The 144,179-nt window shown below is 36.1% G+C and overlaps 5 protein-coding genes across 11 annotated transcripts in view; 4 read left to right on the plus strand and 1 right to left on the minus strand.

Moving 5' to 3' along the window:
• The first annotated feature begins 17,562 nt into the window (after nt 1-17,562).
• On the plus strand, nt 17,563-46,287 carry LOC137388881 (paired box protein Pax-5-like). Of its 5 annotated transcripts, XM_068075362.1 has the most exons (11): nt 17,563-18,527; nt 27,411-27,597; nt 28,027-28,269; nt 33,388-33,553; nt 37,779-37,976; nt 38,925-39,211; nt 39,577-39,614; nt 40,840-41,053; nt 43,210-43,377; nt 43,936-44,082; nt 45,706-46,287. In XM_068075362.1, exons 3-11 carry the CDS (start codon nt 28,038-28,040, stop codon nt 45,771-45,773), a joined length of 1,518 nt encoding a protein of 505 aa, XP_067931463.1. In that variant the 5' UTR covers nt 17,563-18,527; nt 27,411-27,597; nt 28,027-28,037; the 3' UTR covers nt 45,774-46,287. The 5 variants fall into 5 exon arrangements, with proteins under 5 accessions (XP_067931463.1, XP_067931464.1, XP_067931461.1 ...); XM_068075363.1 differs by lacking the exons at nt 17,563-18,527; nt 27,411-27,597 and adding an exon at nt 27,722-27,872; XM_068075360.1 differs by lacking the exons at nt 17,563-18,527; nt 27,411-27,597; nt 37,779-37,976 and adding an exon at nt 37,536-37,733 and having other exon boundaries at nt 27,883-28,269.
• A 285-nt stretch (nt 46,288-46,572) lies between these two features.
• On the minus strand, nt 46,573-61,862 carry LOC137388883 (pyrimidodiazepine synthase-like). The gene is made up of 7 exons (XM_068075364.1): nt 61,845-61,862; nt 54,721-54,846; nt 53,733-53,838; nt 52,341-52,457; nt 48,596-48,701; nt 48,334-48,442; nt 46,573-47,453 (listed from the first exon to the last, which is right to left on the minus strand). Exons 2-7 carry the CDS (start codon nt 54,833-54,835, stop codon nt 47,236-47,238), a joined length of 771 nt encoding a protein of 256 aa, XP_067931465.1. The 5' UTR covers nt 54,836-54,846; nt 61,845-61,862; the 3' UTR covers nt 46,573-47,235.
• A 329-nt stretch (nt 61,863-62,191) lies between these two features.
• LOC137387748 (glutamine--fructose-6-phosphate aminotransferase [isomerizing] 2-like) lies at nt 62,192-92,280 on the plus strand. Of its 3 annotated transcripts, none has more exons than XM_068074250.1 (19): nt 62,192-62,272; nt 62,801-62,831; nt 62,978-63,085; nt 63,172-63,267; nt 65,553-65,678; nt 67,018-67,076; nt 68,150-68,284; nt 70,803-70,864; nt 72,513-72,592; nt 75,872-75,928; nt 78,709-78,817; nt 79,629-79,786; nt 81,615-81,730; nt 83,891-84,089; nt 84,170-84,327; nt 84,863-85,105; nt 87,093-87,260; nt 89,854-90,015; nt 91,750-92,280. In XM_068074250.1, the coding sequence occupies exons 2-19, from the start codon at nt 62,825-62,827 to the stop codon at nt 91,792-91,794; spliced, it is 2,088 nt and encodes a 695-aa protein (XP_067930351.1). In that variant the 5' UTR covers nt 62,192-62,272; nt 62,801-62,824; the 3' UTR covers nt 91,795-92,280. The 3 variants fall into 3 exon arrangements, with proteins under 3 accessions (XP_067930351.1, XP_067930352.1, XP_067930353.1); XM_068074251.1 differs by lacking the exon at nt 75,872-75,928 and adding an exon at nt 78,150-78,161; XM_068074252.1 differs by lacking the exon at nt 75,872-75,928.
• A 1,282-nt stretch (nt 92,281-93,562) lies between these two features.
• Nucleotides 93,563-121,212, plus strand: LOC137387420 (G1/S-specific cyclin-E-like). The gene is made up of 12 exons (XM_068073843.1): nt 93,563-93,634; nt 101,048-101,101; nt 101,829-101,952; nt 102,221-102,274; nt 102,357-102,551; nt 107,752-107,871; nt 109,382-109,528; nt 113,486-113,581; nt 114,707-114,844; nt 117,369-117,480; nt 117,663-117,823; nt 120,070-121,212. Exons 2-12 carry the CDS (start codon nt 101,085-101,087, stop codon nt 120,379-120,381), a joined length of 1,476 nt encoding a protein of 491 aa, XP_067929944.1. The 5' UTR covers nt 93,563-93,634; nt 101,048-101,084; the 3' UTR covers nt 120,382-121,212.
• Nucleotides 121,213-125,102: 3,890 nt separating this feature from the next.
• Nucleotides 125,103-144,179, plus strand: part of LOC137388956 (proteasome adapter and scaffold protein ECM29-like) — a 63,348-nt gene continuing 44,271 nt past the window's right edge. Inside the window, exons 1-15 of the mRNA XM_068075467.1 lie at nt 125,103-125,124; nt 126,032-126,398; nt 126,701-126,850; nt 127,343-127,437; nt 128,786-128,972; nt 129,921-130,011; nt 130,341-130,457; nt 130,672-130,757; nt 132,255-132,444; nt 133,281-133,409; nt 133,976-134,079; nt 135,777-135,993; nt 140,596-140,836; nt 141,868-141,956; nt 142,340-142,468. Coding sequence (XP_067931568.1) covers nt 125,103-125,124; nt 126,032-126,398; nt 126,701-126,850; nt 127,343-127,437; nt 128,786-128,972; nt 129,921-130,011; nt 130,341-130,457; nt 130,672-130,757; nt 132,255-132,444; nt 133,281-133,409; nt 133,976-134,079; nt 135,777-135,993; nt 140,596-140,836; nt 141,868-141,956; nt 142,340-142,468 — 2,214 coding nt within the window. The remainder of the gene's footprint in view (nt 125,125-126,031; nt 126,399-126,700; nt 126,851-127,342; nt 127,438-128,785; nt 128,973-129,920; nt 130,012-130,340; nt 130,458-130,671; nt 130,758-132,254; nt 132,445-133,280; nt 133,410-133,975; nt 134,080-135,776; nt 135,994-140,595; nt 140,837-141,867; nt 141,957-142,339; nt 142,469-144,179) is intronic.

Here is a 144,179-nt window from a genome sequence, read left to right on the forward strand (position 1 = left end):
ATTGTGTAATATACTTGGCTTCTACTATCACAATGTCGTAGCGTCTGTATGTCTGTTAAGTTCATAAACTACTCTGAGGGTTCTAAAGATAATCCCTTTACCCTTATTTATTTGGAAGCTACATGACATAATGAGCCCAAATGAAGGTATTTCAATAAATATTTGTTATCTTTGAACTCAAGAGAGATAAACCCTAATGGGTGAGGATATTGTTTTATGCCATAATAGGTCTTCCAGCTCTTTCCTCGTCTATGCATATCCACAAATTCAAGCATAGTCTAATTCTAATACTGAAAGTTATGCAGAAATAAAATAATTGGATTCCCAAACGTTTATTATTTTAAAAAATAACTAACAGATTTTTAAGCTTAAACCACAAGTTTAAACCACAAATAAATGAACAAGGCTAAATTTTGTTTTTATCGTACCTTTTTATTATTTCTTTCTGATAAAAAAGGCCATGTCATTGAATTGGAGTACCGGGTGTTCATATATCTTTATCATTGCAATTCTTTGTCGCATTAGAATAGATTTTTCTGGCAGAAAAGTCAAATAAAACAAACCAAATAGAAAGACATGAACCACAAAGCCTCTCAGGTACTTCAGATAGCATAAAACAGTGATACTGTTTAAACATTTTTATTTTCATAAAGTCATTTTTATCAGCTCTATGGATTTCAACATGTATACTATCAGCTATATTCATAAATCATTTCAGAGTACAGTGGGACCACGGGTCATTGTAACCCAAGGGTCCACTTTATTTCTGTGTGAGGAAAAAATACTGAGAACAGCTTTTTCTTGTTAAATCTTCGAAAGTTGGCATGCAACTTCCTGTTCGCAGAGGCATTTGCTAATATATTGCAAATGAGGAAAAATATTCTTATGTAACAATTATCACAGAGTATTACAAATAATTAAAAACCGTACAAAAAATGAGAGAGTAATTTGAACTACAGTATAAGATCTTATCGGGGCCGGTTTTGGAGTGCAAAATCACCTAGCGTAAAACTTCCTGTATATTTAGTATGCGCTTACTGCAGTAACTGAGGTCAGGCCAAGAGTGTTAAACGACTAATGCTCACAACTCCAGACTCCGATGAATTCTACAAAATAACAAAGGTCAATAATTTCAAACGACAGCAAGTAGCCCAATCTGTGAAAGATTTTATTTTTCCTCGCTGGAGATGTTTCAAATTTTCACTTCTCACCAGTAAACAGTAATTAAGCGAACTTTTTCAACTTATAAACTTGTTAAGAGTTTTTATGGATTTTATGTCTTTTCAGTCGCAGTGAATAGTTATTTCTATGTACAATCAATCTTATTGACATGCCAAAAGTTGAATACAAGTATGATATCAGTGCGCCAAGTTTGGGTTTCATAAAAGTTCGTTAAACAAATGCCAAGGTGTGCATACTGCCGCTCTTGCTCGCAAATGTTCTTAGTTTTTTGGGTTGTTTTTTAGCCATGTTTAAGCGTTGACCTTGCAACGACTCACGCTTAGCTATTTACCTTCATGACTCACTTTCTACCGCTCATCTGCGAGGCTCAGATAAGTTATTTCAATATGTGAGCTTATCTGGCACCTATAAAAGACTGGCTTTCCAGAGAAAATAACACGGTGAACTCCCTCAATAGATGTCAGTAATTAGCAGAAGTTTCTAGAGCTAATAGCTAAAGGCGTACATTCATTCACAGTTGTCGATGAATCTACCCAAAGGCTATGATTATTATTGGTGATAATTATGTCATCGGTTTGCAGTCTGTTTCCTCAATCCTACCGGATCTGGTCAATTTGTAGTCGAATAGGTCATTTTAGTTACTTTTTTAATATTTCAATAATTAATACAAATATTCTTATTAGAATGAACATGTTTTTCTCATATAATTGATTGAGAGACGGACAGGAAACACTGTCAGCTTCTCACGTTGATTGAAAAGAACACTGACAGAAAGCAGTACAATCACCCATAATTGTGGGCCTACTCTCTATGTACTTGGTGGGTAACTGTACAATATTGATCTTTAAAAGGAATGGCATCATGTCTTGTAGAAATAGCACGACTCAAGTCTAGCTATAATTAAAAAGTCACCCGTTCCATACCCAGCAGAAAACTCTACTGGACTACAAATGCTTTGAGACAGATCTATTTTAGGTAGGTCAATACTTTGAATGGCTTTTGATAGCCTTTGGCTACTAAGTACTGCAGATTAGTGTACGCTTGTATTATAATTACAGAGATTAAAGTATCTTTGTGACACATTCTACACAAATTTCAACAATAACAAAGTAATTACTAGTGAGGGTGATTAACGGTGAAGCTCGATGATTGTATGAGGTGAGTTAGGTTAAACTGACAGGAAGTGGGAAGTTTTCTCATTCGTCATCATAACAGCATAATCATCGAATAATTTAATATGAAGTGGTGGAAGCTCATTCATGTTTTTCTAAGTCATTTGTACAAATCTTCATTGTAAAAATTTTGTCATTGTGTGTATAACAATAACAATGTATAATATAATACTGTATAACACTAGATGGCAATACTCTTCTTTTTATTTATTCATTTTTGTGACACCATACGTAAAAAATGTGTTCTATAAAAAAGGATTATGGATTCATTAATCCATTCATTAATCTATTTCTTTTATGGATTAAAGGAATGGATTATGGATTATAAATTAGGATTAGGGCCTACTGCCTTATGAAAGTATATATACAAGTAAGTTTTTGTCAATTGAGCTACACACTAAAGCTTGCCAGTATCCGTTAGTATATAAAGATTGTCTGCAAAGAAACAAGTGTTTGAAGACTTGTAGTCGCACTACATTTCTCAAATTCAAATTCTCAAATTCTCAAACTCAAATTCAAATTTTTCGTTGTAATAGTTTTACAAGCTACTAATTTAATAAATACAATTTTTGTCGCGACCTTTTAAAGACCTTTTAAGCACTCGAATATAGCTCATTAGTTATTTATTTTAGAAATAAATAGATAAAATAAATCTATTACAAAAATAAATAGATATATAGATAGACCGATAGATAGATGGATGGATAGATAGATATATAGATAGATCGATGGATAGATAGATACGTAGATAGATAGATCGATAGACAAATTGATAGATAGATGGATAGACGTATGTATAGATGGATAGATAGATCGATAGATAGATCGATAGATAGATCGATAGACAGGTTGATAGATAGATGGATAGACGAAAAGATGGATATACGAATAGATGGGTAGACGGATTGATAGATTGATAGATAGGTAGATAAATATGAACTTTAGTATCTCTGGTCAACGCCATTCAAAGTAATTTAGACCATCAGACAAAAAATATAGAATAGTAAAGTAAATACTTATTAGTATTGGAAGAAAAAGCTTGTTTTGCGTAAAAATGTTCTATAATAAGGTTTGGCAACGTTTTCGTGTCCATATAAGTGTGGCTAATTTTCTGAGGACGTAGGAATGTAATGGATAGTCAGGCGGTTAGAGATGCCCGAATATAACAGAAATAGCAAAAATAGACAGCAAGTATTTAATAACACAGTTACTTTATCGTATTAAGGGCATTTAGGCGCAGGTTTTGTAGTCATACTTCATCAAGTCACTATGGGAATGTGCAACAATATCAACAAAGGCAGCTCAACCAAATCCTATTTGTAAGAAATTATAACTAAAAATGTTTCTAACATTACTATAGGAGAAAAAAACATTACAATTGGTTTGTCATGTTTGTTTTGTTCAGCATTGTATCAGGTCTTGTAGATTATGACTACCACCAGCTCTTATAAATGAAATTCGGAGATGATGCTTTTGCGGTCAAGTTTTATGTAAAAATTGGCGACTTGCCAATTTATACCAGTCATTCCTAAAGAATGAACTGATATATCAATGACTATATGTCTTTGCATTATCTAGTTGCTTTTTGTAGAACTTTCGATGACAATATCTATGTAATGGTTAGTATATGCTGTTCTTTTTTAACTTTTGCATTAACTGAGCAAAGACAAGCAAACACATATAGGCCTAGTTGTACAATAAAATTAATAAATGACAATAGCATTGTAATCATAATATTGACTATAGACATGCATATTCATTATACCATCAATATAGTCAATTTATAGTCAATATATAGTCAATATATTCAACACATACTCAATACATAGTCAATATATTATCAATATATTGTCAATATAATCAATATATAGTCAATACATATTATATTGTCAGCATATAGTCAATATAGCTAATATATAGTCAATACAGCCAATATGTAATCACTACAGTAAATCTGTAATCAATATAGCCAATATATAGTCAATACAATCAATATACAGTCAATATATAGCCAATCAGTCAATATTTAGTCAATACAGTCTAAATCAAGGCCGGCTACTTCAACTTAGCAAGGATCAAAGGTCAAGTATCTTAAATACAGTCACTGCAAGCTCTGATTTAATGTTTCCTCATGGTTTCTCGTTCATATTCAGCTTTGAGCACCGCTGACAGAGCAGTCTTTTTATTTCTCATCTGTCAAGTAGACTTAAAAAGTTAGGGTTGCTCAAGACAAGCTTCAGGTTGTACCAACTAGTAGAGCCTTGACTATACTAGTAATTTGAGCAGTCTTACAAGAAGCACAAACAAATTGTAAACGAGCCGTGTGAACAACTAGGCATTCAAGGGGCATTTTGTCTTGACTGTTTTCTATCATAATAAGTGTTACTAATTCTACCATTTATTTTATCTGTTTTTAATTGTGATTACATAACCAAAGTGGTACTATGTTGTTTACACAAAGTGAACGAATATCGATGTGTTTGATGAGGTAAAAAGTCAAATGGACGATGTAGTCAAAGAGAGTTCCAGAAAATCTCTTTGTCATAGGACGTGTTCAGTCTATCTGACTCACCTGGAGAGGACCATGTAACAACAGGAAGGGTTAAACGTGTAAACAAACAACTTTCTTAGCCTGTTTACTTAGCACTTCCGATAAAAACTACCGATAATAACCAATATACATTCCAATCAACCGGCAGGAAAGTTTATCGTTGATCTCCTATATTTTCACCAAGTTCACTAAAGCAAAAAAGTGCTAGATTTCATAAGCATAGCGGATTTGGCTTCAACTCTATAAGTTACTCTCGATGAATTTGCATGTTTGCTGGCAGTCCAAGCGCTTGTCTCGACATTTTCAACTTGAAAGAGAAAGAGTTACATTTCTAGAGATATCTTGCATAAATAGGCACATTTCACAATTATCTTCATCAGTTTTATCAATATTCAATTACGCATTTTAATGGTATCCATATTAAATGTCCATCATTAATCTTGTCAAGTTGTAATATAGTTTTAATATTTCTGGCAGACGATATTGGCCTTAACCCAGCATTGATCAAATGAGAACGGCGATCTATCAAATGACGCAAAATGACTAACATATTGATACTACCAGTTTAATTCTTTCAACAACATATTTCATATGTCAACATAGAATGGCTCCTCGCTGTTGCAAATTATTTCACTGCCAGTTCTGAATCATGTGTACATTTGACACCGCATCCGACTGCGCTACAAAATTCCTTTACAACTATGACAGGTTGAAAAACTTAAGGCGTCATTCTGTTTATTAATTGTGTATGTGAAATTCAGTTTATCACTTAGAATTATTTTTTAGGATTGACCTGTGATGCGTGTCGCGGGCCATCAAGTGCACAATTATTGCGTCGTACATGAGTACCGGATGGGTGATTTTGGTTTATCAGATCTAAAATGACTTGTCCACGAATGAGCAAGAGCGACAAAAAGCAAGCGCAGGCACGACAACTTCACCTCTTCATTCATTCATAGCAAGCAGAAAATCAGGTCTATGACGTTGAAACATGAATGAATAACAAGTTAAACTCCATACAGGCTGATACTTTGCGCTGATAAAGATACTATTGTGTTTGGTATAAGCTTTTTATTAACTCTGTGTAGATCTATGTTGCTGCTTACTTGGAGCTCATATGGCTTGGCGGAAACTTCCAAAACATTAAATTCTCTGTTATGATATTTTAATTATCACTGAAAGACTTGAGATAAAATTATTTGTAAAATTACTTAGTTGATTTGCTGCCCTCATGAAGTATTGGAAAATAACTATTTCACAGACACTGCTCAGCCTGAGCATTCACCTCATCCTATAAATATTAATTATATTCTTTAAATGTTAACTGTATCCTATAAATGTTAACTGTATCTTAGAAATGTTAACTGTATCCTATAAATGTTAACTCTATCTTATAAATGTTAACTATATCCAATAAATGTTAACTGTATCCTATAAATGTTAACTCTATCCTATAAATGCTAACTGTATCCTATAAATGTTAACTGCATCTTAGAAATGTTAACTCTATCTTATAAATATTAAACGCATTTTAAAATTGCTAACTGTATCCTATAAATGTTAACTGTATCCAATAAATGTTAACTGTATCTTAGAAATGCTAACTGTATCCTATAAATGTTAACTCTATCCTATAAATATTAAACGCATCTTGAAATTGTTAACTGTATCCAATAAATATTAAATGTATCCTATAAAAGTTAATTGTATCCTATAAATGTTAACTGTATCCTATAAATATTAACTGTATTATATAAATATTAACTGTATCATATAAATGTTAACTGTATCTTAGAAATGCTAACTGTATCCTAAAAATGTTAACTGTAATTTAGAAATGTTAACTGTATACTATAGATGTTAACTGCATCCTAAAAATGTTAACTGTGTCCTATAAATGTTAACTGTATCTTATAAATGTTAACTGCATCCTATAAATTTTAACTGTATTTTATAAGCACTCTTACTTTAAGTAAAAAGTGTTATTCATAGCTTATAGCTGGTAACTCTATTGCCTGACTGATAGAACTCTGTGAATATTAACATAATAGATAGCTTACTTACACGTACATACACTTACGTACACTAAGTACTCCAAGCTTTTAACGCCAAAATTAAAAGTGCTGTAGACAACTGTATTATTAAAAAGATGATCTCTGCTCCTGTGTGCTGTGACAAAATATATTATGGTACAACACTTAAACTATTTATATTGTGATTGTAACGTACATTCTCTATAGATAAATATTCTGGAAAAATTGCTATGCAAATTGGCATGTGGTTTACTTCTACTCCAGAGATTCGTTTACCTGAAGAGAATAGCACTGCAACTACAGAACTGCAAATGGTATTGGCAAATTTCTTATTTTCCAACATCTACTTTTTATCAAACAAACAAGTAGTGAATAAAATAGCCATTAGGTAATAGAAGCAAATGAAAAATGGAAAATCAGCTGTTGATCAATGAAATCATATCATTGCTTCTATTGAACACAGTGTAATTGCAGGTAGAATGCATGCAATAAGTGGCCCACTGTTTATATATACTCCTTCTGCATGTGTATAGCTGTAAAACCCTCACAAAATCATTTGGGGCAAATATGTCTTTATTGCAAATTAGTTTTCAAGTTAAACTGAAATTCTCTGTTCAGCATGGCTAAGCAGTCAGCCTAGCTCGAGTCTCTAGTTTTGATATTTCACTTGATTTAGAAAACAGTATTCAGAGGAAACTCATAAAGCCTCTAAAATAGAGGTCAATAGTCTCTATCGATGATGGTATTGATGATGATAGTGATAAGACTAATGATTCTGGTTATATAACAAAAAAATAATGGCATGCTTCTGCCATGTGGTGACAATGCTTGGTAGTGTTCTCTAGTAGAGAAACACGCCGCCAGGACTAGTTTTTTGTAAGCTACCTTGGGTGGTCCTAACACTTATCAAGGGCTTCTTCTGCAACTGTCAGATTAACCTGAAGGGATACATTTTTGCAACACGTCCAGTCCAGGTTATATAACAGCAATGCTAGCAATAATAGTAATAATAACAACAATAATACATTGTGTTGGGACTTTCAATCCTGGATGACAAAGGACGCAACTGCCCATCAACCAGACATGACAATCAAGTAGAAGAACGGGAAGCTGATCCAGAAAGTAGACACGACTTGCCCTAATGACGAAATCATAGATGAGAAGATTAAGGAAACACAGCGGAAATCCCTGCAACTAGCTAACGAAATATGTGAGCGAAGGCCAGGCTTCATGGTTAAAATAATTCTAGTGGTCGTATGATGCATGGGTAGAGGAGCATACAAGCTGAAGGAACAGATAAAAAGAATGGTAAGTGCTGATGGAAAACTAATATATATGACATGGAGAGAAATACTGAAAATAATATTAGCAGAGCTAGAGTATATTGAGGAAGGTGCAGTCAAACATCACAACGCGCTGATTGAGTATGAAAATGCCAGCAACTTCTGGTGGCACACTAAGAACAACCCCCTAATCAGTCTACTATGGTTATCACACGATAACATAGTAGACCAAGGATAACAATAATGCCATCTAAACTGTGCCTAACACATTTCTGCTGTAATGTAAACAGATTAGTGGGACTCATGATAGGTTGATTTGTCACGGCAAAAAATTTGCTGTACAGAAGAGGCTCATCAGGATGTCAAATTATTCCTAAAGACATGCAAATACCAGACCTCAAGACTTAAAAATCTCATTTCATTTTTATTATTATGTTACAGCCATTTAAACTAACCTTGGCCCATGAATAAATTTCAAAACTCAACTCAATTGCTGCGATTATATAACTGTGCTGTGTCTAACAGACGCTGCTTAAAAAGAAGACAAAATTCTATTTCTTTGGTTCGCTCTTAGAATGGGTCATAAAAATACTGACAACGATTCTCACGAAAGGAAGCCTGTTGACATATGCAGGCTCCGTATCTCCGCAGGGTTTCATGCTTAGTGGGCAGTGCTCAAGTGTCTAGTTGCAAGGTCGCCTCACAAACAACGCTGACACCGCAAGACTCCCGACAAAGCTTTGAACTCGGTTTTACCATCGTCAAAGTTCCGACAGCTGCGCGTCTTCTCAAGCATACATGTCAACAAATGGATGCCAGTAATACAGCCGAATTTTGAGATTAAAACAAAAGAACTTGGAATTTAACCGGTACAACTCCTGCGACATAAAATTGAATTTCACTAATAAATAATTCCATGTTATAAGGACGAGAACTCAGGTGGTCTCATGATCAGATGATCAGATGATCAAGTGGGCCAATAGATCATGGAGCATGACTACATGCACAACTATTCTAAACAAATTTAATGTGAATTATTAGTGCAGTTGGTAGAGCGCCTCGCTGCAACACGCAAGGTTTTTGGTTCAAATCCTATAAGATACAGAAATCTTTTTTCACCATTAAACGTGGCTTTAAACAGATGGATAGTCACAGATCTTATTATAGTAAAGATTCTCGGTTTACTATAAACTGGTCATTGTTAATTCTACCGTCTCATACAGCTACTCCAAATGAATTATGGCTAAATTCTATTTCTATAGTATTAACAAGTTTTATAAATTATTCTGATATCAAAGGAGAAGGCATTTGATTGCCAATAAATATAGTATAGGCCAGCTCAGCCACCAAGCTGGAGTTGTTTTTCCAGTAACAGCATTTTCCTCTCTACCGAGTAGAGCTGTAATACAGCTCTGATATGTTCTTGAATTGCTCTGCTGGGCCACGGTAATACAGTGGGGATCTGTTTACACTAAAGATGGGGCTTCCTTAGCAAATTGAGATGCTATTAAAGTCAGCAGTTTTAGTCTGTCATATCTATCAGTTTTCTTGAAGAAATAAAATTATCGAAAGGGATCATATTCTGTTTTAAAATAATGTCGATATAAACAACCTCAATGTAGTAATAATGGTTCACAGTTCTTTAATCACAGATGATATAAATGCAACTCAGTTCTCTGCGGTTAGAAATATTCTATTTTCTGTGTGTAACTAAAGTTTCTATCCACAATGAAGGACATGTTTTTTTATTGTCATATCTATGTCGGATTAGTGAGCTTTGATAAATTCCTCAGCACTTTTACCATTTTTATTTTATGCAGTTAGCTTCTCCTTTTTATTCAACAATTCTATCAAACTACCCTATAACATCATGTGATTTTTACACAACTTCCTCTGTACTGGAGCAAGCACCCAATGGTGTCAGCCCTCCTGTACACTGAAATGAGTACACTATGGTGTCAGCCCTTCTGTACACTGGAGTGGGTACCCTATGGTGTCAGCCCTTCTGTACACTGGAGTGGGTACCCTATGGTGTCAGCCCTTCTGTACACTGAAGGGGGTACCCTATGATGTCAGCCCTTCTGTACGCTATAGTAGGTACCCCATGGTGTCAGCACTTCTATATACTGAAGGGGCTACCCTTTGGTGTCAACACTTCTGTACACTGGATTAGGTACCCTATGTTGTCAACCCTTCTGTACGCTGGAGTGGGCACACTATGGTGTCAGCCCTTTTGTACATTGGAGTAAGCACACTATGGTGTCAGGCCTTCCGTACACTGAAGTGGGCACGCTATAGTGTCAGCCCTTCTGTACACTGGAGTGGGCACACTATGGTGTCAGCCCCTCTGTACACTGAAGTGGGCACAATATGGTGTCAGCTTTTCTGTACACTGGAGTAAGCACCCAATAATGTCAGCCCTTTTGTACACTGGAGTAAGCACACTATGGTATCAGGCCTTCCGTACACTGAAGTGGGCACACTATAGTGTCAGCCCTTCTGTACACTGGAGTAAGCACCCTATGATGTCAGCCCTTTTGTACGCTGGAGTAAGCACCCTATAGTGTCAGCCCTTCTGTACACTAAAAGGGGGTACCCTATGGTGTCAGCCCTTCTGTACAACTTATACAATCTTTTGTCCACACAGATGATTGTGAAGCTACAATGTCATGGAAAGTTTAGACACGAGGAAGTAGTGCTGCTTCAAGTTTTATAGTTTTAATCTTCTGTGAGCTAGTATCCAGGACTTGAGTCAGGGCTGATACTGCCAGTGCGTTCCTTTCTCCATTCATAGGAGTATTTCTATAAACCTTTTAGTTTGCCTTAAATGCTGGTGGTCATATGCTGGTGGTCATATGCTGGTGGTCATATGCTGGAGGTCATATGCTGGTGGTCATATGCTGGTGGTCATATACTGGTGGTCATATGCTGGTGGTCATATGCTGGTGGTCATATGCTGGTGGTCATATGCTGGTGGTCATATGCTGGCTTTTTGTCTAATCAGTTTCTTTGTTTCTGATTTATTATTGAATTCACCATCCCCCTTCCTAACCTTTTCTATGGCACAATTTTATAACTATGCTAAAACTCTCTACCTACATCCCTGATGTGTCAGAAAAATTCTCCTCGTTTTGTTTCCTTTCAACCTACCATGTAGACTCTACTTACCCCGGGTCAGTGGGCAAAACTTACTACGCAACGTCAGCAGTTATATAAACAGATATTTGGTCAGATTGTTGCGTTACACAACTCCAGAAAGAAGACCATCTGAAGAGATTATAAGCTTACTTGAGGCCTTCACATTTCCTGCAGCCATCTTTGATCAAAGCATTTCCTCATTGCACCAAGCTGCTGTTTACCACATGGTCATCAACAAAGATTGAAGTAGTTTTACTAGGTCAAGGACTTTTATCACTTGCCCACTCCCCTGCGACTCAGCATTATATTTTGTTTATCACACCGTGCCATTCCTCTATACACACGGTATCACAATCTTGACTCTCTCTTTTAGTGCTTTTACCATGACCTAGTTAGTGTGTGATAAAAGGTCTTATTGACTTCTAGTCCTTGCATTTCATTACTGACACCTTTGTTGCTGATGTTCTATTTTACAAGTTTTTATTGCTTTCACTTTCAGTATTGGTACCGTACCTCTATGTTGTATGCTTCTATGGATTATAGTTTTAGTGTTGATACTTCTATGTTGCATGCTTCTGTTGCTCATAGTTCTAATGTTGTTACCTCTATGTTGCATGCCTCTATTGCTTATAGTTTTAATGTTGGTACCTCTATTCTACATGCTTCTATTGCTTATATTTTCAGTGTTGATACCTCTATGCTGCACGCTTCTATTGCTTATATTTTTAGTGCTGGTATCTTTATGCTGCATGCTTCTATTGCTTATAGCTTTAGCGTTGATACCTCTATGCTGCATGCTTCTATTGCTTATAGTTTTAGCGTTGATACCTCTATGCTGCATGCTTCTATTGCTTCTATTTTTAATGTTGGTACCTCTATGTTACACGATTTCGTTGCTTATATTTTAGTGTCCGTATCTCTATGTTATGCCACTCTATATTTCAAGTCTTGCTACCTATCTAGTAGTATGTCGTTAAGAGTAGTTGCATTGTTAGTATACCATTTTTGTTGCTGTTTTCTGGCTGCTTGAAATAGCCTGCTTATAAACACAATTTGCGTTATACACCTGCCACAAAGTCGTTTAACAGTTCAGTAATTCTATAAATAGAAACTGTAACCAAAAAGGTAATAGCTACTTAGATCTATGCAATGATAGTGCGTTATGGCTGGATGCATCATTAATTGTCAGCCAAAAATGCATCAAGAAGCATAGCTTTGTCAACCATGTTTAAAACCGATTTTTTTTAGAAAATGAGGAGAAAGTTTGCAGAGAGAAGACTCTTTAAATACAAACATTAATTTACTGTTGCTATTGTTGTTGTTATGTGTGCAACAGGATGTAGAGTTCTCTATGTATCCTGTTCAGATGGTACAACAGCTCACTGTGCGATGACAACAATCTTGAGTCTTAGAGTCACTCTTTTGTCATATAACAATGTCTTCAATATCTTCACTTCTCCAGACACATACCAAAATGGAGATCTTGGAGAAAATGTTTTACGATATCATATGCTGTTTGTCTTTGCTCTGCTGGAAGCATAAAAGTGAAATTGCTATGTAGAATGGCTGAGTATAATGTGTACCGGTATTTAAGAGACCGCATCATGCCGCTACCTTAAGCCTGATTCCCATATACGTCACCAAGCACTGGCTATTAGCGGCGAAATGGGAACCTATGCGCCGGGTACCACCGAGAAATGCCGGAAGTTGCCGGCGGCAGCGCAAGAGTTTAGCGCTGTCTAAACTTCGCGAAGAACCGCAGGCAAAACCTTCCCGAAATACACTGTACAAGTGAAGGTCAGCATTATCGAAACGGTATGGCAAGCTAACATTTTTATGCCGTTATTAGCGTCGCAAGTATTTTGCTGCGCATATTAGCATATTACCGCCGGAGTCTTGCAATCAGTATGGGAACCAGGCTTTAGCCTCTAATATCACAGTTGAATAACTCAGAGAGCTTTTAACGACTTACTGATTGATGATTGAATCTGCAAAGTTATACAAATCTTTTGAAGGCTGTACATACCATACCTGGTTGCTTTAAATACCAGTACCTGATTGCCTTATACAGTACCTGGTTACCGTGTGTACCAGTACCTGGTTACCTTATGTACCAGTACCTGGTCACTTTAAATACCAGTACCTGGTTACCTATAGTACCAGTACCTGGTTGCCTTGTATACCAGTACCTGATTACCTTATGTATCAGTACCTGGTCACCTTAAATAGCAGTATCTGGTTGCCTTAAACCATAACTGCTACGTACAACAATCGTTTTTCCTAGGTAAACCAGACATGCTGAATCCAATTTTGTACACAAAATAAAGATTGGTTTACTAACTTTCAAAGCCATGAAGACTTTTTTAAGGCGTTGCAATATCTGTCTCAAAAACAACACAATCGGCAGATCAAACTCCGCCCATAAATATGTGACGTAGCCTAGCTTTTTAGGAACGGATGTTGGTGATGTTTAGTCTGATTTAGAAAGATAAAGATGGGTGTCTTAAAACCCATTATTATCTAGATTCAGCCTGTAAAATAATCTGTCTTTTATGAAAAGTAAATAAACTATTTAAAATTGCTTGTAGCTTGTTACAGGATATTTAATAGGCTGAATGCCGAAAAAATTGAGTTCAAAAAAGTGCGATTTTATCACAAGCTAGTGTTGTTATTGCGCTTTTTTGAGCTTATTTTTAAATATCCAATGTTAAATAGCTTATCTACCTTTCAGAAAAAAAAACAGGTTATTTTGAAGGCTGAATTTAGATAATAATGGGTTTTAAGACACCCATCTCTATCATTCTAAATTGGAATAGACATTCCCAATTTCCGTTAGTGAAAAACTAGCGTACGTCACATATTTATGGGTGGAGTTTGTTGTGCCGATCGTGTTGTTTTTGAGACAGATATTAAAACGGTGTAAAAAAGCCTTCATAACTCTGAAAGTTAGTGGACCAATCTTTATTTTGAGTACAAAATCGGAATCAGCGTGTCTGATTTACCTAAAAAATCTGATGAAAGTTGTACGTGACAGTTATGGTTTAAATACCAGTACCTGGTTACCTTATATACCAGAACCTGGTTGCCTTGTATGTCCGTATTTAGTCATCTTATATACCAGTACCTGGTTACCTTATATACCAGTACATGGTCACCTTATATACCAGTACCTGGTTACCTTATATACCAGTACCTTGTTACCTATAGTACCAGTACCTGGTTACCTTATATACCAGTACCTGGTTACCTTATATACCAGTAACTGGTTACCTTATATACCAGTACATGGTCCCCTTATATACCAGTACCTGGTTACCTTATATACCAGTACATGGTCACCTTACATAGCAGTACCTGGTAACCTTACATAGCAGTATCTGGTTTTACTGCATACCAGCTAGTAGCCATTTGTTTGCCATTGTTCATGTTTTGTTTTTATCAGCTAACTGTGGAGGTACTTTGTTATGATTGGTTACCTATTAATATTGCTATATCATGATTGGTTAGATACTGACAAGGCTCTATTGTGAACGGTCAATAAAGAGTTATTACTTCATTGTGATTGGCTAACCAATGATGAGCTTCACAGCGATTGGTTATAAACAGGTTAGGAGACCTTTGTGATTGCAGTTTCATTTTTGTAATTATTTAATAATTAGATTGTATGAATAAAATAATTATTTTAATGTTACCATATAAGCCTAAGCCAGCGTTATTGAACTAAAGTAATAAAATTATGTTATTTAGCCGTGAGACAACAAATGGACATGTCTAAATGTTGGAGATGCTTTATTGTCTCCTTTTGATTGATGTTTTCTATCAAGCTCTACTTAAATGTTACGACACTGTATTTTTCAACCCTTCCCCTATTGTGGCATTTTATTAAATGTGACGTTCAAATAGAGGTAGTGTACCAATGGAGGTTTTACGGTATCTTTCGGATGTATATTAAAGCCCGGAAGAATTCTAATGAGAAACCTGACTAGCAGGACTTTGCGGGGTGGTAGAGTTGCCCACCAACCAAGTTGACAACATGAAAAGTGTATCTTGGGTTACAGGAGTAATTAAGACCAGATTAGAGCGTAACTCACATAAAGTGGCAGTAATATATAGTCAACTTTATATTTATATTAGTATTGTCTACATACCTGTAACATGCGATCAATTTTAATATAATAAGAGCCATATCTGTCTGCCTGTCCGGAGCCAGACTAAGAGCGCTAGGAAAAAAGTGCATCTCACAGGAATCGAACATGGACCTTCTGATTTTCATCCTAGAAAACTACCATCTGCACCACTCAACCACTTTTCCACATCTAAGAATTATTATGCGCGTAGTTATTACACACGATGATCTCTTTTGGCACATGAGACTGCCAGTGTGTTAGTTTCACTATAATAAAAGTTGTGTTCATCCGAAACCAAGGTGTAGGTTGGGAAAAAGAACGCATTGTACAGGATTCGACCCACTGGCAATGGGCTCTACCAACACCTCCATCAATCATTCACTGCCGATGTTCTAGAATTATTGTGCATATACATATTTTCTGTGCTTCATTGGCATATCTGACTATCTCTTGCAGCACATTGGACTGTCTGGGCAATAGTTTACTTATAAATGATTTATTTTAAGCAATAAGCATCTGACAACAGTATAATGCTCAAGATAAGCAATAAGCATTTGACAACAGTATAATGCTCAACATAAGCAATAAGCATTTGACAACATTATAATGCTCAAGATAAGCAATAAGCATTTGACAACAGTATAATGCTCAACATAAGCAATAAGCATTTGACAACATTATAATGCTCAAGATAAGCAATAAGCATTTGACAACAGTATAATGCTCAAGATAAGCAATAAGCATTTGACAACAGTATAATGCTCAAGATAAGCAATAAGCATTTGACAACAGTATAATGCTCAAGATAAGCAATAAGCGTTTGACAACAGTATAATGCTTAAGATAAGCAATACGCATTTGACAACAGTATAATGCTTAAGATGAGCAATAAGCATTTGACAACAGTATAATGCTTAAGATAAGCAATAAGCATTTGACAACAGTATAATGCTCAAGATAAGCAATAAGCATTTGACAACAGCATAATGCTTAAGATAAGCAATAAGCATTTGACAACAGTATAATGCTCAAGATAAGCAATAAGCATTTGACAACAGTATAATGCTTAAGATAAGCAATAAGCATTTGACAACAGTATAATGCTTAAGATAAGCAATAAGCATTTGACAACAGTGTAATGCTCAAGATAAGCAATAAGCATTTGACAACAGTATAATGCTCCCGATAAGGATAAATTCTCCAACCATCTCTTCTTCGGGTTGAACCACTGACCTGCTGCTTGTCAGTCCAGCTTGTTGACCACTATTATACCACCGATTGGTTAATCGTTAGCTAGGAATTTTTTGGTGGGCTATCGTTGGCTAACCTATTAGAATAAGCTGACAAAAACTCTGCCAAACTCGCCACTTTGGCTAAAAGATTTTTTTTCTAATAAGTGTTATAACACTATATTTAAATCTTCTACAAGTGATTTTAAAAATATTTTGAATCCTATCATTTCTTGAGGGAGCTTAAATGCGCTATATTTTGGCGAGAAGAAAACTTCAACATGAACACTTCCTGACTGGCGAAAAGCTGTGTCGTTGGGGTTTAGAACTCCTGACCTCTGCCCTGACATTTGACCTGACCTCTGCTGCAAATTAAGGATCAATATCCAAAACAATCCTGCTCTATACAAGTGGGCATGTCTGCAATCATTGAGGCTCCCTCGAAACAGGACTGGAATATGTCTAGTGACAATCACCGATACACTGTTTGGGCAACATTGGCCTTAAAACACTCATAGCCTCTGCTTTCCGTAAACAACGCAGACATCATAGTAAATCTTTACGAATTGTATACACATCTTTATGAGCTTTTTGGTCATCTTTTGAATTAACAGTAGCTGCCAGTATTTGTATTTAATTTTGAAAGCAAAAACCAAAATAACTTTGTTTACTTTTTGTTGTCTTGGTATGTAAAAATATAAGCTGAAAGCCTAATATCAAGTTACGAGCTTTAGCCAATCAAGTTTCTTAGCTTCACAAAATATTAACTATATAATTCAAGCTAAAAGCTTTCATTGCATACAACTCCCAATTAAATGATTTCATATTGTAGGCTCACCATGTTTTATTGTAGCAAATATTTCTTCTGCTATATTTTATTATGCCATAATTGTGAGCAAGCTGTTAGTAAAAAGTTGTTACGCAGCATCAAGCTGCAACAATGGCACACCAACCTCTCCTTGGTGCCACCAGCCTTCTCCACCACGATGTTGCGCACCCGTAGCACAATAGCTACATCCAACCTCGCGGCAGCACCTACCTACGGCACCTGCTCGCAAGCCAATAACTGCATCAACAGCTTCTGCTGTTACACGATGGCCTCTGTCTGTCTAAACCACCACAAGCTGAGGGTTTTTTGTCAACACAAGAGAGAGGCATGGCAGCTCAGTTTTCTTTTTTGATGTTTCTACTCAAAAACTGATTCACTGTCCTGTGTATAGCAAGTCCTGTGAACTGTCTCCTGGCTTTCTGTGATGACCCAGCTTTTCTAGTACTGCCTAATCACTAAAAAGCCTCAGATATACACATAATATCCCACAATGATTAAATGTACTAGCATATAGAGTGAAGGCTACATTGCATTGTGATTTAGTAACCAAAATGTCTTAGCTTATCGTGTCTGTAGCGAACTGTAAAAACAACATAGCGTATACAGTACGACACTTACCAATGTGAAGAACACTGGGTAAGCAAATTAATGCAGATTTGATAAGTGGAGGCATGTATTTACAATGTATCGAAGACAAGCAATGTTATTGGCGTCTTTCAACACTATGAATAGACAGGCTTCAGGGGGTAAACAGATGCAGCACAGCCTATTGTAGCGAGTGTAAAAGCCCTCCTATTCCTGTCATAAGCTTTAGTAATTGACGGGCGAGTTACACTGGCTGATAACGAGCAGTTGCAGCTTGTTGTCGTAAAGGCTTACACTGGTTGCGCTAGTAGCTAGTCAGAGATACTAGGACTGGCTGGTGAGTGGATAGCAGCACTTTATTCTGAAAGCTTTGCTGGTAGTCGGCAGCCTAATATCAGGTGAGTTGAAGTTGTTTCCAACGGTCTTTTCTATCCGCTGTCTTCGGTGTTGGTCGGACTCACATGGAGTGGTCACCAGGCATCTCTGCACGCATGAGTACTTCTGTACACAAACACTGCAGCTATTTTGGGTTCCGCAGGAGTGATTTTGCAGTGATTTCCGCAGGAGGGGAATTTTGTGATAGCTTCTTTGAGTTTTTGTCGGTTAGGGGATCATGTGGGAGATCGATTGTCATCAAGTCAACGAACGCATGGCTAGGCATTAATTTTAGCTTGCTCTAGACTTCAAACAGCCCAGCAACAGGAAGGCTATGAAACTGTTGTCCCCCTGTTAAACACTTCAATTTTTATTATTGTTCGAAGACCATCTAGTTCTTCTTCCTCAGTTGATTCATGTCTGTACCAACATATAGATGGTGAACAGCATCATTTCAACTGAAACAGAGCTGTGCTATGCGGTAGTACTCCATATTGTCTTCTGAAACTTGCTTGCTTTTACATTTGGAATGTTTTAAAGTTAAAAACAAAACCGTAAAAGCTACAAAAAACTTTAAAATTCTTGCAGAAATATTTATGACGCAAACCGAAATGAATAAATGGATTACGTAATGGTTGCACTAAAAAGTGAATTGCGATAAGATCAGGCCATGTTTAATATCACACACCTCCTCAGCTGTGCTATTGGCTGCCATCTAGTAGTTATGTAACATGTTTTGCTGCGCAGTCTTCTCTATGTGCTAAACTACAGGGTAGCATACATCCATTAAAAACAAGTTCAAAGAAAACTGAGAATTTGTACATAAGCCCCGTATTCTCTTGCTACTGTGTTTTGAACCATCATGCCAACTTTTAACTAACGCTGCCAGTAAACCTGGTGTGGTCCAGGATTTTTCATTTTTAATCAATCAGCTTGCAGATGGGTGTTTAAGAATCTGGTTCTCAAGAACCAGATAAAGTTTTGCAGCCAAATTCTTAGGGGATATAGTAGAAGTAACGGAGCACACGCATGCAAAGTTTGCATGAAATCAGCCAGAAGATGTGCAAATGCTTAGCGTTTACGCGCTCGCGCACAATGACGGAATGAGCTTCATTCATATGGGTGTCATTGTCTCCTTTATACAGACCAAGTTAGGTACTGAATTGACAATGTCCTTAGCAAGTTCCATAGGAACTCGCCCTCATATTATGCTATATTTATTAACCATAAAGGGGAAGCTGGTCGCATTTTGTCTAAAGAGACAGACATGCATCTAATGCTGGTACTGGATGTCTTTACTGACTGATACACTTGCTGCACTCTAGTTCTACCATTCCTTGTCTTCTTGACAACATGGTAAATAATGGTTGTATCATCTGCAGCGCTTTAAGACAGCCATAATCAACCATTCTGTGGCAGTCCGTAGGACACAATATGTAATTGTACATAGACTCTGTACTGTATTGTTTGACTTGTGCTTTGTATCACATAACTGCAGTAGCTTCTGATATCCGTTGACATCTGCTCTTTATTTCGGTGGACCGACTTCTGTGTAGGTGACTCTAGGTATTATAGATATCTAGTAGTCTTTTTCTTGTTTTCATGATTTTTTGGTCAAAATCTGACCATCCATGACTTCTTTGGAGAAGAGAAGCCATGACCAGCTCACTAGTAGATGTGTATTTATCTAGTCTATACATTTGTGGTTGTGCTGTGGTTGTGGTTAATTTGTTTACAACTCAAAGTCAGTTTATGCAATTATCTGAGTTAGTACAGTTGCATTAGATACATGGAGTTGAAAAGTAACTTACACAAATCTGTAAGGGATTTTAGCAGAAAGTGTTGGTATTTTTTTATCATTTGTAATTGCTTTTAATGTTTGAGGTGATCTGACGCTTGGGTGTTTCAAGATTAAAATCTTGACAAAATTTGACCGTGGTTAAAATGGTCAGATTTAAATGAAACTGCGATCATTACGCCTATAGCTGCAAAGAGTGACAGAATAGAGACTTATAACGCTGCAACTTGGACGTAATAGCCGATATTAATAATGAGAGAGACAGGCTTGCTAGTGACATGATTTTGGCAGGTATTTTCCTTCTGAACATTTCCCGGCTTTTCCCCCTGATCAAGTTTTTTCAATTTTAGTCTAGAGACATCCTGACAATCAAATCGCCTCAGACCTAAAACAATCGCAAATGATAGAAAAATACTTTCTGGTAAAATCTATTAAAATTCTATGCAAGTAGTCTTCAAAGCATGAAGGTATAAGGAAGACGCCATTCAAAGACAAAGACGCCTTTCTTTAGCAAAGCTTCTATTCCTAGCCTCTCTAGTTTATACTTCAGTTAGACCTCGTTTTACGACAACTCGGAGCAATGATGGCAATGAAGAACTTCAAAACTGCTCCAATATTCGTTAAACTCAAATCTCTAGTAATTACGACGGTACCGTGGCAACGCGGGGTACCGTGGCAACGCTGTTGCGAGTGTAACAACATGCCATGAAATACATACGATAAGGTGGCTGAAACAACACGCCTCTTCCTGTCACTCACTCAGTATCTTTCTGCATCATTCGTATGTCTCCTTGGATTGTATCTGTACAGTTTATTGTTCATTTTCAAGTTGGATACTCTAAAAATATTGTCAAGAATAATCCGTAATCTATCCTTCCAGTAAGTACTCTGTACTAAATGCGGGTATTAGGGTGTGCGGTAGGTATGTACGGTAGTGCAATACTGTAGGTATGTACAGTGGTGTACTACTGTAGGTATGTACAGTGGTGCATCAGTATACTTACCTACAGCAGTGCACCACTGTACATACCTACAGCAGTGCACCACTGTACATACCTACTGTAACAGTAGTGCACCACTGTATATACCTACAGTAGTGCACTACTGTACATACCTACAGTAGTGTAATACTGTAGGTATGTACAGTAGTGCACCACTGTAGGTATGTACAGTAGTGCACCACTGTACATGGGCTATTCCATAATTACTGACGGGACATTTGCAAGATGTTTTGTACTATAGATGTAACCTAAGCTGCACTAGTTTTAATGTTGAAGCATGATTCTGTAGAGCTTTTACTCCTCTTCAAAATACTGTATAGTTTTCAAACATAGCTCAAATAGTTTTTGAGTGGGGTGAAAGATGTAACTGACGGGACAATAGAGGATTGGTGAATTGGTAAGTGCATCATAACAACTGTAAAACGTTATCAATTATTTCAGTCGAGAAAAAGTATACAAAAGGGTGACAATGTAAATTGAGTTGTTTATTGACAGGATACACAGAAATTGAAATAATTCCAATAGAAAAAATTATTAGTAATGTGAATACAATGAAGCGATGACAAATAGTATGTAATTATATTGCAAAATGAATGAAACACTGAGAATAGGCCTATTCGTATGTGGATTGACTTGGCACAAATTAGACTTATGAGCAGTTGGGAAAAAACATCTACTCAAGAAAATCGAGTTTTCCAGTAAAGCAGTATTGGCCTCTGGCGTTAATAATCGGGCATTCAAGGACTTGGGTGATCGCATCTTTGTCGATCCAGCTAACATCACTGTCCTTCACAGCAAAAACCCCAGTAGTAGATTTAAGCCGTCGGAGAAACTGGTATTCGTATTCTGTATCATCTACACTGTTTACGAGCAGCAGCGCTTTGCAAGATATTCTGTACATTTGTCCAGATCCTCCTTGAGTCGAGCTCGATAGCTTGCTACTCTACATGCACCTTTGCTCATGTTGACTCACTGACTAGCTAGTCTACACTGATTACTCATTACTGCAGCCTGTGAATATATCTACCCAATGACTATCACGCAGGAATCCTTGGCTCCGTCAGGATGAGATTAAAACTTTAGCTGGAGACTGTCTGTTTCTTAAATTTCATCACAAATTGGATAAAATGAGTGTAAAGTTATTCTATTATAAGAGTAATGTGATTACTATTCTGTTTTATCAATAACTACTACTCTGTGATTTAGTGTACGGATATTTTGTTCCTAGGGGTGTCCCCATCAGTAACATGTCTCATCAGTAACTCAGTTACACAAAGACTGATAAGGGTACCACCTCAATTTTTTCTGTATTTGTAGCCCTATGCAAGCCCACAAAGGATCTGAAACAAAATTTTAATTGAGATAATATGTTTTTCATAAATCAACTAAAACCTTCATTTTGATTACTGATGGGACATTCCGGGTAGCCACCATTGGATGGCTATAATAGACATTCCTTTTCAATCCATCCTGCTGTGTTTACTATCAAGTGAACTACTAGTCATAAACAACATGTTATAATATTTTTAGATCACTGGCATAAACTGGCTAGTTCTACTGTTGCTTTTCCCTAACAGCATTTTTTTACTAACATTCAAATACAAAAGTAGGCCCACTTTGCAACTGGTGTATGTCCTTAACCGATGACTTTATCGAAAAACAGTTTTTTGCACACTATGCGGACACATGTTTAGTATCTGTATTTCATATAGATAGCAATGTAATACGAAATTGAAATTTTCACCCAAAATCACTTTATTTATGGAATTGCCCACATACCTACAGTAGTGTACCACTGTACATACCTACAGTATTACACTACTGTACATACCTACAGTAGTGCACCACTGTACATACCTACAGTAGTGCACCACTGTACATACCTACAGTATTACACTACTGTACATACCTACAGTAGTGCACCACTATACATACCTACAGTAGTGCACTACTGTAGGTATGTAAAGTGGTACACTACATACCTACAGTGATGAAATGGCTACAGTCATACACTTCCAACATTCTAGTTTAGGTTTATTAAATCTTGAGATTTGTGACTACAATATTAAATAAGAGTTTAATATACCACCCAAGCAGTAAATAAGACCTTATTAATTAGGAGAGGAAATTGCAAAAAGATACCATACTGCCAAACGATGACAAAATGGCTTTAAATATTTAACGGCAGATTTGTATATCGACTGGTCTCTGTAACGATCTACCGTCGTTGAGCGAGGGCTGCCTGTAATGGCACTCTTTTAATGATTTATTAATAAACATATTTTACGATGGACTGTGTTTTGTCAATAGGCTGTTTTTAATACTCCTGGAATCGCGAGTCCATTTAAAAAGCTGCTGTTTATGTCTTTGCCATCACAGTTTGTATAAAAATATTTGCTTTTATGTCCGCCCCCTAGTGACTTCACTGAACTCTGACAAAAGTTTTTAATTTGTAGACTGGCTAAAAAATATTCAACAGCCATTGAATAAGTGGCCTTCTAACCTCTAGCCAATCTCATTTAAGGACCTAGGTCTATGTCACACCTTTTGACTTAACATGTCATAAGTGGAAATAAGAACCTGAGAAGCATTGCCATCACATGTTCTAAATCGAGCAGTGATGTCATTTTGAACAATGCATGAAATAGTTTGCACTCAAATAAGTAAATTGGGAGGTTTGCATCAACTAGCCCCATGACAAGAAAAGAATCAAAGGCTAATAGGTGTTTTTTTAAGACTTTTACTCAAAGCAATTGCTTCAAGTAGAGCAGCATGTAGTGGTCAACATCTAAGAATTGATTATCACAAATGGTGACATTTGGTTGACCTTCGATAAAATTGTGAAAGAGAATAAAAGGTATTTTTGTATTTACTTTATGATAGAATTATTATAGAATTACCAAAGCTGTTTGCTATCCGAAATATGAACAGAAAACATACAGATTTTGTACTGAATGGATGCTGTGTTTTAGTGTGATTGTAGGATTTCAATAATGCAACCGTAAAAGCAAAGAAAGGCACTATTAAACGTACAGCTCATTTCTGATATAATGGATTGTCTACCCTATTGCAGTGTCTGACATTCTTTTTCGTTACTTTCATATCGGACACTGATGTGAAAACGTCTAGCTACACGTATTGACTAAATGTATCGCCCACATTCCAGCCTAGATATTAGCGGTGGCTACACACATCGACGTTACGGCATGTCGGCTTTATAAACACATTGGTCAATGAAAATTAGCCTCAGTCGGATGAAGGCCATAATGGCCTTGTCGAGTTTTTCAATGCCCTTATTGAAGTATCACCAGAACATTTGTATCGTAACATGGATCATCAACATATTTTGACATTAATTGGTTTTACTGAGCTATTTGTATTGCTGTAATTTGTTCAAAGAAGAAATGCTACAAATTAATGATGAAATCAGCCATGTACATGATACTTGAAGTTCATGATATAAATTAAACTATAAAAAGAAAGTTTTAACATATTTAATTAGCAAAAAAATTGTCTGGAATCTTTCATAAACAGTTCCAAATTATGCTAGTGGCTTCCATATAATTCTCAAAAGGGAGAATATTTTATCCACGGATATTTATAGCTGTTTGTGTGAAGTTTTGCTGTCTTCATCCTTTAAAAACCATTTTTGTAGAGAACTAACTTGCGCCGAACATAAACAAATTTAATCAAGATGGTTGTGAGTCCCTATTTAAACCAATCACAACTATGCCAGTTTTATCCCCATCAACATAGGCCGACATGTTAGTTTTAAAACGACAACTCGACGGCGTGTTGACACAAAAGATGCAATTCATTGGTGTGATGCCAGGGCATCACACCAATGAAATCAAAGACTTGCATCCAATGACATTGCTTTTAGCTTCAGCAGTAGTTTGTTTGTAATGCTTTTGTGTTGTCTAAAATATATCTCCTAATACTGTGGGCAATTTAATCACGCTTATTTTTCACTTTGTAATTTTACTAAAAGTGATAAGTCTGAAATTGCTATAAGTCTTTTTATAACAAATAAAAATATAAAGGGTTTGTTGAAAATAGCCTTGAACAACTCGGTTCATAAGCCAAAAAAGCCCTGTTATAATAGAACTAGCGGGTGAAGACTATTGAAATATATAGTTCTTCCTAATTAATCATTGTAAAAAAGCACTGGCTAACATGCTCAAACTGTGCTGCTACCACAGAGGTGGTTAGAGAGGCATTTAATTAATGCTGGGGAAGTAGCATATCTCACCAATGTTTGGTAAGTGTAGCCACGGGTTTCTATAAATCAATGACCATTTTATTTGCTGTATTCTGAATAAGAACAAATTTACCATTTCTCAAAAAAAGTAAATGTTGCACTCGCTATGCTATTAATAAGTTGTCCAATCAAAAACGAGCTTTACTTGAAGCTGAGCCAAATTGAACATGACCGAAACAGTTCAGTTGCATGTTTTTGGGCCTCTGTTACTTTGGCGACTTCTCATAAGTAAATCCGTCGACGTCAGACTTGCTTCAGTCACCCTTTGGTTACCCTTAGATTTATACCCTTAGTTTTTAGTATATCAGCATGGGTAATAACTTCGTCATGGCTTTATCACATCATTATAAGCACTGAAAGAGTCATTTAGAGCAAATATTCTCTTGTTTATTTCCCTGCTTTTTTAGCCATTTTATAGCTCAGCTTATAATTTCACTATCTGCTCAACACCAGGAAAAAGGAAACGACAGAAGGAATATGACGATAAAATAAAGTCGCAAAAGATAATCTGTTTTGTTGAACTTTTCTATCTGTGAACCATGACCAAAGTGGCGGGTCAAGTTAATTAATGAGAGATATTACTCGTGCCGTTGTTATGTGGCCTGCTCGGGATGAGCTAAAGTCGGTGTACATCACCGAGTATACCATGTCGGAAGAATGATTTTTGGGTTTTTGGATGATATAACGCCCTTAATGAGTTGCTGCCTGTTAACAAACAAGTCAATGTAAGTCACCACCTTTTAGTTTATGAAGGCAGTTTTTTCAGTGACCACAGGCTAGATTTAATTCCCAATCATGATCAAAAGACAACAAAAGCCTTTTTAATTTTTGAAGTAGCAAAATATCTGCCTGTTGGAGCTCCAACTTTCCTTGCAAAATGGTAGTTTGGTTTCTCCTTTCATAATGGCATAGCACAGTAAATTTAGCTATTTTGGCTTATGAATATTTTAAAGAAAGCATAAAATTCTACAAGTGACGTAAGTCTTCGTCCTCACAGCTTGTGGGGCTTGCGATTATTTGAGTTTGAGAACTGCTCGATTATTGTGAACATTTTCACAATGTTTTCAGTTTACGTGTTCGCGTGTTAACAAGCAAAATACATGTGCCAGCTATTTGCATTTCTAAAGGTGTTAGGTATGACCAGCCTGTTCTGGCGGCAGATCCTAGCTGAATTTTTGTTAGCTTGGTGTTTTCTCATTTTTTATACCCAAGTAGTCTAAGATGTTGGAAGTTTATACGCCAGACCAGAACGATCTGATCTTCAAAAGATCAGAACTTTCAAGAAATATGGTCATTAGGCAGTCTTATTTTTGCAATCAGTAGGAGTTAATTGTGATAAACCAATTGCTGACTTTGTGATGAAGTTGACAAAAAGATAACATCGTGAGGCATTGTTTACTTTTACAATGCACTGGTTACTAAGTCTCGCTTGACCCACTGCTGTCAGGCTTTGTAAGGAGGGCGTTGACTTTTTTTTATAATACGCATATAAAAAGATAAAAATAGCTCATCATGGAATGACATAGTTAAGTGCAGTCTCCCAGTAATTTCTTCACATAGTTTTATTCTACAAGTTCACAAGTTTATCGTTTTACAGATTTTATCCTTGCGTAGCTCTTTACGCTAATCAGATATGTTTTGCTCTGAACGCGTAGCTCTACTTTAAGCGAGTTATGAAATGAGCCATTGCGGCGCAACGTTTGACAAGAATGATGAATGATGATAGCCATAAATTAACATATAACTAGGGAACATTGGTAGGGTAACGCTAGCCTCTTTATCCATACACCAATCTCTCTTCTTCTCTACTCGCGCACTACTCTTTCCTCATCCCTTGTCATTTCAGAGAGTGTTGTTGGGAGGCAGGTATTAGAAGACTGACCAATCAACAAGCGGTATCAGATTCGCGAGGACTGCTCCTAATAATTCTGCTACTAGTGCATCTACATTTAATGTGTGATCATCCTATAGTGAAGCGAGAGCACTGCATGCCAACAGTTGTCACTAGTAGTTACTGCGACTGAAAACAGCGGGTAAGTACTTCGCATCTTATCGCTAGTAAGGACTAGGCGAACATGTCGGATGCAATTTGTTTGCTTTTCGCTTTTGTTTTGCTTGATTAGTTTTCGATAGAGGGCTGTCCCCTGTGAAGGGGTATTTCCTAGGTTTTACATGCTTGAATGAAGAGAGCCACTGGGTTGTGACTAATTAAGCCAATGTGTAGTGATGAGGAGAATTTGTGGAGGGCAGGGATACGTGACGAGTTTACTTCACTATAACTGACAATCGTTTAACTAAGTTCGATGTGGTGAGGAGAGTTTACCAGCACCACTTTTCTTACGTCACATTGCTGTCAGACAGATCTATTAGTTTGTATCTACTAGGTTATAGGTTACACTTTCTCTATAGCTGGTAACATAATGAAAACTCACTTGGACCATCTATCATGATTGTCTACACAGGTCAACCGACCATGGTGGAAGAAGAGCCACAGCCCGTAGTCGAACCAGAACATCAACAGGAACAAGGACAGCAGCAATTGGTCACTGACTCTCCTAATGTCATACACTATGTGAATGCCGGAACACTAGAGATTACGACCATCCCTAAACAAGAAAAGTTAGAGCCGATCTGTACAGATCCACTCGCGGCCGCCACAGCTCTCATCAATAACACAGACCACTCCGACACCAACGACAAGTCTGGTAAGTTTTTCAGTCCTTGTCTTATCAGCTAACAACTTAACCAACCAATTATACCATCATTACATTATCATTGTAACACATCTATCTCATGTTTTCGCTATAAAACATCGCCTAGCGTTATTGCTGGAAGACTGCTGGTACCAGCCCGTTCTGAGAAGTACTAGCTGAACAAGCCGTTTGCCAACTTAATTCATTGTCTATTCATGGTGACAGGGCCTGATCATTATTATGGACCAATTCTTTCCACTCTACCTTACGTAACAATGACACGTATGAGCTTCTCTTTGATTTATGTCTCCATATGGCTCAGACTGTATGGTCTCCTCATGGCAATAACAGCACCAAACTTCTTCAACACCAAGTTGCTCTCACTACCAATACAAAAGCCTGTTCATATTACTAACCATCCACGGTAAACCAGAGGGTGTACGAGGATCATACGTATGTTAGTCAAGGAGTGAGTCAAGCCACTGGTGACAGGCCAGTACCATCAAACACCGCCTAAATAGTCATATAGTCTAGTAGTCGAGAAGCAGGTGGCATACAGATAAATAATCTAAATACCAAACGACTAAGTGAGCCAATGATTCCTGCTTCAAATGATAGCAGAAGTTGGCAAGCAGTGATTTCATCCTAAAGCTGTGCAAAAGGTTTCACATCCAATCTACTTTCTACGTCACGACTTTAAAACTGAGTAATGCGCAGAGCTTTCTAGATTTTCCATGAGCAGAAGAAAGTGGAACGATTGCGCAGACGTAAACAAGCTTTACTGGAGAGTGACAAACGCAAAGAAAAAGCCATCAACTCCCGCAAGAGCTCGTGCATCCCCTGATACGCATATCAAAGGCAAGGTTGTGATTTGCATTGCAAAAATGGCAGTGCAGAAGCATTGTTATTGGTTGTATTACAATGCGACTGCTTATGTTAGTTGCTGACTGGAATGTCGTCAGGTTAGTGTCAACAGCTATGGCTTGTCAGCATGCACCTAGGTAGTCTTAAACCCCTAGTAGAATTAGCTAGACGCAGCAGTCACTGAGCTGAGTTGGCTGACTGACCCATATCGCGATAGGGCCTGGCTCGGATATCAAGTTGAAATATTTAAGTGAATGCGAGACTGTAATTGTGCAAAGAGGTAACAAAGGGACTATCTATCCACATCTAAACACGAGAGAACTTGTTTATTTATAAGACACTATTTACAGGAGCTGCTATGAGCTCACGTTTGGACTGAAAACTAGAAACAAGTTGCATGCAAGGTCAGAGAGTGAGATGGTGATTAATTACATGGTGAATATTCTGGCTTGGTATAATCCTTGAAAGACACCTGCTCTGTGGTTTTTCCTGTCCTCTACGCTCTGAGAACCTCTGGATAACTATCCAACCAATGCATTTTATGGTAGAATTATGTTTCTGCTATCTTGTTTATTACATAGAAACTATATGTATTAGGATTGAAAGTCTGCGAGAGGACAAGCAGCTTTGAAACAGTTACTCATTGGCTGAAACTAAAAAGAAAAGTTAGTCAGTGCAAATATTCCATAGAGTTAGGCAAGTTGGGGCGGTGCCGCGGAAAGATCGGATAGCCTTCAGCAGCCAATGGCGGCTGATGGTGTCTTCTAAAACCATATTTCTATGGAGAATTGGAATGACATTTAGAAATATGAGAAGATAAGATCTAGTGTCTCCCCTACAGTATCGCTTGCCTAATGGCCTGTGAAGCGAGTATCCAAAAAATGGCATTCTACTATCAACCTATCTTAGTCACTGCGTCAGATATAACCAGCCCTCTTCAACTCAGCTTTGTCATTCTCTATCACGACAGTCACCCGACTCAACCTGTCATTTTGCTCTCATCCAGCGAGCATCTAGCAAGCGCCTGACACTATATGACAATATGATGGATATACATACATACACCGGTGCTCAGCATCTTTCGATACCTCATCACAGCTTTCAGCAATCACCGCAACAGCAGATCAATCACTACCACAATCACCCCGTCTCTCAAGTGTCACAATCGAACATGCACCATCAGCACCACGGAGTTATGTCCCCGGTTTCGCATCACCATCACATGTCGCATGTTGACGCGGGGCAGCTGCAACGAGCTAATTCTTTACATCATATGTCGCGAGCTGGATCTTGTAAGTCGTTTGAATGCTTTAGTTTATTTCTAGCTTATTTCTTTTTACCCTCGATGTGTAGCGTTATTAAACATAGGTAGTATCACAAATTATTGCGGTGGATATATCGGCGTTTACAGTAAAACAACAAGTTTAAGTCTGCATAGGCAGTTAGGTTGCCAGTAATTAAACTAGGAGTTAGTCAAGGTTTAATCCACAGCGATATGTTAAGTAACAGAGAAAACAACTTTGACAGATATGGCTCGCGAAGCAATTGCTGGCTTATTCACAATATAAGCGCAGTCATTACTCAAGCCAATATGATAAATTGGTGGTGGCAGAATGTTTGTTATGATAGCAAGAAATAATACTGGGTAAAACTTAAAATGTTCAAAGTTACAAATAGGCTAGAATCTCAGAAATACTTTAAACCGTGAGAGCATCGTCTTTCTCGCTGCATCTGGGAATTATGGGCTTATAGCAGCTGTCTTTAATGGTTCAGTCAGCTTGAATTGCATCAGCGTTTGTGTCAGCATATTGTAATAACATCAACCAACCAACCAGCTAATTTGCAATGTTTGCAAGGGTTGTCTTTGTTATTATCTTGAATTTTTTATATAGATAACTTATTCTTACATTGTTTGTTTAGCACTGAAACTGTTGAAATTTATGATATGTATATCATAGTTATATATATAGCCTACGCTATATTACTAATAGCTGAAAGCTTTGCTGTTATTGTGTGGCAGCACTCTGTAAGTGTATTTACTTCAAGGTAAGCTAACTTCTTTACCTGAAAACAAATATTGTGATGATCTGGCTTGAAACTGCTCTGACAGCAAAACAAGATATATTTATAAATTACTATGGCACTAAGTATTTTAAATCATTTTAAAATGTATCATAAATTAATTAGATGTGGTTTACCAAAATGCATTGTTGGTTTTTGGTGTTTTGATAGCACAGCTAGTCAAAAAGAAGTGAAGCTAACAAAATTATGCGCGTTCACGCCAGAAGTAAAGCTAATGAAACCAGTGAATATACGAGTCAAATTCCTTGATATGTACTTTGTGCACAAATATTCCATTTTAGCAATTTTCATACCCTTGAAATCAAATGATGTGTAAATCACCCAAAATTTTGGCAAAATTTTTAATATTTCAAGTGTAAAAAAGCTATTGTTCTAAACTACTATGCTCGCATTTTTGGCTGCTTCGTAGCGCAAACCAACTCTATATATCATGACGATATATGATAATATACTTAAGTAAATACATAAATGATATGATATTATATGTTATGATATATGATATATTATTGATATTATATAATATGATGATTTCAGGTATTGAAATCATTATGAAAACTTGTCATCTTATTTTCTTTGCCTACAAACAATAATAATAATGATAAGGTGGAATAAATGATTTTTATTGCAGTAATTTTTACTAGTTGGAAAAACCCTAGTTGTGTGCAGTGCTTAATTTTAAAATACAACAGAAAATCAAAAAGTTATTTAATTTGTTATAAGCGAGAGATTTTTGCATCCATTCTAAAATGTAGTTAAGATACTAGAATTTGTTTTTGACTAAAGGTTACAATAATAGCGGGGCTCAATTTTAACAGCCGGATGAGCGGGTCAGCCTAAAGAGTCACTTCGTAGTCATGGTGTTAATGAGGAAAGGAAATACAGAGACACCTGTGCATGCAAAACAATGCAATCACTTGTGGTAAAAAGTTTTAATCCGAAAAATCATTTACCAGATGTTGATTCATATAAATAATTTTGAATATTTGATAATTCAAATTTTATTTTTGAAGTATTTGAAGATATTTATGAAGAAAATTAGTAATAATTGTTTAATTTTTTGCTAATGACCAAAAAAGATTGTAGGTGATTAATGTTGGTACAATTTAATAAAAATGCAAAAAATTATGCTTAGCAATTAGTGAACAAATATGCTTAAAAGCAAAAATTAATAAGACCAATGAGAAATATCTGACGGCTAAAAACCAATATGATTTGCTACTGGTCAACAACTGTCTTAGAAGTAACATCGCTAAGAAATTTGCCCAACTGAATCCAATATTCAACGCCCATTTCCTATGCTAACATATAAAGGGTGATAGCGCATAGAGACTTAGTAAAACGACAAACAGACTACTCGTAGAACATAACTTTACGCTTGTCTTGATTAATCTAGCTGTCAGCCTGCCTTATATGGCAGCAAACTGTCAGCATTTACTTTTTTTTTAAATCTTATCCAATGAGCAGCATAGTACAAATTATTGCTTGCACCATACTTACGAACAAATTATTCTGTGATATTAAATATTCATGGAGACCATAAGAAAAATGGTATTGGCTGCTAGCAAACGCTGTTGATAGCAGTTATGTAAAAACATGGAAGGCTTCACAGTTGTAACATATTTTTTAGTCCGAGTAGTTATATTTTCATGGTTGGCCCATAATATCACCATTGATCTTAAATGGCATCATTACATTCTAGAATAGATACTATTTAAATATTTCTAGATTGTTAGTCATGCGTGTCATGGTCAAGGGAATAATAAAACAGCTGGTTTGGTTCAAGGTCAATAAATCTAGCCGCAATAATTGGAATTGTTGTGGTCAAATTAGCTTGGTTTTAAACTAATGTTTAACACTTATGCAACAAAATAAAGAGAATTCGGGAATTACGAAACTTCATAAGGCTTTTATTTTATTATTATTTTTGTTATGCCCTGCTTCATTCATAACTTTTTGCTTCTCAACATATTCCTATAACCACCTCTCACTTCTTATTGCCATTTTTCCGACTTCAAAAATATCTGTAACTTCTGTAACAACCGTAATACGCTTGTATTATTTTGGTGATATAAACAAATTTTTGTGTGCTTAAAACAACTAGTTTTCTATTATTTATTTCATAAAATATTTTTCAATTTACTTGCGCGGTATGTGTAACTCATAAACATTTCACTTTTGATGTAGGTCATGGAGGCGTGAACCAACTGGGCGGTATGTTTGTTAATGGTCGGCCTCTTCCAGACTCCGTTAGACAGCGAATCGTTGAGCTGGCTCACCAGGGAGTGCGTCCGTGTGATATCAGTCGCCAGCTCCGTGTATCTCATGGGTGTGTCAGCAAAATTCTAGGAAGGTAAGATTTGAAATCCTCAATTTAATGTCTTTTGGTTCAAGCAAAATTTTAAAATATCGAAAATTTCCATTTCAATTGCTTTAAAATTTACTTTAAGAAGACTCGCAAATTTAAATTGATTTTGTTGTCTTTACTGAAGTTTGAGCAACAAATATTTTGTTCTGGTTTTTAAATTTAAATTTTAAATTCAATTTAAAAAATTCAATTTTAAACCACACGCGTAACTCAGTGTGGTTGAGGTGCTGTAACGGAGAGAGAATGGTTATCAACAGGCTTATTCAAATTAGTGATCAAGGGAATCAGCAGAAACCAGCTCTGCATCTAGACAACGAATGTATTTGCTAATCCAAGCAACTTTTTTCCACTGTCAACTAATCACTTAGAACTATATGCCTGCGGATTGACTAGATAAATTTGATTCTGAGATCTTCTGCACCTTTGTAGTTAGAGTTCCTGTCCAAATTTTGCTGTTACAGTATTCTTCGGATCAGCAGCATATATTGAAGAATAGTTGAGCAGTTTTCAGCGTATCTCGATACAATTAATAAAACGATAACATGATTTAACGCTACCGGAAGCCCGCATTAATAATAGTCATAATTTGCGGCGCGTTGTGTCAAACTCCAGTTTACAAAGTTTATCCAGAGTAAAATTGTTTTTGTGTATTGAAGCATTGTATGCTAGAAAAATTAGTTTTATACAAATACACTGTGTTGTATGTAACTTTGCATCTCAAAATCTTGATGGTTTATGCTGCCAATAATATACAAGCAGTAGAAAAATGCGCTATATAAAACTAAATAAAACTTGAATGTGAAAGATTAAATTATATATAGAAAAACACCAAGTTAATAAGAATAATTGATAAAAAAGTTTTCTGTTACGTTACCATGGAGACATGCGCATGCGCAAAGATAAATTAGGCAATGGAGATATTGTTTACTTTAGGGAAAATCTGAACTCCGCGATGTCTTATATTTTGTACTTTTTTATTTTCGCTTTTTTAAATTTTACCAGGTTCTTCATTTTCACATCTTGCAGCGATTGTAAATTGAGGTTCAACTGTAAATCAAGGTTTGATTGTATACTTTATTGAAGACATTAAATGAAGTCTTGGCTATAACTGGCCATTGTGAAGAAGTCAAATGTAAAATTCCTAATAGCACTTAATCTGTTGGCACTAGATTTATTGCTCTTGTAATTTAAAATCATGAGCATCAGCTCTTTCAATTGCCTTTCTGCATCAAATAGTCAGAGGACACCATTGAGACTGCTGTCCTCCTTATTGACTTTTGTGTTATTTACAATAACTTTACTTGTCTTAGAACCAATGGTCATTACAACATCTTTGAAAATTATGGTTTTGGTCTCTGTGAGTGTTGTGAAGATATCGTCAGATGCATTGTATATTAAAAATGAAAAACTGACCAAAAGGTTGTGTAAATAAAAAAAAATATATATGTACCGTATTTTTTGGACTATTAGCCGCTAGTTTTTTCAGACGTTTTGAGCCATGCGGCATATTTAGAGGCTGCAGCTATTCTGTGGTTTTTTTTCACTGTTAGAGGCGCACTAACCGGAATTTCTAATTAGCGCGCCTCTGGCGGTGAAAGAAAAACGAAACAATGCCTAACGGTACTGCTCCGCTAAGCACTTGATTAAAAAGCGGCGGTTAATACGGAACAGTGCCTAACGGGACTGTTCTGTTTTACCCAGCAATGTTGCTGCCGTGCTAAAAAGCACTGTTATTAGTTCTGCGGCCTATACAAAAGATGTAATGTTTTATTATCGAATTTTTTAAAAATAGAGCAGATTCGGCTTATATAGGGGTGCGGTTAATAGTCCGGAAAATACGGTATGAATAAATTATAACGTTTTCATTATAAATAATATATATAAATTATATATACAGTATATATGTATATATATGTATGTATATATGTATGTATATATATATTATTATATGTATATATGCATTTACAGTCAAACATGGATAACTCGTCCACGGATAGCTCGAACACATGGTTAATTCGAACATTTTCTTTGGTCCGTTCCCACGTAATGATAAATTGCTATAGATAACTCGAACTCAACGCTGTTAATTCGAACTGTTTTTTTGCCCAACGGCTACCTAAACGGTTGTTATCGCTTTAGAAAATCACTTTATTCAAAGCCATAGAGGTAAACTTCATCTTTTCGTAATTCATAAGCGTCGTTATTACCACCATCGGCAAAATATTTTTGTCAACGACTTTTCTAAAGGTTTGGTGAAATTTGATTTATACTGCTATACAAAGAGTAGCACGGGCTAGCTGGGTCACGCGCGCAAGGATTTTCGCCACGCACATACAAAACAAAAATCGCATGTTGTTTTTGTTTTGTATGTGCGTGGCGAAAATCCTTGAGTGTGTGACCCGGCTAGCCCGTGATGAATAGTTTTCCGACGTTGATTCCGTGTTGAATCAACGTCGGAATGTTGAATGTTTAAAACGTCTTAAAAATTGTTGTAATTAAACGTATACGTTGTCTGAGCTACAAAAAACTATTCATCGTTTGACCTAAACACAGAATACGTGTGTACATTCAATAAGTATCTATTAAAAAAACGTGAGTGATATAGAATGTACGTAAAACCTCGTAAAACTTCTAATTGAACTGCCTCGGAGTGTTGCTCTTAACGAATCCCAGGTAAAGTAAGATAATCTTTGCATAAACTTCAAGAAAAAACGGCAAAACTGATCGTGGGTAAAACCCCAAAAGAAAAAAATGTCTTTTCTTTTGAGCATTTCGACAACGATCAAGTTTTGCCAATGTCAATCTGAAAAACGTCCTGGCAATAACATAACCTCAAACAACAAACCAATCTCAAGTGATAGAAAAATCTCTATACTTTTTCATAAAAACGTTTTAAACTTTACATTAGAAGCATTTAATTTGAAACAAGCCATTTGTGCTTTTGATTTATATTATAGTTTGTATATGTACATGTATCTACTAATAAATAAGTAAATATATGGACTTGTGACAGTGCTCTGATAACTTGAACGCTCTGATAATTCGAACATTTTTGCTCGGTCCCTTGAAGTTCGAGTTAGCCATGTTTGACTGTATTTAGATATAGAAATATAGATGTATATATATAAATACATTTATTCTTCATATACTATGCATCTGACAACGCCTTCAAAACAGTCCCAAATCTAAAACGTGTATATATGTATAGGTGTGTATATATATGTTTGTGTATATATGTGTTTGTATATGTAAATGTACATATAAGCATATGTGTACGTATATCCAATAAGTAAAGCACAGATTTTTCTAAACTTGTTTCACTCTAGTAACAGTGTGGTCTGATGTAATTGTCAGGCACTACAAGAGAAAATATTTATTTAAATAAAACAGCCTCTTTTCGGCACCTAACTTGCTTATTTTAAGGCCTGATGTAGCTTTTGTCATTGTTCAATTTTCATCGTGGTGTTGGTTTTCTGTTCCTCTGTTGATTCCTCAACTAACCAGTCATAACATACCTTTATGGTAGCATCTTCAGTCGCTTTCAGCATCTATGTAACAATGTTCACTAACTAGGCATGTAATAAATCTACTAACTAGAATTCCTTTTTGAGCAATTTCATTGGGAGAATTGTTACGCAGAAGAAACTAGCTTGAATTAAGCTAGGCTTTAACGCATTGAATTAAAAGAAATTGCCACAATGTTGCTACCTATGTTTGTTGAATGTCTCACAATGCTATGTCTATGTGTTCCCTTTCCCATTGTATGACCCTCATGAAAGGTAGAGACGCTCTTCATCTCAGGTTCCCAATGTACAAATGCTTTCGGTACCCAGCTCATGGTACAGGTGGTAATAACGTTGCGTCATAACCAACGTCTGCACACTCGGTGGAAGCTCCCCCTGGTGTTGGAGGAACTAACAGTTGGAGAAGAGGCTTGAACGGAAGACATTTTCTCATCTGGTTGCAGATATTTTGAGACTGGTTCGACTAAACCTGGGGTGATCGGTGGTTCCAAGCCGAAAGTGGCAACACCACTTGTAGTTGATTCAATCATTAAATATAAACAAGAGAACCCAACTATGTTCGCTTGGGAAATCCGTGATCGACTACTAGCCGAAAGCATTTGTACAACAGAGAACATTCCGAGTGTGAGCTCTATCAACAGGTGAGAACAGATTTCCTTAGCAACACTCTATACTATCATTTTTAGATTTCATGAAACTGGGTCAATACGACCTAAAATAATAGGAGGCTCCAAGCCAAAGGTCGCAACCCCTAAGGTTGTCAATGCCATATGCGAATATAAGAAGGAAAACATGACATTGTTTGCATGGGAGATTCGGGACAAGCTCCTCTCTGATGGGGTGTGTGATCAAGAGAACGTACCAAGTGTGTCTTCAATTAACAGGTAACGAAATTAACTTGAGACAGCCTGAGGTGTTGCCTGCTGCAAATTGTCATAGAAATACTCCACTAAACCACATAAAAGTGCCACTGTGTGTGATAGCCTAGTCGAGTTTATTGAGTCATTCATTTAGAAAGATGTTTCTTTCTTATCGAGATGGACTAGTTGGAATGAGTTTTACACAAATGTGTACCGCGTTTTTACAACTGGTTCACTTTCTATTTTTAAAAATTGAGCTGAATTTATACGTTGTTATTTGGTAATAAACTATCGCTCTAGTCGTATTTATAGCTATCCAGTGGTTTATCAGAGCTGGTTTGACAAAAATTTGTTTTTGGAAGCATGTTTCCTGTTTGTAATTTTAATAGAATGCGATACACGCCAGTGTTTGCTTGGACTTTGCCTCTTGTGTATTGAAATACTGGCTCCACTTAGAGCCCAACCGGTGCGTGTAATATGTTGCCGCTACTGGAACAGCAGACGATTGGAGCATTGACAAACTAAACGACGCCAGGCATCTCTTAAGGAAGCCTCCAGTTGATAGCAAAACTCCATATTTACCAACGATCACACATGCAACTTCATCATAGACCTTCCTTTGATCTCTAATTAATGGTGTCAGTTTCCAAAGACGGGCCTCATTGAAATTCAAATGTTGGTCATTAAAACAATCACCTACCAATATCTAGCTAGCTGTTCATTTAAGTCAATGCTAGGCCATTATCAGGCGGTAGACAGTTGGACGACTATCGGCCGGCATGTGATGCCAAACATTAAAGACTTCTACATCCTTCTCAGCTATCAAAGACCAAACAGAGCGTCTCACAGGCTTATGAAAAAGTAGCAAATCTGTTTGAAATGGAAATACGTGAAGTCATTCAAACACCTTTTTGTGGTTCACCCTAGTTGTTAGACCAACAGCAGCAGTTTGACTGACTCTTCCTTTTGTAGAATTGTGAGAAACAAGGCAGCGGATAGAATGAGCAGATCTCCTCCTTTAGTCGAAGACAGGGGCACACCTCAGCCTCAACACCTTGTCAGTTCTGAAAACCAGATGCAAAGTCAAACGTTGGTTTCAGTAAACGCTAGTCAGTATCCCATGGGCACCATCATTAGCATTCCGGGAGCTCCAGCCCAGAATGACCCAATAAATGCCAGCACTCACATAGACATCAGTAATTCTGCCCAGATTGTGGCCGAGGTGGCAGATCTCAGTATGGGACGTAAGCGGGAGTCCTGTAAGTAATCTATTCAGCTTGAGATCTTTATTTTCAAACAATTTCAGCCTGAATTGCTGTTTTCACATCTCATCAGTTTTTTTAAGAGCTGCTTGCTCTCAGTGAGAACTACATAAAGAATATGAAGTCCGACCCTCGCCGATGGACAAGCACTTGAGATGCCTGGACGAATTTTGGCATAATTCTCTTTCAATTTTCCTCCCTTCCAACTCATCATCAAACTGTCCCTTTTGCATTTCTAACCTCTCAATATTGTGATTTATTTTGCTTTCAAGATAATTCTGGGATCAAACGACATTAATAGCTTAGGCTCTCTCAAACTGACCTAAATTACAGAAGCTGACCTAGTTATTTTTATATTTCAGATGAGAGCAGTCGTGATGATAAGACGGAAGACATCATGGTAAGCCATATTTGATTTATGAAATGTTTTTAACGGTTTAAAAATAGTCGAGTTGCTTCTCTCGCAATAGATTTATGTACGTCGAAACTTGCCACTTTTATTTCTAAACTTTTTTAGTCAGAATTCTATTTCCGGTTTGCTTCCAGCTGTGTTAGGTATATGCATCTATATATAATTCTTCATTGGCATTGGTTATCATCAACAAAATGATGTTTTTCATTACATGCCAAAAGAGAAAAAGAAAAAAAATTAAAAGACATAAATCAGGCATTATTGAACAGGTGTGTTTTAATATTGGTAATCTAATTTAGGTGAGCATAGATTGCCAGATGATGGTAGTTCCCCCATAAATATGACCTTTAGGTTCACTCTATTCAAAACAAGCTCAGTGACTTTCTGTTTAAAACAAAGTCCTAAAACTGCAATTGAAATGCATCGCTCCTGTCCTTCTTACCTCACCATAATCATGAATAATTTGTTTACTATTTGAGGCAATAATGTTATATTTTTTGTCATTCGCTAGCGTTGTATGAGTAAATATATATTAATAGCTGCAATAATATAATGGTCTATTACCTTTAAGCAAGTGACTACACAAAGGTTGAACCTTTGGTCTTCAACGTCTCTGATGTGACACTCTCACTTAATGATTGGTGAAATCATTCTGTGAAAAGTTGATATTCTTCATAACACGCTTCATTAAAGCTTTGGTAAATAAAACATGGCAAAAGGTAAAAAGCAAAAACCTCGAAGTTCCAGTAATCCTCAACAACAACCAGTCTTACGTGATTACTCGTTGCTTGTTGAAAGCTCGACGGTTGTTTAGTGAAGTCATTGGTTTCTTCATTTCCTGTCGCCAGTAATCCTGCTAACTCACAATGAATCATTCTGGTCATTTTGCCAAGCGTCCCACTATAATGCCATTAATAAATATGACATTGGATGCTATAATAAGCTTATTTTTGCCATGTAAATGGAAACTTATATTTGTGTATTATTCTTCTGAGAGGGAAGCTACAACTAAAATGGCACCTTCGTGATACCTAGAGGGTTTGCGACAGAAGTGACTAAGACACCATAGATGTGAATAAACACTGATGCCAAGCATTGTCATTTGTGACAGAGGCTTGCGCTGACAAGATAGGGTCTTTCAACTCCTTTTTAAACAGTAGCTTGAGAACTTACCAAAAAACAATCAAATTTGATTTAAAAAAATTTTTTATAGAATCCATGGCCACCAGCTAAGAAAAAAGCAATAGAGATGACCGACGGAATGATCGTTACACAGACGGACTACGTTACATCCTATTACTCCCCCAGTCAGCAACAACAAGTAGATAGAAAGACTCCCCTTCCAAGTGTGCAAGACTTGAGCAAGTCCGTAAGCCGCACGGAGGCATCTCCACAGCATTCCATTCACAGTGGCTATAGTCCTGTAGGTGAGTAGTCATGTCATTCCTCTAATACACTGTTTCCATTCTGCGCATGGTGCGGACTTGGAGTTGTGTACACGTTGAGTTACCGATAGGTAACTCAACGTGTACACAACTCCAAATGATCTCACTTACCTCCGAGTTACCGATAGGTAAGTGCGTTAATGGACATTCGTATGTTGCGGATTGGCGAGGGCACACTTCTGCCTTGATTAGCCTTCAAAATGGGATTAACTGAAGTGTGGAAAATGTGTAAAATGGAATAATGGAAAGTGGAAATGTAACGAGCGAAATGACGAATAAAACTCGCTTGACTTGCGTGAGTATACTTCTATGAATACTTCTTTGAACCATCTTTAAAGACTACCATTTGGCTTACATATAAGTGAGAAGTAGCGATTACCAAAAATAACGAAACGGAATGCGCAAACAAACATTTGTTCCTTCATCAAAAAAGTTCATCGTGATCTACCTACAGTTTCAACTATAGTAGTTTAAAAACCCTGTATGTGATGCCATTATCACGTTTTACAACTACCAAGCTTATTAGCGACCGCGCGGTGGCTGAATCAGTTTTTGAAAATGTATTTCATCTGTGCCAACCAAAGATTGTGATTAGTTGGCAAACAAATTTGGACCATCTTGAGTGAACATGCAGCGACTATGAAATGAAAGTTAAAGTTGTTTTTGTTGACAATGATTCATCCACACAAGGCCAATGTTCAACATTATTGAAACGCATAATACTAATACTAATACTAATACTAAACACCAATATAAAGAGCTGGCATTAGAGATCAGCCAAAAGGAGTACCTATAATAGTGATTGGTGACTTGGGACAATATCCAGCCAGCTTCTTTCATATCTCACTGATGTTGGCCTGGGCTCACTCACTACCAACCACTTGGTTGTGAAGACAGTTTTTATAATAATACTAGTAATAATAACAAATATTGGTAACACACTAAAATATCACATACAGTGGAACCTCGGTTCTCGAATGCTTCGCTTCTCGACCAACTCGGTTTTCGACCAAAAAATTTGAGATTTGTTCGTCTCAGATTTCGACCATAAATTCGGTTCTCGACCGAACCGGACCATGCGCATTTGAATTAAACATTCGGAACAGTTCCAAAAACAGCATGTTTATACGTTTAACGACGTTGTTATGAGCCACTTTCGGAAGGTTCTAAAAAATGGAGAGGTTTCACGTCATTAATTCTTTACAAAAAGGAGCCATCTGGTAGGACGGCGCCTCTACCTAAGAGATTTTCTAGAGACACAACTCCTCCAGTCGAGTTACCCTAAATTTTTTGAAGGAGGATTCTTCTTCAAAGATGTGAAGTAAACGTGCCATTGCTGTTTCTATTTTTTTCACATGATTTTTGACGTAACTGATCTGTTGCATTTTTTTGCTGTTTAATTATCAATTTCTGCAATTTTTTGTATTGTATCGTAACCTTTAATGTTTTTGATGTTTTAAGAGCAAAGCATATGAAGTGTTTACTTTTTGTTTTCTTTTTTCATCCTCATAGATAAAAAATCTTTTATTAAAGTTAAACGCGATCTATATTTACCCGTTTTTATTTATAGTATGCGGTCTACAGTACAGTTTATGGTGTAAAATGTTAAAAAATAATTAACCGAGGTTGTTAAATCGACTTGGAACGGATTAAAACTTAAATATATTAATTCTAATAGGAAAACCTGTTTCGGATCTCAAACAACTCGGTTTTCGACCAATCTTCTGGAACGGATTGTGTTCGAGAACCGAGGTTCCACTGTATTAGTAATCGTAATAATACACATATATCATGCAAAAAAACTTTAACAACCCTGTGACTGACCATGTTTCCATCGTGACTGGCCATCCTCTCGCCGTGACCGAACTCTCTCTTTCACTGTGACTGAACTCTCTCTCTCTCACCGTGACTGAACTCTCTCTCTCTCTCGCTCATGGTGACTAAACCCTCTCTCATCGTGACTAAACTCTCTCTCTCTCATCGTGACTGAGCTTTCTCTCATCATGACTAAACTCTCTCTCTCTCATTGTGCCTGAACTCCCTCCTACTGTGACTTACTTGTACATTTTCTTATAAGAGCCATTTCAAATGATCCAACTGTTGAATTGTGTTGTTACATTATACATTTGTTTCTATAGCAGCTTCAGAGCTTTCACCGATGAATGATAACAATAATCATGAAGACAGGACAGCGACTCCTGTTGATGCCCGTCAGAGCCCCAGCAACCCAGACAATGAGCTCACAGAGCTCAAGCCTGTTATAAATAACCTTCCACCCTATTCTCAGGGCTATGCCCCAGTCACAGGTAACCAGCATGCACTTGTAAATTCCAAAACTACTCATAACTTGCGCCCATATTCTCAAAACTGTGTCTCAGTCACATATAACCCGCATACACTTGATAATTCTTAACTCACCCACAACCTACGAACCCCATTATCAGTGCTAAGTCTCAGTGTCAGGTAACCTACATGCACTTGTCAACTCCCACTTAATTCATAACCTGTCACCCTATTATCAGAGCTGAGCTCCATGTTTAACCTGCATGCACTTGTCATTGCCCAATTTTCTTAGTATTTTCACGCTGACTGTATTGTTATGGTTTTGAGTTGAGAATTAAAAACATTGAAACCACATAATTTAAGCTTATACAACATTTTATCTCAAGTTGTTAGCTGCCAATATGACACTTCGACTTGATGAAAACTAATTTGAATAACCTTTTGTGAGTGTCTTTGTAAATGCCATCATTAGAGCCTGTTTTCTTGAGAAATACAAGCCATCTTCCAGTGTAATACAACTAGTCACATCATTTCGAAATACGTCGAGTTCAATCCAAGAAACGTGGGTGTAATGTTTACAGGTAGTGGAGAATACACAACAGGAGGGCCGTCACTAGCTACTATGGTCGCTCCTCTGATCACACCCCTCACTAGCCAACAACAGGCGACGTATTCCGACCCTGTCGAATTCTATCCAGCCAATTACCAGTATCAATACTACAGCAACGGTAAGTGCGTGTTGTCAAATGCACCCAGTCACTTTGAGCACTTGCAATCATTTCAAGACCTGTTATTATGAAGGCAGTGATAAGTGGAAGTACCCGCAGGTTTATCAATAAAAAGAATAAAATGTAGTCTTGTTGTTGGCTTCCAAAGGACATTCTCAGTGAAAATTATAACATGTCTGTGTTATGACGATAACTTCAATAGATTCATAAATTACATTGAATTCAATTAAGATAAATTGGTTTAGATCAGTAGTTTCTAACCTTGTTGGTTGTATGTGAGTCCAACCAGTTCCGTAAGCACTTTTACCAAATCCTTTTTTATTAAATAAAATAGGGTTTTTAATATTTGAGACAGGTGAGACTGGTGCATTAAATGAACAGTGAATTAACATTACTGTGTTCAAAGAATACAAACAAAACAATGCGTGAGCCCAAAAGAAATTACCATAAGTTGTTAATGACTTCAGACTGGCATTTCTAACCTGAATCGTTATTTCGGAAAAGTTTCCGCTTGATGGTAACAATTTAATTTGTGGCAATACAATGTTACTTTTAACTGTGTCTGCATAAAAAATGTGAGGATGTTTCCAACAAACTTTAAGCTATGCATAAAAATGTGTGAAAGGTTGACACAAAAACTATTGTAATACTTTTGGTTTGTTACTTGGGAGTGCAGACACGAAAAACCAAAAGCATACAGTCAATTGTTTTATTGAGCTCAAGACATACTGAAAACAATCTGCCTATATAGTGGCTGTTGATCACACTATACTATAATAATACATAAAAACTATACTATAATAAATTAATAATACATATAAACTATACTATAATAATACATATAAACTATACTATAATAATACATATAAACTATACTATAATAATACATATAAACTATACTATAACAATATATATAAACTATACTATAGTAATACATATAAACTATAATATAATAATACATTAAAACTATAATAATATTATAGTTTATATGTTTTATTATATTATAATAAAACATAAACTTTACTATAATAATAATAATTATTATAATAATACATATAATCTATACTATAATAATAATACAAATAAACCATACTATAATAATACATATAAACTATACTATAATAATGCATATAAACTATAATAATACATATAAACTACAATAATACATATAATAACCTTGTTCATGCGTTTGTTCGAAGCCATACTAAGAGCTTTAGAAAAAAACTTTCACCTCATGTAGTCGAATGAATACATATATATTCAGATTCCCAGGCAAGTGCGCTACCATCTGCGCCCTTCGATCACCTTTCCATATTAAAGAATAATTATGCACATAGTTATTACATATGGCGTGTTCTTGCGGAGTGCAGGACTACCAGAGTACTAGTAGTAATAACTGACCAGTACAGTTGTGTTTTGTACAGCCCTGTATATGCTGCTGCTAGAATCTGAATATAAATAGGAATGAATATAACGCTGTTTTGTTTTTGGTTATGGCTTTTTGTGACATCTTAGCTATTCAAACACTGCGAGTCAGCCAACCCCATCTAGAAATTTGCTGTCTGTCATAACAGGAAACTTTAGAAATGCAAACAGCTTATGAACTCGGTTCATTACTTTCAGGGTACTATTATCAGCCAGTGACATCAGCACCTACAGTGACCTCTTCATTCAAATCAGAACAATGCTGATCAGTCAACTGCAAGGGCTGCCGGATAGTATTAATTTATATAAATGAGAAGGAGCAGACGACTCTCAGGTATAAACCGAGAAGACAGACCGACCACAAAAGATCTCAGACTGCACAAGCTCCGACCTATCCATGCATCAGCGGTAGTTTTTTAGCAGCTTTCACTCCGGTGGCTGAAATCTCACACAGTACGACAATTATTAGACTTGATAAAGCAAAGCTGTGTCGAGATCTTGTTACATTCCATAAAAGCTCATAAATGGAATCGTTTCCTTAGGATTTCACTCTTTAGACGGTACTATGCAAACAGAGGCTTCCTATCAACCGCTATTCACCTAGTCATTCATTACCTTTCTTCTTCGCATCATAAAATAAATCAAAACAATTTTTTCGTATCATGTATAAAAAGAATCAAATAATATTAACAAATGTGTATATAATATCATGTTATCTTTATTCTACATATGCGCATTTCCTTTTTCACTTTTTCATAAATATATTTTATGGTTCTGTCATATCTTAGCCACATATTGAACGTAGTTACAGGGGACATTCGCTACTCAATGACCTTCATCATGCATTGGCGAGAATTTCTATATTTCTGATTGTTGCTAAATCATTCCTTTCCTGTTATTTCTGTATAGAGATATTGGCTCATCAACTTGCCTCAATATCAAAAATCAATTATTTAACGATATGCATTTTCTCATATTTAAAGATCTGAAGTATATGGCTATTTGTGCAATAGGATATTGGCCATAGGATTATATTGAGAATACAAGACGTTATGAGAATTGCAGTCCCATCTTATACCAATATTTATTATTGACGCAAATAAATTATAACAAATATCAAATTGCTAACAAAACTCTTGTGGCTTTACTTATTTCAGGTAGACTAACCGCGGCTAATATCAATTGGGTTTGAGAAATTAGCAGTGGCTGAAACAAGTTAAACGTAACTGTCTTTATAAAAACTGAATGCCATTATGCTGACCTTGAACATTGATCAACCACTAAGTATATGGATTTATAAAGTATCATTGACCCGCCAGTCCCTAGTGGCTGAAGATAAAAAATATTAGGTATAGACAAATTTAAACTGATTTCACAATTGTAAATCGACCAAAATTGAATATGCAAGCCCTACATGCATGTTTCTAACATAAGGTAACATTATATAAAACAGATCAATCAACAAAAATGCAATTATTTCAAACATTGATAGCACGAAAGTGTCATAGTTTAAAATGTTGCATATGAAATATTAAAAATGAAATGTACTTCTCTGAGTTCATAGGAGTCGTAAGCTAATTACATTAGCGACTGTGGAAAATCAAGATGAGCAATTTCATGCATTGCATAAGTACAGACGTCATGAATTTCTACCTGAGTTAAAGAATGAGGAAAACCTATTTGTGATATATGTCTCGCCTCACTAAGTGCAAGAAAAACTAACTATAATCACATGTCATATTCAGGAAGCCCTGACTTTTGACTAGACCAATATTTGTGATAGCCTTGGCTCGAGTTCCTAACATCGGTTACTGCGGGAAGTCTACTCATCGTGTCAACCCAACATGACAGTTGAGGCATAATCTTAGAATTTATGATATATCCCTTGGCGAGTAACCTCTCGAACATAGGCCATGTTAAGAAATCAGCCACTGTAACCTGGGAGCCTGCAATGTGAATTAGTAGCGTAAGCTCATACAGATACTACCGTATGTAAGTCAATCCACTACAAACAAATTGTTGTGAAAGTTAAGCAGCTAATGACCCTAATAGGAGTCTGCTCAAAAGGAACAGATCATAAATTAGTGACTTTTGCTAAACTATCTTGCAGCATAAAAGTCTTTAAATGATGGAGTTGTATTCTCCGGCTTCAAGAACAAAAGTTATAGATACAACGCATCAGAACTAATATTGAACCAATCCATAAAGTAGAAAATGTGAATTGTGTATGTCAAAGTAGGTTAAAGATAAACTCGCACAAAATTTAAGTTGATTTATCAGAAAGTATCAGTATTTTTCTATCTCGTGAGATCACTTTTGATGTTTGAGTTGATCGCCATATTGTTTCAAAATTATACTCAACAAAAATTCGATTGTGTTAAAATGCTCACATCAAACGAAAGTGCAATTATAACGTCTATAGTTGCAGAGACTAACAGAATAAAGACGGGTAACACTTCAATTTGAACACAATAGCTGATATCAACTATCACAACCGATAACAACTAGAGGAGACATTTTGCACGTATTTTTTGTGCGTTTTAATCGTGACTAAGTTATGTAGAATTTAATATTGAAACAACCTGACAGTCAGATCACCTCAAACATCAAAAACAGTCACAAATGATAGAAAAGTACAGATACTTTCTGATAAAATCTACTAAAATTTTGTGTAAGTTCATCTCCAAGGTGTACTATATCCGTATATAGGTATCCGTACATCTGCTACGGCATTCAAAAAACTAATGACCACGTCTTTCAGGCAAGGTTTTATACAAGCAGCGAACAATATGTGTTCAGGAAATATTTCCTGTAATGTCCACACACCGGCTAGAAAAGGAGAAGGGTTGATAGTTTTCTCTATACTACGAAGGCTGTCTTCCAGTTCTCCAACATCGATCTTGTTATAGATGTAGCCATACATTGCCCAAGCTACCTGAAGTGTTATGAAACAAGCACATCAGTTCATTTATAATTTTATATTCAACAGCTGAGTTCATCCTCATCATTCAGTCCAAACACTGACACTAAATAAGCTAAAAAACTTATCTCCCATACCTATGATAATGGTGTGACAACTCCCACTTACCTCATCTGATGCTTTAGAAATAGATGACATGAGGTCACTGGGTATGTTAGACACAGGAGGACTTTCTGGGTATAACTTATCAAGCCATTCACAGCATTCCAAAGACCTTGAGTGTAAAAATAATCAAATGAGAGAAAAAGTGATATGGCCATTCCCTGGGTCAAAGCACAAGTCTGAAATAGTTGCCGGATTGAAAACGGGAAGTTAAAAAGCAATGTCTCTGTGCGAATAACCAGTAATTAAACAATTAAAGTTAATCATTTAAACAGTTAAAGTAGATAATCAGATTAATTGAATCGATGACGAGCTAGAAATTCATAGTATCGGAGAATCAACTTTTTTACTTGAAAAATTTTTTTCACAGAATTAATATTTGCTGAAAAAATTTCAGCTGATATGCATTTGTACACCCAATATTTTGGCTGCAAACGCTAGTGTTTATGCCATAAAACATCAATCTAAAATTCTTTGAATTTAGCAGGAAAATCTGCACAAAAATCAATGCATTTAAAGTACCAAAGCCATGATTAATATTTTTGTATAGAAAAACCGGCTGCAAAAGTAAAAAGCGATCATTTTCACAGTTTGACCAAAATGCAGACCCTATTATCTAATATAAAAAAATAGCTTTCAGAAATAATTGATGCACAAATTTGAAGAATTTTTATTAGCATGAGCTGCAGAAATCTGTTTAAATTCACCGTTGACAGTTTTACTTTTCATCCATTATGAACGGGAGATTAAAAAAAATGGAGACCAGGATATTATACTGTGAACTCTGTGTGAGAAAGAAACCAACAGTTTTGTTGTTTTGTCGAAAAGATAATACAATATCTTACATTTATTTTGACAAAAATTTGAGCAGATCTGTGATCAATTGTGAATGTTTTCGTCTAGGTTCTTGATGGGCCATTACGACAGCTGATCGTCAGAATGAGGCGAGCCATTTGGGTGGCTTTTCATAGTGAAAGACTTAATGATGGTAATACTGAGAAATACTTACTCAGATGAAATTTCACAAACAAATAGAACATTAAAAATGAAAAATGCTTAATATTTTGAAGCCTAGACTAAGCCCGAGATAATTTGAGAAATTGTTCCATCTGATCCTTCAACAGAGTGAGCTACTTGGCTGCGTAGTTTCGTTTTGTTTTTCTGCGCCTCCGGTTTACGAAGGGTTACATAATGTTGGTCTCTTTGTGCGTAATACACTTCCAGTCTAACTCAAAAGTTTGAAGCAGATTGGACCCTTAGTTCTTAAAATATCACCGAAATACCGAAAGCGCTTCTTGCCAATCAAGAAATGAAAAATGGCTGCTGACCAAACATTTGTTTCTAATGACACACCAAATGAATTTTTTTAGTAATGGAGGATCAAGATGGACAAAACTAGAAAGCTTTGTACTTCTCAACAACAAAAGCTTTGTACTAAAACTATTTGCTTTTCTGTTCATAACAAATATACACACACTATCAGACTCAGTATTCATAACAAATATACACACTCTATCAGACTCAGTATTCATAAAAAAAATATACACACTCTATCAGACTCGGTGTACATAACAAATATACACACTCTATCAGACTCAGTATTCATAACAAATATACACACTCTATCAGGCTCAGTGTACATAACAAATATACCCACTCTATCAGACTCAGTGTACATAACAAATATACACACTCTATCAGACTCAGTATTCATAACAAACATACACACTCTATCAGACTCAGTATTCATAACAAATATACACACTCTATCAGACTCAGTGTACATAACAAATATACACACTCTATCAGACTCAGTGTACATAACAAATATACCCACTCTATCAGACTCAGTGTACATAACAAATATACCCACTCTATCAGACTCAGTGTACATAACAAATATACACACTCTATCAGACTCAGTGTACATAACAAATATACCCACTCTATCAGACTCAGTGTACATAACGAATATACCCACTCTATCAGACTCAGTGTACATAACAAATATACAAACTCTATCAACTCAGTGTACATAACAAATATACACACTCTATCAGACTCAGTGTACATAACAAATATACAGACTCTATCAGACTCAGTATTCATAACAAATATACACACTCTATCAGACTCAGTATTCATAACAAATATACACACTCTATCAGACTCAGTATTCATAAAAAAATATACACACTCTATCAGACTCAGTGTACATAACGAATATACCCACTCTATCAGACTCAGTGTACATAACAAATATACAAACTCTATCAACTCAGTGTACATAACAAATATACACACTCTATCAGACTCAGTATTCATAACAAATATACAGACTCTATCAGACTCAGTATTCATAACAAATATACACACTCTATCAGACTCAGTATTCATAACAAATATACACACTCTATCAGACTCAGTATTCATAAAAAAAATATACACACTCTATCAGACTCGGTGTACATAACAAATATACACACTCTATCAGACTCAGTATTCATAACAAATATACACACTCTATCAGGCTCAGTGTACATAACAAATATACCCACTCTATCAGACTCAGTGTACATAACAAATATACACACTCTATCAGACTCAGTATTCATAACAAACATACACACTCTATCAGACTCAGTATTCATAACAAATATACACACTCTATCAGACTCAGTGTACATAACAAATATACACACTCTATCAGACTCAGTGTACATAACAAATATACCCACTCTATCAGACTCAGTGTACATAACAAATATACCCACTCTATCAGACTCAGTGTACATAACAAATATACACACTCTATCAGACTCAGTGTACATAACAAATATACCCACTCTATCAGACTCAGTGTACATAACGAATATACCCACTCTATCAGACTCAGTGTACATAACAAATATACAAACTTTATCAACTCAGTGTACATAACAAATATACACACTCTATCAGACTCAGTGTACATAACAAATATACCCACTCTATCAGACTCAGTGTACATAACAAATACACACACTCTATCAAACTCAGTGTACATAACGAATATACACACCCTATCAGACTCCGTGTACTGCATTCATTATGTTTCTTCAGTTACCTGAGGGACATGACTTCTTTGAAAGAGTGTGAAAAATAAACTATTTACTTTATTTGATTTGTTTTTTTATTGAGTTGTGCAAGTTTGGAGCTTCAATATGATATTTAATTTATATGGAATTGTGTTATCCTCATTCCTTTCACAGTCGTTAATACGCAGTTTCACATGTCGCTGATACTCAGTTTCAAAGGTTGTAGATCCATAGTCTCACATGTTGTTAATATGTAGTCTCACATGTTGTTAATATGTAGTCTCACATGTTGTTAATATGTAGTCTCACATGTTGTTAATCTGGAGTTTCAAATGTTGTTAATATGCAGTTTCACATGTTGTTAATATGTAGTTTCACATGTTGTTAATCTGGAGTTTCAAATGTTGTTAATATGCAGTTTCACATGTTGTTAATCTGTAGTTTTACATGTTGTTAATACGCAATTTCACATGTTGCTATCCGTAGTTTCACATGTCATTAATATGCAGTTTCACATGTTGCTATCCGTAGTTTCACATGTTGTTAATACGCAGTTTCACATGTTGTTAATACGAACTAGGATAAGGAGACCTGCTTGTATATACAAGGTTAGACTTTCAAGTGTTAAAAGATTAACACTGAACAGTTAAAAAATGGCTCACAATTACGCATACCCGATTACTCCTTCCACCTGTGAAGTTTTGAGTTCAAGCAAAGGAACCGTACCTTCTGGATTCTTCTGCAACAACCAGGCTGGTTTGTCTGACAGGTTCACATTAATTTCTTCGTGCCTGCAAGAAGTACTGACCATTAGAGTTTGAACTAAATGTCTGATCATTACGGCAGTGAGCTTGCACTTATATACACGAATTTAGTAACTGAAATGCGTAGTAGCTCCAAAAACAATTACATAGAATAGATTTTTGATGAACGTTTGAGTCATAGATGAGTTTGGTGAAAATTTAAACTGAAGCTACAGACGGTTCCCTACTTACGAACATTCGAGTTACGAACAACGGTACATACGAACAGGTCTGCGCGTAGGCATTACTCAGAAGCACCACCCAGCATCCACCTTTCTCTGCCCAGTTCGTTGCAATGCATAGGTGCGTGAACGTATCTCTAGTGCGCAAAGAACTTTTTTATTTTTACTGTACGTATTGTAAAGAGATTTGCCGACCTTTACTTGGCACGATCTAGACTAATAAATAAAGAGAAGAGAATGCGTGTAGTTTCATTCAGCTTTTAATTAGCGAAGGATATTTCACTAGCCGAGTAGCGTACGGCTATCTGCTCTGCTCAACTAAATGCGCCCACTCCTTTATATACAATAATATCAACCGTTCCGGCTAATGGTAAGAACACCGGCTAACAAGGTGAATAAATAGGACCGCTAGCGAGTTGGTATGACAACAATATAAGTGACGATAAGTGATAGTGTTATGACGGTATATCAGATATAACAATAGCATAACGAGTGAAACAACGATATAATAAACAGACAACACATACAAAAAATAAGACAACAACGATAAGTGATAGCATAACGATTAAAACAACAATATAATAAAAAGGACAAGACATACAATAAATAAGAAATGCAGTGTCATGGCCCGGCGTCCACCAAAGTATTATCTCCATTTTATTAAATTTTTTTTTCAGTACAAACCAATACAGGTTACTTATACAAGCCTTAAACATACTTATATAAACCTTCAATATACTTATATAGGCCTTAAACAAAAATTATAATACAAAATATAGCACTGAAGCAACTTACGAACAAATTCACCTTACGAACAATCGTTCGGAACGTAACTCGTTCGTAGGTTGGGAACCGTCTGTATTGTGAAATAACATGATACAAGACTAACATATCGGTAAAAATGCTAATATTAATACTACATGATTGCACTAACACTGTATATCTTATATAATTCAGCTGATACTATAGCATGTATACAAACAGTGTATATCTTATTTAACTCAGGTGATACTATAACATGTATACAAACAGTGTATATCTTATTTAACTCTGCTGGAACTATGAGATGTATCATATTCACCTAATCTGTTTGTGAGCTAAAGCAAGCCTCGTCCTCTGGGCAAACGGACACCATTTCATAGAATATAGCCTCAGTGTATCTGGCAGCAACTCTGGACATGGATCCGCTATAAAGATTACCAATTACTGATGCTAACTGCAAGTATATCAGTAAATAATTCATTGTTCAACATATGACATGAGTTGCTGAGACGAGCTAGTTAGGAAAACGGTTTACTTGGCAGAGTTAGCGGTGTAGTATGCTTGGAAACAAGCTCCATTTCGCATCATTGGCACAGACAATTGGGAAATACTCACATACACAGTGAGGATTTCACTTCACAGCTTGATGCTTCATTAAAATGATGGTTACACTGAAGCTAAAAATGTCCAGTAACATACGAGAAACAACGGGTAATTTCAGTGTGAATGAAATTTACTGGAAAAACTTATCATATTCTGGCTTTCTAAAAAGCAAGAAGTAAATTCGACAATAATCAAACTATTTAAAAGTCATGAGTGATGCAAAAGTTTTCGATATTCACAACAGAGCGTCACAACAAGAACCATGTTGTACTTTTACACTGGTAATGAAAATAATAATCAACTTACTAGTAATCTATATATTTCTCAAAGTGTGTCGTTTCAGCTATAGCTATTAAAATCTTGGAATAAAAAATCTGTATTGCGGAAGATTTGTTCTCAGAACCTCTCATTCGCCAGTCCGACATCTGACTAATTAAGCCACATGAGCTTGATAGATTCCCTAGGCAATATATGTCGCTATATGGAAGCAAATACGCTACCGCTTTCCGTCACGATGCAAAGTTATGGCGTAACGCCATGAAAAACGGTAGCTCTTATTAGTAAGCTTACTCAAATTATCCATTGGCAATGTGCCAGGCTAATAGCAAGTGGCAGGTCACTCTCATTACCTCTCATTGTTTATAAGCTGATATTTAATACCTGGGCAACGCCGGGTAGCGGCGCTAGTAAAAATATAAACAAACCTGCAGTTAAATGTTTGCTCTGGCTGATGAGATAAGAAGGTAAAGTGGTGTGACAGGATCTGGACTGGATTATAAATCTCCACAAGGTCACATTTGATAATAGTGATGCTTTCATATTTTCTTTTTCTAAAACATAAGCAAAAACTTATAGCATTGATGCTTTGAGTTGTTTTCAGGTCTTGACAACACACAGATGTCTAGGTAAGCGCTTTTCCTGTCCTCGCAAGTGCACTCAAGAATTTTATAGGTCAAACATCTGTTTTGTCTTATTTTATGAGAATATATTACATACATACAACATACAATTCTGAATATACATGTATATAGTACATCCAGACGCAACAGCAATACATTTTTTAACCATTTAGGTTTGTATCTACTTTATAACTTTCCTACAGATGTTCTACAGCTGTCTTACAAGTGTTCTAGAGACAGTCTACAGCTGCCCTCAATCTCTCTGTAAGTTTCCTGTAGTGATTTCACATTTATCCTACACCTGTTTTTTAACTGACCTCATTGGCTTTGACTTTCAAAAGTAGTAGCAACGTGGAGCAAGTGTCTTGATTACTTGCAAAAGTATAGCCAATATCATTCAGTTCATATAAAAAGGCATTTAACTAGAACTTTCTGAAAGGACAACGAATAGAAAAACTTGGACTGCTTGCTGACAATAAGCACAAACAGACAACTTCATTCTAGTTTGCGGAAAGTAAACTTTCATGATTCATTACCAGCCTTTGATTTGCTTACAAATAAAAAATAAGGAAAGAGGCACGTTTTTAACAAACAGGTATCATCACGTAATGCAAAAATATGACACAAAATATTCCTCACATAACCAATTTCATTTCACTAAATAATCAAATACTGTGGCAACACTGATAATTCACATCTGATTTAGACAGCGGCAATTATTACGTATTACAAATATCACTCGCAATGCATTCATTATTGTCAGCTAAGCGTGCTATGAAACAGCTATGAAAACTATGAAAAAGGATATATGAAATATCTTAAATCATCCGACCTTTCTGCGAGGCAATGATGACTGCGCTAAAACCAACTTGATGCACACCAAAACTAATTGAAAGGATGAAAACAAGTAGAGAATCAACAAATACCGGCTGATTTATCATCTTAATATTAATAACCAGAAAAGTGTGTGTTCAATTCAGCTTCATATATAACAACTGTGTAAAGACTCACTTCAGACTAGTTTGTGACAAATGGCAATACAGCTCTTATGGAAACTACCTTTCCTTGCATTTAGTTTATGAGCTCGTACTATACAGCGCTCAATTTATTTAAATATAATTTTTGAACCTGTTTTCAGTATAAAGTCCACTTTCGAATTTTAAATATATAGCACTTGTAATTTAATTTATCATAAAGGACTAAATATTGTTATCACCAAGAAGATACCACATGTTACGATTACAAAAATAACATTAATGGAAATATCTTACAATGCCTGAATTTACTAATGTGAATGTAATTATAATAATAATTTGTGCAACAATGTGTTACATTCAACCAATACACGGGCGGGGTAGATAAACAGTGCAGCCAGCTTCCAGTTTTGAAAAGCATTTTTAGATTTTCCGCCTTTGTATTCAGCCCAAGGTTTGGTAAAATTGCCAATGCAAAATTTCTGGTTGCAACATCACATAAAATATGTTACCATAGTACTGGATATTGCACACTTCCTAAACGTAATGAAAAATGAAACAACTGGGTAGAGTTAGCATTACTGCAACTCACCATTAACTAGATTAAAAAATATTGAAAAGTGCAAGTGAAATAAATAGCTACTTGTATTGAAACTATATCAAATGTTGGTGCTCTTTGTACATGTCAACAATAATGAGATGCAGGAACATTTATGATAGATGAATTTGGCATAAATTCCTATCAACTTTCTTCTGCATACATGTTTGCGTAGCCATCAATAGAATATAAGAAAGGTCAAAGGTGACAAAGCTGTCATTTCACTTTTAGTGGTATCCACAGCTGCTGCCTAATCTGCTGCCTGTAGCGCTAATCTATATTAGTAAATCCTGCATTGTCTTTGTGCGTATCTGTCGGTCTATTTGTCTGGAAAAAGGCTATGCATTTCCACATTTTTGCCCGATTTAATCCAAATTTCACAAGCATATGCTACGTGCCTTCCACTAAGTCACTAAACTTTTTGGTTTCAAACTCAATCTGGTACTTGAGAACCAGTCTCTTAAACAGCCAACTGAGGGCTGTTTGATTTATAATGAAAGGAATCCTGGGTATCACCAGACTCACTGCTAGTGCTAATTAAAAGATAACTACTCTCATCTTTCTTGTCCAAATCAATGTTATTCATTAATATCTACCATTACTATAGTAGTGTTTCTATGAAACAAACATGTTGATGATTATGTTTTGATCTCAAAAGTAGAAGATACGGAAGCAGTCTAGCAATAATAAATTTCATTTACTGGTAGCTGTAGGTGATCATGAGGTGCAATTGTCAATGTGAACTAATCTCTGACTGCCTTAAAAAGTGACAAGGAAGTAGTATAAAATGCTTTAACTCAAAATAACTTGTTACCGGTACTAATTTTACAGCACAAAATGACTTTAGCTTTCCTGTCCTCGCAGAATGGATAGCTAGTTGCAGTCACTATATTTCCATGACGCGTATGACTCGCATCATGCGGATTTGGAGTTGTGTTACCATGCAAATTAAGTGTTTCTATGTACATTCACATGATGCGGATTGACTCCAGCGCCTGTTGAAAAAAGGTAAGGAATTGTACACTACTAGTTAATAATTAGCGACGCAGTTAGCGAGGCGCGTCTTAGCAATGCAAACATGCAAAGCTCGATTGAGAAAAGACGACAAAGTAATGAAAATGTTTAAAATTGAATAGCTGGCGGGGTATTTAATGCACATCATTCGCAAGTGCTGTTTTCATTAGTCGCAAGCATGATGGATTCAATAAAGTTTTGCGAACCGCAAAACTTTTATGCCGTTTTGCGATGTATGCAGATTTATGCCGTTTCTAGGATGCGATTAAATTTGCGGATCATGCGCGTTATGGAAACATAGTGAGTATGGTTTCTTTATAGCGACTGGCACAACTGTGACTATCAGTGGAGTGAATATGTCATACATTATGTAATATGATTGTTTTAAAAGAGCAACTGTCACGATAACAACCACATGTAATAAAAAAGCAGTTGTGATAATGTCGACATTTCCCTTTCGCTACGTCTATTATTCTCCAGGCATTCACGAACATTTCAACCAAAATAATTGACCAAATGCATTAAACTACTTGAAACACCTGAAAACACACACAAAATTTTGTAATAACTGCCCATTAAAAATTAAAGCCAAACAGAAATAAAAGATGCTTCTTATTTACTCTTGCCCAATGATGACATTTAAACCAAATTGCCTACCTAATAAAACACATCTACCAAATCCAACAAACTACAACTTAATAAAAATATGCATATGAAACGAATTAAAAACAACATTTAATAGATATTGGCTACAAACGTGATTAAAAAAAGTTTACAACCGAATAGAGAAATACTACAGTTGGACAAATCATGTCACATTTATTTCTAAATTGTGAAAACAGCACAAAGAAATTGCAGAAAATCACTCATCCCAATGTTGCACAGCAGTGGCTCAAGCATTTTTGTCACATATTTTTTAAGTTACCGAGTTAAGTTTTTTGCTTTGTGGCAACCAAGTATGATTTGTCAGTTGAAAGGTTCTCTCCGAGGTTAGAGCTTCAATTTATCTAAACCCCATTCTGAAGTTCACAATTGAGTTGCTATCATAACAGTTGATATTAAAATGTAGTTGCCATACAGAAAAATCTATTTTGAAAACCACAGTAAACCTGACTGCTTTGCAGTTGCCTAATTGCACCGCTGACAATCCCTGTTTTAACCGCCAGATACAAGTTGCATAGATATGGTGACAGCAATAAGCAGAGCTTCTATTGTCAAACAGGTTCATATTACAATTTGTCTAAAACACAAAACAAAAAGCCATAATGATGCTGAAGATTCAAGAAGGCTTAGGCAAAAATATTTGGTAGGCAAGGCTGATTAGACAATGTGCTTTAGACAAGCTGGTTACTGTGAATGGTAACTTGTCACTATCAGTGAATAAAAAACAATGAACGAATTGCTAAATAAAAATTTCCAACTGTCTCATCATTAAACTATTAGTGAAAACCTAGTGATAGCTCCACAGGGATAGCCAACTGTTTTCCCTTAACCGTTGTTACAATTGCTAGTAAACCCATATGTAGAGAGCCTCTAACATATTTGTTCTCATAAAATATTTCTTTATATTCTACACGTATAACTTGAGTGAGGATGGCAAAAACCTGTGGGCGAATAACTTCTTGATAATTATGTTAAGACTTATTGTAGACTTTTTAGTACATTGTCTATGTACTATCTGTGATGATCTGTCAAAATTTCTCCTTTTAAATGTTACTAACCTGATTTTGATAATGAACCTTCGTTATCTACTAAATATTATTACTGAACTTAGAACAACAATTGACAGAAGTACAGCATCCAGATAAACACTATATAATTCATTTTTAACATAAAAATATTGTGATGGCTTTTTATTTCAATAGAAAACTTGAGTTCACATTAGACTGTCACATGTAATATTAGGCTTTCTTCATGCATACCAGATCATTGCTTTTAGCAGCATTAAAAACAGTTTATCATCTAAAAGACCTACTAGTAAACAACTTTAGGCCTACTTATCTTTAAAGCAGTCTTTATCTGTTTTGACCGTCTAGATTTTCAAATATAGCAAAACGTCATTGCATACATGGCTTATAGTAATACACAATGGGTCAGAGGTTTTCAGAAAAATGGAACATGAGCATTATATTAGAACTCTTTTTGAACCGCTAAGCAAGGGGGACAGTAAGCCTTTTTATTCTTTTTACCGAAGAAAGTGTGGCCGGAGTGGTGGTGGCAGTACGTCAGCTTTTAAGGACAAGTCTTGCTCAGAGACAGCTGAGATTTTTAACACATTTTTCCAAAGCGTATTTTCAAAAACAGACCACAGGCCTACTTTTTATAGTGATGGGGTAGCAAAAAGTCAGATAGTTGTTTCTAAAGATGGTGTCATAGTAATGTTGAAAGGTCTTAAAGATGGCAAAGCTCCGGGGCCAGATGGCTTGACAAAAAACGATCTTAGTATTGATATAAATAATACCGCTGAAATTTTAACACTAATTTTTCAATACTCTTTGGATACTGGAGTTTTGCCAGACATCTGGAAAACTGCAAATATTGTACCAATTTTTAAAAAAGGGAACAAAGAGCTCCCTGGAAATTTTAGACCGGTGTCTTTGACATGTATATCATGCAAACTTTTAGAGCATATTATTCTTAGCAATATAAGCCCAATACTTGAGGAGTTTTTAAGCCCTGACCAATATGGGTTCAGGAGAGGACTCTCCTGTGCTACTCAGCTTGTTTCTACATCAAATGAAATAATGGCGGCTGTTGATAATGAAACATCAGTACATGCAGCAGTCTTGGATTTTTCCAAGGCTTTTGATAAAGTCTCCCATGGTCTGTTAATTGACAAATTGCTTCGTACTACAATTGACAAGTCAATAATTAAATGGCTAGAAAATTTTTTGTTTGATCGATTTCAGAGAGTGGTTATCCAAGGAAGTAACTCAAGCTTTTTGGCAGTTACATCCGGAGTCCCCCAGGGTTCTGTTTTGGGCCCCTCACTGTTTTTAGTTTATGTTAATGATATTGGAAGTTCTCTTCAACATTCTTCTATAAGCCTTTTTGCTGATGATGCTCTCTTATACTGTCCAATTACAACGCCTAGTGATACGCTTTTATTTCAGCAAGATCTTTTATCTCTTGAGCGATGGGCTAACACATGGAAAATGGAGTTTAATGTTAAAAAATGCCAGGTAGTTTTGTTTGGCTGGAAGCCACCAATCAACCAAGTTAATTTATCGTATACCCTTTATGGCGTACACTTGGAGATTGTGGAATCTTTTAAATACTTGGGAGTGAATGTCTCTAATGACTTTAAATGGGACATACACATAGATGACATTACCTCTAGAGCATATCAAAGGTTAGGGATGTTGAGGAGAGTATTACACGGAGCACCCAGAAACGTCAAAAAAATTGCATATCTTAGTCTGTGCAGGCCCGTTTTGGAATTCACTTGTGAGGTATGGGATCCATACCTCATAAAACATGAAACACAACTGGAAAATGTCCAGAGGCGCGCTGTGCGTTTTATTGCGGATCTTAAAGGGGTGGAAAGCGTAACTATGGCCAGAGACAAATTAGGGTTGGAATTGCTTAAGAACAGACGGAAGTCGGCTCGAATGGTTTTACTTATAAAAATTCTTTCCAGCGGTGTGCATGAGTCTTTAGTCAATAATTTTAACAATATACACAATGACACACACTCACATCATACCAGATCGGTATCCAATGACGTACCTAGGGCTGTTCCAGCCAGCAAAACATTTTATCATAACAGTTTTTTACCGAGAACTTCTCGCGACCTACGAGGAAATTTTTAACGCACTTTTTATAGTCATGTTTTTACTTCGAATATTACTTGACTTTTATTGAAAACATTTGAACTAGATCTAGATATGTGCATGATGGCCCTTTTTTTCCTCGGGGATCGAGGTCTTAGGGTTCGATTGACCAAGACGACCAAGAGGAGTTGCGTTGCTTACGGCAGCTATAACTGTATTTCATTTATCGAAATAGACCTAAACGGCTTGAAGTAACTGTACATTAGAGTAGTCGAAAAATCGTTTTACGCATGAAAACAATAGTTCTATCGGTTATAAGCCATTCTCACATTATTATCGCAGTTCCATGAACGCTTGCTAGGATAGTTACTGCAAATGATCAAGTCACCGCACAACTATGGGTCCATGCGAACGTCAGGAAAATATAGAAAACGTACTGTTGCACGATTTACAACGAGCATATTAATGTTTGAATATTTTTTTCAAAACTTTATCAAAATATAACTAATAAATGGAGACCAAGATTAAAAGGAGCGCAATGTCAAGTTGCCCTATTAAGCTCATGCATACATTTGCTGTGAATTGCGAAGAACACGAAATTGAGCAGAATAGTGATTGAGAAGGGTCGCGACAGGTATAGCCTTAGTTTAAAACACCGAAAGAGACGCCCACTAAAACACATTGAAAACGCTGAGGATTTGCTATAGCTTGTGTTTCACAATAATCAAGCTTTTATTAATATTCTCATGCCAAAGTTTTGCACTTGCTTGGATCATGTTGAAAGTATGCGAAGTTTGAAACACATAGCCTGTGAGCCTCATAATTTACATATAAACTATTTATTTACAGTAAACGGCTGAGGTAAGATGTAATTCCTACCCAAACAGTTTTATTGTATTTTTTATTATTTTGATTAGTGAATGGGGTACAGTCATTTGGAGTATATAAAGGATTTTATAGCCGCATGCGACGCAGAATTATAACAAACTCGTATATCGGTAGGTATGTGATAAAAGCGACAACGATAATCTACATAAGCATTGTTCTAGAATTATACTATTACTTGATTAATGTTTGTTCTCACTCGTGTTTACTGACCTGGAAGTTGTAGAAATAGTTATAGCTGGCTACAGATTTTTCACATAACAAGGCTCAAATATTTTGATAAGCTAAACCTGTGTGAAAAGCATGTGTAAGAAAAGAAGCTTTTTTTTTAACATGAGAATTTTAAAATTTAAAAGAAGGAATTTGATGAAAGTTGATGTAATGAATGACATAAACCCCACTCCCCTATGGGGGGGGGGGGGTTATATCATTGATGTAATGCAACATTTGGCAATATATAGCTAATAATGCAAGCCACTTGTCTACATTTGTATTTTGTATTGGTTGCCTATATTTCCGTACATGCCCACTAAAACTGGTATCTTGCAAAGCTGATGAGTTGCATGGAGCACTCATGACTGGTACATTCTAATAACCTACGGCCATTTGCTGCTATTAATTGCTTTTTAATTTTTTTTCAGAAACCTAAATCTTACAGATCAAAAATGTGTGGTAAGTTTTGTTGTCTACTACAGATTGTGACTTTACTGATTTCCTTACTATATAAAATTTTAAACATGATTTTATTTTGGACTTTGATTCAGTTGTAACTCATAATGTTTTAATTAAATTACCTTTCTGCTATGTATCTTTTTCAGGAATATTTGCATATCTTAACTACATGGTACCAGTGAAAAGACAGCAAATCCTTGACATACTCATCGGGGGCTTGCAGCGACTAGAATACAGAGGTTATGACTCTGCAGGTACCTCTTTGAATATTCCTCATCTTAAGTACTGTCCATTTACACTTTTTTATCGGCCAGTAGATAAAGCTGTAAATTGATTTCAGGTCTTGCCATAGATGGTGGACAGGGTGAGTGCCAAGATAACATTCTTATCATCAAACAAAAAGGGAAAGTTGCGGCCCTACAGCAAGAGATTTTAGGTAAGGTGATCAACTTCATGAATATTTTTGTAGCATTGCCCTGAGAACATGTGTTTAAGTTAGTGCACTGGTAAGAGCAGCATTATCCGGATTGTACTCGAACTGCTTTCATTCAGTTGACATTCAGCGTATAGTATGACACGTAACAATGACGTGTTTTGTTTGCATTGGTGTCAGCTCAGCAAACAATTGTGCATATATTTAACAATTGCTGCACAATAGAGCTAGTCCTGCATTTGATCATAGTAATAAACAGTAGTCAAGTAATTACACTCTCTGCATTCATTTAGATGAAATAGTTGGGCATACACTGGGGGGGGGGCGTATTCTCATGCTCTGTCTGGGAAAATTTTGTAAATCTGTCAACCAATTCTTTCGTTCTTTCTTTGGGCACACTTTTTTAAGAAGCTTTCTTAGCTTCGTAAAAAAAATTCTGAAGTCGGTTTTTCTTCTGCTCTCTCTCTCCTCAGCTCTGTTTGTAGAGCTTGGGACTGAGCAGTCTGCACAAATTATCTTCCTCTCTGTGAGTGTATTTTCGTGCTCTTTATCTGGGGGAATTTTCTCACCCTCTTTAAAAAAACTTTGTAGCTTTCATTTTTTGACGTCATCAATTTGTCTGGACATGCGCTCGTTCGCGGAAACGCCGCCATATTCGTAGACAAACAACTGTCATTATTGTTCACTTTATATTATTGAATAGTATTTTTGCTGTTATTTTGATATTATATCGGGATTCTATGGATAAAAGTGTTCACATTCGCTATACAAAACTGCGAACAACAGCATCATTTGCAAAAACTAATTACAGAAGTTTCATGTTTTCAATGGTAAAAGTTGTCTACAAACATGGCTGACCATGATAAAATGAGGTCACAAAAAACAAAGGCAAATTCTCATTACTTCAAAATAATATATTTTGTTGTGATTGTAACTGAGTTTCGCTGATCCATTAATCTTCATTTACAAATCATGCAAGTGTTTAAGCACTCTATAACTCGGCATTGAATCTATGCAACAACTCACAGACATGGACTTGCATATGTCCCTCATTTCAAGTAGATAGTAATAGCTCAGGCTACGATGTTTTTAAGCAAAGTGGCTTCAACAGATCACCGGAAAGATAGACTCTCTGGGTACAATTTATGTTGTACTTTTTTCTATTACCGCTCAACCTTATAGCTAGGTATTTAGCCTTATGATATCCCTGCTTATATCCTTACTGTGTGGCATATCAGCACTTCAAACCTAAAACTAGTCAAGTTTACTGGGCCTTATCTACTCTCCAGTGTCTGGCTAAAGTCCAGCTGTTAGCTTTACCCTGTCTTTTATTGTGAGTTGAATGTCCTTGAAAGCTGGTTAGACTTCAAGGCCAAAAATTAGATTTAGCCCGGCTTCGTATTCTGATAAATTTTCCTGTGACACACAAATTAGCTTGTAACCATGGTTACTAGTAATAACTTGAACTTTAAATTCTTTGGAAGCTTTTCACAAAAAAACCTGAAGGTGGAGCGTTCACTGTTAAAGTGCATTCTTGTGGGCAACTGATATGGGTGCTACCGCAACCGGTATATTGTAGCCGGCAAGTAGACTCAATTCTCTTATGCTAGTTTTTTCTGCTAAACTGTAATATTATTGGCAGCATTTGGGTAGACAAGTTTTTCAGCCTAATGAAGTCAAAAGAATATAGTTTGGGTTGTGTGATCTTGTTGTGTAGGCTACACTCCCAGTGATTCCATGTTGATATTGTTGGTTGTCAAGAAAGCAAAGCAGGCTCCAATACTCAAATACTAGCTAAGTATTCCTTTGTGAGATTTGACTGGTAAGAGAAGCTCTCTTCTTTCATCTTAGGATGATGAAACTTATTAAAAAACTTATAAGGATAAAAACTTATTTTTTCTTATATACAGCAAATAAAAACACGATGATAAAAAAACATGATAACGAAAAAGGCAAAAATCATTATTTTATTTATGAAACTTCACATGTAATACCTTTTTTAAATGCATAACAAAGTTGCTCAGAAATTGTCATGTAAAAAAGTCCTGCACCAGAATATCTCCGCCAAAAAGTCCCATTTCGAATCTAGCTGTTTCGATCTAGTCCAATTTTCAAGCAAGGGCCGTTATTTGCTTGAAGCTTATTTCATGGAATTCCTCTGAATTTTTTTAAGTACACGTTCAGAATATGTCAAAAAATTTTGTCTCGTTTAAAAGCAGCAGAAGGGTCTAGTACTACCATAATGATATATTACACCATATAAAACGAGGTCTTCTTTTTTATTCTAGAGCAGAAAGATATTGACAAGGAAACGCCATTGCTCTGTCATGCCGGCATATCCCACACTCGGTGGGCGACCCACGGTGAGCCAAGTCCCCGCAACAGCCACCCTCACAGATCTGATGACAACAATGGTCAGTAGGCTGTCACCACCTATAGATGTCTTATCGTTCTTTGACTTATTCTGCATTGCATGCCTTGTCAAGTTATCTCTTCTCCCGTGGTCATGATTTGCGCATATAATGGCGTTGGAAGGTTCTAGAATCGTTCCTTTCACGAAAGATGATGATTGTCTGTTTGAATATGAAATGCGCGATTGATGTTTAAATTTATGGTTACTTAGTATTGTGGGCCATTGCTTTAGATTTTTTTCTTCATTTGTGATTTTCTCTCCGCTGCATCGCCTCTGCCTTCATACTCGCCTTATCTGGTACTGTATTGCCTATTCTCGGCATTTACCACAATCTTTTCTTCTCTCACTTCTGTTCCAATTTTACTTGTTTTCTCATTTAATTATTGTCGTACTTTTAGCTTACCACACTTCTACTCACCGCACCACAGAATCTTTGAACATATCGCCTTATACCAAACTCACTCGTTGTCACACTTGTGTTACAGGTTTTAAAATCATGCGCGAACTCAGCCCAAATTATTTGTATTTGTCCCAAACATGATAAACATCGCTTTGTCATGCACAAAATCGTAGGCTTTGGAGTCGGAATACAAACTTCGATATGAACAGCAACCACGAAATAATTAATTGTTAATGATGTCATCGATTTATTATCTGTACGATTTATAATAGAGGTTGCGTTCAATTAAAGGGTGGCGCTCTATTTTTCAACCTTTCTCCTATAGTGGCGGTCAAATAAAGGTGGCGTTCAAATAGAGGGTTTACGGTATGCCCGGAATATTTGTATTTAACCTTCCAGACATATGACAAACATCGCTTTCTATTTTATGACACCAACATACTACATCCACCATTCACATGTTTCAGTTTGTGAACTTTCTGTTACTACAACCTACAATTCACTATCGCGACTCCTCTGCAATACTATTAGATTACTAGCTTTTAAAACACGTCTGTTCAACTCACTCAATAATTCCCGATTTCTGTCTTTTTATTTTTTTTTAACTTTTATTATGTAATGAAAAACATCATTTTGTTGATGATTACCGATGCCAAATAAAGTTAGACATAAAATACATTTACTTGTTTTAATAATGTGATTTAGTGATGCTACGTGAGCTAAGAGCTTTATTCTTGGCAATGGATGTAGTTTGTGTTTCAACCATTTGTTGCTAGCTGCCAGTTTATCATGTTACAACCCTCAAATATCAGACGAAGTTTGTTTAGCAAGTTACTATTGAAGGGAGCGGTTTTTGTGGAATGTAGTCGTCTCTGTTGGTTAACGGGAACGGTCTGTATTCGCTAAGTAGATTACCTCTTTTGATGTGGTTTCTTTACAGAGTTTGTGGTGATCCACAATGGCATTATTACCAACTACAAGGATATCAAGCTCTTTCTGGTAGGTTGTTTAACTTTTCAATGATCTTGTGAATTTTTTGGTAGCAATGTATTGATGTCTTTTTCGACCCAGTTCTTGTATCAATTGTATGCAGCACAATTGATTTCAATGTTAGTTTGTTGCCATGGATGCAAGATTTTTTTTATCTACTCTGACTATTTTTGCATAACAAGTTCCCACCGCAAATTCCTTACAGGTTTATTTTCAGATGTGAATATTTAAGTTCCTGTTGCTGGGAGGATCCGATTTCTATATCTTCCCAGTATTAGCTGTCGCTCATCTCTGTGAACTTGTAAACAGGTCAAACATGCGATAACTCACAGATGTTGAGACGGTTGCCATGTTTGTCTGTGACTTGAAGTTGTTAATGACAGATATTATGTAATTTTATCAGATCTTTTGTGTCTGAAGTGTTTAAGGTTGTTCAAATATTGTTCTGCGAAACCACTCTTTGTAGCGTAAGCGTACATATACTTTAGCTCCAAAGCTATCATGGAAAACATTCAGTTTTAGGGGGTTTGCTCGTGTATACTCCAGCAGATATGAAATTAGAGGCTGGTTCATACTAAATCGATCGGTGTTAATCAAACAATACTTCAGTGATCGTCTGTAATAAAAATGTTCACACTATCACAGACCGATCCGCGTTTACATGAGCGAGTAGTCCATTGTATGGCGCTCTTATTATACAAAGCGGTTGCTGAAACGATGAAATACTAGTCCCGCAGTGACTGCCGTGAAAGGAATATAGATTGAGCAATCTACAGCAGCCAATCATCATCGCCGAAGTGGTACACATTACACAGGCTGTCATGGATGATCAGCAAACTATCAGGAAAGTTTGACATCTGTAATCTTTCTCGACGTACTCGTGTTAGCTCGACCATGCCATCGGTTTACGATGTACATATTCGACGAATATTTGAGAGGACAATGTCGATTTATGGTGTTGTAGTGTGAACCAGCCTTAACCTCCGTCATAGGCATTTATAATAAGTTTCTATACTCTGACAAAAGACAAAGATTTCTTACTAATTGCGTCAGTATTATGAGCGAATAAGAATGGTTTGCAGGAGAAGAAAGGGTACAAGTTTGAATCCGAGTCTGATACCGAGTCGATTGCCAAGCTTATTAAGCACCTGCACAGCTGCCACAAAAATAATGGTGTCACCTTTCAGAAGCTGGTAGCTGAGACCATCCAACAGCTGGTAAGGATGACCTTCACATCCATTTATTAGGTTAAGTCGTCATTTTTAGCTGCATCTACACTTGTACAATATTCTGCGTTTTTGACTATGGTATATACGATACTTGTATTGGCAGCAGTGAGATGTCTGGACAAACATAAAACTACTCTGTCATGACTGTCTGTGTATATCTTCACTGGGAAGGTTGGTTTTCTGTAGCAGCATTCAATGCGTGGGCACACAGATTATTACAAAGGATTAGGTTTTCGAAAAAAGGGCCAAATGAAATTTTTCAAAGAACTGGTCTTATAGAAGGACCCATCGAAGAATACCCACTGAGTCTTGCTGTTAAACATACATTGGAAGTGTCGTCGGGTTTCTACTCAAATTTATGTATTGTGATTGCAGTTGGTCTGAGCTTGATATAGTAAACTTTAATGCAGTATAATTTTAGTTTAAATTGGCAACATGCCAAAATCATTATTTATGGATCTTTAGTTAGAAAAATTAAAAGTCAGGAAAATTAGTTGATATAAATATTGATTCAGAGTACTCTGATAACAATCATCTAAAATGCATAAAAATTTGATAGTTTATTAGTCCTTATGTACTTATTGTAGTCCTTATCTATAAAAACTTGGTGTAAGATGAACTTACACCAAGTTTTTGTAGATTTTATTAGAAAGTTTCAGTATTTTTAATATAGGTATAGGTATATAATTTAAATATAGGTATTTTTCTATCATTTGCGATTGTTTTCAATTTTTGAGGTGATCTGACTGACAGGATGTTTCTAGATTAAAATTAATGAAACTTGATCTCGATTAAAACGATAAAAGAAAATGTGCTGAATGGCTTCACTAGCTGTTATCTTGTTAAAATGCTTATTATCTTGCTCTAGTTGGTATCGGTTGCGATAGATGATATCAGCAATTGCGTTCAAGTTGAAGCGTTGCGCGCCTCTAGTCTGCCGATCTCTATGGAATTATAGATGTCATGATTGCGCCTTCGATTTATCTCAGCAATCAGATCATCCCAAACATCAAAAACAATGGCAAATGATAAAAAAGTGTCTACATTTTCTTATAAAATCTACACAAATTTTGTGTAAGCTAATCTTTAAGTTATTTTAGCTTCCACACGATGATCAACTAGAGCTGGGAACTGCAGAAAATAGTTGAACAGTTGCGACCCATTGCGCTTAGAGCTTATCCTAGTAGCGAAATATTGGCTAGCAGTACAATCATAACTACACTCAACTGTATTTCACAATATGTATTGACGATTATGCTTTTGTAAAGGAAGATCGTAACCGATGGCTCATTTGCATTGGATGAATAATCAATCATCGTGTTCAGCCCAAGTTTTCTGCAAAATTTATACACTTGTAAAAACGGTTTCATGGAAATCAAGTATCTGTTTTGGTATTTGCTGGAAAGTTGTGACATCAGAATGCACATGACTCATTTCGCCTATGTTGTCATCACGGATATGATGAGAGCTTATCTCTTACTATCCTGTTAGAGTTGTTGGTCGGTGTAGTCTATAGTTCAGCCACGCGCGTCAGATGATGAGTGATGATGTCACATAGAGGCTATTTGTTGTTTCGGAATCTCTCTCCACCCACTCTCCGGTTTTTTGCAATCTGTTTGCTAGATAGTCCACTCAGCAGTTGTCTCCGGTGTTTATGTGCTAGATAGCCGACTCAGCAGTAGTCTCCGGTGTTTATGTGCTAAACAGCCGACTCAGCAGTAATCTCCGGTGTTTATGTGCTAGATAGCCGACTCAGCAGTAGTCTCCGGTGTTTATGACAGGCGCGTAATCACTAATAGTCGATTCATTCATGAGGAGTAATTTATTGGGACATCTTCTATGGCTAAACAGAGCTTTTACAAATGATTAAATTTAATTAAAATGATTTAAATTACAATGATTTAAATAAAATTTAATCTTCTATGATTAAAATTTAGATGGATTTCTATTATTACAGATGAACTTACACAAATTTAAATAGATTTTATCAGAAAGTGCTGGTATCTTTCTATAAATTGCGATTGTTTTTGATGCTTGAGGCGATCTGGTTAAGATGCTTTAAGATTAAAATCAACAAAATTTGATCGTGATCAAAACACCCAAAAGAAAAATTCATGCCGAAATGGCGTCACTATTTGTGCCGCTCCCTGTCTCTCTCGTTGTTGCTTTCGACTATTGGGTTAAAGTTGTAACGGTAATAGTTTCCATTCTGTCGGTCTCTTCGCTGAAGCGCAACTGTAGACATAATCGCACTTTCGTGTGAATCTGAAAGCTTTAACCGTGATCAAGTTTTATCGATTTTAATCTAGAAACATCCTCGCAATAAAATCACCTCAAACGTGAACAATAATCCTAAACGATAGAAAAATACTGATACTTTCTGATAAAATGTACTAAAATTTTGTGTTTTTATGTTCTGAAAGTTCTTCCTTGATAATAGAATTTAATTTTCCAACGTTTCGAATGACTCACACCATGTTTTGAAATGTTCGTGTACAAATTGTAGGAGGGCTCATTTGCTCTGGTGTTCAAGAGCACGCACTATCCAGGAGAACTGGTGGCCACAAGGTATGTTCCTGTACATCTCTCTCCCTTTCAGTTTCAGACATAATCAGCATCGTATCTATTTTTCATCATCGCCTTGTTTTTAGCAAATAGTTCATCTTCTCTTTAGTTAGATGCATGGGAAGTTTAGGACAGAGTAACTTAGCATAACTCTTTAAACACAGGATAGCTAGCATGTCTATTACATACAACGTAGAGAGCATAACTCTATATTAAATACAGGTTAGGTAGCTCATGTGCTATAAATAAAGGATATCATGCATAACTTTATTACTTGGGCTAACAGCTATCAGAAGTCTGTTACATACAATATAGCTCGCGTAACTCTATTAAATACAAAATAGGTAGCATAAATCTAATAAATGCAGGCCAGGGAACAGACAACTTACTTTCTCTGGACAGAGGTATTTATGAATCAACTATAATTACTAGGCATAGTTAAAGCCTAGTAGGTAATACAGTATGATTGTTATAATTACTAAGTGCTGTTGCCCTAAGCAGGAGGGTAGGTCAATGACATTGTCGTTATAGCCTGATGACTAACTCCATTCGCTACCCGTTACTAACCACTAACCAGGGTAACTGTAAGACCTTTTTCTGTAGGCTAACTTTATGACTATATCTGTTTGTCCCATCAGACGCTTTGTAGAACTTCTTTAAAGATAGCCTAAAATATGTAACGCAAGAGGATCTTAGTGCACATATAATTGTGGGTGGGCACGACGTTATCAAGTCTATGTTTTTAAGTTTTCATTACTGAGGGATTGCGCTGTGTGTTATGGGAAATACAATGTTGCTATTATAATACACCACAAGTCAGCGAACTCTGTTATTTCTCAAGTTTTAATTTTGTTATTTATTGAATATAACCAAGACAGCTCATGCAAAATCTTCAGCTATTTTGAACTAGGAAATCGGCCAATGCGTAATATATATGAGGTATTGCAAAAACAGTAGAATCCTAGCCAGCAGTTGTCTACCGAGCAAGGGGAGGTAACTCTTATTTTGGTTTTCATGTAATCCAAAATATAAAACAACTCCTGTTTCCAAAAGTTTGTAATATTCTCCTGTCACGCCGTTAAAATACATGCATATCCTTTATCATGTACATTGCAGTTATGATCTGTTGGAGTTGTCTCTGATGTAGTTTAAGATAGTAGATAAGGTTCAATCAGTTGTGATTTATACATACATGTACTAGCACTTGCAATAGTTATGGTGGATAAGTCTATGGTTTATATATAGAGTAGTTATAATAGTTAAGGTAGATAAGTCTATAATTTTTGTAGTTAGTGAGTCTAACTTTCTGTTGGTGGCGTGAGGTTACGCTCCTAGCATGTCAATTGAGCTTTAATTTTAGAACTTTGTGATGTTTCTGTAAATCATATAACTGCTTTTAATTTGAAATCTGTATTTATCTTTTTGATTAAAAGATGCTAGTTTGGTATTGCTACGCGTGAGAAGATAGTGACCTGTAACTTTGAGCAAAAACTTCCATATTTTGATCAAAATGGCGAATTTGAGTGATTCATATATGAGAGAGAACTTTGTGATGTAAAAATTAATTTTTTCAATTGTTTCGCAAGTATGCCTAGCTCTTTGAAAGACAGCTGTCAAGTGGAAGCATACAGTATTTTGCATGGTTCTGTAGGAGGGGAGGACCTCTGCTGGTTGGAGTTCGATCTAAGGTCCAACTGGCAACCAATGCTTTTCCCATCATCGTCAGCGGAGGTAAGATGATTTCCTTTTCTTCTAGTAAACTTGTGGACTAGTCCTATTTTCACTGAGGTATAGGTTAGGTGTTAAGGTTAAGGTAGCATCCAACTTTTAAAACACTTTTGTTCAACTCAATAATTCATGATTTTTGTCTTTTCATGATTATTTGGCATGTAATGAAAAACATTCTTTGATGATTATTTTGGGCAATAATAAGTTATACGTAACTTATCTTCCACCATGTCGTCATAGGGTAGAAACTGGGCCATAAAAATGCATGGATATTATTGAGTAATTTGTATATTTAATTATGTTCTCACCACGAGTGATATCCCAAAAACTTTCGGCTGTCTCTCTTTGGTCTCGCTTCACTCCTTCCATCTTTCTTTGTGCTGTTACATATCTTGTGCTCTATGCATATGCTTGGTCAAAGGGTTGCTGAAGGAGCATTAAGGTTGATGGTAGGCTGCTGCTGGTAGACAATTTTGTTGTTACTATTAACACTTTGGTTTTTCTGAGCGTGTTCTGTACAGATGGCTACACTGTTCATTGGAAAACGTCTACGTTGATAACTTACACATTCCGTAAAACCTTTATTTGAACGCCATGGCGCTCTATTTGCCAACCCTTTTTTAGAGCGACGCTTTATTAGGGGGGAGGTTCAAATAAAAGGTGGCATTGTATTTTCAAACACCGAATCAGAATTTTGAGAAAAATAAATTTAACCCTTTCACGGGCAAATCGAATGTCCCCTTTATTTGGCACTTTCCTTTAAGCGGTGTGACATTGACTTCTTTGAATGCAAGAAATTTGCTAGCATACCTCCAACTTGTCGTAGATCTTTGAATAAATATGCACAAAGAAGCTGATACATGTTTCTACCAGTTGATATCTATTGCTTGCAGTTAACCTACGATTATTTTATATCCTGCGTTGCAATTTGTTGGAGCTTTCAAGTTTTTTAAATTTCGATTTAAGTTTGAAAGCATATTTTCATTTTATAACTATATTTAGCAGGGTTGTATAAAAGCTCATCGCACTCATTGATATGTTTGCTACAGTTTGCAGCCAAAACTGGTTTTTAATGTGCAATAAAACAGGAGGTACAAGCGTCGATCCATTGTAAGCCGAGTTCAGATTACCGCAATCATGATATCAAATAATATGCTATAAATCTGCAAATTTACATGTTTTATAGTAATAATAATAATCTATCAAATGCTAAACTATATATTTAAGTACGAGCGACATAAACAAACCATAATTATAATACATGCAAAAACAAAAATTAACATTTTGAAACAAGTATTAGCATTTTCAAAACAAAAATATTAGCATTGTTTGCTCAGCCAGTTGCGTTCTGATTGTCGCTTCTGTTTAGAGCCATTTCATATTCTTCTGGCTGTTCAATACCCTCCTCAGTGTCATCTGACCTCAACCCATTTTCTGCACAGCTGAGCTAGTCGATACTAGCTTCCAAACAATTTCTAGCAGAGCAAAACTTTTACACGATGTCATTTTGAATGCACTCTTCTAACGCAAATAAAGAGAAACCATGTGGAATCAACATAGCCTCAAAATGTTAGCCTCAAAATACATTCAAGTTTCCACAGTTTCTATCGTGAATGCAAAAACCTTTTTTACATACATCTAAGTATTAAGACAACATTAAAAAAGGAACTACAATCAACTCGATACAGTTAATAATTATTTCTATGGTGTTGCTTTCAAAGTTTCAATGAAAAAAACCGAAAAGCTTTGGAGTTGGAAAACGAACTTTGATATGAACAGAAACAACGAACAAATTAATTGTTATTGATGTAATCAAGTCTTTAGTAGTATAGTTTTGCGGGCACTTTTCTACTGATAACTTGCTATTATGGGTTCGTAAAGATTAAAAATGTCAAATATTGGCGCTCAAATAGAAGTGATGTTCAATTAAAGGGTGGCGCTCTATTTTTCAATCATTATCCCATAGTGGCGCTCAAATAAAGGTGGCATTCAAATAAAGGGGATGTTCAATTAAAGGTTTTACGTTAATATAACTATTAAACACTTGAAAATAATTTTGCTGGTTGCTGGCGGTAATTTGATTTATTTAGCCTTTCTAAAAAGCAAGTTGTGCTCTTATAGCATAAAAGTGAAATATTGATCAAAGGATACATTCCATTCAGCATATAAAAACTGCACCAGCCTTGGTGTTTGTTTTAAAGCGGTTACCAGACTATGCAATGTAGTGAGGAGCTTAAAGCACTTTTGTATATATATATATCTATATTTTGTTTTTCAATATATATATTAAAATATCTGTGGAAATGAAAATTTATATATATTTTCAATTATATAATTATTATTAATTTATTATAAGAATTATAAATTTATATATACACGCTTTTATTAGGCAGTTTGTAATCGTTTTAATAGAAAAAATGTTTTACGTATGGTGCCGCAAAAATTAATTAAATAAATAAAATGGTATTACCATTTGGTGTTATAACCACAAAAACAAAAATTTATGAAAGGATTATTTGAAACTACGATGTTTATGTATACATCTTATCTCTTTTGACAAAAGAGTAAAAGAGTTAGCAACGCAATTGACAAGTGCATCTTTGGGTAAGTGCAAAATAAAATTATCACACATTGGATATCTGGTAATTGACAACTAAAACATAATAATTGATCAGAGCTGAGGAGGTCAGACTGAAAATCTCCGACTCTGCGCTAGTCGGTAGATTAACTAACATAAGGGATAGCTACTACAGCTCAGTTCGTTTTCTGAGAAATAGTTGTTTAGTCCTACTATCATCAGGGATGCCGAAATATACTATGTTAAGACAAGATGTCTCTGTAGTGCGTGGATTTTTATTGAAATTGGCGAGACTCTTGGAGGCTGATAAAACTCATAGTCATTATGATTTGTTACTTAACTCTTTTAAAAATATTTGTATTATTGCTTTTTTCCTGACTTGATCGACTGTTTGATCATTCGTATAAAAGTGGTTGAAAACTCTCAATGATAGTGCTGTCAAACCAATAATAGCAGCAAATTTCTGATTTTGTTTTCAGTAAACCTTCATTGGTCTAATGTATACTTTAGTGTAAACCTTTGCAAGATTGATTCCAGCAATGCTATGGAGTTTATACTTGAAAATTGTTTTCTGCAGGAAAAATCTTAGCTGTCAGGGGATTTCCATATTTTTGTGTAGACTAAAGTTTGACATCTCAAAGCATTCTTTTAGAGCACCCCACTTATTTTTTGCATTAGCTTATCCAGATGTGTATAAATTGCAGCCTCGGGCCATCTTCTCGAGACACATCGACACGATTCGCTCTTACCAACACTTGTTGGTATGACAATGTGAATGTGTGCATTGACTGTTGCTTGCTTGCAGTTCTCTCTACTGTTGCAACTACTTTCCACCGAGACATGCATTGTTGTGTGCCAATTAGTGCTGCACGATATCTTTGCATGTACATTTGATTATTTGGTCTCTAAATATATCGAGTATCGAAAAATATCGAACATTGGAGTTGTCTTCTTTCGATATATAGTGCTAAATGTGCTTTAACACGAACGATATGAGAAGATATTGGTTAATATCGGTTGAAAAGCATGAGTTGTCCCCTTTTTACATTAAAAAGAATAAACAACTCCAGTTTGAAAAAAATTAATATCGAAGCCGATATTTTTTCTAAATATCGGCTTCGATATTCATATCGATTTGAAAACTGACCCAGTATAAAATCATCCACTGAAATATATCATCACATCGAATTATATCGATTTATCGTGCAGCACTAGCGCCAATACTTTACTCATTTCACTCTTGCTATCAAACACTTGACCTAACCCTTAGTTGTATTATTGTCTTACCGTTATTATTATCATTATTGTTACACTATTAGTATAATTAGAATGTCATTATTGTTTTTGTCATTAGTGCTATTACTATTTCTACTAATGCGCCATTGTTGATACTCATTCATCTTCATGGTTCGAATGGTTTCGGAGTTGCTTCCACCCCAGATCATAGAAACGGTAAATTACGAATGCATTTGGCGCCATTTTGCTAAATTAGTGCGAAGAGTTGTAAGACTACTTTGGCATAGAAACACTCACTGATGATGGGTCGGTATCATTAATACTCGACTAAGCTCTTCCCAGTGGAGGGGATAAAATAAAATTCAGCTCACAACCACACGGGTTTCTGCTATGAAAACGGTCTACCGTACTCACCACTTTTTCTAAGGATGGGTTGCTCTAAGGAATATGATGAAATAATTACTTTTTAGTGCAACTAGTTGAGTACACATGAATTGAAAAGTGATCGTGACTTGAAAACGAACCTGCTTATATAACAAGTTGTGTTTAGAGGGATGCATAGAAAATTTTGGAGAGATCTATAATGTAACCTCCGAATCATTGAAACATTAGGGCGCTAATTCGTAAGCAGTGGGCAACTCCGAACCCTTTCGAATGCATGGAAACACGGTGAATATTATACATACTGGCTGAGTATAGAGAGGGGGGAGCAGTACTTGTTTCTGTTAGATCTATAGAGCTTGCCTGTAGTTTTCGTGCTATCCAGTCAGCGTTAAACGAATCATCTTTTATATCAAGTCCAAGCAAGCTTATAGGGCTATTGGGATGATAACAGATACAGGTTCTTACAGTGCAGTCTAATGACAGTACAGTCTTCACAATATATTATTATTATTATTACCTCATTAAGTACAGTCTTATTATGACCACCACAATATGCAAATATTTTAATATACAATTTAAAATTTGAAAAATGCTTTACAAAGGTATTCGCAAGGACCAACTTTCTATGTCTCCTGAAACAAAAATTAAACTGGTGAAAAATTGACATAGCAAATAAAGATTGGAATGAATTATTTGATAAGTTTGACAGCAAGTTTGTGGTTAGCTGGAACCAAATTCTTTTAGCGAAGTGATTAAGAAAATGTAAATAATGATAATAAAATGTAAATAATATTTGTAAAAAAAAGTTTGTTGGTTCAGAACGGTTTGTGAATTTTGTATTGACGAGCAGCCTCAGTGTGTCAATCAATTCTATAGCAAAACAGATTTGTGTAGTAGGCGGCCTGAGCAGGTGAGAGGATTGATAGCGTCTTTAATGAAACTACTCTGTTTTTTATAAAACTACTCTGTCTACTCTGTAAAACTTAATTCTTACCTTAACTAGATAATCATATGGCTCTAGCGAGTAAACATTTGATGTTGATGATAAATTTTCTACCTTTCACTTTTTAGTCTATACATCTACTAGCAGTTCCTTGAATCTCTTATTGCTGAGTTCATGCTTGTGAGAGTGGCGCTAACAATTAAAGTTTCCCGTTTCCTGTTTCACCAATAATAGAGTATTTAATAATATTAGGTTATACTTTAATACTATAATAATTTAATAGTGACGTACTCATACGCATGCTGTTTGCGTTCTTTTTTCTTTTTGCTTGGCCTTTAAACGTATGCTTGCCATTAATGTTCTCGTCTCATAACAAGCTTTACTTTCAGATTTTTTACCTTTGTGCTATGGTATTGTAGGGGCCAGTCAAGGTAAGGGTACCTGTCTGTTATTGTCACCCAACCGTTTGCATGTTTAAATGTGTTTTTCTATGGCATTCTTTTCTGTCATCTTGTTTCGCTAAGGTGGACGTCAGCCTTCTAACCCCTGCTTGAGAATGCTGCTCTTGTTAGTTCAGAGTCTTAAGTGCCAATTTGTTATGCTCGTGTATATTTTATTATAAATTTGGAGATACCATTAGACTTGCCTAGCAATTTTCTATAATCTTTTTACTGAATGATTTTTCAAATCTAATCAATTAATTATTTAAATTAACCATTTAATCAATTATATGTAATTGATTAAAGAGTCGAACAATTTTCTAATTGTGTAAAGATTTCATTGCACAAAGAAAGACGTGTAGGCTGACATCCATTTTTAATAAGTCGGAGGTTACGAATAAAGGTCAAGGTTATCATGATATTAGTTTATTTCATGTCTGTTGCCATTACAAAGTCGCTTCAGGTGTGACACTTTACTTCAGGTGTAAAATTTTCTCACATTAAGACTACTATTCTGTTATGGTTTGGCTATTTAAAGACGGGACATACCCCGATGGAAAGACTGTCCATCCGCTGATGAAACAACTGTCAAGTGATTGCACAGATGGGAGTGATGCAATGGAGTACTTCTTCTCATCAGATGCTAGGTACCGCCTCTTTTTAGTCCTGTTCTAGCGAAGTAGTAACTTAGTAGTATCGCAACTCCAGTAGGCAAACGACTTTACAGTAAAGTTTAATAATAAAACTAATGATTATAAATGGATGAAAAGTGGTTAGTGACTAGTTGGCCTATCCTGGTTCTAACCTTAAAAATCTGTCAAAAGGTTGGGCTGGGCTTACTAATCATAACAATAATATTAACTGAAGATAACAGAGGCTAGCAAATGAAATATGGCAACTACAATGATAATAAATATTTGACCTCCAAAAATAAAATAAATTTGAACTATCCTTGATGACATACAGAAATCATCTTGACTCAAAAGTGCTGAAATGTTGAAGAAAGTTCTAAAGGTGGAATATGGGATCATGAAAGAGAAAGCGTTTTGTTGTGCTTGATCGTAGAACCTCTAAAAGATTTTTAACACCTCTAAGATTTTAGAACCTTGAGAAGGTTCTCCACAATTACATGTACCATTATAAGCCTTTAATTATAATCTTACTTATAACACTTATGAGAACTAATAATAACAGTAACAATTATATTAATAATATTTGTGGATTTCAAATGCTACAACAAAAGGTGTAAGTGGACTCATTAGCTGTACTAATACATAAAAAAGGTTGCATAGAGCATTTGTCAATTTCATTTTACTTACACCGCTGCCTGTGAAGGTTGCTCTTCGGCATCATTACATACCCCTGCTGTTCTATCCATTACTTTCCAAAAAACTAAACATCGATACCCTGAGATATACCTGATCGACCACTAAGGGCATGTCTTATGTCTGACTACAGCGCAGTGATAGAGCACACCAAACAGGTGATCTACCTGGAGGATGAAGATGTTGCGGCTGTCTGTAATGGTAAACTCAACATCCATCGGGCCACCTTAGATGACTCCAATGTCAGAGAACTCATTACCGTGAAAATGGAGCTGGAACAAATTATGAAGGGTGAGTTGACTCATGAAGCATATTTAAATACAGTAGTTGCTCTATTGCTACGCTCCGATTGGTTATTCACATTCGCAGAGGTGCAAGTTCTATCATTTTTTGTAATTTTGCTGTTGAATATTTCTAAAGTGTTTGCTGTAAATTGACTCTGGTGTGCTCTGTCAACTTTAGTATATTATGATATATTAATATATATATATTAGTATATATAATATATATTATTATAGTATATATAAAATATATTATAATATATTTTAGTATATTCTATCATTTTTTGTAATTTTGCTGTTGAATATTTCTAAAGTGTTTGCTGTAAATTGACTCTGGTGTGCTCTGTCAACTTTAGTATATTATGATATATTAATATATATTAGTATATATATAATATATATTATTATAGTATATATAAAATATATTATAATATATTTTAGTATATTATAATATGACCCAATTTTGACAAGCAAAATGCTGATTAATTTTTTGATTTGCTTTTTATATCAAAACTAGCCGACTATTCGGCGTTGCACGGGTATTAAAAACAGTTTATAAACAGTGGCAGGTAATGCAGTTGCCATTGGCTAATTTGAGTAAGCTGTATCTTTATTGCTAAACTTAGTAATAAGAGCCGTAAGAGCAAGTTTTATTGACGTTGCGCTATGCATGTTTTAATCTAGGTAATGACCCATATCATCCAATGAATCTATCGCATCTGGTGTAGCTTAATTGGTTAGCTTTTTGTCTTGCATATCTTGCGTATGGGAGGTTCCAAAATCAAGTCTTGTGTTATACGGATTTTTATTGCTAGATTTCAACCAGCTCCAGCTGGACAGACGAACGACAAACTTTGAGAATTATATAGTATATATTATATATATTATATAGGCCTATCAAAATTATTATATGTTGGAGCACATATTTTTATAAGAATCGTGTATTTTGTTCATTTATTCCAAAGTCCAAACACATAAGGTAGCAATAAATACTTCAGGTAGTTACACATCGCATTAAAATGAATGCTTTATATAGAATTAAATTAAAACTAAAATAATAGAGTAATAATCCGTAAGAAGTTTATATTGTTACTTCACTTTTGAAACTCTGAAAGAGAATTGTAAGTTTATATATGCATAGGTTCAGATGTAGAAGTAACCATAAAAATATGCCGCATAACTTACTCTAATTTAAAATGAATTGAGTTTAAAATAATTAATCTCACATACTTTTTATTATTGTTTTCGTTTCAGAGTAATTTTTGTTTACTTCCATTTGTAAAGTAGTGCATTAAAATTACTTGGGATGAAGAGTGAAATATTCTATCAAGTGTTATATTGAAGGTCAGAAAATTGTACGTTAAGGTAACCCATAAGTTATAGTTTGGTTGCAGTTGTGACTGGAAATATGTTCAGTGCAATAAACGTCTTTTCATCTACAGATTTAGTCAGTAAATACAATCTTGAGTATTGTATCTGTGAGTCTTGAGGATTTGTTTCCATCCTTAGAAGCTTCCGCACTATAAATTGACATAGCCAATCTTTACAATAACAGTAGTGATGTCTGTCCATCTGTACTAAGCAACGCTTGGTGTATAAGAAAAAATATTACTTTCAATCAGATTCAAACTCACAATATTTAGCGTAGCATAGCAACATCTTACTACTTGCACCAATCAGCTGCTTTGCTACAGTTTGGAATAATTGTGTAGATAGTTATTACATTTGACCATCTCTCACGGCACACTGGACTGCTTGGTTGCAAGTTGTTAATAAAATAGAGCAGTCTTTGAAGTTATGCTCTCCACAATGAATAGCCTGTGTTTCTATTTTTGCAGGTAATTACTCCACCTTCATGCAGAAAGAGATCTTTGAGCAGCCTGAATCACTAGTAAACACAATGAGAGGACGACTCAACTATGAAAAAGGATCAGTTGTGTTGGGAGGCCTAAAGGTCAGAGTTGCGCCCTCCTTTGATGCTTCTATTGTACAGACCTTTTGACTCTAGAATGGTTCTATTCGGTTTTTTTCAAGTCAGGTTTAGGATTAGCTATTTTGTTTGCTTTCATCAGGGTTGGTTTTCTATATCATACCAATACTGACAAGCATGGATTCACTCAGAGCAGTACCCAAACTATAGCAGCTCCACTGGCGTTCAGATACTTAAAAGTTTTTGTCACTAACATGTACCGATATAATCAGCATTATTAGCTATTTACCGTACTTTTCAGACTATTAGCCGCTACTTTTTTCTGATGCTTCGAGCCATGCGGCTTATATAAGGGTACAGCTTTTCTGTAGCTTTTTCTTTTACCCCTAGGGCTCTCTAACCGGAATCTCCGGTTAGTGCGCCTTTAGCGGTGAAAAAAAAACGAAACAATGCCTTACAGTGTTCCGTTAGGCACTAGGTTAAAAAGCGTCGGTTAATAGCGTCGGAAACAGTGCCGTTGGCACTGTTCCGTTTTAAACAGCAAAGCTGCTGCCGTGTTAAAAAGCACCATCCTGAGTTCTGCGGCCTATACAAAGGTGCGGCTTATGTATTGTTTTATTATCGGTTTATGAAAAATAAAGCAGATGCGGCTTATATAGGGGTGCGGTTTATAGTCCGAAAAGTGCGGTACATATACTATTGAGATTCAGAGTCTTGAATCCTTCAGAATCCTTTCAGAAATACTAATATGCTTCTTGAAGTTGCCACCGAAAGAAATTCATTTGTTAACTCGATATGAAACCATTGATTTTGCTTGCTTATCAAAAGCACTTTACAAACTACAAAGTAATTCGAAGGTGGCAACTCGTTGCTGATTTGGGTTTAAGCTGAATAGAACTGTCAATTCTATTTTTCTAATTTGCTAAAGACTATGAGAATAGAAAGGTTTATTTAAGAAGGTTACATCTGGGATTTAGCTTTACTAGCTCATTGTTTACTTGCTGATGTGCAAGGCGACAAATCATTCGACATTTTGAAGCTGAGGCTCGGGATAATTTGGGGAATTGTCTTCCCACCTGATGGCCCAAATAAACTAGGCTGTGTAGCTCCGCTTTGTTTTTCTGTTTCTTGATTGCTTCGTATGTGCTTAGTAAAATTCCAGAGTTTCAAGTCGGTTGGACTATTAGTTTTTAATACAACGCCGAAATCCTGAGGATTTAGAAGACATCGATTTCTTCTATCCGATTTCTTCAATCGGTTAGAAGATACTTCTAACCGATTGAGAAATGAAAAATGGCTGCTGACTGAACATTGGTTTCTAATGACATCTAAATTGAAATTTCTGGTAATGAAGGATTAAAAATATACAAAACTTAAAAGCTTTTCCTCAGCAACAAGAACTTTACACTAAAACTAATTGTTTTTCTATTCATAACAAATATACACACTCTATCAGACTCAGTTTACATAACAAATATGCACACTCTATCAGACTCAGTGTACATAACAAATATACACACTCTATCAGACTCAGTTTACATAACAAATATACAGACTCTATCAGACTCAGTGTTCATAACAAATATACACTCTATCAGACTCAGTGTACATAACAAATATAAACACTCTATCAGACTCAGTGTTCATAACAAATATACACACTCTATCAGACTCGGTGCGCTGCATTCATCATGGTTCGTCAGTTATCTCTAAAACATCAATTCTTTGAAAGAGTTTGAAAAAAGACTATTTACTCTGTTTGATTTCTGTTTTTTTAGTTCTACAAGCTTGGAACATTAATAAGGTATTGAGTTCAAAAGGAATTGTGTTATTCTTAGTGTTTTAATAGTCGATGAAAATCTGTTAATACGATCGAGGATCAGGGGTTCTGCTTGTATATACAAAATTAGACCTCAAAATTTAAACTGAGTTAAATAGTGTGACCAGATGTAGAAATTGTAAATTTGTACTGGATTGCAACACGGGAGATAGGTTATGAGAGTGAAACGATTGGAATCAGATGAAAAGTGTGAAGTTGTCATGGATACAACAATAACAATTGAACAAGATTCAGGGAGGGCAACAAGGGTTGGTATAGTTTTGGCCGCCATTTCATTAGTTTTAATCTAACAGAATTCTAACGATAATCTAATTAGCTAGTAAGGAACTTCCTGTTTTCTTTAGGATCACATGGGAGAGATAAGAAGGTGCAGACGACTTATAATGATAGCTTGTGGGACTAGTTTTAATAGCGCCGTGGCAACGCGTCAGATTATGGAGGAGTTGACAGAGCTACCCGTTATGGTTGAATTGTCTAGTGACTTCCTGGACAGAAGAACACCTATCTTTAGAGATGATGTCTGCTTTTTCATCAGCCAGTCAGGTGAGTCTCTGGTAAATCTTTTATTTTCTATCAAATGACTGGATAATCGCATATCTATTTACATGTGACATGCTTGACAGGTGAGACGGCTGACACTCTCATGGCACTAAAGTACTGCAAAGAGAAGGGAGCACTGAATGTTGGTATTACCAATGTAGTTGGTAGCACAATCAGTAGAGAGACTCATTGTGGAGTACACGTTAATGCCGGACCAGAGATCGGAGTAGCGAGCACAAAGGTCTGTTCTTGATCACGTCTGCTAGTTTTTTGTTACTTCTTAGCTGTTCTCATGTCTGTTGACTATTACAGACCTACACTAGTCAGATATCGACCCTGATCATGTTCTCATGTCTGTTGATTATTACAGACCTACACTAGTCAGATATCCACCCTGATCATGTTCTCATGCCTGTTGACTATGACAGACCTACACTAGTCAGATATCCACCCTGATCATGTTCTCATGCCTGTTGACTATGACAGACCTACACTAGTCAGATATCCACCCTGATCATGTTCTCATGCCTGTTGACTATTACAGACCTACACTAGTCAAATATCTACCCTGATCATGTTCTCATGCCTGTTGACTATGACAGACCTAGACTAGTCAGATATCCACCCTGATCATGTTCTCATGCCTGTTGACTATGACAGACCTACACTAGTCAGATATCCACCCTGATCATGTCCTCATGTTTGTTTACTATTACAGGCCCGCACTAGTCAGATATCCACCCTGATCATGTTCTCATGTCTGTTTACTATTACAGGCCTACACTAGTCAGATCGCCACCCTGATCATGTTTGCGCTGACCCTGTGTGAGGACAGAATCTCTATGACTGATAGACGGAAGGAGATCATGAGAGGTCTGCATGAGTTGCCAGAGAAGATAGAGAAGGTCTTGTTGTTGGATGAGCGTATAAAAGAGATAGCTGAAGAGCTTATACATGAACGAAGCCTGTTGGTTATGGGACGGGGGTACAACTTTTCTACATGCATCGAAGGAGCTCTGGTTAGTTACTTATCATGTTGACATAATAGTTAAACAGTTGTGTTTTTCTTTGGATACTGTCCGAAAGCTAATTTGTTGCTTAAACTATGTTTTTGGGAAATTATGTACATACCGTACTTTTCGGACTATAAACCGCACCCCTATATAAGCCGCGTCTGCTTTATTTTCCAAAAAATGATAATAAAACAATACATAGGCCGCACCTTTGTATAGGCCGCAGGACGGTGCTTTTTAACGTGGCAGCAACTTTGCTATTTAAAACGGAACAGTGACTAATGGCACTGTTTCGTATTAACCGACGCTTTTTAATCTAGTGCCTAATGGAATAGTACCATTAGGCATTGTTTCATTTTTTTTTTCACCGCTAGAGGCGCACTAACCGGAGATTCTGGTTAATGCGCCCCAGCGGTGAAAGAAAACGCCACAGATTAGCCGCACCCTTATATAAGCCGCATGACTCAAATCATCAGAAAAAAAGTAGCGGCTAATAGTCCGAAAAGCACAGTATTCATGTAAACATTGATCTCATGTATAAGTCGATAGGTATTTAAAACAAAAAGTTGCATTATTATAAGTACTACCCATGTATCAGATGACTCCGCTATTCAAGATTATTCTGGAATAATTATATCAAATCTGAATCGGCCTTTGCTATTCCAGAATAAAAATATAACATTCAAAATTCAAAGTTTTTCACTCAATACAATAAATAAAGTTTTTCAGCGTGTTTAAACGAGGTTTGATAAGACTTGCTGATGGTAGTATTTGTTCAACTACTGCACGTTAAAATGCGCGTTAAGCATTTCCTGTCATCAATCACTTGTTTGCTACTCCTGGTCTCGTAAACATGGAAAAAGCAATCCCTTTCATGACAAACGGTATTCATCGAGCTATTCACGGTCTATTTAAATGTATTTGTATTGAATTTTATCTTTTCGTAAAATCCCACTTAACGTCTCCTCAAATATAATGTTTGTTAAATTCAAAATTTAATACTGCACAATCATGGCGGCTGTCATGTTATTATTGAGTGTCCCATCATAGGCCTGTTTACTGAGAATGTATACCATATTTTCACTTCTATTAGAAACCGGTAATTCTGTGAAGTAACTAAAACATTTATATGATGAGGCACTATTATTATGAGTTTTTCTTAAGGCTTCATCCTCACGGTGTGTATATTGTATGTATAATATTGGAGTTTTCTTTTCATAGTTCTTGTCTATTTGACTCGGCAGCAACATGTCCATAAGCATTACTCATCTATAAGTTGACCGTGTAAATTTTACTTTAAAATCGCCTCGCAGAAACTCGACTTTTAAATGAGTATATCTTATGGTATGCATAAGAAATCGTATTCGTAAAAACCAGTGCACGGTACATTGGAGCTGTCACGCCAATTGCATCATTTAGCGCTGTGTGTTCCACACAATGCAGTCCGACAGAGACAGCTTCTGCTCAATAAACAATATCGTAAGGTTTGCTGTTAGCTGAAACTATGTTGTTGTCTTCTCCAACTTGCGATGGAGTATGACATTGCTTAATGATGGCCCGTTTTAGCAGCATAATCTCAGCATCAGATGGCAAAATTTCCTTCAATTTAATCATGAATATTTAAAATTGAGTACAAAATATGTTTCTTGGAGTTGCTCACTCATCCAATTTCTGTTTGTTTCAGTAACATTAATGTAAGTATATAAATAATTTTTTTATCAAATATTTTCAAGTTTCAGTTATTCCTGTTTGCATTCTGTCTTTGTTGGCTTATCGTTGCTATGCTAGTTGATGTTGAGTTGTTGAGGATGTGAAACGTGTACTACAGCTGATCTTACCATCTATAAAATATCTTAATCTACAGGAAACTCTAGCTCGGTTTATTGTATCTGAAGGGGGATGGTAGTTGGTAGTTCGTGCAGCAAGTTGAACAGAGGTTATTGACCTGGTTTTGTAGTTGGAATGAAGCTGTTATTCTACTCTATTATTACAGAAAATCAAGGAGTTGTCTTACATGCACTCTGAAGGTATACTCTGCGGAGAACTCAAACATGGGCCATTGGCTATGCTAGACCCTGGGATGAAAGTGCTCATGGTCTGCACGAAGGACAGAGTCTATTCCAAAGTTTTGAGTGGAATACAGCAGGTTATAGCCAGACAGGTGAGTTAGGGAATACAGCAGGTCATAGCCAGAGAGGTGGGTGTTAGGGAATACAGCAAGTTATAGCCAGAGAGGTGGGTGTTAGGAAACACAGCAGGTCATAGACAGAGAGGTGGGTTTTAGGAAATACAGCAGGCTATAGACAGAGAGGTGGGTTTTAGGGAATACAGCAGGTCATAGACAGAGAGGTGAATTTTAGGGAATACAGCAAGTTATAGCCAGAGCGGTGGGTGTTAGGAAACACAGCAGGTCATAGACAGAGAGGTGGGTTTTAGGAAATACAGCAGGTTATAGACAGAGAGGTGGATTTTAGGGAATACAGCAGGTTATAGCCAGAGAGGTGGGTGTTAGGGAATACTTATAGACAGAGAGGTGGGTGTTAGGGAATACAGCAGGTCATAACCAGAAAGGTGGGTTGTAGGGAATACAGCAAGTTATAGCCAGAGAGGTGGGTGTTAGGAAACACAGCAGGTCATAGACAGAGAGGTGGGTTTTAGGAAATACAGCTGGTTATAGCCAGAGAGGTGGGTTTTAGGGAATGCAACAGGTCATAGCCAGAAAGGTGGGTTTTAGGGAATACAACAGGTTATAGCCAAAGGGGCGGATTTTAGGAAGTACAGCAGGTCGTAGACAGAGAGGTGGGTTTTAGGGAATACAGCAGGTCATAGACAGAGAGGTGGATTTTAGGGAATACAGCAGGTTATAGCCAGAGAGGTGGGTGTTAGGGAATACAGCAGGTTATAGCCAGAGAGGTGGGTGTTAGGGAATACAACAGGTTATAGCCAAAGGAGTGCATTTTAGGAAGTACAGCAGGTCGTAGACAGAGAGGTGGGTTTTAGGGAATACAACAGGTTATAGCCAAAGGGGTGGATTTTAGGAAGTACAGCAGGTCGTAGACAGAGAGGTGGGTTTTAGGGAATACAGCAGGTCATAGACAGAGAGGTGGATTTTATGGAATACAGCAGGTTATAGCCAGAGAGGTGGGTGTTAGGGAATACAACAGGTTATAGACAGAGAGGTGGGTGTTAGGGAATACAACAGGTTATAGCCAGAGAGGTGGGTTTTAGGAAAGTACAATTAAACTGTTAGATCTTCATGCCAGGTTAGGTGATGACGAGATGAGTATAGATGGTATGGAGGTTTGCCATTAGCCTAAGATGGATGCTCATTCGTATGATGTTTAGGTTGGATACACTTTGATGTGATGTTTAAGGTAGATAAACTTTGATGTAATGTTTTGGGTAGATACACATTGATATTTATCATATACCGGTATATTTGTACGCTATATATACTATATACACACTATGTATTTATTGTATAGGTTATATAGGTAATATGTACACACTATGTATTTATTGTATAGGTTATATATGTAATATGTATTAACAAAGTATTAAGTGTTTCTATGTAGGCGCTATGTATTTGTTGTACGTAAATGCTTAATATTTATTGTATGTAAGGAGAAAGAAAAAAATTAACTTTTAAATTTAACGTTTGTACCGTAATTGTAGTATTATTGGTTTTTATCGACATTCTTTCTCTTTTTTATACCACTTTCCCTCGGTTTATGGTTTATGGTTCATGATTAGACTAATTTTATATGAAGGAGAGCACACTTTCTATGTCAATTTAACTCGATTTTTTCACTTTTTTATAGACAGGAAGGTCTATGATAAAAAAGTTGCATATGTTTAAAGTAAGAGTAAAACAAAATTATATAGTTACTATCGTAAGAGCGGTGTCTGTTTGTCCATTCAGTTTTCTACAGCTCGGGTTAGAGATTAGGATAAAAGATTGATTTCATTGAGACTTCAACTCGTGACATGTAGATTAGTAGACCTACTCTCTGAACACCTGCACCAATTGACAGCCTTCAAGTATTTCTGAATACTTGTGCAGCTAGTTATTTTCTTTGCTTTACCCCCACACCTAATGATCTCTAACTGAAAACTAGACTACCAGGGTACTAGTACATATAATAGAGATACCCTATACCCCTCTCTTGCAACACTCGGGAAGGAAAACGATATTTTTAAGGCTAATTACGGAACTCTTGTTATTCAAATCAAATTTGAGAACTTGCACCGACGTGACGCTTTACATTCTATGGAATGTCTTACATCATACGAAGCAAAAATTTCACATAAATTCCTTTTGTTTACTGGAATTTACGTGAAAAAAAGGTTTACTTTATGCTTACTTGACAACTTTTGCTGTGTTTCAACAGAGAGTGTTGGAAGCGCTTAGAAACAAGTTTAGTTTGTAAGTCTATTCAGAGTATCCAACTGGTTCCATACATGATCGCTATACACGTCACGAATACAACACTCGCTCGAATCTGAACGTTTCAAAAAATGATCTCATTCAAACGCTTATATCTCTGGACAGAGTTAGTCTACAAAGACAAAAATGACATCAAATTGTAGCTGATGTTTTAGTCTTTTATTGCTGTTAACTTCATTTGATCAACTTTTTTTGATGCAATCACATCTTTAAGTATACGAGCTAAGGAAATGCTTGATGAAATCAGTCTCAGTATTGTTGATGCTTGGGTCATGCTAGTTTTTTACCAATACATCCTTTCTGTCAGGGCCGTCCCATAGTCATATGCAACCCTGATGACAATAACGTTCATGATATGGCATACAAGGTGATTGAAGTGCCCCAGACGGTCGACTGTATTCAGGCTATACTCACTGTCATTCCTTTGCAACTCTTGTCATTCCACCTCGCTACAAAGAAGGGACTCAACGTAAGTGGAGATTTTATAGAATAATGAACAATTGTAACTAGATGGCTGAAATGCTTAACAACGATTCAAGTTTTTTTTAGTTTTTCTTTTTTTTGTAATAATTTGTTTAACAGAAAAATGAAAAACTTGAACTCGCAATTGATGAAAGAAAATGTGACAAACTAAGCTACTGTTATTTCATGGATGGTTCAGACTTCTGTGAGAAAATAACAAATCAAAAGCTTCATACACTCAAACATACTAAATTTCCAGTATAAGGTATAAAACGTCAGCGAATCTTTGACTCTACTTCTGAAGTACTATTCAAACTTTCTCCAAAATATTATATGAATAAGTTTATAAAAAATAAAGTAATAAACAGTTTTATAAATAAGTACTTGTATGCAGTTTTTCTTTGCATAGTTTGGTTTTATGGTGTGTAAATAATATTAAAGAGTTTGGTCATACTTTCCTTTTTTGGTTTTCAAATCAGGGGTACCAAAATACTAATGCTAGTGGTAGTAGTAGTGAAAAAGTTAGAAGGTAATGCTTTTTTTTTAATTAGAACCACAAATAATAGACAATCTCACGAATACATCTTGGGAACAATTTTTTTTAAAAACTCTCAAGAGCAATCTTTTAGCTGTAAGAAAGAATGTGGAGGTGATGCGAAGACAAAAATTCTGGAGCAAGTGTGAGTGGAGAGACCGGAGGTGATAATTACCGACAAAACACAGAAATAAGCTGAGTGAATTTAGAGCAAAAGCAGTCCAAATCACTCAAAGTTTGAGTAGCTCCATACCTTTGTAGTACTTCTGTGTGCCAGACATTTATTATATAGCCAAGGCTACACACACTTACGGTCACCTGTCACATACGGTCACCTGTCACATACGGTCACCTGTCACCCACATTAATGCCGAGTAGCAAAAACTTATTTTTGTTGATTATTACTTTCATAATCTAGTTCTTACATATTATTTAGTTTTTTCATTTGTTTTTTTAACGTTGTTTTATAATATGTTGCATTTTTAATGCTCTATGTAATCAACTGAAGTGGTTACTAATAGGTGTCTGGTCGTTGGAATAAATCAAATGAAACACAGTGTGGTCTTCTGGGTATATTCCCCCAGCATATAATAGTTTTGACCTACCCTTCAAAGCAAATGTCAGAGCAAATAGGCTTCAAATGTAGAGGTTGCTCCGTAACTTCACATGTAAAGATTTGACTGTAACAGCTAAGAGGTTTGACTGTAACAGCACAGAGGTTTGATTGTAACTTCATATGTAGAGGTCTGACTGTAACAGCAGAGAGGTTTGACTGTAACTTCATATGTAGAGGTTTGACTGTAACTTCACGTGTAACGATTTGACTGTAACAGCTGAAATGTTTGACTGTAACAGCACAGAGGTTTGACTGTAACTTTATATGAAGAAGTTTGACTGTAACAGCAGAAAGGTTTGACTGTAACTTCATATTTAGAAGTTTGATTGTAACAGCAGAGAGGTTTGACTGTAACTGCATATGTAGAGGTTCGACTGTAACTTCTCTTGTAGAGGATTAAGGTTAAATGAATCGCTCTTGAAGCAACTATGCAGTTTGGAAATATAGGCTGAAATTTACAACAATGGTCGAGTGACTTACCATGTTCTCTAAGTTTCATAAAAATTACATGGAGCAAAGGGCTTTTATATTCCACCAATCGTGATGATGGATGGAGGGATGTGGCTATATTCTTACTATTTTCTTTTCAGGTGGATATGCCGAGAAACCTGGCCAAGTCTGTGACAGTGGAGTAAACCAAACATCTCATTTCTAGAATGGAATGATAGAGGTGGAACTTTGGAATCTTGCATAATTCCCGTCTTATTAAACAGTTTTTTCTACATTTTGACAATTGACCAAAGAGTTTTTGGACTTATGTAGTGTAGAGTAAATCACTAAATAGAGCTGTATCATGCATAGAGTTATCAAAGTTATAGAGTAATCATATAATATAAATTATATGGTGTCTTTTGACCACATAGCCTCTTTTCTAAATCTGATTGCACAATTATGCCAAATCTTATAATGTATATCTTTATCTGTATGTTGTTAAATAACTAAGCTTTTTGCATATACTGTATTGTTTTTTCCGCACCAATAATTTTTAATTTCATATAGTTTTATATTGTTCGAAGTTCATGTTTGTAATGTTTCCCCAGTTACTATATTTCCTACCAAATATGAAACTAGCATTTTGGTTTTCTATTTATACTAGATAATATATGCAGTCCTACAATTCATATGAATCTTTGCGTAGCCTCCTACAAAAGTCAAGGCCTCATACTCTTTTAAAAAGACGTTCAACACAATTAGCTTGTCTAGTTGACTAGCATTTAGGTACACACGAGTACCGCTATCAGCATAGTGACAAATCCATTTTTTCAATCATGTAGATGGTATAATGCACTTTCTAGAAGTTATTTAATTTGAATGTTACTTTGAAGCCTAGTTTGTAAAGCACACCCTTGTCATGGTTTAGCTATCTGCAGTTGCTTCTTTTGTGTAAGTTTACTTTTTGTATGAATGTCTAACAACAAAAAATAAATGCATGAATTCTTTTAACATTTTTTTGCTACTCTTAATAAGTGATAACCGGTTGCTTTGAAACAATATCTCAGCTAATAACAGTCTCTGAACGGTATGCAAATTTTGAATGCTGAAAATATATAGATCGCTTAATCAAATGCAAAACTTTAATAGCTGCAAAGTTATGTAGGTTTGACAAATAAAATAAGAAATTTGAAAAAAATAAAACGCCAAAATTTTATAAATTGAAAGCAGTTTACGTTCTTATTGAAAATTAAAAGCCTTAATTAAACGACGTTTCAACTTTGTTTTAAGATAAAGAAGATAGTTGCAAAATCTCTAACGTTATACAAAAAAATCTACAACTGTTCGTTCAAGTTTAAGTAATCCATCTCATCATGCGTGCTTCCCCGTTACAATGCTTTTACATACTTGTATGTTCTACCAACCCTGTAACAAATTTCAGTACATGAATTTCGTTTAGAAGTTATTCTTCCTCCACGAGAAAACTCACTATATAACCAATAAAAACTTACTTATAATTTTCATCATCCAATCACAACAGTACCCACAATGCTCTGAATGTAAACAACAATAAACACACGTGTGTTCGGTAAATCGCATCAAAATTAAATCTTAAACGCACTTTTTAATTTTTGTTAACATTAAAACTGTAATTTAACTTTATTTTTTACAAATATGACATACTGTACATATTTACTTAAAAATCACTTTCAATTGCGTTTAATATCAACATTGCACAAAGCTTTTCATTCATCAGACGATAGAAAAGGTTTTAATGTTTAAAGATACCCGCCACTAGCATTTATCACAGCGCTCTCTTTTTACTTAGTTTTTAAAATTGTATTAGTTGTTATTGGTATCTACAATTCACATTAAAAATGTCTAAACTTGACATAAATTAACTATTTTGTTGTTCACATAATTTTTTTTCATTCAGTTCTATGTAACAAACGATCGACATTATCTCGCGGATTTATACCTCCTGGTGTCGGTCGCCATTCTGCCTTCTTTGCCACATAGGTGAAAACTGCCCACTAAATATAGGTAATACATAGATTGTTAGCGGCTTATTTTGATGAAACGTAATTTTCATGATATATTGTAAGATGCTTAATGTTTTCGATGCTATTTTATTCCATATCTGTTTGTGTAAAAGACTAAATATTGATCTACAAAGAAACGCTCTTTTCCCGCCCTCCATTATTTGGCGCCACCCTTGTACATTTAGGACCGACTTCGATTTGGTTTCTTTGTTCTTTTGCCAACTTGTTTATTATTTATATGGTTGTTGGTGTTTAACAGATCTTTTGAGCACTTACTGAAATAGTCTCGTCTTTTTTAAAGCAGTTTTATACATTAATTAAAGGATATTCGTCGTACTGTTTTTATTATAGTAATCTTTTTCGTCCGAAATTCTTTGAGGCTTTCAATCGTATTTTTTGTATGCATACTATTGTTTTTGGTAATTTTCTACAAATACTGGTTTCAACTGTTTTATGCATTTAGCTTAGGGTACTTGCTAGCGTTTTTTTAAACGTTGCTTTTCGATTCTTGTTGTTCGTTATTTACGCATCAATGCTAAGGTTAGGCTGCAATTTATTCCAGTGGCATATGTTTGTTATATGTTTGCTTGCATAGAATGTTATTTAGTGATTTTGGTCTGGTGAATATACATAAACTTTTTCGACTAGAGTTAATCCCGAAGGTTGCTGTATAAAATGTAAATGTTAATAAACTTGATTGTTGACATTAGATGTATAAAGACGTTATTGTAAAAATAAGCCTACTGGTACACTGCTAATGCTTCATTCTTATTTTGAATACATGTTATTCATGCAATAAAGAAAGATTGAGCAGGTGTTAATCAGCGTGAAAAAGTGGCTTCTATATTTGCAATAAGTGATCAAACCGTTTAAGAGGCATAGTTCATAATATGTTCATAGTATAGATGTTAAATTTTTATCAAATTTCTAATGCGAACTTTGTATTCATCCTTCTGAACGCAATTTTAGTTCTAATCTGATTTATTTGATAGTTGGCAGCAAGTTAGCCTACGTCATTAAGAATCATTTGACAACAATATGCATTGTGTTGCACATACAAGTTTGTATGTATTGCGATATATAATATAATAATGTAATAAAATGCTTGTTGTCATGATTTGTCTATATCTGATCTATTGGTTGGTATCCACTGTGAATGTAATATTCACGCTACCTACATTTTTCTCTCTCTCTTGCAGTTGGTCATTTCGATAATGACTGTCTTATGGTTTAAAGGTTTACTTGCAACAAAATTCACATAACAGTTATTTGGTATCAAAAGGTTCACCATGTTTTACTCTGCTGTGTTGTAGGTGCAAAATATGTGGAAATGTGATTACAAGCTCATAAAAGCTCAAAAACAAACAGCTAATCGCAGCCATCATGAAAACACCATAGTTTGGAATCTCTTTATTTCGATGACGTACTCAAACATCGTGGTTATTGTTTTGACACGTGAGGCTATCACATGAAATTAAAGGTCAATAAAAAGCTCAATATAAAACGTCTCATAGCACTAGTTCATGACAAACACTTCGTGTTCTATCGGAGAGCCCTTATCAAATATAAATGCTCGCTACTTTACAGTTTCGTTTCAGCCTGGTCTAATCATCTAGTCATAATCTGATCATGTGACCCATATTTCCTGCGAAATAGCGCGAACAATTTCAGCAGCATTTTTCAATTATCACAGCTAACCAACAGGTTCGTCATGTTTGTTAAAAGATGATATGTACTCCTTCGAGCTAAGGTTAAAAGATTAAACGAATTTTACGGTAGGTTTTGAGCTGTCAGCGCTCAAAGTGACAGCATTACAATGATGATGCAACAGACGCGTAAGGACAGTAGACATGGTTTTATTGAATGCTTAAAGTATATTTGTGAAAATATTTTGACGAATGAGGTTGCATGAAAGTGTAAAATCATCTAGTAAAATGTAAAATCATCTAGTCATAATCTGATCATGTGACCCATATTTCCTGCGAAATAGCGCGAACAATTTCAGCAGCATTTTTCAATTATCACAGCTAACCAACAGGTTCGTCATGTTTGTTAAAAGATGATATGTACTCCTTCGAGCTAAGGTTAAAAGATTAAACGAATTTTTACGGTAGGTTTTGAGCTGTCAGCGCTCAAAGTGACAGCATTACAATGATGATGCAACAGACGCGTAAGGACAGTAGACATGGTTTTATTGAATGCTTAAAGTATATTTGTGAAAATATTTTGACGAATGAGGTTGCATGAAAGTGTAAAAGGAAGCCATTGTGTTCAACTACATCCCATTTGAGCCGTTTTGAAAAGGGATTCTAATCTACGGCGTTCATGACGGCTGCGATTAGCTGTTCGTTTTTGAGCTTTTAAAAGCTTGTAATCACGTTTCCACATATTTTGCACCTACAACACAGCAGAGTAAAATATGGTGAATCTTGATACCAAGTAAGTGTAATGTGAATTTTTTTGTAAGTCAACCTTCAAGCTTTATTACATCTCTATGCAGTTCTGTTTTCTGCCTTCTCTTGCCATCCATTTGTGTCAAATTCCCTCAACTTCATATTACTCTTAGCTACATCTTTGTATCTCAGCCTGAGTCTGCCCTAGTTCCTCTTTCCTTCGTAGAGTTGTGAATATAATAGTTGTTTTGGTAATCGCTCATCCCCCATCTTGTACAAATCCCAGTCATAGGCATTTTCTATCAGATTATCCCCCATGGATGGCAGGCCAGCCCGCTTTAGGATTTCGGTGTTCTTGACCTTATCTTTTCAGGCAAGGTTCATTATTCTGCGTAGTTGTCTCATCGTGACTACATGCAGTCTCTTCACTGCTGGGATCCCACATCGTTTAGGTGCTCCATTTTTTTTTGTTATGGTGACTGCACCTTCTGCTTCATGAGAAGGTTCATCCGGACAACTCATGATTGGTCATTGCTCGAGGCAGTCGAAAGTACACTGCTCAACCATTTCTGAGACATTTAGTAGCTGGTTCAAAGGCTTGGCCAAGTAATCACTGAATCTTATTCTGTAGGACTTTCTCCATCAAGTGTTTTTAGCTCGACTGTTGCTCTGTTCTGTGGGCCATATACTCCTCTGAGACCATGGTACAATTCCTTCATATCGTTGCGATCGGCAGCAGGCTGTAGGTTTCTCGCTTTTCCTCCCATCAATGTGAGTTCAGTTTTTTAGTGTATTGCTGGAGGTTGGTTCTCACAAGTTTTCCCTTGTTCACTTTCGTGCCGCGTGACAGATACCGACTTTGTGCAACATTTCTTTGTTTTCAAGCACCTGGTTTAGTTTCACAGCATGGTCTCTGAACCGATTTTGGTGTCTCCTGGGTGGCCTGCCCTGTACCTCATATGCTGCGTTGGAAGCCAGACGTTTCTCATCGTTCAGTGGTCTCATTATTTTCTGCCCATATAACTACATTTATTCTGTCCTCTAGGCTTTCTTGAATCTTGCTGTCTTATAGCTTTCCAACATTTAGATTTTTTGGTGGTTTCGGACGACTCTTCCCATGTTTCTTATTAGTATTTTGACTTGCCATAGAATGGACCATGCTGTGATCTGTACACCAGGAATCACCTCTGTACACACAGGTGTCCAAAACATCTATCCTTTCTCTTTGTTTTGCAATCACAGTTTAGTAGGTGTCAATTTTTGCACCTTGGATGCATCCTTGTCATCTGATGATAATCCTTGTTTATAGATGGTGTTAGTGCTGATGAGGTTACTCTGTAACCAGAAAGTAAGTAGAGGTTCACTAGACCCTAGTTCCCTGACACCCAATAACTCTCTGCCAACTCAGGCGATCGCATTCGACCCTTGCATTAAAATCACTTGCAATAAGCAGCTTATCTGTGCCAGGAATGCTTTTCATCACACCTCACAACTGATGGTAAAAGTCCTTGGCTTTGTCAAAATTTGTCATGGTGGTAGCAGTTACACTTATGATAAACAAGCACACATTCCTCTTTAGTGGCAGATGCTCAGTCGTGATCCTGTCACTTTCTGCGATTGGTTCTGGTTCTATTTTCTTGACTGTCATTTTTGATGCCAAAGCCAACTCAAGCCTATCTGTTCGTGCTCTTCTACTTCTACGCCACTCCAGTAGATTGTGTAGCCACTGTCCACCAAACTCCCGAAGAGCGATAGACGGGTCTCTCAGAGTGCTGCGATATCAATCTGGTGTCTTTGAAGCTGTTTTGCTGCCATTGCAGTGAAGAAGTGCATTTACAGTACGTTCCGCAGTTTTCAAGATGGACCTGTCGCTCTTCGTTTAATTCTTAGCTGATTTTTCACTGAATGGAGGGACCACAGAGAAAACCGTTTTAGGATGGGCGACGCTCGAGTTGGTATGATTATTATAGATTTTTCCCATTTCCACAAAACTGCATGCAACAGGTCTCACATTGGCCAGGTGCGCCATTTCCTTTCATTATGGTTACTGCAGCAATGACTTCGCTTCATCGGATGGTTCAGCCAGACAGTTCATGATTGGTCTTGGTGTGAGACAGTCAAAAGCACACTGCTCTGTCATTCCTGGGACATTCAGGAGCTGGTTGAAAAGCTCGGCAAAGTGATCCAGAATCTGACTCATCAAATGCTTCACTAGTTTTTTTGCATTACTAGAGTATCTTGCTGTAAAAGCTCTACATGTTAAAGGCTCAGTGTTTGGCGTCTACCTGTTTGTTGTGGCAAACATTTTTCTGAGTTGAGTTGCGGCTGTGTAACCCATGATTTTCTGAATTTAATGCACAAGCTGTGTCATTAATTATCATAGTTTTAACATTAGAGCACTACTTGTTACCTTGGTTTGCTGTAGGCAGTAGTATTATATTGGTGACAATATAAATTGTAGACCCGAGTTTCCACAACCAGTCAGAATGCAGAATACGTGGCTCACTATTTGTTGGCAATGAAAGTAATCTCTGGCAATTCTTTCTGTTAGTTTTGCATTGTATTCAGGGACAAGTCCTAACTTATTCTTGTTTCTGTAGCTTCACCGTTCTGCAGTTTCTCTGATTAAAAAGGTTACCATAGTTACTATCAGGTGCCTGTTATTTCTCTTCTGCTGTTAAATTAAACACATATTTGACCTTACCTGCGATCAGAGGTTGGGTTTTCATCATTTTCATTAGTGACGTCCTTACAGCATCTGTTTTTAATGCATGCGTTTTAAAAATATCATCTTCAAAATAAAAAATATTACCTTCGAAATTTGAAGAAAAATTTCTTACACGCTTTGACATTGGCGTTTGATCTTGGACGCATTTTAGGAATACCAGCTGCGATATAAATCATGCACCCCGTTGTAGATAAAAGCGCAAGACTAATATAGAAAACACGGAGTTGTATGACAATTTCTTCATAGCACGTAAACTCATCAGCTACAAATAATTGCGAGTGGTGCAACCACTCCTGCTTATCATGTAAATTCGTCCTCATTCCTGTGATCAAAACCACAACTTCGAAGCTCAAAAATTCGTAGCATGTAACACTAGTGATTGACCAGTTATGATCGTTGGTGGGTTGTATTTGACAAAAGAAAGCATAAATCTCAATAACGATGATCGCTTTAGATGAGTTCAGCATTACATCAGTTTGTAGAGCTTAGTTCATCAGTGGTTGAAGGTTTTCTATTGTGATGTGGTGAGCTAAGCAAGGATGGTAGGTTCAAAAAAACATCTCAATGAGTAGCTGTTTGGGAGCCAGCCAAATGAGTGAAACAGTTGTAAGTTGTAGGCTGGTACATGGGGTTGCAATGGTTGCTCTCACGCAATTTTTTCTGTGCCTGTGGTGTTAGGTTTCACAATCTCCATTAGTTTCATGGTATGCTACACCAATGTTTTAGACATGGGTTTTGTTGGTCTTGAGATCCTTTTTAAAGGATGACGATCATTGTTTCTGGAAACCTTGACAACATTGAACAGTGCATCCCATTTGATTGATAATTTTTACATTTCTATTGTACTAATTAGGTTACTTTTTTAAGGTGATGCCATTGACTTCTACACTCTCCCTGTCTTCCCAAAGCTCAAGCATATATAATCTAGATGGAAATAGATTTACTTGATAATTGTCTACAGTGATGTCCAGTAACATATAATGGATTTCAAATTATCAATTTTTTTCCAAATTCTTAGCCAATTTAATTGAAACAAATCACAAGATAAATACAATTTGGAGCTTTTAGTTTCAAAATGGTTTACAAAAGGTTCAAGCAAAAAGGGAATTGTTCAATCACTTTTGCGCCAAAATGATATATAACATCATGTCTTTCATGTATTGTTCGGCATTCCGTATTATCTATGAAAGCTATACTCACTGATTCAAGCTTTGCGTGTACCATTATGAATCTTTCGGTATATAATCCAATTAGTCTCACAACTAGGAATGCAAGTCTTACGATTAAAACTACAAGCTTTACAACTAATGCACAAAGTTTTCACTTATAAGTTTGAAACCCATCAAACCGAGTCTCATCAAATGATACACTTAATTACCAACTGCCCATTTTATCTCCACCAATTCACCTTTCATACACAGTGGTATAAGTTTTCCATCAAACAAAGCTTAATGGTCAATTTATGTCAAACTTATTAATATGATCTAAGTCATTATTGCTTGTCGTATTTCGTGGTATAACCTGATAAGTATATGCTGAGAGTTGGGCAAGCTTTGCTAAACTTCGTTCCTTGATTTGCTCGCTCGACTAGCTCACGCTATAACTTATATTTGGTTTCAACCTGAGGTTGGGATACATTTTATCGCCATGTGTTTTTAGCTGTGTTGCCTTCCTCATGTTTAGTTTACCGAGTCAATCTTCTCAACCATACTTTAACTCAAAAAATTGCTGGGTTTGCTTAGCACACATGGCCTTCGAATTTTCTTGATACTGTTAATTGTTGAACCCAAAGAAAAACCTTATTTTATTATTATTTTGTTTGGTTGTTTGAAGACATTGTTACAAAATGAAAAGTAGATCTCAAATATATGGGGTCTAGGTTTGCGTGTCTAAGTTTTAGTAGGTATTCAATGTATTCTTTACGAGAATTACCTTGTGACACTTACCCGCTTTGATAGGTTAGAAGCAGAAATTCTACAGTAGAGGAAACGACTCCATTTTAAATGCCGTCAGTATTAAGATTCTGCTGAGAATAAACGGGTATCCGATATTAAAAACCTAATCGTACCCACAGAAAAGGGTATGAAGCAGTTTCAGTTGCAAGTTTCTTTATTTAGTTTTAATAGTTCCTTCGACCAACCAATCCGCTCTACTTGCAGACGTAATTTGGTCAGTCTAAGAGGCTAGAAGGTAAACAGTTTTCTGGCAACGCTCATGGTTATCATTTAGACTATCCTTGTCTTTTTGTTAACAGTTGTGAAATCTTGGATTGATAATGTTTTTCCTATTGCAGACATCAAGTCACTCTGACAGACTTGGTATATAATACTATGTCAACAAGAAGAAGGTAAAGTTGTTTCCAAAGACCTCGAACAATTTAAAACTGCGGTTTGCTTGTTAACATCTTTGTTGAGCTAATTGCAACACAGATGTTTTATCAGTTTCAAACCAGTACTCTGTTCATTGTTAGAGCATAACTGCAGCGATTAAAAATTGGTATGTTGTAGCAATTCAATTTTGTTCCATTACTCTGTGTTCCAGTAGTTTACGGCTCACCAATTTCGCACCTACTAAGCTTCCCACTCTCCCAATCTTTGGTTATGTTATAGGTCTATGGTGTACTGCATTAAACTTGATTATAAGTCTCACAGCATCCGATTGGGGGCGGGCAGCACGTTGCCAATTTACTAATCAAAACCTCTGTCAATTTTACATGGTCTGTTTTGGTTGGTGGAGGCTTTTTGCATATTTACGTTCTGCAAATTTCTTAGTTGCACGCATGAAAAATGTTTGCGAATGGGTTCATCATAATGGTCAATGTAACTCCCAATACACTTTCTATTAAGATCTTAAGGTATTTAACAGCAATCTCTAATTATTCTTGCTCAAATAGCATCTGATTTTAAGTATTTTCATTCAAGACTGTTTCTAATTCATATCTAAAATGTCCATATTACTCTAAGTTTATGCTATTTGAAAAACAACATTAACGCCGTATTGACAAAAATGAACTAATAACTAAGGTGGCTTACCAGATTATTTGTTGTTTAAATTTTATTTAAAAATCATTTTAGTACAAGAATATCCAAGAAGAGTCAAACTAGCAATAAGAAAAGCACTAGCGGGCCAATAGAAAAATACCTTGTGGCAGCTGGTTCGAGCAAACGCAAGCAATCTTGGCTAACTCCACCCGACCAGGTTAGTTATAAGAACATCTACAGCAGCCCTTATAATAATTTGCAGTTGCCTTACAATAGTTTGCAGTGCCACGGGTACAATGTAGACATTTGTTGGACTGTTCTGATCCCCACAGAATAACAAAGTCAGATTTTTTTTTCAATATTTAACGAAGTTGGTCTCGGTAGGCATTCAACTCTATTCTCCGATTAATCAATTTTCACGGTATCATTGCATTGTTTGCCTCCTAACAGCAGGTTATCTGATGAAAGTTTTATCATGTGTTTAGGAAGAGCAGATGCTGACAAGCCAGGCTCCTAAGAGACAGCAGCTCCAGATTCAGGTAGTTATGGTTACAACTTTTAAACTTATGTTGATGTACTGCTCTTCACCCGATGTTGGCATAGGTTACGTAAATGTTGTAGAACCAGTGGCAGCCAATCACAGCGTGCCAGCCAATAAGTACAAGGACCCTTGTGCCTAGCGCCTCACCATCCACACAGGTTCCATGCCGTGAGGCTATGTTGGAGGCAGGGGGCTCATGCTACACATTCAAGAACATTTTTACTTGTACATCTAATCGTTGTCCCCTTCCTCCTCTCAAATGGGCCAATCCAGAGGTAAGGAGAGCATCTTTGTCTGTAATTGCAATATCATTCATCCAATGAGGAAGACACTAAATGGAGAAAGCAAAAACAAGGGAATCAAGTAGTTAAACTAATGACGACTTAGATTATAGGTTTTAATCCTTGCCCTTAATGGAACCCCAGTCCTGAATTGATATTATCCGGGTATTTCAACCAATAATTTCATAGATAATAAAACCTACACTTGAAATCTGCTAGTACAAACACACGTTCAGTAAGTACAGTACAAGTTCTATACATATGGTTTACCTTGTGAGTTATTTACCCTTCACTTTATATACCCCATACGCTATGATTCAGCAGCTTAAGCCTTCCTAAACGTAGGAGATAAGAAGATTGTGACCGACTATTCATGCACCCGATTATCTATCCTACAGAATATGACTAATACAGGCCTTCTACAGGTGGTTTTCATGACTGTTGAGTTACTCTGTGTGTGCATCAGTAGACGCCAGCTAATTTTCATATTATGTACATCTAAAGTTGGTTTGATAATTTCAACTAGTGAGCTTGCAAGGATTGACTTGCCCACAAGCGATGGTCCTTTCATTAAATGTATATAGCAAACTATTGTGTTGATGTAATGACAGGCTAGTAGATTTGTCTAAACAAAAGGAATAATTACTGTGATTATTCTAATCTACATCCCTCTTGGCACTTTCTGTTGGATCCTGCAGCCTATCTAGCTTAAGTACAAGGACTATGGAAACATCTGAGAATCAGTTTGTACTTGACTCTCTGTGTTCAATTTATGCTCTCAACTATGATGATGACATGCTTATATATATGTTCACATAAGGATAGTGTAATAAGGGTTATTCGTGTCTGTCATTTTCAACGTGATTCCAGGTTTGACCTTTACTCAGCACAAGTTTGTTGATCAAGGTCGTCTAAGTTAGTCAAATTTCGGGTCGATTGCTTTTTTCAAGCACAGATCGTGCATTTGTATAGCATAGGTTGGTAGGTATGGCCTATTTGGCAGAATATAGCATGTCGTGGGCTGTGTTATTCATTATTATTGCAAGTTGGCATTTTTGACAACAAATTTGTGTCGAGTATTTTGTGACATCTACACGCATATTAATTTGGCAGACGCACCCTTTCAGGTAGTATTTTAATTTGTAAGTTGTTTAAAGGCAAAATGTTTAAACCCTGATTATTTATAAAGATATTATGAAATGTTTTAAATTCATTTGTAAATAATATATAACACTGGTCATAGTGACGTCAGTCCATTCTGTAAATATTCACGTTGACCCAACGACGGTAAGCCGTATTCTGGTTCACAAATTTTCACATTCAAATACTGCCTGTTTGCAGAGCAGGCTTTAAATGCCAATCAAAATAGGCATCCTTGAGATACCATGTAACAATGTGTCTACAAGTAAACATAGATGTAGTAATTAAGATATGGACACCTTTGTTCCCTAGCTAACATGTCTATTGTCCTCTAGCAATAAAGTTTTATGTTACAAACTAGTGTGATAAAGTTTCATAAGGAGACAAATTGAGCACCTTTTAAAGTGCTGGTATTTGCTGCGTTTCATTTCATGCAGGTATGAAGTTAGTGCTCTCACACTTCTACTCTCCATTGTTTTAACAATAGAAATTGTTCCATGGAGTATGAAGGGTGTATCGTTGCAAGCTTCTCAAGCAAATGCTGTTTTACGAGTGGAAGGATTACGAGTAAAGTTAAATGAAATATACAAACCTTATACAACATAATTTGAAATAAATATGGTCAGAGTTGATGCGGACTGAGTGATGAGTGACCTCTATGTGACCTCTATCCCCACCTCTATGTGTATCTCGTTAGCCTCTTGCATCGCAAAGGTGGTTTACAATAAAACCTTGATTTTATTGATTATCTCCTAACTTATGCTAGTTTTTTACAGATACCGTAGTTTTCGGACTATTAACCGCACCTCTATATAAGCCGCATCTGCTTTATTTTCCAAAAAACGATAATAAAACAATACATAAGCCGCACCTTTGTATAGGCCGCAGAACTCAGGACGGTGCTTTGTAACGCGGCAGCAACTTTGCTGTCTAAAACGGCACTGTTTCGTATTAACCGACGCTTTTTAACCTAGTTCCCAACGGAACAGTACCGTTAGGCATTGTTTCATATTTTCTTTCACCGGTAGAGGCACATTAATCGGAGATTCTGGTTAATGCGCCCTAGCGGTGAAAGAAAAAGCCACAGAATAGCCGCACCCTTATATAAGCCGCGTGGCTCAAATCGTCAAAAAAAAGTAGCGGCTAATAGTCCGAAAAGTATGGTATCTCATGGAATGCATTGCTGAGCCTACACTTCAATGTCTAAGGTATAGTATTAGTAATATAGTGACTTCTTTTCTTTATATTGATTTATTTTATTGGTTTTTTAAATAGATTTATAGTTTTATATATCACAGGTAAATCATATGCTTATTTTAAAGTTATATGTAAATGCATGCAGTATTTAATTAGAAATTGTCATAGATTATGGACTAGTAAACTAATTAAACTTAATACAGTGTATTCTCTGCAGAATATTTGATTCAACAGAAGGTTTTTTAACTGGTGAAACAGGTTCTGAAATAGATTGAATTCACATAAATAGATCTGAGTAATGGAATGGCGGGTGTTGCATGGGTATTAAAAATCAGCTTATAAACAGTGACAGGTAATGTAGGTGCTTGCCATTAGCCTGGCACATTGCCAATGGCTAATTTGGGTAAGCTAGTTAGTAAACTTAGTAATAAAACTACTTACATATCGTCCAATGAATCTCTCATGTAGCTTGATTGGTAAAATATTTGCCTGGCGAACGAGAGGTTCCAAGATTAAATCCAGCATTAAACGGATATTTCATTCCAAGATTTTAATAGCTAAGCAGATTTATATATAAATAGATTGTATATCCTGTTCTCGGTTAACAATGTGCGTTATATCTCTTGTTATAAATATTAGATTATAAAAGTTTTTTGCCAGTTTTAGTCATTGGATTAAAACATTTTATTAAGGTTTTAGTTTCAAAGGACATTCTGAACAATGTAGCATAATGATTTTTGTTTTGCTTTATGACTTGCATAGTTAAAATAGATTTAATGCAATTCGCTGCATTCTCAGTTCATGTATGGCATCTTTTGGCAGATTGTTTGGTTTTAGACAGTGGTACAGCAAGCTTATTTTAACCTTTAGCTTATTCAATTCGTATAAAACCTAAATGACTTATCACATGTGAATTTTAAAGACTATACGATAATGTTTGAGTTTATGCCGATTAAAGATTTGAATTCTTTACGCTAGTTGGTTTTCAAATGCTGATGATTACGCAGTTTAGTTGCTATTAAATACTTCGTATATGCGGATAGCATGAAACTTGGTTCTAATGTATAATTAAAATTGGGGATTTTGTATGTGCTGTTTTTTGTAATAACGGACCAAAATTTATACATAAGAAATGAAATTTCAAATATTATTAATCTGCTGACTTTATAACTAAAAATATTGCGTACTATTTCACTGCTGACTTCAATATTGTTGTGATATAATTGCTGACTGCTGACTTCAATATTGCTGTGTATTATAATGGCTGTTGGCAAATAGCAACCGCCTTTAGAATACACAGCAACACACCATAGACTAGAATTAGTTAGCAATGCTTATCCAAAGAATTGATGGAATGACAGAGCGCTCTTAATTATTTTAGTGACTAGATTATTCCTTTGATAGATATTAGGTTATCTATAAGGTCTCGGGTACCAGAAAAGAAACACTAGATAAGTTAGTCGTTAATTTAATCTTTTAAAATTTAATCAAGTTAAATTTTAGTTATTCGAGTGCATCACACTAATAACGCAGAAATAATGATAGTACTTTGCATTTGTTAATGTGCTAATGTTATTGCACAGTTATGTCAAACGATTCTAAATTGTTTCTGGAGGGAATTGCTTATGTTCAAGGTAGACTGCCCGCAGAGACTTTCCTGCTCTCACGTCTCCTTTAATAGCTTTAAGCTGATCAAAATTTGATTTTTGAATTTGATTTACCGGTTTATAATTGGTTATATTAAAATATGCATGTACGATCTGTTACCTCAATAATTCTGAATTTTGACAAACTTAATTAGTTTCCGTACCATAAATTCCCCTCGTCAGTCAGCAGTACAGAGAAACCTTAAATGTTACATCACCAGCCAAAGTGTTAAATTCAAAGTTTATGTTTTAGCTGCTTTTTAGTAAGTTTAGATTTTTACTTTTACATATAAATTTTATCTATATTATGTGTAAGTTGCCGACTTTTTTTTAAGTATGTAGATGTATTTTGTCATGATAGTATATGGTCTATAATTATAATTAATGCCTATTGCGCAGATGATGGATCACATGCTCCATGCTTCCTGGTATAGTTTAACACTTCATGCCATATTTGTATCATTCAGTTGCCTCATATTGAAGCAGACAACTTTATCAGAATAAATTTTAATTTATTCAATTAATTCCTAAAACCACAAACCTAACATAACTCATAAAAGTACAGCAAATGATGTGCGTGTGATATATAAAACTGTAATTCTATTTACAAAGACTAATAAAATAAGTCAATGTAAAGAGGTTTATATTACTGATACTTGACCTTAGACATGTGAACTGTAGGCTCAGCAATGCATTGGTCAATTGTAGAGCTGGAGACTGAGATTTACGGCTTTATTTATACTAACTTTGACTTGAAATTTAGAATGATCTTATAAATTTTATATTTTTGTTAGGTTTTTAATTATTTTCAGGGTTTTCTCAGCCTCTTCTCTGCACTATAATGCTTCGAAAAACATCAAAATTCGTATATTGGGAATTACTATAATCAAATGTTTGCAGAAATTCATTCTATGCAGAATATAATTTGCATGTTTAGTAAAAATTTAACCACCTATTTGACAATGCTGTCAAGAGTCACCAAGTGCAAATTTGTACTTGGATTATGATGATTGTCTACAGCTTTTAGACCTCCCAAACCCTGATTTTCATTTGATATTTCGTATAGAAGTTATTTCAATTTTTTATGGTATACCATGACAAGCATGTTTATAGAGTTGTTTTTAGAGTTGTTTCCTGTTAGTACACACACTCTTATAATGACATTGCATTGACATCACATTCATTTCAACAAATCAAACATCTTTTCTCAGGAGGTCTGGTCTGTAATGAGGGCCAAGGAGAAGCGGTATATCCGAGACAAGAACTTATTTATCAAGCACCCACAGTTACAATGTAGAATGAGAGCCATACTTCTAGACTGGATTATAGAGGTAAATATCCTTCAGTTGTTCACTTTGAAGATTCCTATCTATGTAGTCTGTTAGACCTGTGCAGGAGAAGCTCTATAGAAAGATATTCAGAGAGAAATGACTCAGCTTCTGGTTAACAATCGTTGAGAACACAAACCATCTTGCTTCATCAGCGTTCAAGTGTACAGTGTTTCCCGAATAGTATTTTATAGCTTGTTACCTAAAGGGTTGTCTTGAAGCTGGCTAGTACGCATGTCATGTGTGCAAAACCGAGTTGAGAAAAATAGCATTGTTTTTGCCATTTCCTGTTCGGGTCACATGATTACATTTTCTGTTACAAATCATGATTTGATCAATTGGTTGTGGAAAATAAAGTTAACCAATCAAACGTGAGCTTTGGTTGTGATTGAACAGCCAATCAAGTAGGTCTCGAAGCATTTGGTTACAAGCTTCGGAGCTTCGGTTAAGTTGAGTGCTTCTCCTAGCTAAAACCTCCGGCTTCGTAAGTTTGGTCTCATGTTGTTCAGCCACTCCTTTGGCCTACATAGATATAGTGAGGAGCATCTTGGGTCAATCTTGTTAGTCTCTCCTGAATGCTGGATGAAATATTTCAAATATGTTAGATTTAACATATTGACTATCAAAAAGCAGTTGGCATGAATTTACAAGGTGATTAGTACAAGGTTGATTTATAGCATGCTTGATGTTATGTTCATATGAATCACTCGCTGGGCATGTTATGAACACATGGAATATTTGCTAAGAAGGCTATAAAAGTCCTGAGCATGACCTCTGAGGGGAGGCTAAATTCTTTTCTGCTTTATGTAATACCCCATTTTCTTTCATTAGTCCGTTCACATCATTGGGATTACATCAAATTTGCCCTCAAACTGTCACCCGAAACAAATCTTCAAACCCTGGTGTTAATTAGCTAGTATTTCTTTGTCTACAGAACAGGCTATGCCAGGTGATAATGGATTGTTCAAGAAACACAAGCACTTGTCTTCAATAAATATTAAATGCTTCTTTCTCTGCTTATTAAATGTTTAGATGAATTTATAGCTAGAAATCATAAACATGTTATGTAATCCTTAGTTTCTGCTATTTGTGCAGTTTTGAAAATCCTCAACTTTTAACCCTGAGCGGACAAATTTATGGAGTTTCCCCTTCCGTTGGCGATTTAATTTCAAACAAATTATTGTTTTATGTTCACTGTTTTGGTCATAACTCAAAAAGATTTGTTTGATCTTTATGAACGCACAATAAAAATTGATCAGAAGAAAATTTGCCGCTAGTAATGACTAGATAACATCAATATCTACGAATTCTTTCGTTATTGTTTTTCTCGTGGTTGCTGTGGTTTTAACATTGAGTGCGCAGGAAAGACCGATAATCAGAATAGCTAGACACCGTAAATAGGGTAAAGTAAACTCCTAGTTTCTGCTATTGCTTGTGCAGCTTTGCATATCTATTCACAGTACTTAACTCTTCTGGAATATTCTATTCTCAGCTCGGTTTCAATGTGTTGCAGGTTTGTGAAGTCTACAGGTTACACAGGGAGACCTTCTACTTAGCGACAGAATTTATAGACCGATATCTCTCCACCAAGCACGATGTAGCCAAATACCAGCTCCAGCTTATCGGTGTGACGTCATTGTTCATGGCAGCTAAATTAGAGGTAAATATCGCTGATGCTGTTGCATCTATCAAACTTCTATTGATGAATTGGTATGATGGTTGGTAAAATATTATCACGGTTGATGGGCACCATTGTTGGCCTCAAACTAAAAAACCATGAAATAGCATGAATTCTTCAATTTCTACTTACATACATATAGATCAATCGTAGTTAATATGTTGCAAGATTTTGTGAGTAAAATCAAATGTAGCCCTTGATTAAAATATTTGATTTTTTGTGTTTCTTTACCTAAAAGGTAAGGCTGGATTGGCTGGCTTGTTATTGTTGATGGAAAACCCACTGCAAGGAGCTGTGACTCAAATGACCCTTGCGTCTCTACTTCAGGCTGGTTCACGCTATATCGCTTTATCTCAGCGTTGATGCAACAATACTTCGGTGATCGTCGATGATACTGTGTTCACACTATCACAAAGCCATCCTCGTCTGCATCAGTGACGCAGTGTTCTCATTTTTCTTTCTAATTTTCTCGAAGAAACCTCTTAGTTCTTTTGTGTGTTTCCGTATATTAATCCTGCAACGACTATCATAGACGGAAATAATTCACGCTATCCACGACCGCAAATTACTATCGCCGAAATGGTTCACACCATAGTGGCTGTCGTTGATGCTCGGCAAAGTATCGGGAAAGTTTGACAGCTGCAAATTTTCCTGACATGTCCACATTGCTTTGTCGATCCCCATGGTTTACGGTTTACATAGTCGACAACGAACTTAGAAAAGAAAAGTCAACAAACGGCGATATAGTGTGAACCAGCTTTTATAAAACCGTTGATAAATGACAAGTTATTCTAGCAATGTTTGTTTCCTGAATCTAGTCGCTAATCCAAAAGGCTCACAAGCTAATAGCGTACTGTTACATGTATCATGACACGTAAATGTAACACGAACATCATGACTATCAATTTCTTGTCAACACGAAAAAACGTTTTCTTATCAAACCCGTTGTCAAACATGTTGACTCCTTCGCTTGTCTTTAAAGCATGATAGACCGGCATCAATTAACAACTGAGCATGTCCATAATTTATGATGTGACAGATGTTTTAACTATATTCTGTTTATTCGTTTGAAAATATATAACTGTTAACTGTCCCACCTAAAAGAGCATGAAATTCCGAACAAGAAAATGCTACTTTTGCTTAATTTGACCAGATCTTGAAGTCGGGAAGGCCCATTTAGGGCATGTAGGTATGATGTGACAACCCAAAAAGACTGGTTTGTGTGAACCTGTCTATGGGTAGACTTTCTGAAGTGGCTAGTGCTACCCATTAGACTTATGTGAGATGGGCATGTGAGTGTCAATGAAGTTTTTTGAGAAAAATTTGAAAACTTATTGAAAGAATGACATGTGTACATGGTTGTGTGTATGAAGTGGCGCTGTGACTTTCATATGGTTATCAGCTATTTATTTGTGTTGAAATTTATAAGAAACAATGCTGTTGATTAAAATTTTAATTTAGCGTAATTGCATATTTGTATGTAATAATATAACACAATAATAGTTTATAAAATTAAGTATTACACAATGCAACAAATGTGTGTTTTTGAAACTAGCAAAGTCTTCAAACAGAAATTTATACACAATAACAAGTTATTCTGCTAAATATTTATCCAAGAATGCAAATAACTACAAAAGCTCTGAACAACTCAATTACACACATTTAGAGATAGTAATTTTATCCAACTCAGTGGCACACGGTGTAATTTGCAGTTTTAAATTTGGCATTTTAGGATAACGAGTAGTTTGTTCTACCCAGGACTGGTCATTTTCCTTTAAAGGTTGACTTGTAACAAAATTCACATTACAGTTTTTTGGTATCAAAAGATTCACTGTCTTACTCTGCTGTGTTGTAGGTGCAAAATATGTCGAAATGTTATTACAAGCTCTTAAAAGCTAAAAAACGAAAAGCCGCCGTAGATTGGAATCAGTTTATTTCTCTGACGTAGTCGTTACATTTGGTTATTGTTTTGTCACGTGATGTTCTCACGGGAATTAAAAGGCCAATAAAAACTTATCGTAGCACTAGTTTATGACAAACACTTCGGGTTTTACCGAAGACCCCGTATCAAATATAGATGCTCGCTACTTGACAGTTTTGTTTCGGCTTGGTCTAATCGTCTAGTCGTAATCTGATCATGTGACCCATACTTTGCGAATAATTTCTGCAGCATTTTTCGATTATCACAGGTGACCAACAGGCTCGTCATATTTATCAGACAATGATATGTATTCCTTCGAGGTAAGGTTAAAAAATTAAACGAATTTTCACGGTCAGTTATAAGATACCAGTGCTGATAGTGACAGCACCACAATGACGATGAAGTAGACGCGTAAGAACAATAGACATGGTTTTATTGAATGCGTGAAGTATATTTGTGAAAGTATTTTGACGAATGAGGTTGCATGAAAGTGTAAACAGAAACCATCTCCCACAACTACGTCCCATTTGAGCCGTTTCGGAGAGAGATTCCAAACTACGACGGCCTTGTGTGGCTGCGATTAACTGTTCATTTTTTAGCTTTTAAAAGCTTGTAATCACCTTTTCATATATTTTGCACCTACAACACAGCAGAGTAAGACATGGTGAATCTTTTGATACCAAATAACTGTAATGTGAATTTTGTTGCGAGTCAACATTTAATGAGGCCAGCAAAGAAACTTTAGTATATAGTTTTATCATCTAGTAAAAGTTTACATTCGAAGTTAAATTTGTTCACCTTGCATCAGCTTATATATATATTTCATGTAGGAGGTGACAAATATATTTCTTTTATATGGATCAGTTTATTCAGAGGCAAAGTTTCCGTACGTTATGCTCTTCTGTTCTGATTTAACCAAACTTCAATATTACCTAAACAAATATTTAATGGATGTATTATGAGTGAGACTTTGTTAAAAAGCTGTTATAAGAGTCATGAAATTTTCACAAAAAATGGACTTGGGGCGGATGCTAGAAGTGAATGTTCACAGTTAGAGAACGGTTGATCCAATTGTTATGAAACTTTAAACCTGCATGCTTGAATATGTCTATAACAAGCAATCAAAAGTTTTTAGCTCAACTGGTATAGTCAAACATGGATAACTCAAACTTCACGGGACCGAGTGAAAGTGTTCGATTTATCAGAGCGTTCAAGTTATCAGAGCACTGTCATAAGTCCATGTATTTATTAGTAGATACATGTACATATACAAACTATAATATAAATCAAAAGCATGAATGGCTCGTTTCAAATTAAATTCTTTTTTAATGCAAAATTTAAAAAAATTTCCTCAGAAAGTATAGAAATTCTTCTATCACTTGAGATTTGTTTGTTGTTTTATGTGATGTGACTGCCAGGACGTTTTCAGATTAATATTGGCAAAACTTGATCGCTGTTTAAATGCTCAGAAGAAAAGACATCTTTTGCTTTTGAGCGTTTTAATCAAGATCAATTTTGCCGATTTCTTTTGAAGTTTTTCCGAAGGTTACCTCGCTTTTCCTTGCCTTCGTAGGACCATCGCTAAGCTGATGTTTGGTAAAAATCAAATTTCACCAAACCTTTAGAAAAGTTGTTGACGAAAATATTTTGCCGATTATGGTAATAACGACACCTACGAACTACTAAAAGTTGGGGTTTATTTCTATGGCATGGAATAAAGTGATATTCTAAAGCGATATCAACCGTCTCGGTAGCCGTTGGGCAAAAAACTGTTCGAGTTAACGAAGTTGAGGTCGAGTTATCTGAAGCAATTTATCATTACGTGGGAACGGACCAAACAGAACCTTTCGAGTTTACCATGTGTTCGAGCTATCCGAGGGCGAGTTATCCATGTTTGACTGTATTTGCAAAATGGCCTCTTAGATCTATGTTTTATGGACACGCCCAACTATGCTATGCGCTGAGGTTGTGAGAGATGAGTCAAGAAGTTGTTGAATCGGTTATATGATTGGTTGTAGGAAATATATCCGCCGAAGATCGGTGAGTTTGCATACGTGACAGACGGTGCTTGCACTGAAGAGGATATAAAGACACAGGAGCTCATCATTTTAAAGGTGCCAATAGCTTCATCTTACTGTGATGAACAAAATATTTGGGACACAGCAATGCACATTTTTTAGCATTGAACTGGATTTACTTTTAAGTTTTTACAGAAAGATCCTAAAACTCTATTCTGATTCCTTACACTGTTGATAGTCTAGTTTAAATAGATAGTATTATTTTATCATATTTTGGTCAGTTAATTTAAGGAAGTGTATCTACGAGTATTACTAAAGTGTAACACTTCAAACAAAAAAACTTCTCTTTCCAGAATTCACTAATATTAATTTTTCTAGAGGTTTGGACAACTCTTTGTAATATGAGAACTGCTGTCGTAGCACAGCAGTTTTGCAGCAGAGACAAATATTTGTTCAAACTTTTTGTTGTTTGTCGAAAAATTTGTATGCTGATCTTGAGTGATTGAGTTTTTCAACTGGATATATGATTTCAGTAAACAGTTCAATCAACACCTTAATAATTTCCGACATTAATTATTTCTTCCAAAACAATGCAGTTTCGTAGGGGAAAGTGCAGAAGCTGGAGAAAATCAAAGAATTAAATGCAAAAATATAAAAAAAATTTAAGCTTGGCTTGTTAACTTAACCTCGTAAGTTTATGTAAAGTATCTCTACCATCACTTCTACTTCTGAACCTACACACATCTCTGAGCTGACTTTCTGTTTGTATGTTTTCAAGTGAACGTAGCATAAAAACCTTTCTATGAATTAATGCTTCCCAAATTAATTTTTTTTTTACATATAATTGAATTTCTTTTCATTCATTTTAATGTAGTTGCAAAAAAAGGCATTTTTTTATTATTTTTTTTATTCAATTACTTTCGATATTTTTCGGGATTTTCATATTTTTTGAGCTGTCATATTTATAATCTATAATTTATCTATAATATAATAATAATCTATAATTTAATTTATCTATAATAATCTATAATTTTATAATCGCATTGCTGTTTTTATGTCAACATGTCGTAAAACATGTGGCGATTTTAATACCCAAAACCGATATTGTAATGATTGAACATTGTACGTACGCATCGAGAAATTTGAATCCATTTCCCTGAATCTCAATGTCACCCAGTGCCTTACATAGACTTATATATATCTAATGTGTTTGTTTTACAGACCCTCCAGTGGAACCTCAACCCGATGACTGTTAACTCATGGATGACACTCTACCTAAACATACTCAATTACATCCCTGATGGATCCTGTATTACGGAGTTGAAATTCTCAGGTTGCGCTTTTCTTGTGATAGCGAGGGTGAGCAGAGATACATCTAACAATATTACATGTTGTCGTAACTAGTTGCTTTCCTCCCAATCCGAGATAATAATTCTTATTTGTTTGGATAAATTGTTCGTAACAAATTATTAATGCTTCGCACATAGATATCTGACACCAAATTACTAGTCTCCATACAGTGATTGTGTAGCAACAGCGACACCTGTGTACGATGATGCCGAAGCTGGGCTGACAAGCAGATCATTCTTCCATAGGGTGCTATAGTAGGGTGATGGTTGCATGATGCCTTTTGTCAAGGTTGTATCTATAAGAGGTCAAGGACAAAACAGACCATGTATAATCAGATAGTCACGGACCGTTTCAATTTCGGCACTGATTCATACAGCCTTCTCTTCTGCCATTTTCAGTTTTATGTAAAAAAAAGCTAGAGTGGAGTTTCAACAAGAAAGCTTTCTCGCGTATGAAACAACAGGAAAGCAAGACCTATGCACACACAAAATTGTGAAACTGGTTGCTGAGATCCTTTCCATGGTATAGAGATAGCGCATCACCCGGTGTTTTGCTCCTAAACAGTGACACTGAATCATGACAGTGACACTGAACCATGACAGTGACACTGAATCATGACAGTGACATGGCTGTATCCATGATGACATTGCAGTGCCATATGGGGGGGAGGGTGTCGCTATGCTATCACTGTTTGTAAACTTAGTAAAAATACCCAAAACCCAGTCTTTTCCTTATGAATGTATGTACATGTTCCCAAAGTTGAACACAAATTTTTGTAATTCAATTAAAACCAAAGCCTGATGCACAAACTGTATACTTTCAGTCGGTTGCAAGACTTGTCTTCATGTGTGTATATGGGTCACGGTCACAGAAATCACGGTTAAGTCGCAAATCACGAAGTTGAGTTATTCGACTTTAAAGTTGCACTAACTGAATTTATAATTTTGGTAAGGATTTTTGTAACACGTGCTTCTGGACCAATCAAAGAGTGATCTTTCTGAATCTGAAGTCAGTTTAGATAATAAATGTCTTAAAACCTCGGAAAAAACCCTTAAAACCGTTGCTATGCTAAACAGGAAGTACTGAAAAATGGCGTTCGAAAAACGTAATCGTTTCTTTTTTGCCGATTTGAAGGATAATTCTGACATTTTGGACACTTATAATGAGTACTTTGGTATTTCAACTGATGCCAAAAGCAGTGTAAGTAAAGGGAATGACCATGATATATTCCTAACCATTCTTATAAGATTTTTACAATATTTAATTATAAGAATAATTATTCGATTTTATAAGATTTGATTATAAGAAAAATTATTCGAATTTGCAAGATCAAAGTATAGAGTGACCGATGATGTGCAATATGTTGCTGTTATTATTTTTTTAAATATTTTGTTGATCATACTGCGGTTGTGCTCAATATCGCGGCACTGCCAAGCCGTTTTTAATATCTGCAAAATTAGGTAATACATTTCCTTATAGATATACAGCCATTTCTATGACAACCAGCCAAAATCTGTTTAGAGTTTTAAATTCAGCATAATGTTTTTGATATAAAGATTGAAATCTAGATAAATATCACAACCTCTTAATATTGGTTGCTATGGCGTTTTGAAATGTAAACAAAACTGTGCATCGGTGTTCGTTTCTAAGACTTTAACACCAGTTTTCTCGGAACTATGTTTTCGCACTGATGGTAAACATGCATTCAGTTTATTGACCATAAAATCTGCTGTAATTAAGCTAAAATCAAAATTTTTTTTGCAAAATAATTGTGAGAATTGTTTCCTTCTGTTAATGCAGGTAACTCTAAATCTTACAATCCCGACTTAACCATGGTTTCTGTGATCATGACACATATCTGCTTTCTGATGTGGTTATCAGGTGGATGATGTGGTTGTTCGTTATTAACATGTTCGTTATTATTGAAATGCTATGCAAAAAATTATACAATTGTCTGGATTTTTACTATAAAAAAACTAACTTTCAAGCTATAAAAATTAGCCAAACTACATGAAAGTTATGACTCGATCATTGTTCCGAAGCATTAGTCGAGAGCGATCATCGTTAGCACACCCACTATCTTTCCATTATGTGGATTTGGAATTGTGCGCACTTCGAGTTACCGTGCGAAAAGTGTGTCAATGGATATTGAAATGTTGTGAATTAATGCAAATGCTTTATTAAAAAAAATTATAAAGGAATTATATGCCGGAGGTCATAGCAGAACACTCCTGTCTCATCAAATGGAACTAGGAATGACTTCAGTGTGAAAAATGTTTAAAGTGGAATAGCTTGCATGGATTTTTTGTGTATCATTCTCAAGTGTCGTTTCCATCTTCTATGAGCATGAAACATTCATTAAAAGTTTGCGATTAAGAAACGTCATGGAAACTAAGCGACTATCGAGTGTTTATTTGAATTTATGCCAAACCTGCGAGGACTAGAACTAGCAGAGAATAATACCGATTAGGCTGGTGAGACAGTAAAAATTGTGTCACGGTACTGGTCTACTGAAAGTTGTCTTCCCATACAGTTGATGGACCTCTGCACGCTGGATGAGGGATCACTACAGTTCAGCACTAGCATCCTAGCGGCAGCTATACTTTACCACTTTGCTGATGAAACCCAAGCAACAGCAGCATCAGGTGAATATTTTGTGCCCGCTAAAGCTTGATCTTGCTTAGCACCATTTTGGAAGAGAGTGCTACCAGAGAATGTACATAGCTCGTCCGTATCGGTATGTCATATGGTTAATGCCTTGATATCCCCTTTGTCTCACTTTCTTTGTTTTTCAACAGATTTGACATTGGTGGTGTTAATATTGCAGGCTATAGTTTCGTCGAGCTCGAACAGTGCATCAACTGGGTAGCGCCTTTCGCCATCACCACAAGAGAACAGGTACATCAGGTCACTCGTAAGTCTTTCGACGATATCCATCTTGACGATCAGCACAACATTCAGACTCATGATGCCGACATTGCTCTTCTCGTAAGTAGCAATTATCTTTCCTTACAAATTTTGACATCAGATGGGCATGACTTTTGTACATAAAATGGGTGTGACCTCTGTATATAAGATGGGCGGGACGTCTGCATATCAGATGGGCGTGTCCTTGGCGTATCAGATGGGCGGGACCTCTGCATATCAGATGGGCGGGCCTCTGCATATCAGATGGGCGTGACCTCTGCGTATCAGATGGGCATGACTTCTGCTTATCAGATGGGCGTGACCTCTGCATATCAGATGGTCGTGACTTCTGCATATCAGATGGACGTGACCTCTGCATATCAGATGGGCGTGACCTCTGTATATCAGACGGGCGTGATCTTTGCATATCAGATGGACGTGACCTCTGCATATCAGATGGGCGTGACTTCTGCATATCAGATGGACGTGACCTCTGCATATCAGATGGGCGTGACCTCTGCGTATCAGATGGGCGGGACCTCTGCATATCAGATGGGCGGGACCTCTGCATATCAGATGGGCGTGACCTCTGCATATCAGATGGGCGGGACCTCTGCATATCAGATGGGCAGGACCTCTGTATATCAGATGGGCGGGACCTCTGTGTATAAGATGGGTGTGAGCTATAAATACCAGCGGGATAATTTCTATCAATAGAAAGTTTATAGAAGTTTTTATAGTTAGTCTGCCGTAAGAAAAGCCTCATTTTTTTAACTTAATGAAATGCAATCTCTTGAGTTTTGGTTCAGTTACACTCATATTATTTAGTCGTTGCTTGTGTATAACCGTTTCCTATTGGATATTACTCCTTTGACACTGTCAGTTGGTTCATCAATATTTGAAATGAAACTAAGGCAAAGAAAGTTCACTTCACTCTGACGAAGGAGGATGGTTTTTACATGTCACCAACATGCATTGCAAGTTTTGGGCTGATATCAACAAGGCAATCGACTAGCTCACTTGAAGCCCAATGTGGAAGCAAAATAAAACCGTTAAACCTGCATTGACTTGCTTCTTCCGTTTCAGTCTTTGTGTTGTCGTTACAACATTACACTACATTTGCTCGGCAGCGCTTGATGTTCGTCAATGTCATGATTAGCTCAAATCAGAAATTTCATCTGAAAATATATTGCGAATATCATAAAGGAATTACACGATATGCCACAAGATGTTCCTATGTCTACAAACTGTAAAAATTAAATCACGAATCTTCTAATTTCAGTCAAAGCTTTAAACACGCACAGGTATGTAGATGTGTCAAGGACAATGCGTTTTTATGCACATTTTTCCAGTGTGGCTTTTGGCATGGTTTTAGTGAAACCGACATTAGTTGTGTTTGGCAATGTTTCTCACTCCACCTCCAGTGTGCTCTCTGTACTTGAAATGTTAAAGATAAACTTATCATACATTTCGGACTATTAGCCGCTACTTTTTTCTGACGATTTGAGCCATGCGGCTTATATAACGGTGCAGCTAATCTGGGGCTTTTTCTTTCACTGCTAGGGCGCAATAACCAGATTCTCCGGTTAGTGCGCCTCTAGTGGTGGAAGAAAATACGAAACAATGGCTAATGGTACTGTTCTGTTAGGCACTGTTCCATTTTAAACAGCAAAGTTGCTGCTGTGTTAAAAAGCACCGCTCTGAGTTCTGCGGCCTATACAAAGGTGTGGCTTATGAATTGTTTTATTATCATATTTTGGAAAATTAAGTAGCTGTGGCTTATATAGGGGTGCGGGTTATAGTCCGAAAAGTACAGTACACAAAATATTTCTAGGTTTTATCTTAAAGGATTGGTTTTTCTATCATTTGTGATTGTTTTTTGTTTGAAGTGATCTGACTGCCAAGATGTTTTAAGATAAAAATCAATAAAACTTGATCGTAGTTGAAACATTTAGATCAATCGAAAGTGCGATTATGACGTCTATAGTTGTAAAGAGACTGACAGAATGGAGACGCAAAAGCGCTGCAACTTGAACGCAATAGCCGATATCACCCATAGCATCGATAACAACTGATGAAGTCATTTTGCAAATGTTTTTCCTTTGAGCGTTTTGATCGTGATCAAATTTCATCGATTTTAACCTTGAAACATCCTGGCAGTCAGATCAGCTCAAACATAAAAACAATCGCAAATGATAGAAAATTACCGATACATTCTGATAGAATCTATTAAAATGTTGTGTTCATCTTTAAGTACGTTCTGACCCTTTTCTCACTTCCATTTATATTCTTCACTCTCCTGTTAAAGTCCACGTCATCATTTACAGGATAAAGCTAAACTTCGGCAGCAACTGATGGCCTTACCAGTCTCTCGAGCGAGCCCGGAGTTGTCTGATTGCATCGCACCTGATATGTTGACACCTCCACCTACCTCGCATAAGCATTCGGCAGCTAGTCTTTCGCCAGAAGCTCTCGGCGTCATAAATGAAGAAGTTGTTTCTACTAGCAGGGGTCACTCTAGCTGTAGTCAGTCTTCCAGTCAGTCAGCTTTTTCAATTGCTGACGATATTGTGAATTCTTTACTGCATGCGGATGAGGTGATCTCTTGCGACGAAGAAGATGACATACCTCAGTGTTAGTTGGCTAGATACTGTGCATAATTTTAACTGATATCTAAATTTTCAGTTTTATAACCTTCACGAATGTTAGCCTTAGGTATCTCTGTTAATAGCCTGGCTATCGACAAATTTAATCTTATAGTTGATCACCAATCTTGGGTAAAAACTAAGACATAGAGCTCACCTCAAACCGTTGGACCAATCATAGAGCTCATCTCAAACCGTTGGACCAATCATAGAGCTCACCTCAAACCATTGGACCAATCATAGAGCTCATCTCAAACCGTTGGACCAATCATTATCTGCTCATTCAATTTTATTATTTTAGTAATTTTAATAACTGAACACATGCCGATATCAAGCTTGAAGCACGAGTTTATGCAATTTGATGTGATGTAAATATGAGACGTGGTGCTGCGTAATAGCGAACACTCCGCAACGTCATTGCTATTTTATGTGATCATCTGATCGAGGAATTACATCGTAAGATGTAACTACAACCTAAAATTAGTTTGATTTATATACTTTAGTACATGGCAACTATGCAATATTTTTACTATTCTTTTGTATAAACTAGACACGCATTTAGCCTATACAACGCAAATAGGACATTTTTGTTTCGGTGAAAAGCAAGTATTTCTTTGTAAGTTATAATAATGAGTTAGTATTTATCACGGCGTATATTATAATTTATTAAAATATTAGCTATTATATGATACTAGTATTCATTTAGTCTCATGGTTATTAAGCGTTTTAGCATTCTTTATTTTCTCCTGAATGCATTCTGAAGTGTTCTCATCATATTGTTTCTTACTCTACCAAGCGTGATCAAGTAATAAAATTTCATAAAAACCGCAACATAATCGTTTTTAATGCATTGTTTGATAGAATTGTTAGCACAGGTGTGTACTGAAGGAATGCGTTAGGTCACAGACGTTAATAGCAACTAGCATGAAAATTAGCGACCAAGCGTAGTCAGTAATTGGTAGAATTATATTATGATTTAACCATCAGTATGAGTCGCCACTCATAAATAAAAAACAATTGGGATAATTCGTAATAATAGGTTGTAAACTCGTTAATGAACAGCAACAAATAATGTTAATATTGATATAACTGCTATTGGCGTTGTATCAAACTTTTCTACAACCACTCTCCTCTGTGTCAGTACATGATTATTCATGTAGGTAAAACAACGTAAATGCTGGTAAGTCTATGAATATCGTTACATAGCGTGTGATGTGTATAGTGAAAGTTACTTCGGCTCTGCGTTTTTAATCTGTAAACTTTTGGTGTGCTGCGTGCGTAATAATTTAGTTGAGTGTTGGTTGCTGCGGTCTCCACAGCGATCGCCTTCACTCCATTTGCCATTTTATTTCATGTATGCCAATCCATGTTTCACATCCATAATCTTGGCTGAGCTAAATCCTTAGCTATTGCTATCAGTAATCCCGGTGTCACCCATTCTTTCTTTCATGATCAATCAGATAGCCTGAGGGTTGGTGTTTAAGTGGCTGGTACTCGGGAACTAGGCGGAGTTTTGACACCAAATATTTTTAGTGACCTGGCAGAAGGCATGCAGCATATGCGTGAGAAGTTTGAATGAAATCGGCCAAAGAATGTGGAATTGAACAGCGTTTACGCCGCCGACTGGCAGACGCAATGACATGGATGGGATTTGTTAATATAAGCAGTATGCTGGAATAATCTGGTTTATCTCCCTTTTCCAGTCTGTTTACAGAGACCTATCTTGGCTTCTTGGTTACTCTTTGCAAGCATCAGTTTTTTGAAAGGGAGACAACTCGGCGTTTTCTGCTTGATATTTAACTTAAGTACATCTTTAAAGGTTAGTCTAGTTCACCCTTATTTTCACTTTTCATCCTCACAGATGGGAAGGTGGCAGTTGTTTGGTCAGCCAGTTTTATACACAGCTTGACCGTCTTGGGTTTCCCGTACAAGGATTAAGACATTGAATGCTGCTCACAGAATTTGTTTTCTCACAATTCCACTGTACATGTATTTATGGTATTACTCTGTTTTCATAGTATCACCCAGTTGCTCTATTCCGCTTTTCTCTTCATATAAATAGTTGGCAGTATAACTTTTATTACTGCATAATAGTTGTAATTTGCTGAAGTTTTCAAGTGCCACATCTCTTAAAATTATGCTATCAACCTTGTGTGACCGTGAGACAGTGCCTCTTCAATATTTAAAGTCTTGTTTGTTAAAAAATACTTGGATTTGGTCGATTTCTTCAAGCTCGATTTCTTCAGGCTCGCTTGCTTGTGTGGTACACTCGTTGGCTTTTAGAGGTCATTATGTAGGATTAATGTCGTAAGGAGCATGAGGGTCTGTATGCCCTATCGGCCTGAGTGTCTTTATCCCGAGTGCTGACATAGTATGTTATGTGTAGCGCATGCTTATATTACCACACAATACTTTGAAATTTCTTAAGATATTAATTGAATTTTACTCCTTTAGTACTGACTGTATGTAGACTAGGAAGTCTGTTTTGGTTCAACGAGCTCATAGTCATAGTAGAATCCTAGTCTAGAATGCCTCACCTGCAAACATTAGGTTCCAGCCCAATTATCAAAAAAGACCACTGGTGATAACATTAATGACATCCAACTTTGAATCGCTCTCCACAACTGGGCATGTCTCCAGTTGTGGAGGTTCCCTTGTCACTATACTCAGACATGTCCAGCCAAGATCACAGAGCCATTGTTTGTATAACAAACCGCACTCTTAAGAACAAGAGCAGCCTTTGCTAAGCAGACATCATACTTCATCTTGGAACGATTGCTCATTCAAATTTCAAAGTAGAATAAAATTTTAGTTTTTTGTGTCAAAATGTGAGCAGTTTGGTGTACAGAATCCTAACATTCTTGTGTGTTAGGATTAATGTTAGGATTAACATTAGTGTTCTGTAGTCCAAACTGCTAGAACTGTCATGTGACTAAAGCGTCCATGCATGTTTGGGTTGGTGTTCGCATGCATGCAATCTCGGCGTTTAGGTACATTGCATGGTTGCGAATAACTTGTGCTCCAGAATTCAATCGAAATAATATTGATTAAATTTATTTGCTTTATTCTATAGACCACTATAGGTTATTATTTAGCAACTTTGTAACTAATCCACTCTCATCTAATGCGCTAGTACATTTTACTAGACATTTATTGCAGCCAAAACTCTTGGTATACAAACTTCTCATTGCTCCCTTGATTGATGTTTATTATTTGAAACAATCTCATCGCATGTTGTCATCAAATCTCTTCAGGCTTCTCTCATTTACTGTGTGTACTGATTTCGCTCCTTTGTTAAAGCAAACACTAATAAACATTCTTTACTACATGTTAAGAGTAATTGTGTGAAACAACTGAGCACCCGGATGCAGATTGCCTTTGTTTAGCGAGCGCTAGAAAATTCAGCTGTTTGTTTATATGTATGTATAACTTTATGTATGTATAACTTTATGTACGTATAACTCTATGTATGTATAACTCTATGTAAGTATAACTCAATGTATGTATAACTCTATGTATGTATAACTCTATGTATGTATAACTCTATGTATGTATAACTCTATGTATGTATAACTCTATGTATGTATAACTCTATGTACGTATAACTAATTATTGGCCTTGGTAATCATCAACAAGATTGTGTTTTTATTACATGCCAGAAGGAAAAAAATGAGATGACAGAAATCAGGAATTATTAGGTGAGTTGAACAAAACTGTTTTGAAAGTTGGTAATCTAATAGTATTGCAAAGGAATTAGGATAGTGACTTGAAGGTTGCAGTAACAGAAAGTTCATAAACTTTCTGTTACTTTCTGAACATACGATGGTAAATGTAGTATGTTGATGTCATGAAATAGAAAACGATATATGTCTTATGTGTGGAAGGATAAATACAAATATTCTGGGCATGGTTTTTGCAGGCTTTTGAAAGCTGTCGCACAAATGCAAAAATGAGCAAGTTCGAGAATGTGCAAAATGTTCATATATTCTATGACGGGTGGAAGTGTGGTAAGCTGGAATATGTTGTTGTCAGTAGTACACAAGTCTTAGTATAGATCTCTATGAGAGAAATATCCTTTTCTACTGTTGATATATGTAAGCTGTAATGGAAAGATCAAATACTTGAATAAATGAAAGTTAATATTATTTTAGTTAGTTGCTGCTAACGTGACGAAACTCCACAAGCAATCTACAAGGACATATAAAATATACACCTCAGCTTGAGTACCAAAAAAGTACCAAAGAGTACCAAAAAATTTATATATCTATTAAAGCTTCATTTCTTTCGCATAATATCCGTAGTTCCTTTTATCAAACTCTCAGCTTTTCTGTTTTTGCTTAATAATTGGAAGACTAGGTGGGGACTAGGTAGACAGGTACTGTACATATATGCACCACCCTATCGGCATCCAAACGCAAATTTTACTGCAATGAGGAGTTAGCTTCTCATTTTTAATTTTTGTTATTATACATTTTTGATAGAGAAAATAACTTCAAACAAATTATCGTATGGATGATGTCTAATTTTCTTCCAAGTTGCAATCAGTCTGTTGTTCAAGACATCATTGTGTAGGTCGGTTTCTCAATTTTAGTTATCAACGGGAATCCCACCGACATCCCGTGGCAAAAATTAACAAGCCCGCAAAAAGAACATCTAGTTTAGCAAAAGAAAGAAGCTTCATCGTGGTCAGATTTTTCGTAAAAGCAATCATCATCATGAGTGAACAAGAAGAAGGTGGTGAGTAAAGAAGTCTGCCATATCTTCACATATTCTGACTATTTTTTGCGATAGTCTTATAGCATTACCAGCGTTTTTCTGACGTTGGCTCTGAAACAGTTCTATTTTGCTGAGTTGTTCCCCGAAGTTTTTTTCTTAAAAACTTTCTCTAAAGTTATTATTTTTTAATTTTTAAGTTGGCTATTTGATAAATTGCATCTAGTGCGTTAGTACGCTGTACTCGTGATTGCTGTCTCTGCCACCGAGAGCTAGCAGATCTGTTTTTGTTACCCTTTTGAGGCTTGGTTTATTAAAGTAGGCCTACCAGTATTAGAAAATCTGATAACATATCTTTGGAAGTTCAAAAACCTATTGACAGTCATTGATTTCTCAAAGACATGGTAAACGAATTTATAAAGAGTTTAATATTAAACTAAATATCAGTGCATATTTTACGCAGCACACTTTCTCAATGATGCCATAACTCGTCATCATATATGTATTTTTATGTTTATTAAATGCTATCTAAATTAGTGCTATTTGATTTATAAAAGAGCTACAGACCTTCTTTGACTGCAGATGGTCATCTAAAAGAAGAGATTGCTTATTTTAGATATTAATAGTTCATAATAAAGTAACAATGACTACTCCCAATAATAGGTTTAAACCTGTTACTGGATTAGTCATCATAGAAAGGAGAAAATAAACAAATATTTTACAAAAAATTTACACTATTAAAATGCAAAACAGTTACTCATTTGCATTTGTTTACATTACTGTTACTGTTTACGTTATCTGTTAAGGAGTGTATCGACTCTGGCCACTTTTGCTACTGAAGATGCTTATTTGCAAAATTATATATGTTTTATCCAATGTCGTTAGTGCCCTACATAAAGTAAAAAATACAATATTTTCTAAATTGTTGTAGCACTGGTGGATAGAGTATTTTTCCGAATACTCGCCACCGAGACGGATGAGTCATTTCAGGCTTCGCTGTACAAGTTTCTTCCTCCAGTCTTGCTCAAAATGGCCAGCAACCATCAAACTGTAAGAAAAAAAGTCATGGAAGTTCTTCAACACATCAACAAGCGACTAAAAAGCAGGCCACTTATCACGCTGCCTGTTACTCAACTGTTTGAGCAGTACATAGATGGTGGTAACCCTATCATGGTGACCAACTTTAGCCTTGTGTATATAAAGATGGGTTACCCTCGACTCGCTCCTACGGAACAGGTGCATATCATTCCTAAAATACTCAGCATTCTTCCTGGCAAACCCGTGTCTCAACAGGAAATGTGAGTGAACCAATTAGGTAGTTATCAGTTACGTTTATCGGTTTTGTGTTATTTTTTGAGTTTTGTGTTATTTTTTGAGTTTGTGTGTTATTTTTTGTGTTATTGAGTTATGTGTTATTTTTTGTTGTTGGTTTTGAGTTATTCATGACTGCCAAATTTGCAAGATTTATTCACTTGTTTTAAAGAATCATTTTGAATTACTGCACCATTAAATAGAAAAGGTTTCAGCATCGGTATTTTTGGAGTTACAATCTCTCTAAATAGTGTTAAATAGTGTATTTTTTATGATTTAACTCCTGCAGGTTCATCAGTCTTATTCTTCCATCTATGCACAATATTGAGTTTCCTCCCGACCCTGCTAAGGGGAAAGAGCTATTTGGTCTTGAGAATCACCCAAATGTGCGAGGAACATTGCTGAATTACATGCTGGCCATATTGAAGATGCCATACAGGTAGGTCTGCTTTCTTAGAGATATGATTTACAATAGAGGAATCGCTGTCTCTTGAGACTCATTATAGCGGTGAGAAAAGGTTTTACCTCCAATAGATGTAATAGTCTCCTTTAGATAGGAACTGTTTGCATCTTGTTGCATATCTTGAGTGATTGTTATAGCATTATGATCATAGCCCCGTCACACATACCTAAAAAAATCTTAAGCTATGCTATCTATCGAAGCTAACCTACTACAATAACTCTCAGCCTATTCTGATGATTTTATTATTACTTTCTATACTCAAATAGTCATTGTTGTGCAGGATGAATGTCCTGTTATACACCTTTGAATTGCTGACTTGCTGTTGTATTCATTCAAGTCTCGAATGATTTTTGATTTTGATGGAAAATAATTAATATAGTTGGATCTACTTCAAGTGAAAATCATTTTAGTTTTTACTGTTAACAATTATAATCTTGTCTACATTGGATACATTTTCCATGTTTGTAGTAAATATTACCCTCCTCCAGAGAACTCTCCTGGATATGCTAGTACGCATCTGTGTCCACCCATGTTCAGTGAGCTGACTTACAAGAAGGTGCTAGGTGAGGGCTTGAAACTTGCTTCTGCTTGTCACGCTGCCACACTAATTACTGTTGCTGATAATACTCACAATAAATGTCTGCAATTCACCATTCATGAATGTCTGCTACATCTACATGGTCTCATGATTCAATTACATAGTCAATGATACAAACTCATTTGGATGAAAGCGTTTGTACTTATCAACTTTATACCAAACATTAGGTTGTTTTGGGACAAAACATTTTAGTAAAAGCGAAATATTGATCTCTCATTGCTGTTGCTTGGTGCTGGGATTATGATTTCACAATCGAGCCAAGCAGAAAGTTTCTTTAAAACACTCTAAAGCTTGCATATAGCCTTGGTTTCCTCGTAGCCCTGTTCATTCATTAATCTTTGAATAACTTGCATAAGTATGTTCTGTGTGACAACCCGAACACACAAAACACACTTTAATCTAGTTGCTTAATTCACTCAAATACAATCAGACCTCCACAGGTGACATTACTGTCAGTTTCTTCTCATGTCTGGTTCAAATGTTCCTTTTAAAATACACGAATTTGTTTAATTCAGTCTATAACCCAAGCGATATATGATAACTCCTAAATACATACTGCAGATAGTTACACATAGCATTACAATAAATGCATTAGATAATACTAGGTGTTGAAAACTGTAGGGATAAAATATTAATTGATAGTCAATACTTTGGAGGTGTATAAATGAGAATGTAGGGTTTATGGTGTGCAAGTTTGAGAGTAAAAGGTAGAGATAGAGATTCATGTCTTAACTTACTTTATCTTCAGTTTAGTCTAGATTAAATTTAAACCAACTAAATTTTTAAAGTATATAGTTAATTTTCACTAGCTCTTTATTTTCATCTACAAAGCTGCAATGCTTTGAGCGGTTTGACTGTAAGTAGAGGTTTGATTGTAAGTAGAGGTTTGACTGTATGTAGAGGTTTGACTGTAAGTAGAGGTTTGACTGTAAGTAGAGGTTTGACTGTAAGTAGAGGTTTGACTGTAAGTAGAAGTTTGACTGTAAGTAGCGGTTTGACTAAGTAGAGGTTTGACTGTAAGTAGAGGTTTGACTGTAAGTAGAGGTTTGACTGTAAGCAGAGATTTGACTGTAGCAGAGGTTTGACTGTAAGTAGAGGTTTGACTGTAGGTTGAGGTTTGACTGTATGTAGAGGTTTGACTGTAAGTAGAGGTTTGACTGTAAGTAGAGGTTTGACTGTAAGTAGAGGTTTGACTGTAAATAGAGGTTTGGCTGTAAGTAGAGGTTTGACTGTAAGTAGAGGTTTGACTGTAGTGACTCAAGAGTTGAGATGGTAAAGGTACTTAGAGCTGCTTTATATATATCCACTTACAGACATGAGCCGTGATTCGGAATATCCAAAAGCAGAGGAGGTAGAACAGCTGAAAGTTGGAGTAGCTCGTTATCTTGCCGCTGACCTATTCCCCATTCAGGAAGTGGTTCTTCATCTTATCCTTGCTTCAGCTGACACACGACATACAGTGGCTACCCTTGGAGAAGATTCCATTCGGAGGGTGAGCAGGTGAGTAACGGTAGTGGCAATGTAGGGTGAGTATGTTAGAGCCGATCAGGTGTCAAAAAGATACTGTAGTGGTGACAGCTAGTGTTTGTGTCTGCAGGTTATTGTTTAGTGTCATTAAAGATGAACCAAAGATTTTAGCAGATTTTGTGAGAAAATATCAGTATTTTTCTATCATTTGCGGTTGCTTTTTACTTTTGAGCTGATCTGACAGGATGTTTCAAGGTTGCAATTGGCAAAACTTAGTCATGATTGAAACGCTCACAAGAAAATACGTGTGAAATGACATCACTAGCTGCTATAGTTGACATAGTCTATTGCGTTCGGGTTGCTGCGTTACGTGTCTTTATTCTGTCGGTCTCTTTACAACTATAGACATCATAATCACACTTTCACTAGATTTGAATGTTGTAACCACGATCAAATTTTGTCGATTTTAATGTTGAAACATCTCGACAGTCAGCTCACCTCAAACAGCAAAAACATTGGTAAATGATAGAAAGATACCGATGTCTTCTGATGATAGAAAGATACCGATATCTTCTGATATCTTCTGATATCTTCTGATATCTTCTGATGTCTTCTGATATCTTCTGATGTCTTCTGATGTCTTCTGATATCTTCTGATGTCTTCTGATGTCTTCTGATGTCTTCTGATGTCTTCTGATGTCTTCTGATGTCTTCTGATATCTTCTGATATCTTCTGATGTCTTCTGATGTCTTCTGATATCTTCTGATGTCTTCTGCTAAAATTTGTGCAAGTTCCTCCTTAATAGAGTCTCACTGAATTGCTGGATGGTTCTGCCTTAGAGTTGTCAAACTATTGTCGGCACTGACTTTTAATTTGATTCAACCAGCTAGGAAGCATGAGGAGACAATCAGACATAGGGTAGGTATGTTCTGTTATATAAATAACATTGTTTGGAGTGTACGACGTGGAGACTATTGTAGTGAGGTAGATTGGGAAGACCCAGAGTTCATTAAAAAGATGGCTACACTGTATTTGGGTACAGCTACTGCAGTCAACAAAGAACGGCATGTGGTGAGTCACAGTGTCTCATGTCTATTTGTGTAATAGAACCATTTTTTATTTCTAGAGCACAACTTAATCATTTCTTAGTGCAGCGCATGTTTTCTCAAAATTTGAACAGAGACCATGCTACCGTTTGAGTTGTGGCGGTATTCCAGACCCCTCAAACCATTTGTGACTATTATCTATATTCACACATATTGATTCATGTTTTTCAGTCATTATGGCAGCAGCTTGATAAATCCATTTTGTTTGATAGATTTCTTTCAACTGCGAATTTGCTACCAAGATAAGTTTGTTGTCTGCTATTACATGATGCGTGCTGCTTTGTGTATTTTCAGGGTGGCCAGGCTAAGGAGAATGTGGTGCTCCCCGCTCCAATCAGGGTCAAAGCTAAACTATTTACATTCCTTCTACGCTCTAGATATGCAGCTCAGATATTTCCCCAGAATATTCAGGTATTTTTCATAATCACTTGTGTCTTGATGCAATCTTACTTCTGCCTTGTTTGACATGTTTGAATCTCTATGTACTGTGTAGAGCCTGTTATTCAAACTGTCGTTGGAATATGTTTTTCTTGAGGTTGAATGGACAGTATGATCATGTTTCGTGAGTAATTTAGCACTATATTTTGAGTTGTTAATGTTAGTTTTTTGGTGTTTTTACAATTAGATCGCCTGTGATGCCGTGGCAGCTAAGGAAACTAAAGCCAAGCTGAAGAAATTTGGCCTACAATATATTGCGAGGATGGGTGAATTGTAAGTAGTGGGATTCAGTTTAATATTTCTCGGCATTGTCCTTTTTCTCCGTTCTTCACCATCTCAAGTCTGTCACTATGGAATGTTTTTGCTTGTTCTGACAAATTATATTTTTGCCAAAAAAGTCTGTACTGCTGTACACTCATTAATGTTACTGTAAAACCCAGAATATCTGTCTTACAGCCTCAATCTAAAGTTCTCTGAAATCAGCCGAAAATTCTACACAAGAATAAATATATTGGAAGTGCAAAAACAATGTTTAATTATTTTCTAGTTTAGTAAAACCAGCTGCGAAATCAAAATGCTGTCCTTTTTGCAGTTTGACCAAAAGGCAGACCTCCTTTCTCTAATATACAACGTAGTTATCAAAAATATCTGAGCTGCAGAAATATGTTTAGGTTACTCTTTACAATACTTCTTTATACTCATCTTTAACTGGAAATTAGGATAGTTTGATTCCGCCATTTCATACTGAGAATACTGAGTGAAATTAAACTATGGTAACCGCTTCATTTTGCATTTGGCGAAATGATAACACAATATCGTAAATGCATTACCGCAAAACTTTGCATAAATGTTCCAACTCCATTATCTGTGACAAACATTCTTATAAAAGTACTAAGGTGAGCGTTAGTAAGGCTTTCCTTCGTGTAAGAGCTGAGAACCAAATGGCATCTGGCGGTAGTTGGATTTTAGGTGTGCAGCGCAGATAACAGCCCCTTCGCCTGCTAACAAATACTACTGTTGACTTTTCATGTTTCCATATCATCCCAGTACACAAGATGGCAGCTTTTAGTTAGTAAGCCAAACTACTGATACCAGAGTCTGGTAGTTGTCTGCTACTGTCTCCCGCTGTATCATGTACCTTTTCATTAATGCCTGTCACCGTAACACACACGTGTCTAGCGCTGTCTTTCAATGCAGCGCACACCTGTCTATTACTGCCTGTCATTGCGGCACTCATCCCTCTGTTACCGTCTCTCATTGTAGTACACACCTATCTATTACTGTATACTACTGTAGCATCCACCTGTCTCTCACTGTCAATTGTCTCTCAACATAGCCCACATCTGTCTGTAATTGTCCTGAACTTTATCACATCATTGTATATTACTGTTAACACTTTTGCACACCCTTTTGTTATTGTTTGTTACTGTGACAGAAAATTGTTATTTCTGCTTGTTGCTATGCCACACACTTGCCGGTAACTGTGTGTTGCTATAAGGCACATCTGTTGTTTGCTGTCTATTCTTATGTTATGGCAATGACTGTTGTTGTACCTTAATGCAGAATATACTGGTCTACTGTTGTCTGCCATCGCAACATGCATGTGTCTGCTGACTGATGTTGTTTTTTGTTGTGTCGCGCACACAATTATCTGTTGTTGCAGCACACAGCTGTCTGTTGTTGTTGCAGCACGCAGATTTCTGTTGTTGTGCGCTACTGATGCACTTGTTTCTCATCTACTACCTTGCTTACTGTTGTCTGTTGTTGTAGCGGGCTGCCGAACCAGCTCAAGGCTATAGCCCCAACTCTGACAACAACCATTAAAGGGGTTCTTGATGCAGAAGAGAGTGTTGAATTGAAGACTCTAGCCTATGCCACTCTTGGTAAACTGATCAGCCATGTGCCTTCCCTTGTCTATGATAAAGTTGACCTCATCAATGAACTTTTCACTCGCCAAGCGGTGAGTTTCTGTAGTCCAACTTTTTCAAGTAATGGTATGCGAGGAAATGTTTTGTAGGCTTTCACATTTGCTGCATGTATACATCACAATTCTTCAGAGTGATATGCTGATTTTTAAGATTCTATGTGCGTTTTACGGTACCCTCCTTTGCTGTATATCTAATTTACTAGCAAAAACATTTTATTGCACAGTTTACTAAGAATGGAGTGCTGTGAAAGTTTTGACTTTTTTATAGTTCACCTTCCGCTTTGTCTCGTCATATTATCTGTTTTTAATTTAAGTAAATAGGAAGGATTAGTGAAGTTGTGTCATCCATGTTTGCCTGTACAATCATTAGCTCTGGCTGTCAACAATTTTGACCACTGGTACTTATGTATAATGCGAATGCTCAACTAAATTTGTTGAAATATTTAAATGTTAATCTTGAAGAAAATTGTACAGTAGATGCTTGCATATCAGCAGATTGAGTTATCTCATAGTTGAACTACAGTGACAGGAAGTGACATCGTAGGTGTAATACGCTGTCGATTCTCCAGCTTATGTTTAGCTACAAGATATGCTATGTTGGACACCTGAATGATGTTCTAGTTTCTTGACTGACTCTTCAGTGTGATGGTTGTTTATTTTTACATCTGTGTATATTCACTAGTCAAGCATGCATTTCATAGCCTTAATACATGATTTGTGCTGATATCATTCATGCCCTCTGTTATTCATCGCCTCAATCTAAGGGTAGCCAATTATTGAGTAACTTCGCTAGGGATAACCTTTGCATGTGTCCGACTTGGAAGGGTTAAATATTCAAAATATTGCTTTATCTGAGACGATCTTTGTAGAAAGAGGTAGACATTAGCCTGAAGACGAGCATACAGGAGGCAATGCTGGTCATGGCCTCGTCTGTCTCTAAGGCTAGGCAAGACGTCAAAGAGATGGTGGAAAAACTTCTGGCCTCAAACATTGAGTCTGTAAGCGTGAATACTTGATGCATTTTGACACCATGTGTACTGTCTCTATACGCCAACTAGCTCTACTGCATTGGACAATTTATGAAATAGTTTTAATACTATTGGACAGTTTTTAATTTTCTTGTAGCACTATTGGACAGTTTGTAAACTCCTTGTAGCACTATTGGACAGTTTGTAAACTCCTTGTATCACTATTGGACAGTTTGTAAACTCCTTGTAGCACTATTGGACAATTTGTCAACTACTTCTAGCACTATTGGACAGTTCATCAATTAGCTTCACTGCTATTGGACAACTAGCTCAAACACTATTAGACATGTGTTAGCTGTATGGCTATATGATGTCCTGTTCGGTGTTTTTGGTCTTTAAAATAGATATAATCGTATTTTACTGTTGTTAATGTATGTAGAATAACAGTATATGATGTATATACTGTGTATATATGTGTCAGCGAATGGCATGCTAAGCTCACACTTTTACCCTATGCATTCATATGTCTATAGAGTGATGAACTGGTGAGAAGGGTCTGTGTACACTATGTACACTATGTATTCATATGTCTATAGAGTGATGAACTCGTGAGAAGGGTCTGTGTACACTATGCACACTATGTATTCCATACCTCTTGGCTGCCGACCAGATACCTTCTCTTGCTCGCTTCTTCAGATCAGTAAGTCATCTATCCTTTTGTTGAGCTTCCATTGTCTGTTGATTTACTTCTATTCAAGTGCTTCAATTCATCTGTTTCTATGATTTTGTGTCACTAACTTCTATGACGTGTCACTCACTTCAGTGATGTGTCGCTAACTTCAGTGATGTGTCACTAACTTCAGTGATGTGTCACTAACTTCAGTGATGTGTCACTAACTTCAGTGATGTGTCACTAACTTCTATGACGTGTCACTCACTTCAGTGATGTGTCGCTAACTTCAGTGATGTGTCACTAACTTTTATGACGTGTCACTCACTTCAGTGATGTGTCGCTAACTTCAGTGATGTGTCGCTAACTTCAGTGATGTGTCACTAACTTCAGTGATGTGTCACTAACTTCAGTGATGTGTCACTAACTTCAGTGATGTGTCGCTAACTTCAGTGATGTGTCACTAACTTCAGTGATGTGTCACTAACTTCAGTGATGTGTCACTATCTTCAGTGATGTGTCACTAACTTCAGTGATGTGTCACTATCTTCAGTGATGTGTCACTAACTTCAGTGATGTGTCGCTAACTTCAGTGATGTGTCGCTAACTTCAGTGATGTGTCGCTAACTTCAGTGATGTGTCGCTAACTTCAGTGATGTGTCGCTAACTTCAGTGATGTGTCACTAACTTCAGTGATGTGTCACTATCTTCAGTGATGTGTCACTAACTTCAGTGATGTGTCACTATCTTCAGTGATGTGTCACTAACTTCAGTGATGTGTTGCTAACTTCAGTGATGTGTCGCTAACTTCAGTGATGTGTCACTAACTTCAGGGATGTGTCGCTAACTTCAGTGATGTGTCGCTAACTTCAGTGATGTGTCACTAACTTCAGTGATGTGTCACTATCTTCAGTGATGTGTCACTAACTTCAGTGATGTGTCACTATCTTCAGTGATGTGTCACTAACTTCAGTGATGTGTCGCTAACTTCAGTGATGTGTCGCTAACTTCAGTGATGTGTCGCTAACTTTAGTGATGTGTCGCTAACATGAGTGATGTGTCGCTAACTTCAGTGATGTGTCACTATCTTCAGTGATGTGTCACTAACTTCAGTGATGTGTCGCTAACTTCAGTGATGTGTCGCTAACTTCAGTGATGTGTCACTAACTTCAGTGATGTGTTGCTAACTTCAGTGATGTGTCGCTAACTTCAGTGATGTGTCGCTAACTTCAGTGATGTGTCGCTAACTTCAGTGATGTGTTGCTAACTTCAGTGATGTGTCGCTAACTTCAGTGATGTGTCACTAACTTCAGTGATGTGTTGCTAACTTCAGTGATGTGTCGCTAACTTCAGTGATGTGTCACTAACTTCAGGGATGTGTCGCTAACTTCAGTGATGTGTCACTAACTTCAGTGATGTGTCGCTAACTTCAGTGATGTGTCACTAACTTCGGTGATGTGCAGGTCACTGAGTCAGTTGCTGGGGTCGTGGTATCAATTACTATAGAACTTAAGTTAAATAAAGAGTTAGCAAGCCTAAAGAAGCTAGTTTATTCAACATGAAGAATTTAATAGGAACTAAAATAGCACTATACTCTATAATAAAGGCTTTGTCCCCTGCATCAGTCAATCATTGTGTGACATTAATGATTAAATCAGTGATGGCTCATCTAAGATATTGTTTATGTATAGCGATAGGTCATATCAGCATTTCTCACATTTTCACAGGGTCCCTGACATTCGGGCAGAGGCTGTAAAACTCTTGCATACAAAAAGGCAGGTTGAGATGCCAGTTGCAGAACATAGCTTCGACCTTGATCTCTATCCAACATTCGAGGAGATGTGTGGCTATATAGAGAAAAAGAAAGACGAGAGGTTGAGGGATAAGAAGACAGTTTCAAGAGGATCGCTTGTCTTAGCTTTTAAACCTGACACCCTTCAGCAGGTAATTGCTTTTAAACCTGACACCCTTCAGCAGATAATTACTTTTAACCTTGACAAACTTCAGCAGGCAATTGCTTTTAAACTTGACACCCTTCAGCAGGTAGTTGCTTTTAAATCTGACACCCTTCAGCAGGTAGTTGTGATTCCTTCTTTATTTACTGTTCAGAGTGAAAGTTTCACCTTAAGAAATTAATGTGATGGTTAACATCTGTATATGACATTAATAGAATGTAGAAGCATTTAAAAGTTTTGGTGTATTTATGTTGATGTGACTCCCACATTACATATTTCAGAGAATGTACAGTGCAATGTTAAAATGTGTGCACCCTACCTTAAATTACCCTTAACCTATATAATAAACATGGCAACTAACACTGGCACTGTTCCTACTAACATGAAAATTGCAAAGGTACTACCGTTGTTTAAAAAAGGATCAAAATTGGCATCTAGCAATAATAGACCTAAATCAATTCTACCAGTTTTTTTCAAAAAGGGAAAGGCACACATTATGCTCTAATAGATTTTTCTAATCAGTCTTTTTCTGCTTTAAACAGAAAAAACATTGTCCTAGGTATTTGTATCAACTTCTCAAAGGCTTTCAACACCATAAATCACTCTATTTTGCTTCAAAAACTCACAGCTTATAATATTTCATGCAGCACTGTCAAACTGTTTAAAAGTTGCCTTTCTGATAGAACTCAGTCAGTATATCTAAATAAATCTACTCTATCAGAATCACAACAAATTGAATGTGGGGTTTCACAAGGTTCTATCCTCGGCCCTAAATTGTTCCTTCTCTATATAAATGATTTAATTTATTATTCGAAACCCTTCTCTACTATTTTGTTTACTGATGATACAAATCTGTTTTTTACTGACAAAAAATTAAATGATAATATCCACGAATTCAATTCAGCTTTAGATAGAGTTCAAAACTAGTGTTCTGCAAACAAACTAACTCTTAACATTGATAAAACCAATTGTATAATAATTAAAAATCATCAAAATAAGTTCGAACTTAGGCAAAATATAAGTATCAACGGTAAACCAATAAATAATGTTACAAATGTGAAATTCTTAGGAGTAGTTATTGACAACTCATTAAACTGGTCTTCTCATATTGATTATTTGAGAAGTCAACTGCATAAAAATTTGGGTATAATTTTCAAAGCCTCAGAAATTTTTCCAACTGACATTTTAATATTGCTTTATAACAGTTTAATAAACAGTAAACTAATTTATTGTTTAGAAGCATGGGGCAATGCTGCAAAGTGTCATTTGAATAAAATATTTCTGATTCAGAAGCGTCTAATGCGAATAATCTTCCATAAAAAATTCAAAGACCACACAGTTGATCTGTTCAAAAAGGCTAATGTTCTTCCAATTAAAGAGTTATACAAACTTCGTTTAGGTATTCTCGCTCATTCATCATTCTACTCTGACGCTCATGTTCAACAACACTCTTGCTACTCTATGCTACTCGTTATTCTTCTTATGCCTTACCTTACCCTAAAGCCGTGGTCACACGGGCACCGAACCGAACTAAATGACGCAAAACGACGTCGTTTTCAGCTCTAAAAAGTTCGGCTGATGACATTTCTGGCCGAAACGAACTATTTCGGTACTGCTCGAAATTTCGTGCCGAACCCTTGCTCTTATTGGTTGGTTAAAATTCTAGAATTCTAGCGAGCACGCGTCACATTTCTTCTTACGTGCGTGTGAATAAAGTTAAAAAAGAAATGGGACGATACTTTTATTTCGTTAAATAAACAACATGAAGCAATTTACGACAAGGTTCACCCGGACTTGTGATTGGGTTGCATAAATGTAAGATGTAGCACTTAAGTTTTGCATAAATGTAAGGGAATGGTTGTGATTTTCTTTCGTGTAGAATATAAGTAATGTGTCATATTCATCCTGATGAACTATCGTTGACTGATTTATTTATGTAAAACCACAGTACTATGATAAAGACTGTTTTTGTTTGTTATGTACTCAGCATAGAAAAACATTCATATGTTAATAAAAAAAATATAATTATGTTGATGGGAAGGGTTAGCAAAATATTTGTATCGAGTGATTTATTTTGAGCAGCCGAACGATCTTCTGATAAATCTGCTGTGTAATTATAATTTATAATTGTTCCTCAAAGTTTTTTTGTTTACAATAGAAATATTTAACTCAAATACATAACAACTACTAATGAAACCGTGTCCTGTCTCTATACGTATGGTATCTAGGAAGCGAAGTTACTTCGGTGGCCGTGTGACATGTGCCACGAACCGAACCAGCCTCCGAACCGAACCGATCCTACGTCGGTTCGGTGCTCGTGTGACCACGCCTTAAGTCTACATCGACAGCTGGACATCGACAGGTAACATACCAGTTGTTCAGTATTTGGAATGACTTACTAATATCGATCAAGTACATTGAAATTTCAAATAGTTTTAGGATTGCTTTAAAGAGGCATCTGCTTGACTCATTAGGATGCTTTTAGGTCTTAATATGTGAACGTTTTTACATCAAGAAAATTGTCAACTCGGGCCTTGCACCTTGATTAGCCCTGCTACTGCGCACGTGGGTCTTCGTCACTCCCTATTATATTATGATTTCTTATTCATATATGTATATTTATTTAGCTTATGTCTCTGTGTGCATCTGTTTTTATGATGAAAATAAACTAACACAACACAATGTGCATGCATGCACACGTTTACGCTAGTTTGCAGTTTTAATTACTAGAAGAGTGAGTCCATCTTTTTGCGAGAATATAAGGGTACATTATTTTTTTGGTCAAAGATGCTTGACAAAGCTTGATTTAAAAGTCGCTGTCATTAAGCAGCTTAACATTGGTCTGTTATACAATTTCTTTTAAAATTTTGATGGCTATGCAATGCCAAATAATTATCCATATTTATAGATTTTGAAACATTGATCACAAAGAGATATGGTGATTTGTTGCTACTATATATTAAGTTTAATGAAGTTTTATTCAGTGTTTTTAACCAAATGATTAGCAATTACCCTTTTTAAATGTTATTTAACAGTTTGAGAAGTTCTTAGCCATTGATGAGATAATGTTAATCATTGGGAAGTATTCCTAATTGTTGGTAGATAATTCTAATTATTAGGAGATCATCATCAATGTTGACACAATATGCATTCAAATAACTTATAAACATGCAGTGGTTTTTGATCAATGCTGATTTTATTTTTATTATTTTTATTTCTTACGGTTTCAGATTTTTAAGCATTTGATTTTGCTTTAACTTTTTTTGATTTTGCTTTGATATATTTATTTTTAGTTGGAAAGTTTTTTATTCCACACTTATCCTTATTAACGCTTTTGCATTCTGTGTCTCCCTCTATATTTTAGTGGTATCTATGCTGATACTTTCTCTTGTATCTAAAACCCTAAACTTTTTATTACCAAAATTTTAAATGGGTTAGTATTAATACGTACACCACTGCTTTGGTTTCACATAAAGTAAGCTTCCCTTATCTTCAATTACAAACATTAAAAGATGTACATTCAGATAAAGCTGTATTAAATATCAATGTTCTGATGACAATGGTATGTAGTACCTTTAGGAAATATGGTTTGAATAGGAGCTAATATCACACTCTTGTTATCTAGTGAAAGATATTAGTTAGTCTACATGTAGCCGTATTGATTAGTTAATCTACTAAAAGAGTATTAAAGAAAGACCAAGGGCTACTGGCAGTGTCAAGACGATTTCCTCACAGTATATTTGCACATGCCTGCAATCATATAATCAGTTGATAACAATATCGTAATCCCAGGTATTTTATTATGAAAGGGACTTCGTTAGTAATATTGCCATGGTTGTAGTACTGCGTTAATGCACCTCGGCTTTCCAGTAGAAATCACAGAGCATTGAGGTGGCAACATGAGTTTGATGACCTTGAGTAGATGCTCACATCCCCCATCTTTCCTGCACTTTCTACTAGGATCACCTGTTATAGTTCAATTCTTCAGGATTATCAATCATTTTTCATCTATATATAGCTTTCTCAAAGTTTTTCCGTTTGTAGGATTGATTGTCCGGGTATAGCAATTATTAGAATAGTTGTAGCTGGACAACGATGCAGACGCAAAGTCATGGCTTACCGCCATTAAAAGTCTATCTTATTAAGCAGCTTACTAGAATTTTCCATTGGCAATGTGCCTGGCTAACAGCTTGAAAGTTACAGTTGTTTGACAAAGTTGTAAAACCCTTTACAGTTGTTTTTATTTTTCTCTTAATTTATTTCAACTACACAAAACACCTCTCTCATGATATGTAGTTTGAAAGTAAGAATGGGAAAGGTTGTTATATATGTTAAATACAAATCAATTTTCTGTCCAAAGTCTTTTTTATTACTCGGGCAATGCCGGGCAGTACAGCTAGTATGTATATATGTATGAGTTTTATATGTATGAGGATTGTTCATTTAATCAAAAAGTTCAATTGCACCGTAGCAGCTAATTTCATGCCTTTCTCCCCAGATAACACTTGGAAATCCTCGGACCCGTATCATGCTTGCTAGCTTACATCTCGAATCTCTTTTATGCCCAGACTAAACTAACTTGTTGTTTTAGATGGTGAAGTATTTGCGCACTTGTCTGGCTCGTTCCTGTGGTATCAAAACACCGCATGCCAACATAGTTGCCGATTGGCTTGAACAAGCACCGATCATATCCTCATACAAGGAAAGCAGAGCCAAGAGGGCGGGCAATGATAAACCTCCTGAAAAGCAACCCAAAAGTGACATTGAGGAAGGAGAGCGATCTCTGAGACTATATGCGCAGCTGTTGATTGAGAGTGTACAGGTTCATACCTGTAAGTTTTTTAGGTGTCACCTGCAACCTGTCTTTACTCTTTTTCAATAAGCTCATGTGCCCAGATTGGAACCTATAAATCTTCTGTATATCACCCATATTACATGACCTTAACCTTTTTTGGATAAGCCTGTGGGTCCATGTTCATATCTGTCAGTAGTTTGTATTCACCTGTATACCATGTACTTTTCTGATAAGCCCCTGTTGGTTAGACTCTTCCCGGCCTTCTACCTGGAGCCAGGTTATACATGAAAAACGATTTTGAAAGATTTATGTATTAAGGCCGTGTAAGTCCGCAGTAATTTCCAATAGAGTTCATAAATGCTCTGCACTTATTTGGTGCTTTTGTTTGCACCTTGTTCCTTGGCACCCGCTAAGCTACCTTTGAATTTTATAAAGCATGCTTCTAAATTCGGTTTTTGTTATCAATGGAAATGTGCTTGCCATCCACATCACATGATGTTTATATCGTGAACTTTTTTAGACCTTAAAAAATTAACTTTTGATTCAGTAAGTAATGAATTTATTTTTGTTAATAAAATAGTATTCATACTGTTTCTTTGACAGTGTATTTTGAGATTATTTTACGGTATGTATACAGAATCCAAAAGCACTCAAAATAATAGAACATATTTTGGGAGGTCTCTCTTTTATTTGATTTATTCAACACATATATACTTCAGTCAATTGTGTTTGAGTATGCCTTTGCTCAAGATGTCTCTAATCTACATGGTGCAAGATATTGCAAAACTGCTCATATTTCTCTGAAAATACTGCCTGTAAAATGCGCTGAAATACACAAAAGAGAATGGGGCTGATTCCAGTGCGCTGTTTTTATTCATTAAAGGCAAGTTCTGTTGGATAAGAATTTTTTTAGCATGATCTTCTAAAGCTAGTGTCTCACATTGAGACAGAGGTCACTCATCAATAGGCTTTCTCAGTCCTGAGAGATTGTCTTTCAGTTTGCTTGAAAAAACAATTTACATATTATAGTTTGTATATCATGTCTCCTCCGCATGTCTGTGCTTGTAGCTGCAGACAATGTCTACTTGCTGCTTGAACTGCTGTCTACCCATAGACATCTGGCTAAAAGTCTTACGGATAAAGTGGACTGGTGCAAGGTAATGCTCGTTACTCTTTCTTTGTCCATTTATGTTCTCAGCCTAATCTTCCTTTCATTAGATATTATCCTGTTAGGATGGTTTATGTTCATGAGTGGAAGGAAATACATGTAGATAAATAAATAAAATAATTAGCCAACCATTTGTAGTTACTAGTGGTTTTGTGTCATGATTACTTGAACTCGTTAGAAGGAATTAGTGGAAATCACCTTGGCAAAAACTAATAGTTGGTAGAGTGACTAGGGGTGGTAGTAGAAGTCACTAGGGGTGGTTAGTATAAGTCACTAGGAATTGTAAGTAGAAGTTACTTGGAGTGGTTAGTAGAAGTCACTTCGAGTGGTTAGTAGTAACTGGTAGTTTTAAAAGTTACCTTGGCTTTTTAGGGTTTGGTGAACCATCATGATGGCGAAGTTCAGCGGTACGCTGCCGGGCTTCTGGCAGCCATCATCACAGAAGACTCGACGGCAGCAGAGCTTGTGCAAGAATATATTGACAAGTTCAAGCCGAGTGCTGTAAGTAGTAAGGGTTGTGGAAGGCATCAGATATATCTTATTATTGTACTTGTCACAAACAGGTGCTTCTCTAAGGCTATATTATGTCATTTTGTTTTTGTTACAAGCATTCTATGACCAGCGGTCAAGGTCATTCATCAAATACTAACTGATAAACTTATCAATTGACATTCGATCACCGTTCAGTTGTCACAGTTAATAGGCACCAGCACTGACCACAGAATGTAAATAGCCGTCAAACAGTGTCGTCCTTTTTTACTTGAATCAGTTAAAATTGAACGTTAAAAATTTACAATTTGTGAGACGGTTTGAGTGATGAGTTTGAGCTTATAAGTAAATTATTTTATTCACCAAGTTTTTTAACCTAAAAACAACATTCTAAACTGGCTTGCTCATTCATACTCCAGCAAGATTGTGCAATTTTTGTGAACGACCTTCAGTGATGTGTAAAAAAGTTCAGTATATGTTTGTTTTTCAAATCTAGTTTTAATTCGTAGAAGCTCATTGGCTAATAGCTTGCTTTTGTACTTGCTCAAACCTCTTTAAGGAAGAGCTGAAATTAACGATTCGCTAAAGACCGTGGAAGCAAAGAATCATTGCAGTATTTTTGCAAAACTTTGATCAAACTGGGGTCAGCAATTGAGGTTGAACTTGAACAGCGTTTTAAAACCATACCTTAGTCCAAACCTATGGTACATGTATATACTAAGGATATATACTATATATAAGCGTATAACTATATATATAAGCAAATGTACTAGGATTGGCTCGGTTTAAACCAATGGTTTAAACCGAGCCAATGGTTAAACCAATGGTTTAAACCGAGCGGTTTAAACTAGCCGAAAAAAACCAGTTTTTATGATTTGTTTTATTAATTTTTGTGAAAAACGTAATATTTTAAGCTCCTAGTGGTTCCTGTGTGATAGAAATGCAATTCTATGTATTACCAGCTGTGTAAGTTTATTTAGGACACATTAGTAAAGTGATGGCAGAGCTCATGTTGAAACTACATGATATCCTAGCACAACAATGGATTAGTGAATTTCATTTTCAATTGGTTTTATCAAGTGATGTGATGATCCCTTTACTGATGAAATATAAAAACCATGGGAAATATACTAATCCAATCATCCTCTCTAATAATGAATGAATACTTTCTCAAATCTGGCCAGTGAGAAAGGATTACTTATAATTAGAAATTAAAACAAAGTCCTTTTGGGCAAAAGCTTTAAGTTTGCAAACTAGTATTTCATTTATTGGGCACAAGCCAAAGTAGTTGGATTGTTAGAATTCAGTTTATCAAGTTTTTTGTGTTTTGAAAAGTTGAAGTTGTGCCTCAAATTTCCAACATGCCTCGCAAACAGGATCCCGTTTGGCAGTTTTTCACTCGAACTGCAAAAGGCAAAGGTTTTAAGGCAAAATGTAATAGGTGTGCTGTCGTAATGCAAGGTCACGCAGATAGTCTTAAAGCTCACGTAGCAAAATGTCAAGCTGAAAACACCAATTTAGACAGTGATGCTAGTATTCAGGTAATGGAATTGAGTCATCTGCCACTGCTCCAAATACTAGCGATGCAACTGCATTATGCTCTGCTTTTCACCACCACAGAACTAGTCACTGGGATTAAAATTCCTACGTATACATAGAGCTGTATGTAATATATTCACTTTATGTGATAAGTTTTATACTCTGTATTTCATCAATCATGTTT

The sequence above is a fragment of the Watersipora subatra genome, chromosome 2, assembly GCF_963576615.1.
Source record: "Watersipora subatra chromosome 2, tzWatSuba1.1, whole genome shotgun sequence".
NCBI lineage: Eukaryota > Metazoa > Bryozoa > Gymnolaemata > Cheilostomatida > Watersiporidae > Watersipora > Watersipora subatra.

Excerpts from the sequence above, each read along its gene's own strand:
- LOC137387420 (XM_068073843.1), top strand. Across the intron at positions 107,872-109,381 it reads TTCTAGACTGGATTATAGAG|GTTTGTGAAGTCTACAGGTT; the intron begins GTAAATATCCTT and ends AATGTGTTGCAG. Across the intron at positions 109,529-113,485 it reads TCATGGCAGCTAAATTAGAG|GAAATATATCCGCCGAAGAT; the intron begins GTAAATATCGCT and ends GATTGGTTGTAG.
- LOC137387748 (XM_068074250.1), top strand. Across the intron at positions 65,679-67,017 it reads CAGATCTGATGACAACAATG|AGTTTGTGGTGATCCACAAT; the intron begins GTCAGTAGGCTG and ends GTTTCTTTACAG. Across the intron at positions 70,865-72,512 it reads GGAGAACTGGTGGCCACAAG|GAGGGGAGGACCTCTGCTGG; the intron begins GTATGTTCCTGT and ends ATGGTTCTGTAG.
- LOC137388883 (XM_068075364.1), bottom strand. The coding sequence starts at position 54,835 with ATGAAAGCATCACTATTATCAAATGTGACCTTGTGGAGATTTATAATC. Across the intron at positions 53,839-54,720 it reads GAGCAAACATTTAACTGCAG|CGGATCCATGTCCAGAGTTG; the intron begins GTTTGTTTATAT and ends TAATCTTTATAG. Across the intron at positions 52,458-53,732 it reads TTAGCTCACAAACAGATTAG|GCACGAAGAAATTAATGTGA; the intron begins GTGAATATGATA and ends TACTTCTTGCAG.
- LOC137388881 (XM_068075360.1), top strand. The coding sequence starts at position 28,011 with ATGATTGTCTACACAGGTCAACCGACCATGGTGGAAGAAGAGCCACAG. Across the intron at positions 33,554-37,535 it reads GTCAGCAAAATTCTAGGAAG|ATATTTTGAGACTGGTTCGA; the intron begins GTAAGATTTGAA and ends ATCTGGTTGCAG. Across the intron at positions 41,054-43,209 it reads CAGTGGCTATAGTCCTGTAG|CAGCTTCAGAGCTTTCACCG; the intron begins GTGAGTAGTCAT and ends TTGTTTCTATAG.